This window comes from Camelina sativa, chromosome 17, assembly GCF_030686135.1.
Source record: "Camelina sativa cultivar CO46 ecotype springtype chromosome 17, ASM3068613v1".
Taxonomy (NCBI): domain Eukaryota; kingdom Viridiplantae; phylum Streptophyta; class Magnoliopsida; order Brassicales; family Brassicaceae; genus Camelina; species Camelina sativa.
The window spans coordinates 31,850,210-31,962,808 of NC_141896.1; the positions used below are offsets into that span (position 1 = coordinate 31,850,210).

General features: G+C 36.0%; 14 protein-coding genes, 1 long non-coding RNA gene and 2 pseudogenes across 24 annotated transcripts; 10 read left to right on the top strand and 7 right to left on the bottom strand.

The window, feature by feature from the left end:
- Nucleotides 1-5,689: 5,689 nt before the first annotated feature.
- On the top strand, nucleotides 5,690-6,340 carry LOC147924583 (uncharacterized). The gene has a single exon (XM_087496346.1). It carries the CDS (start codon nucleotides 5,814-5,816, stop codon nucleotides 6,066-6,068), a length of 255 nt encoding a protein of 84 aa, XP_087352472.1. The 5' UTR covers nucleotides 5,690-5,813; the 3' UTR covers nucleotides 6,069-6,340.
- Nucleotides 6,341-12,817: 6,477 nt separating this feature from the next.
- Nucleotides 12,818-14,426, top strand: LOC104758015 (uncharacterized). 2 transcript variants are annotated; one of them, XR_762607.3, is made up of 4 exons: nucleotides 12,818-13,220; nucleotides 13,685-13,994; nucleotides 14,079-14,138; nucleotides 14,229-14,426. It is a non-coding gene; the product is annotated as an uncharacterized LOC104758015 (long non-coding RNA). The 2 variants fall into 2 exon arrangements; XR_015586328.1 differs by lacking the exon at nucleotides 12,818-13,220 and having other exon boundaries at nucleotides 13,609-13,994.
- A 3,439-nt stretch (nucleotides 14,427-17,865) lies between these two features.
- WPP2 (WPP domain protein 2) lies at nucleotides 17,866-18,699 on the bottom strand. Its single transcript, XM_010480815.3, has one exon. The coding sequence runs from the start codon at nucleotides 18,554-18,556 to the stop codon at nucleotides 18,011-18,013; it is 546 nt and encodes a 181-aa protein (XP_010479117.1). The 5' UTR covers nucleotides 18,557-18,699; the 3' UTR covers nucleotides 17,866-18,010.
- A 2,274-nt stretch (nucleotides 18,700-20,973) lies between these two features.
- LOC104758017 (cyclin-A3-2-like) lies at nucleotides 20,974-23,067 on the top strand (annotated as a pseudogene). The gene is made up of 6 exons (XR_015585762.1): nucleotides 20,974-21,567; nucleotides 21,695-21,928; nucleotides 22,020-22,172; nucleotides 22,248-22,431; nucleotides 22,532-22,666; nucleotides 22,746-23,067. The product of XR_015585762.1 is annotated as a cyclin-A3-2-like (transcript).
- Nucleotides 23,068-23,144: 77 nt separating this feature from the next.
- On the bottom strand, nucleotides 23,145-29,440 carry LOC109129948 (F-box protein At5g10340-like; annotated as a pseudogene).
- A 339-nt stretch (nucleotides 29,441-29,779) lies between these two features.
- Nucleotides 29,780-32,696, top strand: LOC104759802 (cyclin-A3-3-like). Its single transcript, XM_010482685.1, has 7 exons — nucleotides 29,780-29,998; nucleotides 30,249-30,481; nucleotides 30,586-30,738; nucleotides 30,846-31,029; nucleotides 31,124-31,190; nucleotides 32,461-32,528; nucleotides 32,616-32,696. The coding sequence occupies exons 1-7, from the start codon at nucleotides 29,780-29,782 to the stop codon at nucleotides 32,694-32,696; spliced, it is 1,005 nt and encodes a 334-aa protein (XP_010480987.1).
- A 420-nt stretch (nucleotides 32,697-33,116) lies between these two features.
- Nucleotides 33,117-35,258, bottom strand: LOC104758018 (F-box/LRR-repeat protein At1g48400). 2 transcript variants are annotated; one of them, XM_010480817.3, is made up of 4 exons: nucleotides 35,166-35,258; nucleotides 33,991-35,049; nucleotides 33,737-33,877; nucleotides 33,117-33,657 (listed from the first exon to the last, which is right to left on the bottom strand). In XM_010480817.3, exons 2-4 carry the CDS (start codon nucleotides 34,984-34,986, stop codon nucleotides 33,325-33,327), a joined length of 1,470 nt encoding a protein of 489 aa, XP_010479119.2. In that variant the 5' UTR covers nucleotides 34,987-35,049; nucleotides 35,166-35,258; the 3' UTR covers nucleotides 33,117-33,324. The 2 variants fall into 2 exon arrangements, with proteins under 2 accessions (XP_010479119.2, XP_087349980.1); XM_087493854.1 differs by having other exon boundaries at nucleotides 33,991-35,231.
- A 31,734-nt stretch (nucleotides 35,259-66,992) lies between these two features.
- On the top strand, nucleotides 66,993-69,603 carry CYCA3;4 (CYCLIN A3;4). Of its 2 annotated transcripts, none has more exons than XM_010480820.3 (7): nucleotides 66,993-67,617; nucleotides 67,919-68,151; nucleotides 68,239-68,391; nucleotides 68,503-68,536; nucleotides 68,635-68,784; nucleotides 68,863-68,997; nucleotides 69,097-69,603. In XM_010480820.3, the coding sequence occupies exons 1-7, from the start codon at nucleotides 67,273-67,275 to the stop codon at nucleotides 69,178-69,180; spliced, it is 1,134 nt and encodes a 377-aa protein (XP_010479122.2). In that variant the 5' UTR covers nucleotides 66,993-67,272; the 3' UTR covers nucleotides 69,181-69,603. The 2 variants fall into 2 exon arrangements, with proteins under 2 accessions (XP_010479122.2, XP_010479121.2); XM_010480819.3 differs by having other exon boundaries at nucleotides 67,002-67,617; nucleotides 68,236-68,391.
- Nucleotides 69,390-72,214, bottom strand: LOC104758019 (metal transporter Nramp2). Of its 2 annotated transcripts, none has more exons than XM_010480818.3 (4): nucleotides 71,254-72,214; nucleotides 70,784-70,920; nucleotides 70,046-70,698; nucleotides 69,390-69,845 (listed from the first exon to the last, which is right to left on the bottom strand). In XM_010480818.3, exons 1-4 carry the CDS (start codon nucleotides 71,841-71,843, stop codon nucleotides 69,615-69,617), a joined length of 1,611 nt encoding a protein of 536 aa, XP_010479120.2. In that variant the 5' UTR covers nucleotides 71,844-72,214; the 3' UTR covers nucleotides 69,390-69,614. The 2 variants fall into 2 exon arrangements, with proteins under 2 accessions (XP_010479120.2, XP_087351571.1); XM_087495445.1 differs by having other exon boundaries at nucleotides 70,784-70,900; nucleotides 71,254-72,133.
- Nucleotides 72,215-72,480: 266 nt separating this feature from the next.
- On the top strand, nucleotides 72,481-75,685 carry LOC104758021 (proteasome subunit alpha type-1-B). Its single transcript, XM_010480821.3, has 3 exons — nucleotides 72,481-72,594; nucleotides 73,574-74,075; nucleotides 74,971-75,685. Exons 2-3 carry the CDS (start codon nucleotides 73,725-73,727, stop codon nucleotides 75,451-75,453), a joined length of 834 nt encoding a protein of 277 aa, XP_010479123.2. The 5' UTR covers nucleotides 72,481-72,594; nucleotides 73,574-73,724; the 3' UTR covers nucleotides 75,454-75,685.
- A 152-nt stretch (nucleotides 75,686-75,837) lies between these two features.
- LOC109124690 (gamma carbonic anhydrase 2, mitochondrial) lies at nucleotides 75,838-78,396 on the bottom strand. The gene is made up of 5 exons (XM_010480822.3): nucleotides 78,050-78,396; nucleotides 77,736-77,879; nucleotides 77,163-77,288; nucleotides 76,903-77,054; nucleotides 75,838-76,345 (listed from the first exon to the last, which is right to left on the bottom strand). The coding sequence occupies exons 1-5, from the start codon at nucleotides 78,162-78,164 to the stop codon at nucleotides 76,046-76,048; spliced, it is 837 nt and encodes a 278-aa protein (XP_010479124.1). The 5' UTR covers nucleotides 78,165-78,396; the 3' UTR covers nucleotides 75,838-76,045.
- A 7,949-nt stretch (nucleotides 78,397-86,345) lies between these two features.
- On the top strand, nucleotides 86,346-88,705 carry LOC104758023 (tubby-like F-box protein 6). 3 transcript variants are annotated; one of them, XM_010480823.2, is made up of 6 exons: nucleotides 86,346-86,762; nucleotides 86,999-87,046; nucleotides 87,128-87,484; nucleotides 87,566-87,653; nucleotides 87,747-87,879; nucleotides 87,963-88,705. In XM_010480823.2, the coding sequence occupies exons 3-6, from the start codon at nucleotides 87,143-87,145 to the stop codon at nucleotides 88,585-88,587; spliced, it is 1,188 nt and encodes a 395-aa protein (XP_010479125.1). In that variant the 5' UTR covers nucleotides 86,346-86,762; nucleotides 86,999-87,046; nucleotides 87,128-87,142; the 3' UTR covers nucleotides 88,588-88,705. The 3 variants fall into 3 exon arrangements, with proteins under 3 accessions (XP_010479125.1, XP_010479126.1, XP_010479127.1); XM_010480824.3 differs by having other exon boundaries at nucleotides 86,395-86,762; nucleotides 87,131-87,484; XM_010480825.2 differs by having other exon boundaries at nucleotides 86,424-86,762; nucleotides 87,134-87,484.
- Nucleotides 88,706-88,824: 119 nt separating this feature from the next.
- On the top strand, nucleotides 88,825-90,509 carry LOC104758024 (CBS domain-containing protein CBSX3, mitochondrial-like). Of its 2 annotated transcripts, none has more exons than XM_010480826.2 (5): nucleotides 88,825-89,100; nucleotides 89,674-89,755; nucleotides 89,882-89,955; nucleotides 90,063-90,123; nucleotides 90,236-90,509. In XM_010480826.2, the coding sequence occupies exons 1-5, from the start codon at nucleotides 88,882-88,884 to the stop codon at nucleotides 90,376-90,378; spliced, it is 579 nt and encodes a 192-aa protein (XP_010479128.1). In that variant the 5' UTR covers nucleotides 88,825-88,881; the 3' UTR covers nucleotides 90,379-90,509. The 2 variants fall into 2 exon arrangements, with proteins under 2 accessions (XP_010479128.1, XP_010479129.1); XM_010480827.3 differs by having other exon boundaries at nucleotides 88,843-89,091.
- Nucleotides 90,510-91,638: 1,129 nt separating this feature from the next.
- LOC147924584 (uncharacterized) lies at nucleotides 91,639-93,723 on the top strand. Its single transcript, XM_087496840.1, has one exon. The coding sequence runs from the start codon at nucleotides 91,639-91,641 to the stop codon at nucleotides 93,721-93,723; it is 2,085 nt and encodes a 694-aa protein (XP_087352966.1).
- A 4,078-nt stretch (nucleotides 93,724-97,801) lies between these two features.
- Nucleotides 97,802-99,035, bottom strand: LOC147924585 (uncharacterized). Its single transcript, XM_087496841.1, has 3 exons — nucleotides 98,695-99,035; nucleotides 98,001-98,634; nucleotides 97,802-97,906 (listed from the first exon to the last, which is right to left on the bottom strand). Exons 1-3 carry the CDS (start codon nucleotides 99,033-99,035, stop codon nucleotides 97,802-97,804), a joined length of 1,080 nt encoding a protein of 359 aa, XP_087352967.1.
- A 5,668-nt stretch (nucleotides 99,036-104,703) lies between these two features.
- LOC104758025 (uncharacterized) lies at nucleotides 104,704-106,165 on the top strand. Of its 2 annotated transcripts, XM_010480829.3 has the most exons (4): nucleotides 104,723-104,838; nucleotides 104,928-104,985; nucleotides 105,457-105,643; nucleotides 105,747-106,165. In XM_010480829.3, exons 3-4 carry the CDS (start codon nucleotides 105,473-105,475, stop codon nucleotides 105,816-105,818), a joined length of 243 nt encoding a protein of 80 aa, XP_010479131.1. In that variant the 5' UTR covers nucleotides 104,723-104,838; nucleotides 104,928-104,985; nucleotides 105,457-105,472; the 3' UTR covers nucleotides 105,819-106,165. The 2 variants fall into 2 exon arrangements, with proteins under 2 accessions (XP_010479130.1, XP_010479131.1); XM_010480828.3 differs by lacking the exon at nucleotides 104,928-104,985 and having other exon boundaries at nucleotides 104,704-104,838.
- A 67-nt stretch (nucleotides 106,166-106,232) lies between these two features.
- On the bottom strand, nucleotides 106,233-110,979 carry LOC104758026 (uncharacterized). Its single transcript, XM_010480830.2, has 2 exons — nucleotides 110,687-110,979; nucleotides 106,233-106,424 (listed from the first exon to the last, which is right to left on the bottom strand). The coding sequence occupies exons 1-2, from the start codon at nucleotides 110,887-110,889 to the stop codon at nucleotides 106,385-106,387; spliced, it is 243 nt and encodes an 80-aa protein (XP_010479132.1). The 5' UTR covers nucleotides 110,890-110,979; the 3' UTR covers nucleotides 106,233-106,384.
- Between the last annotated feature and the right edge of the window lie 1,620 nt (nucleotides 110,980-112,599).

Genomic DNA, 112,599 nt, shown 5'->3' on the forward strand with positions numbered 1-112,599 from the left:
TGGCTTTCCAGATTACCCATAAATTCATGGTAATTGAAGAAGTTGATCAGGATCACCCTTTTGAGAGGCACCCTTCCAGAAAAAAAAATCCAAATTCGATTACACCGACTTATATGTAAAACCCTCTGACGAGACCAGAGTCGGAGATAAATCCCAAACTTCACACGAGCAAGGACATTCAAAGAAAACATGATTAATAGTCTCAACCACAGAGTCGCACCTTTTACACCAAATGTCACATTGGATACCTCGGTGTATCTATTTACTTTTATAGATAGATTACTAAAATAATTACTTTATATTCTTTTAAATTTTATTTTATTTTTAAAAATCTAAACCCGCACATCGGACGGGTCCTAATCTAGTTAAATTATATGAGGAAATGACAACTTAATTCTTGTAAATAAGAGAAATTGTTAGAAATGCCTGTCTTTTTTTTGTCAACCACACACTACTTAGAAAAGAACTTCACGGTTGGAAGTCCAAATTAGAGGGTAATAGTTTATAAAGGAATTTGCAGAAATTAAAGATCTAGACGACCGAGCAAGACAATCTGCTTTCAGATTTAAGGAACGTGAAATCTTCGACAAGGAGAATAGTGGAAAAGTCACCCTTAGCATGTGGAAATCGTCTAGGAGATTAGAGAAAGCCGGCCAATCTTGTGGCAGTTTCTAATAAGTTAATGTTTTTCTAGATTTATTAGTTAAATACATAATAATTTCAAAAACAAAATAATTAAAATATATTATTTTGAGAAACTATTACTCATAGACTCGATTTAACTATTTATAAGTTTTATTAATTATGGTTGGTTTTTAAAAGATATTTATATGGTAACTATAATATATATAAAAACTTTACATATATATATACTTAACTTGTGTATATTTTTATAAAATTACACATATATTTATCCAGATAAATATATATTAAATTTTTAGTAAAATCTTATTATATAAAGTTGGGTTCTAAAAGTTAGTTATTAACAAGATTTTGACATGTGTCAAGTTATTAATCTGAGATTTTGACATGTGTAAATGTTAATATTTAATAGGAGAGATTTGAGATAATGACAAAAAAAACAAAAAAAATTGTTTAAACATTATTAATAATGTAAAAAGATAATTATAAAAAACTACAAAAATTAAGCAGTTTTAAAAAAAAAATATAAGAAGATTATATATTTCATAAAATTCGAAATTATGACATTATTAACTTATTTTTAATTTTAAGTTATTGATTCAACAAAAAAATAGAAAAGGGATTAAGAAAAATATACAGTTAATTAGTAATTCTAAAAATTATAAATACCCACTTCTATATAAACATAGATCGTCTCACATTTTTCATCTAATAAAATAATTTATTAAAAAACACGGATTTAAATTTTGTTCAATTGGTCAAAAAGTTTTAATGGGAAGGTAAAGTTTCCTTATTTTTTTAAACCAAAACTTTCTCCTACTTCTCCTTTTTCAGTTTGGAACAGGTAAGATTAATATATTAACCCAAACAAAAATGTAAGATTAATATATGCGTCTTCTTTTTCTAATACTGTATTTTAAATTTTATTGTAGAATTTTTAGATTATTTTATTTATTTATATTTTCATCTTTGATTTGAAATTCATCTATTACCGTTTTTTATGCAAACATAATTGTTACCATTCATTAATTCCAAAAAGAGATAAAAAGTAGAACCCTATCAGCCTAATGGTTGGATAAAATAGGCTAATCAAACACAAGCTTACAACAGACATACATAGATAGATTGGAAAAACATAAACCGTTTTTGATCGATCCATAGGAGCTCGGAGACAGAAGCTACATTATAATGTGTCAAAGACACTTCTATAAATACATTGAGAAATTTAACATTACTTACTATCAAAAGATTTTGTGACGTTAGAAAATGGCTTTTAGTTTCATTGGTTGCAAGAGCATGACACTTTGAGATAGCTAAAAGACGTGAACATGTTCTCTTCACACATGAGTAGGGCAGAACCAAGGTTCTCTCTATGGTGGAGGAGGTTGGACGCATGCAACATTATCTTTCCAAGGGAGGAAAGCAGAGCCAATGTTCTCTTCATGGTGGAGGAGGTTGGACACAAGGTTCTCTCTATAAGGGAGGAGGGTGGAGCCGAGGTTCTCTCTACGGTTGGTTATACACTATTGTGATGATACATCATTGATTAGTATACTATGTAATATATTTTTTATTCGAGAAGTTTCTTGAACCAACAATTTTAGTGATTAAATAAACTATGCAAAAATGAAAATAAATAGAAGTATAATAGTTGGCTTAATGTGTTTATATAGATATTTTTCTAGGTGGTGGTAAAGAATATATTTGCATTTTGCAACATACAATATACTTGGGTGTGAAAAAATACACCTAATAGTTGGATAAAATAGGCTAATCAAACACAAGCTTACAACAAACATAGATAGATAGATTGGAAAACTATAAACCGTTTTTGGTAGATCCATAGCTTGGAGATAAATGCTACATCATGATGTGTCAAAGACACTTCCATAAATACATTGAGAAATTTAACATTAGTTACTATCAAAAGATTTTGTGAAGTTGGAAAAGGGCTTTTAGTTTCATTGGTTACCTGATCATGTTACTTTGAGATAGCTAAAAGACATAAACATGTTCTCTCCACATATTAGGCAAGGGCAGAACCAAGGTTCTCTCGATGGTGGAAGAGGTTAGATGCATCCAAGGTTATCTCCCCAAAGGAGGAAGGCGGAGTGAAGGTTCTCTTCATGGTGGAGGAGGTTGGACACAAGGTTTTCTCAATAAAAAAGGAGGGCAAAGCCGAGGTTCTCTCTATGGTTGGTCATACTATGTAATATTTTTTTTTTCGAAAAATTTCTTGAACCAACAATTTTAGTGATTAAAGAAACTATGCGAAAATGAAAATAAATAGACGTATAATAGTTGGCTTAATGTATTTATATAGATATTTTTCTAGGTGGTGGTAAAGAATATATTTGAAACATACAATATATTTAGGTGTAAAGAAATACACTTTTAATGGTAACATACATCAAAATTTTGTAAATGAATATAATTTAGTGTATTATAGCAAAAAAAGTATATAAATAACATACAACAAATTTTAATATATTTTGTTAAATTTAATTTTATTTCCAAAATTTATAACCTACACATCGGGCAAATCCTTATCTAGTTTTTAATAAAGTCTTGAAGAAGTTGTATTTTTAGAAAATATTTCTGACAAAGAATATTTTTAAAATTTCTATATAGTTTTTTACTTTTTTCTGGAAACTGTAATTTAAAATATATATATATATATATATATATATATATATATATATATTAGACGGTCGGAACTCTGAACAGATATTGCAAAAAAAAAAAAAAAAAAAAAAAAAAAACACGTTAAGGAGTGACAGTGAATTCGACGGTGCCACGTCATCACTAGACAGCAAAGATTACGGATTCGCTATTAAATTACAAATTTGCCACCCCCGACGAACGCGACTTCTTAACACCATAATAACGAAAACCCAACGTCGGACAAAAGTCAAAAGTCGACAACTCATAACACAAACACACACTCTTATGACTTTTTCCTTTGAACGACGCTGTTTTTTGGTTAGCTCATTCGTTCAACAACAATCTCAAACCCCCAATTTTGTCTCTTCACATTGGACACAACCACAACTACATTTAAAATACCACTTTTTACAACGTTTTGTAATTTTCTGCTATGACATTTCATCTTTTCAAAGTCCGAGTCCAACAATACCTGTCGACCAAGCCAAGTTAGGTTTGAGAGAAACTGATCCAATCTTTTCCACTAATATGACTACTGAAAAATAGTAATCATAGTTTATTAGCATATATTTTTTTTAAAAAATACGACTATTTGTTTAATTTTCTTTTCAAAGTCAGCGTCAAACAATAACCTCTCTCGGCCAAAACAAGTAGGTTTGGAAAAATCTGTTCATAACTTCGTTACTAATATGATGAATACACACACATGGTCTTCTTTTACCATGTTTAATTGAAGAGTTTTCTAACAATTATACCACATTCGAAACTCAATCTTTTCCAATCTACCACATTAGAAATTCATTTTTCAATCTACCACATATGCACATACAAATGACTATTCTAGCCTCTATTTTGTATTCCAACACACATCAATTAGAAAAGTGTTTATTTGTTTTTTATTAATAAAAAAATACTTCTCTCACGTGTTTGCACAACAATTCACTTTTAATAATTTTTTTTAATAGTTTATCATCTTCATACTCGTGTATGTGCTGTGTATGTGTATTCATTTTTCTTCTTCTACCTAAACTTCGTTCAAAAGCAATTCTCCGCCACACCGGAACGACCGAGCACCAAACATCCCAACTAAAAATCTAGATCAAAAAGAGATATGTTACAACCAAAGAGAGAGATTGTGAGATGGAAGAACACCTAAGAAAGAAAGTCAACTAAAGAGGTTGTTTCTAGCGCAAAAGTCAAGCAGGACAAAATAAGGGGATTCAGATCTAAGGTTAGCGGAAGAAAAATTAGCCGGAAAAAAAGACTCAGGTTTACCTAGTAGACAAGTTCCAAACTCTCCTAACTTGTCTATTTGAGATTATACTGTCATTTTTAAGAAAATTTTACCTAGTAGACAAGTTCCAAACTCTCCTAACTTGTCTATTTGGAACACTTATTTATTTATTAATTTTATGGACAAATTTATAACTGCATAATTTTTCTAAGAACAATACCGGTTAATAGATAATTTTTATTTACAACTTGTCTACTAGCTAATATATTTGACAAATGAACTAGTTCAAGCTAATAGACAAGTTTATATTCCTCAACTTGTCCATACAATTTATATCTTGTCCATCAGACCAATTTTGTCTACTGTGTTATGCTGCTCTCATATCTCTAAACGAAAAAACAGCTTACAAAGTCTACGTGTTCCCAGTTTTTTAATTTAAATTATAAACTTTATTTTATGCTGACCCACAACCATTAATGCACCAACTTTTGTGTCATAAAAGAACAGTATAATCTCAAATCTCATGACTTTTATATGAAGGATATATTAGTCATTTTATTCCAACTTGAAAGCTCAAATGTGGTAGTTCTCGAAAGAAAAAAAAATGTGGTATTTGGGAAAAGATTTTAACTGAATGTGGTAGAATCAATAAAAATCCCTTAATTGAACATGGTATGATTTAAAAAAAACAAACTTAAGAATTAGAAATAGAGGTAATATTAAATTGAACAAGGAAATAATTAGTTAGCTCTTTTAACCTAATGGATTGAATCACAACAACAAAATATAATTCTAATTCTTTTTTTGTTTCTGTGATTAGAAGAAATAAAGAGACAAATTTCTATAATATATAACTAAAAAGTTTGAAAAAATCTATAAATATAGTTAATAAAAAACAGTTCGAATATTTAAGTAGTCAATAACAACATTTGCACAACATGTACAAATTAAAAGTTTGAGAGCAGTTTTTAATCGTTCTGAATACACACATTTAAAAAATATGCTACATGAAATTTTCAAAGGACATAAAATATATTTACTATTTGTATAAAAAGAACGCGAAGTCCAAATCAATTAGTCCAACATTATCATTTGGTCAATAAATGCACTTTCCTTACACACGCACCTACACACAACTATATAACACCCTACGTACCAGCCTTCCAACTCAATATCTCAACAACTCCTTTATTCACAAAGCCAACATTCTAAAAAGAGAGAACTCAGAGAGAAGTAATCAATTGAAGTTAAAGTTAAAGTCAAAGATCGATCGATGGAGAAGAAGATTATGATCTTGTTGTGCATCGTCTTATTGGTGGAGGTGTTTTCGATTCTTGGAGGAGTTGATTGCAGAGCCTTGAGAACAGAGCAGATGGCGACAGGCTGTGATCAAGCGACTGGCACCGTAGAGAGTGGTGGTTTTGGCTTTTTCTCGGGGGCGGTGAATGGTTCGAGAGACCATCTTTTGATGAGGAGCTTGGCTTTCCGGTTAGCGTCTGGACCGAGCAGGAGAGGCCGTGGACACTAATGATCAGTATTAATGACCCATTGATATTGACTTTATTTTAAAATTTATTTTTGCCTTTGCATAAACTATATATAGCGATTGTGTACGTATCTAAGTTTTTTTCATCACAAAGGGAAAAAAATAGTTTTTTTTTTGTTAAGCATTGATTATATAATTCAATGCTATGTAATTCACTAATCAGAGGCTTAGTTACTGGCTTTTTGTTTGCACAAGTCGTTATACATGTAAAGGTTTGATTTTTATTATTATATATAGACTTTTTTCACATGAAATATAAAGGGTTACAAACAAAATCAACGACAGAAAAGCAAAAGAAAAATGTCCACTACAAAAAGGTCACAAGCAAAAGATTTTTTCAGTTACTAATATAAAAGTTAGTAACTAGCTACATAGAATTAACATAACCTAGATAAATAACTTTTTAGCTACAAAAACCAGTGTTTGGTGTAATGTGTTTAATATGGAAGGTGAACCAGGTGGATATGGTTCTGATGAGGTTAAATAAATCTAATATATTTTTTATAAATTTAAATATAGTTTCTATTCAATTTTAAAAGAGAATTCAAGTCAACAACCATGAACTAATAAAATAAATCTAAGATATTTTAAGTTTAAGACATGGATCGTACCACTTAAGAATAACCCACACTAACTGATAAAGATAAAATATATTGATTATATATATATATATATTTTTTCTAAGCATCAAACTACATTGAAAATATCGTATCAAAACCAATTTCAAACGAGATGTCCATCAGTAAATAGTTTTCATTTGTGTGTTCATGATTTGATATCCTTAACATTTTTTTTTTTGGTAACCGTAATTTGTGTTTCAATCACTAATAAATTAAGGGATTAGTCATCTTTAATCCTTTGCGTTTAGAGCTTTCCGGTGGTTTTTAAGTTTTAGAGAGACCTTTCTATTTCTGTTTCAAAATATGAGTGTTTAAGAAAGCGGTCTAGGCGGCCGCGTAGGCGCCGTCTAGGCGCTAGACGCTCAGCAGACGCCTAGACAACCGCTTAAACCGCATAAAAATTATATAATATTATTTTAATATATATTTTTTATTTTTAACTAAATATATTTAAATTTTTAAGTTTTATATTCATACTAGATTAGAATCCGCCCGATGTGCGGGTTAGATTTTGAAAAATAAAAATAAATTTAAAAGAATATAAAGTAGATATTTTAGTAATCTATCTATAAAAGTAAATAGATACACCGAGGTATCCAACGTGACATTTGGTGTAAAAGGTGCGACTCTGCGGTTGAGACTATTAATCATGTTTTCTTTGAATGTCCTCGCTCGTGTGAAGTTTGGGATTTATCTCCAACTCTGGTCTCGTCAGAGGGTTTTACGTATGAGTCGGTGTAATCGAATTTGAATTTTTTTTTCTAGAAGGGTGCCTCTCAAATGGGTGATCCTGATCAACTTCTTCAATTACCATGAATTTTATGGACAATCTGGAAAGCCATAAACAAAAAAGTTTTTCAAAGTTTAGAGATTGAGGCAAATGATATAATGGATAATGTTTTGGGTGATAAGTTAGCCTGGGAAGAGGCACTCTCTTTTACGGTGGTCATGTCAGCTCCATCTCCATCTTCGCATGTCCATGTTTTTCACCTCGTGTCTAAGACGGTGCCTCTCCCCCTGTATTTGGAGTTAGAAGAGTTGTTGTGGGTCATGGAGCGGATACGTGCTGTAGGAATCACTTGTCAACATTTTGAGACTGATTGTGCTGAGTTACTTATTATGGTGCAGTCTAAGATTGTCCGTCTTTCTCCAACCTGCTCGATGAGTTTAACTCGTTGGAGTCCTTCCTACTATTCTTCATCTCCTGGATCCCGCGTGCAGCAAATACGAAGGCGGAGTATCTTGCATGTGTTTTGCGTTCTCTTATTTCTGAAGTTTCTTTAATAAACCCCTTCCCTCCGGCTTGGGCAACTAACTGAGGAATTTCCTTTTAATTTATTGTTTGGTTGAGAAAAAAAAAGTAAATAGATTCACTTTTAGTTAAAGAAAATAGTTGTAGATGAGTTCAAAGTTATTAAAATAAAATGAAATTTAACAAAGTTGCCAAAAGGAAATGAAATTTAACAAAGAATATATATTTAATTCTTTTCGTAAGTAAAAACAATGTATAAAAGTAAAGAGATAAACTTTTAGTTATAGAAAATAGTTGTTTTTTTTTTTTGCTATAATACACTAATGTATATCCATTTACAAATATACTATCTACATTACCACTAAAATGTATTTGTACACACAAAAATGTTTTACTTGTAATATTTACTCTTTAGTCTTTACTACAACTAACAAATTTTACTGATGAACACATTAAATAACCTATTATATATCTTTTTACTTTAATATTTTTATAGTTACAAAAACACATACGTTAATCTTACATACTCATACAATAACGGTCTTTTGAATAAATTATTTGATTAGTGAAAAAAATATGAGACGATTATAATTTCAAATTTCGAATTTCTATTTATTAGGTTTTCTTTTCTCTATTTTAATTTTATATAAGTTCTTTTTATGGTAAGTTTTGAATTTTTACATTTTTATTTTTTAATTTCTAATAAATTTAGAATTGACACGTGTCAACATCTGAATGATACAATTGACACATGTCATGATCTTGTTAATTAGTAATTTTGACATCAAACTTTATATAATAAGATACATATTTATAAATGTTCATATGTTATTAATCTAAATTATATAAATGTATTTTTACTAATTTTAGTCTATAATTTATTTATTCTAAAATATATTTTACATAATTTTATATATAATATTATATATATAATATTTTTTTAATGTAAACACCTAAACCGCCTAAAAAGGCCTAAACCCCGACTAATCGTTAATGGGTCACCGCCTACATACCGCCTAGCGCTTTCTTGAACACTGCAAAATATTATCTTTATATTATTGTTTTATATTTTATATTTAGTTTAATTTCCATTTATGTTCTAACATACCGACGCGTGAAGCATGAAAATCAAAGTAAGTTGTAAAGACAACTTCCTGCGTCGGTGAGAAAATTATATACAATCCAAAGAATCGGTTAGTGGCTTTATGGCTTTATGCTTTTACGATTATATAGTACACGAAAGTAAGAAATGCAAAACACTTACTTCCTTACAACAATATAAGAAAATTAATTTCTTCAAAACAGAGTAAAGAAAATGAAAGTACAAATTGTGTAAACATTTGTCCCAAGGTACAAAAAAAAAAATACAGAGGAAAACACATTTTAATTCAAAGTAAATAAAAAAAAAAAAAAAACAAACAAACAAACTGGATTCCTGATTATATCATCACTGGAGTATATTTGGCTCTAGACAGCTCTTATTATTATTATTATTTTTCTAAACATATTTGCAAACATAACACGCATTTCCTGCATAACCTCCCACTGCTTGAAACTTCCCCCAAATACATTGCCAGCAATTTAGCAGATTTATAATGGAGCTGAAAGAAACAATCAATTTTTCGATTGTGTTCATCGAATAATTTTATTTTTAAAAACAAAATTTTAAAAGCTATATAATTACTAATTATTGATGTAACACTGATCAGCAACTTTAAAAAAATTATTCAACACATATTTCTATTTTCTATAAACAATCCAAAACTAACAATGATATTATGTCACAAATTCTTAAACTTGTATTTTCGAAATTTCCCATGCATGTGCGGTGGGCCAATCACCTAATTTTTATTTATGATAGTAGCAACTAACCAAAATTTAATTTTTTGTGGTATATTTTTCTTTATATTCTGTAAAAGTATACTTCCCTTGTATCATATACTTAGCTTTTGACAACAAAGTTTTCTTATTGCTTCAAATTATTTGTTATTTTCAATTTTTTTTTTTTTTGTCAACCATTGGACCACAACTGGCCGGTCCATTAGCCAAATTCCTACATTCGTAGGAAGCGGGACTCGATCCCTGGTATGATGGTGCCTTCTACAAATGGACTTACCTCCTGCCACTGCACTAAGATCACTTCACTGTTATTTTCAAATTTTATTGCAAATTAATAATACTTTTCTATATTGTGACTATTCGAAATTTGCAGAGTGTTCTATTGGTTGAATTAATAGATAAAATGTTTTAGTTTTGAGAAACTTTAAGACAAATAATTTCTTAATATGTGTGACAACCCTACACATCAATTAAAATGATATATAGGGAGTATATGACTACATTATTTTTATGTTCTTTTCCACATTGAAATAATATATTTCCAGGACTGAAAATCACTTTAACTGGATTTTTTTTTGCTTTAACGAAGAGTTGTTGCTTTAAATTATAGTCCATTAAGTACAAGATTTGATAAAAATATTCTTTAACTCGAAATATTAGAGTATTAGACCTTTATCGCATGGATTTGTAAACTTTCTTTTCCATGATTTTTTTTATTGTTTATATATATAAATAATAGATAATTAATTTAATAATCAATGAACCGAAAGAACAAAAAGCACGTCATAAATATAACAGAAAAAAAAAGATCGTGTATATATTTTTTTTAATTACTAAAAAATTCAGGGCCTAGGCGGGTAAATCCCCTCAGGACAAAGATTAGAGCATTTTATATGATTTTCTTCCAAACACCAATTGTGTATACTTTTAAACATAATATATCAAAAGGTTGCCGCTATATTCCAACCTGTACTTATTATATTCTCACTTTTTCGACCCAAACTTTTTGACCCTTTATAAAACAGCCTAAACTTCATTTCCTCTTTTAAAAACGACATGTACTTCTTAAAAAACTATAATACGACACCTCTAATCGAGATAGCAAATTATGATCATTAAACTCGATTAAACCGTTAAATCATGATTATTGTTTCACGTTTGACTTAAACATTTTCAAATCCGGGACTCGTCCCAACCTAATCAAATATATGACTCTAAACAACTAAATCTAGGAAAACAAAATCGAATTGGAGATTTAGGACTCTTCAAACCATCTCAATTTCTGAAAATAACGAGCAATTCATCAAATACAAGCGTGTTGATGTGGAGAGGGCATCAGTGTATCGTGAAGCTCCTCGTGGAGTTTTCCTACGACTTGTTGGTGTGGAGAAAGCATCATCACGTACACATCAAAGACGAAGGATAACCTTTACCGAAGATTCTACCGATGCGCAATAGCATTGAAGGTAAATTTGTTTCTGTTTTTTGCTTTTTAATTTGAATTCTCTTGATTGATATGGTAATTTGACCAGATTGTATGTGTACTAGAGAGAGAATGAGGAACAATTGTTTAAGAGGGAGGATGAAGGCCTGTTAGACGGAATAAGGATGGTGGATGAGCTGTAGATGATGTCAATGATGTCAATGAGCTGAGGACAAATTTGGAGCTCTACAAAGAAATCCTTGAGAAGACTGTTAAGAGGATTTATGAGAAGATTGACAAACAAGTCATGATCGTAAAAGAGCAATTGGGTCATGAGATGGCTACGCTAGCTTTGAAGAAGGTAGTTGTTGCAACTGTTATTGTGAGCTCACTTGTATGGCTATGTGGAAAAGTGTAGGTGTTACTATTCTGGTTGTGGAAGGTGTTGTTATGACTTTTGTTAATTGGCTTTTGTTGTTGTTTGTTTGGATTATGTAATGTTGTAGCAGCTATATTACTCTTACGTGTAAATTTTTTTCTCTTGAAATTGGTCTGTTAATTTGGCCTGCTTGAGTGAGGCTTGTGCTAACCAACCTAGATCATCCATTCAACTAACATTAACAAAATAATATCTGAAAACCAAATTTGAGTTTACAATTTGAATCTTAAACAAAAACCTGCAACACAACTACTAAATCCAAACAAAAACCTGCAACTACTTGTCATTTAACCCTAGATCTGACTTCATTACTCCTAGATATTGCTTCCTTGTGTGAGTGTATCTGGTCCTTGTGAGTCTGTGAGTGTCTTTTGCTTGAATTGTAGATGGACCAGCCTCTTCTTTACTCTTCTTACTCGGCTCATCTTTCTTACTTGAAGTGTTTGAATTTGATGAGTTGCTCATAATTTTCAGAAATTGAGATGGTTTGAAGAATCCTAAATCCCTAAATTGACTTTGTTTTCTTAGATTTAGTCGTTTAGATTTACTCCCTATGTTTTATAAAGAATGTCATTTTGACACAATGCACACAAATTAAGAAAATATAGAATTATACATGTTTGTCTCTATTTAATAAGTAACTAATAGTTTAAATTCAATGAAAATGAGTTTTAGGTTAAAGGGTAAATTAGAAAATTTAATGTAAAAAACACATTGGAATTGTAAAGTGACAGTCTTTGTGAAACAATGAAAAATCTCCCGAATGACACTTTTTGTGAAAAAGAGAAAGTATTTGATTAGGTTGGATCGGGTCCCGGGTTTAAAAACGTTTAAGTCAAACGTGAAACAGTAATCATGATTTAACGGTTTAATCGGTTTAACGATCGTAATTTGCTATCTCGATTAGAGGTGTCTTATTATAGTTTAAAAAAAAGTATATGTCGTTTACTAAAGAGGAAATGAGAATATAATAAGTACAAGCTAGAATATAGCGGCAACCCTATATCAAATGATGGTGAGTTTTGTGCTCGTCACTCGAATTATCGCATCGACTGTCACCGGAAACGTGTTTAATGATACTTATGAAGAAACTTAATAAACCTGCTCTTAGATCCATCAAGGTAAATTATAAGTGTGTGGGTTTAGACCATGGGCAACGCCGTAGTTTCGGTCCGTCCCCTGATTTATTTGGATTTAAATTTAAATCATAAAAGCCCAATTACGAAAAAACGGTTCTTATTTGGGGACGTTTTTTGTCCGTGTACTTGGACACGTGGAAGCTGGTCGTCGAGAGAAAGTTCTCCAATTCTCTCTTCTATCTCGACTCCGTCTCCGTCTTCGTCTTGGGTCCGGTGGCCACACACGATCTGAACCCAGTCGCCGGCAGTCATCGCCCACCGTTTGGTGTTGCAATCTTTCTCTCTCCTTCAAACTCGTAAGCTTTAGAGTATATCAACCAGATGTTCTCAAAGCTTCGGTTCCTTCCAAATCATCTCATCACCACCAGGAACAGCCAGCTACGTCTCACTGAAGAGCAATCGCTTCTTCTTAATTAGATGAGGTAAAATCGTTGATGATTGATTGATTGATTGGTTCTATCTTGATTAGTTTGATTGGAACGCATAGAGAGAGAGAGAGAGAGAGCTAGTTTTATCTTGATTAGTTCTTCTTGTTGTTGTTGGATCATTATGTGATTAACCATTATGTGCGGTCACAAATCTGCCATATATTTAGTGTTCTAGAGATTACAAAGGTGCTCTGTTGCTAATTATTAGACTGCTCAGAGTTAGAGGAGTAATGTAGAAATCCTTCTTTGTGTTGTGGTGTTGTTAACTTATGTATTGGCTTATGTTTGTCTAAGGTTCTGTACGAATCACAGTTTATGAGTTGTTACTTTTCCTTAATTATCAGACTAATCAGAGTTAGAAGAGTTGAGAAATGTAGAATATCTAAGATTGTATAACGAGTCTCAGTTTATTTGTTGAGTCACAGACTGAAGAACTTGAGTTGTATTGATATTTATAGGTCCAGTTGCTGAAGACATGTTTCATTGGCAAGCTACAATAATGGGTCCTGCAGAGAGTCCGTATTCAGGGGGTGTGTTTCTCGTTACCATTCACTTCCCTCCCGATTATCCTTTCAAACCACCAAACTGTAGTAAAGTTAGCTTTTGAAATGCCTCAAGGAATCAATGGCCTTAGATCAAAGTTCATAGTAAAGTCCTGCAGTAGATGATGACGGAGATTGTTTTTCTCCCTTGGCGCTGAATGCGACCTCCGTAAACGTTGAAGTCTATTATAACAAAGCTGTGAACTATACATTGATGGTCACTTTTGTATCCTATGTTCTAACCTTTTTCCATTCCATCATAACATGGATACACTTTTTAGCGAATTCCTTAACTTGTTATTGTACTTAGGTCTCGTTCCTACAGGTTCTTTTGTTGATCCGACAAATGGAGCACAGTAACACACAATCCGTAAGATTCTTGCTTTTTTGTTAATCTGATTTGTTTTTTAGAAGAGACTGGATGCTAACTTTGGAATTACTCTTCTTGTATTTATGCAAGGGTGCTGCAAAGGTCTCTATAGTAATGATCGGGTAACAAGCCATCATGGATTCTTATTTATGCCTTTTACATCTCACAGCTGGGATTTTAGTTGGTATGTATTTTATAAAATAATCTCACACTTGTGTTTCCTCTTTGTTTAGATGGTAATCTTATGTTATAACAATGTTAATGTTAATTTTTGTAACTTTTAAAATATTATTATTTTATTTGGGGGACCAAATACAAATAGACACCAATGTTCATACTAAAAATAAGAACCTTTTAAAATAATACTTTTAAATTTGGGGGACCAAAAATTGTCCCTAACCAATGCCCATGCTCTTACATGAGAACATGTAGATGTAAACCTAGATACTCTTTTTCCTTTCTCATTTTTCTTTTGTTTGGCTATCTTTTAATTTTACAGTTGCCTACCTTTTCCTAAATCTGGTTATGATATTGTTTGGGGGAGTTACATTTATTATGGTAGTCCTGGTCGATATCAAAATTGTATGTGATTTACATATCTATACTAGTATTTTTGCAGCAGTTTTTGCTCAAAAATACTTTTTGGAAAGTTTTTACATTTAATGCATTGATTTTAATATTAGTTACCAAAACTTCAAAATTAATTATAGGTAAGATTTTTAAAAATAAGGAAATCTTTCTACTTCATTCAAATAAATATATGATTCCCTTTCATTTTTATTTGAATTTATATTTAAATTATCTTGAATTATTCTATAATACATTTAGTTAATAAAAATTGTGATTTTTTCTGCATATGATGTAATACAAAATTTTAAAAACGGACATATATTACTCAATAGATGAATAAAAAGTACGGGTACAATAATATCCCACATCGTCTAAAAAATTGGGCAATGGTTTAGAGTTATACTATAAAAGAGACCAAAATGATTCTGAATACAAACGAGTAGAAACCTTGATTTATCAGCCATTCAAACTTTAAAAACTTTTATTTGGTTTATTCCGGTTCTTTATTTTAAAGATTTTTAAAAGGTTAAATATGAAAAATATTTAAAACTTTTGAAAGTTAAATATGATAAATATTATACGGTAGATACAATAAAATAAAAAATTAAAATGATATAGTGTGAGTTAAAATATATCGGGACAGGTTATACAACAGGACGGGTTTTATCGATATTTATATAAATTAAAAATATCATTAATTCGGTGTTACACGGGTAAAATATCATTTCATTATTTTGTTAACACTATCAATATCAGAGAATAGACATATCTAATTAAATTGATTAAATAAATATTATGTAAAAAATAAATTATATTGCGGTATTATATGATTTATTTAACAATTATTATATAATTATAACATATTTAACCAACAAATACAACTTATAATTTAAACATTTTAGTTATAAATAATTTTGTCCCGCGGTGTACCGCGGGTCCTAATCTAGTCTATACTAGTATTTTTTTTTTTTTTTCAACCAAACATTAATTAAATTAAAATAAAACTCCTAGATTGGTTGCCCAAACCGGAGGAAAAAGTCTATACTAATATTTTTGCAGCAGTTTTTGCTCAAAAATCATTTTGGAAATAATTAGCATTTAATGCATTGTTTTTAATATTAGTTACCAAAATTTTCAAATTAACTATAAGTAAGATTTAAAAATAAGGAAATCTTTCTATCTTATACAAATATAAAAATATGCTTCTCTTTCATTTTTATTTAAATTTGTATTTAATTAATCTTGAATTATTCTATAATACATTTAGTTAATAAAAATTATAATTTTTCCTGCATATGATGTAATACAAATATTTAAAAACGGACATATATTACTCAATATCTCACATCACCTAAAAAAGTTGAGCAATGGTTTAGAGTCATACTATAAAAGAGACCAAAATAATTCAGAATACAAATGAGTAGAAAGTTTGATTTATTAGACATTCAAAATTTTAAAAAAATATTATTTGTTTTATTCCGGTTCTTAAAATGTTAAAAATATTAATAATATTTAAACGTTTATGAAATTTCAAATATTATAAATATTTAAACTTTATAAGAAGTTTAACTATTATAAATATTTCAACTTTTTAAAAAGTTAGAAGACCTTTAAAATATTAATAATATATTTAAACTTTTACAAAACTTCAAATATGAGAAATACACAACCATTTTAAGAATTATAAGTATTATAATATTTAAAATTTATAAGAAGCATCAATCTTATAAAATATAAATGGTTATAATCTTAATAAATAACATAACAACTCAATCTAATATTTATAATACAAAACAATAAATATTAAAACTTACCTATAGTTATAGTGCGAGTTAAATATCTCGGGACAGGATTATATAGCTGGACAGGTTTTATCGATATTTATCAAAATTTAAAATATTATTAATTTGGTGTTACACTGATAAAACATCATTTCATTATTTTGTTAACACTATCGGTATCAGAGAATAGACATATCTAATTATATTGATTAAATAAATATTATGTAAAAAATAAATTATATTACGGTATTATATGGTTTAAACCATAAAATTAACAATTATTATATAATTATAACAAATATAACCAAACAAATAAACTTATAATTGAAATGTTTTAGTTATAAATAATTTGTCCCGCGGTACACCGCGGGACCTAATCTAGTAAACATAGTATATCCTAATCTAGTAAACATAGTATAGATGCAACTATGTTGTATAGTCATTTATGTCTTTTATCATTTTCTTAAAGTATCTATATGATGGTGTAAAAACAATTAAGAGATAATTTCAATATACAAGAATATCTAATGCGATGGTTTTTCTTTGACGTCAATTTGTTTTGCTCAAAAGGGTTTGTGAACTCGATACATAGCCACCTGAGTATGCAAAGGAAGAAGCAAGAAGGAGAAAATAAACTGTGGAACAATCCTCTAATTCTATACGTATAAACAACACAAGAACTAGATTGTCAAAAAAAAAAACAACACAAGAACTAAGAATTGAATTCACATACTTCATAACTTAACTTGGAATTCAATTAGCCATAATCTAGTCCAATAGTAAAGGAAGGAATATCAAAACAGACAGGAGCAGCTATGCCATGACCACCATTAAAGAAACTTGTAGGTGTAATCAGGTTAACCAAAGTAGTAACTTCATGATTTAAAAACTAAAGACACTGATACATGCGCCAACTTACCACAAGTTCCTGTCACCACTGAAAAAAGTCGAGAGAACTTCAGACTAATCGACTAAACATGGTCCCAACTCACCACAAATTCATGTCACCATGGAAATACAGAACTTCAACTTAATCATAATGATAAGCTTCAAAAAGATTACAAAACGCTACATAACCTAATGGTAATCTGCATAAGAGAGACTAGTGGTAACTAAACAAGGATGCAAACATGTAGGAAGAAACTAAACAAATCACTCTTAACATTCACAAAGACATAACTCGATTATATTTAACCAAATCTACACAATAAATGCAGCAGAGCAAGTGATATGGTTGAGAAAACCATCAAACAAAAACCAATCTAAACACTCAAAAGATTGACAAATAAACATATCAGAAAAGGAAATCAATTTTACCAACAAAAGATGCATAATATGCCAAGTATCATCAAATCTGATAAACCAAAGCAACAAAATGAAGACACATCTCACTCATATTAAGGGAAGAAGAAGACATCTTCAAATAGGCATAGTAATAACCAAATCCACAAGTTAATATCATCATTACAAGAACATAGATCTAGTAAAAAAAAAGAGAGCAAAAACTTAGAACCAAATTTCTCAAGCCTCACTCTTCTCCTCCTCAGACACAGAAGGAGCATCATCTTTAGAAACCTCAGAAGCATCTTCAACAGATTCAGTTCCATTCCCAACACTACTAGCATTATCAGATCGAGCTTTCACAGATTCAAGCATACGTTTACTAATCTCTTTAGAATAAAGCTCAAGAATCTTTATCCCATCATCATCACCCGACACAGCGTTCGAAGCAACACCATAAGCCTCTTCTTCAATCGATTTCGCGACGGTCGTGGCCTCATCAGATTTAACCGTGCCGTATCTCTTGGAGAGGATAGACTCGGTTGATAGAGTCTCGATCAAGCGATTCAAGACCGCGTCGCGAGTTCTCTGAGTCGGTGGCCAGATTCGGAGAGAGATGCCTCCAGGTTTCTTCTCTGATTCGGATCCTTTCGTAGTCAGATCTGTGTCTTTAGATGCGGCTTCTTGAGATGTTGGATCTGCCATTGCGGACAATGTTGAGGAGCTTTCGGATTCAGGTTGTGGTGGTGAGGTCGTGGTGTTGATTGTATCGGCGGTCTCTGCCATTTTTTTGTTTTTTTGTGTGTGTGTGGCGATAGAGGAAGGAGAGAATCAATTTTGGCGTCGGTTTACGGAAGTGACGAACTGTATATAGAAGACGTGAAGTACATTTGGTTTGCTTTACAGACACATTTATTAGTTGGTTCGGTCGTAATAATAGTATTTGATTAAAAAAAAAATATATATATATATATATAATAATAGTATTTGATTAAATAATCAGATACTGAAAAAAATATAGGAAATATTTGAAATTTGAAACATTCGTTGGAAAAAAAAATACAGTAAATATAAATATTTATTCAGTTTATAAATCAAATTCATATACTAATAAATAAATATTTCGTGAAGATGTGAAAATAAGGATTTAATGTAAGATCGACATTAGTAAGGTATAAAACTTTTAAAAGGAATTAACTTATACGTTGTTTTCCTTCATTGTCCCATATAATAATGATGAGTAGAATTGTGTTGTCTCGACAATAAGTTATACGTAGGGGTAAATATACAAATTAATCTCCAATTTTTCTACATTAAAGTGAAAACATCACTTAATAACGAAGTGTTTTTCTGCACATGGTGAGTAATGTTAACTTCCAAACAAAAAAAATGTTTTTCAATCGTAATGATGTTACCCCGTTTTTGTATCTTTTATTAGTTTACAGGGGGAAAAAAAATAACTTTGGCCTAGCAAAAGAGATGAAACAATAGACACCTTGCTACTATTCAATTTTTTCTTTTAAAATCCACCGAATGTTTTAATTTCATAGAGATGATTGTTTGTTAGGACATCATAGATGATAATTTTTTATTTAGAAAACTATCTAGTATCAAATTAATTAGAGATGATATGAATAGCTAAAGTATAGAAAACCGAATAGATATGAGGAGTAAAGATTTAGTTACGAGTCTGGTGAAAAGGTGATCCAATTCCAAGGTACACTATGATCTTTTAGTGGGCTTAGAAGATAGTAGTAGATTTTTTTTTTTTGACAAACATATATCTCATTCTATTAGATAGAAATCAACATACAGGTAGAGTTGGTTAGGTTACACAAGTGCAAAGGAGTACATACTCCAAAGATAAAGACAATAAAAATACATAGGTAGATAGATGCAAGCGATACTAAAGGCTTGAGAGCTATGCGCCAAATGCAATAAAGCATAATGGAACCTGTGAGATCAAAGCATATCGAAGCAGTTTCCATGAGTAAATCAATGGAAAAAACGATGACCACTGTCTTGAATCGAAGACTGAGTGGCGAAGTGTGAAAGGCTACAGCTGGATTAGAAGATAGTAGTAGATTACGTAACCGTTTCCCAATCTAATGGTTTGATAAACAAGTGAAGAGAAGAAGCGTGCTGTACTACTTCTACCTTTAATATAAGGTTGTAGCACTTTCTTCAACATAAAGCATTTTCAATTGGATTCATTCATGAGATATTTTCTATATGTTTGCTTCTCTATATACGATATGTATTCCTTCATCCGTCTGTCCTTTATTACATTCGAATTATTGTTTTTGGACACAATATAGAGAGATTTATTAGAAATTACATTATACATAATTACATATCTCGAAACCGAGTTATAACATGGTAGATAGGATCAATATAATTGTGATATTATAAGAAACTAACTGTCTTGTTTTAGGCGGATGCAACTATAAAGTAAATTAGCCAACTCAAAAATTTAAACAATCACTACTTAGAAAAAAATGTCTAAATCTAAGAGCATATACACTAGAGAAAATTTTCAGCGTTACTCAAAAAAAAATAATTAATATTTTAATATTTAACTAATGAAAAGTAGACAAATGTAGAAATTCTCATAGCAATGATTCTAGCCCAAGCACTTTAAGCATCAGTTCTTTCTATTTCTCTCTCTTTCTGTATTATTTTATTAATTTTTAATAAAAAAAATTTGGGGAAATAAAGCCCAGTGGAGATGACCTAATGAGTTCAAGAAAAAAGAAAACATGATCTAGTTCAAAAAACAAATTGTACATTTAACAAATCTAAATATTTTTTCAAAAAATTAATTAAGTAAAGTTGGCCAATTTTTGACAACCAAAAAAAAAGGTTAACGTAAACAGTTTTTATCATTTCTCAATAAATGAATAGAATTTTAAATCTACATATTTAAGTAATTTTATTAAATACATGATTAACTTTACTGAAGTAATTCTATAATTTTTCAGTAAACTTTATAGAATTATTAAATATAAATATTTAATTAAAGTTTTAAAAATTATAATTTAATGAGATGTCACCGAACTCCGAAGGGACACCAATTTTAAAATATTTTAAAAAATCTGAGATTTGTTTCCAATCGAACCCACCCTCCGAAAAAAATCCAATCTTTCTTTACCGGTCAAAAACATTTCGGACAAATCTAAAAACCAAAAAAACAGAAGCCCGCCCAAACAAAAAATTTCAGATAATTTTGTTGGTTCCTCCAAAATATTTCAGTTTTGACTCCCAAAAAAACTCAAAACACAGAAAACAGAGGCGCCACCTCCGAAAAAACTTCACCAAAATGGCGCTTTTGTTCTCCCCTTTTTCTTCTCCCCTTCTCACCTTCACTTCTTCCACTCATCTCATCTCAATCTCTCAATCTCAATCTCAATCCTCTCTCTCTCTTCCTCTCTCGATCTCTCTCTCTCTTCAATCCCATCTCAACCATGACAAAGCAAGAGATCTGTGTGAGGATCACCAGAGCCGCAGCGAAGAGAAAAGCTTCGATGGGTATGGATGAAGATCGGGTCAGCAAGAAGAGAGTGGTGCTTGGTGAGCTTCTTAATGGCTCTAATGTCAATGTCTTGGCTAATCTCAATCAGATTAGAGAAACCCAGAAGCCAAAAAAGAGTCTTAGACCTCCATCGAACCAGATTAAGAAGACAGCTCCGGTTGTTGTTGACCTAGAATCACAACCTGACATTGATTCAAGATCTGATGATCCTCAAATGTGTGGTCCTTATGTCGGAGACATCTACCAGTATCTTCGTGAATTGGAGGTAATAGCTCTTGTTTTAATTGATCTGTGTTTGTACTTAGGGATTGATGATTGTTTAATCTGTTTGGTTATTTAAGTTTGTGGGATTGGATCTGAATAGTTGTCAATTGGGTTTGTGAAATTTTCAGGTGAAGCCAAAGCAAAGACCTTTACCTGATTATATCGAAAAGGTTCAGAAAGATGTGACAGCAAGCATGAGAGGTGTTTTGGTTGATTGGTTAGTTGAAAGTTGCTGAAGAGTACAAACTTGGATCTGAGACACTTTACCTCACTGTCTCACACATCGATAGGTTCTTGTCATTCAAGACTGTTAACAAGCAAAGGCTTCAGCTTGTGGGAGTTTCTGCCATGCTTATTGCTTCGTAAGCATCTTTTGATCTCTTCCTTCTTTTGTTATTTCTCATTGTCTTTGTTTTGGAAGCTTATGGAAGTTTTTGGTATTGGAACTAATAGGAAGTATGAAGAGATTAGTCCTCCTAAAGTGGAAGATTTCTGTTACATTACTGATAATACTTTTACGAAACAAGATGTGGTGAAGATGGAAGCTGATATACTTCTTGCACTTCAGTTTGAGTTAGGAAGGCCTACCATCAATACTTTTATGAGGTTAGGATTGTGATGAAAACATTACTTATTGGGTTTGTATGGTTCATTGTCCTGATTTTGTATGTGTTTGTGCAGACGGTTCACAAGGGTTGCACAAGAAGATTTCAAAGTGCCACATTTGCAGCTAGAGCCTCTCTGTTGCTATCTATCAGAATTGAGTATCTTAGATTACAAAGCTGTGAAGTTTGTGCCATCTATGTTGGCTGCTTCTGCTGTGTTTCTCGCTCGGTTCATCATCCGTCCCAAACAACACCCTTGGGTAAGCATTTCTGTCTCACTCCTTTACAAGTAAAAAAATGTTGATTCAGTCTTCTTAGAATGAGATACTAATTATCCTATGGTTGTGATAATGTAAACAGAATCAGATGCTAGAAGAATACACAAAGTACAAAGCGGCTGATCTACAAGTGTGTGTTGGAATCATACATGACTTGTACCTGAGCAGAAGAGGAGGTGCTTTACAAGCTGTTAGGGAGAAATACAAGCACCATAAGGTACTTAACATTACAATGATGAAATCATTTTAACTAGCATCCTTCTTGATACTTACATATGTTGCTTCTCTCGTTACAGTTCCAATCCGTTGCAACCATGCCTGTATCACCAGAGCTGCCGGTTACCTTTTGGGAGGATGTTACCATTTGATCTGAACCAATCTTTCTTTTTGGCTGATGTTATGCAAATGTTACTGGGCTTGATTACCGAAACTTGTGTCAAATAGTATAAGGGGCACAGATCAACAAGTGAAGCTAGATGAGTAAGAACTATAGAAGTGAAGGCAGGAGCAAACAAGTTTGTGTTATGTGAAGATGTTTTGATGTGTTGTTCAAATCTCATTTTGTTTAGTGTGTAACTTGGAATAATATAATTTTGCAATATATACGTGTTTATCTTACACGAGTTTGTTTATTTTGCTTAAGCATTTAGCATTGTTCCTTGAAAATTGTGTGTTTTGACATTAATAAATCAAGGTTACAAAATAGAGATTAAACTCGGGAAATAACAAACAACACCTCCATAGTGTAAAAATGTGTTACCAAAAACATAAGATTTTGGTATTGGGATCATGTTGAAGAAAGAAACAGAGAAACAGAGAGAGAAGAAAGATTGATTCTTTGTTATTCAATCCTTGAGTTTCATTACAATGTCTTGTTCCTTTATATATTAGGATACAAGGGATACACAAGTCTTGACCTAGCTTCTAGGTTCTTCTAACCACTGTTTACATGGCATCACCATCATCGCACGATTCAAGGACGGCAAATCGGTTCTTCGTTTGCATAGCCGTACTGTCTGTAAGCGATGGTGACCTTGTCTCTTTGTCGTGTAATGAAGATAACCGTTGAGTGGCTATGGGCTTTGGGAGAGTATTGGGCCTTGGTCCTAACAAGCCTTTTTGCAAAGATACATCGACTTGGACTCTGTTCTTCAGACTCCCCCGCAAACTTGGAGTCGGTGGCACGCTGACGCCAAGTTTGAATCGAAGAATCTCAAATGGTCGTTGAGGAAGAGACTTAGTAAAGATATCTGCAAGCTGATAGTCTGCAGGTATATGATTCACAATTATATTCCCAAAGGCAACTTGTTCACGGACATAATGATAGTATGTTGCGAAATGTTTGGTGCGGGCATGGAAGCTGGAATTAGCTGTGAGATAGACCGCAAAAAGATTATCGCAGAACAGTTTTGGAGTAGCAAATAGCTTAACCCCCAAGTCTTGAAGAAGGTTTACGAACCAAGTGACTTCTGAAGTGGCTTCTGACATTGCCCGATACTCTGCTTCAGTAGGGCTCTTGGAGACTGTATCTTGTTTCTTTGATGACAAAGAAATCAGATTTCGGCCAAGGAATGTGCAGAAGCCGCCTGTTGAGCGACTGGACTTCTGACAGCCAGCATAATCACTATCACTGAATGAAGTAAGCTTGGAATCCGAGGACTTATCAAAGGAGATCCCCATAGTAGTAGTTCCTTTGATGTATCGCAGAATGCGTTTGAGAAGATTGAAGTCAGAGATTGAGGGCTCATGCATCTTCTCACAAACGTAATTGACTGAGAACTGGAGATTTGGTCTCGTTAGAGTCAAGTACTGCAGACGTCCAGCTAGACTGTGAAAGTATTTTGGATTAGCAAACAGCGGAGATTGAGCAGGTTGGCCGGATTGTTGTATCTTGCGAGTAAGTTTCTGAGGAAGAGGAGTGGCAACAGAAGCACAAAATGACATTCCAGCAACTGCTAACAAATCTTCAACATATTTTTGCTGAGATAAGAACATCCCACCTGCATGATACTGAATTTGAATTCCCATAAAGTAGTGGAGCTTACCTAGATCCTTCATGCGAAATTGAGTATTGAGCTGTTCGAGAAGGTCAGTAAGAAGTTCTGAAGAATTTCCTGTGATGGCCATATCATCAACATAGAGCAATAGCATGATAACATTTTTACCTTTGAAGCAGACAAAAAGAGAAGGATCTCTTAAGCTGCAAGTGAAGCCAAATTCTAGCAAGAAATTGCTAAACTTATCAAACCAAGCCCTTGGTGATTGTTTGAGACCATAGAGAGATTTGTGGAGAAGACAAACATGATCTGGATAGTCTTTATCAACAAATCCTGCTGGTTGTTTCATGTAAACAGTTTCAGTAAGGTCTCCATGAAGGAATGCATTTTTTACATCCATTTGCTTGACTTCCCAGTTCATTGTCGTAGCAAAGTGTAAGACTGCTCTGACTGTTGCAGTTCAAATAACAGGACTGTAGGTCTCAAGGTAGTCTATGCCTTCTTCTTGGTTGAACCCTTGAGCAACCAGTCGAGCTTTAAACTTGTCCAAGGAGCCATCTGCATTAAGTTTGACTCTGAACACCCATTTGGAGCCTAGAACATGCATGTGAGGCATATGAGGAACTAAGGAAAATGTGTTTTCTTCTTTGCAATTCCCCATTTCCTCATTCATTGCAGCTGGCCAGTATGGATCTTTTAAAGCTGCGGTTACTGTCTTAGGTTTTGGGTAGGAAACCTTTTGTGAGAGTAAAGCGTACCGTGGGTTTGGTTTAGAAATTCCTGCTTTGGAACGTGTTCGCTTTGGATGATTGGACGTCGAGGGAAGAGTTGCAGAATGCTCTGCATTTTCTGGTTGAACCGCATTTGTGACTGAGTGTTCCACACTTGGTGCCAATGGCTGAGAGCTGTTGCCTATAGGAACAAGATCTAAGCTTGCCGTACACCCAGAACTCTCATCATTGGACATGTGTGAAGACTCAGCTGAGTCTGCAGCGTCTACTGTTGTCGCTGCAATAGTTTCTTCTTGAGCAGATGATGAAGCAGAGACAAGAGGGAAGATTTCATGTTGAATGGTGATGACAGAAGCAGGAATTACAGGTGCAGGATTAGAATAAGTTTCTTGATCAACAGAAGCTGAGTTGAGAGGAAGCTGTTTGAGCCAAGCAGTATACAAAGGAGTAGGAGCTGATCTCTGCAAATGTTGATAAGAGTTCTTAAAAGGGAAGCTCGTTTCGTCGAAAATGACATGACGACTGATATATATGCATCCAGTCGGAGGATAATAGCAACGATAGCCTTTGAATTTCTCAGCCATAACCGAGAAAAACACATTTAAAGACCGAGGATCGAACTTAGTTTCAGCATATGATCGCAGAGTAGGGAAACATGCGCAGCCAAAAGTTCTCAAGGCAGAATACTCTGGCGGATTACCAAAGAGTGCCTCATGAGGACTGATATTGTTGTTAAGAGTGCTTGTAGGTAGAAGATTCGAGAGAAAATTTGAAGTGAAGAAAGCCTCTACCCAGTGGTTTTGTGGAGTTGCACTCTGAAACATCAATGTAAGAGCCATTTCGGTCAACTGTCTGTGCTTTCTCTCGGCTATGCCGTTTTGTTGAGGCGTGTAAGGACAGGAGACGAAATGTTGTATACCAGCTTCTTGAAGGTGAGATAGAAGTCTATGATTTATGAACTCTCCACCACCATCAGATTGGAATGTACCAATTTTTGGTTGCAGTAAATTCTCAACCAAATGTTGGTACTTGATGAAGATAGAGCAAAAATCAGACTTTTTCTTTAGAGGGTAAAACCAACAATATCTAGAATAATTGTCAATAAACACAGCATAAAATCTGAATCCTTGAACAGAGGAGACAGGAGAAGGACCCCAGAGATCACAATGCACTCTCTCTAGAGGTCTTGAAGCAACAAAAGAAGAAGAACTAAATGACAATCTTGAACTCTTCCCAATCTGACATGATTCACACACCTTATTGGTACTTTTATTGACTTGAATTGCCTTATTTGCAGATAGAAGCTGAAGAACTTGGGGATTAGGATGTCCTAATCTCTGATGCCAAACCTCATCACTTGTTTTGATTTGCCTTGTGGAATAAAGCACCTGAAACTTCGGATCATCCAGTTTGTAAAGTCCATCATTTTCCTTTCCCTTTGTCATAACCTTGAGAGTTTGCTTGTCCTTAATTACAACATCAAGATCATCAAATGTGATAGCACAAGGGTAATCTTTGGTCAATTTAGAGACTGACAGTAACGACTTTGTTATTTCAGGGCATACTAAGACGTCTTTAAGCGGGAGATTACCTGATGTTGAAGAGAGATTAGCCGATCCAACGTGAGTGATAGGGAGGAAGTTTCCATCGCTCGCCATTACCATGTCACTACCGTGATATGGTTGAGACTGTTGCAACCGTTGAGTGGAGCTTGTGATGTGTGCGGTTACAGCTGAATCAGGGTACCAATTGTTGTCTTCAGTGACATCCGTGATATGAAGGGCTGAGAAAGCTGCAGCACTTATTGCAGGTAGAGCTGGTTGTTGATATTCTTCATCGAACCTGTACCAACACTCGAAAGCATTGTGACCTCTTTGTTGCAGATTTGACACACAGGTTTCTCATTCCCATTAACAGATGTTCTGGTTGAGCCTGAAGACGAGAACTGCTGATGGAAGCCACGACCACGGGTAGAGAAAGATCCCCTGCCTCTGCCTATGCTACCACGACCACGGAAGCTAGAGGTTCTTGAGGTGTGAAAGGCAAGGTGTGGCGAGACTTCAGATGAGACAGAGTAGCCTTGAATTCTATCATCGTAACCAGTGAGACGGGATATCACATTATCATAGGTGGGTGCGGGTAAGCGATCCATAGAGTCCTCGATGACAGTGATAATAGGCTCATATTCACGACTTCGACCTCTTAAAGCAGCAAAGATTTTCATTTTCTCACTAACCGGATCTTCTATAGAAGCTAGTTGGTCACAAATATCCTTGATTCCTCTAAGATAGTCTGACATACTCTTATCTAACTTTTCAGCATTTTGAAGGTGTCTTTGAAGCTCAAAAAGTCTAGAGGAGGAAGTACGGTTGAAGTGAGAGATTAGTGTTTCCCATACCTCTCGAGCAGTTGTAGAACCGATGACTAGTCGAAGAACATTCTCTGTCATGGAGCCCAGAAGCCATGCCTTGACGACTTGGTCAGATCTAGACCAGCTTTCAAAGTCTGGGTTGAGTATATTTTCGACTTTTTCATCATTGTTGTTGCGTACGGGAATCTTCTTATCTAGAGGTTTAACAGCACCATTTACGAAGCCTAGAAGAGACTGAGTACGGAGGAAGGACTCGAACTGAGACTTCCAAATGATATAGTTTTATTCAGTGAGTTTGATAGTGACGCAATTTGAGATATGAAGAGAGGGAGAAGAATAGGGTTCCATGGTTCCATCCATGGCTCTTATACCATGAAGAAAGAAACAGAGAAACAGAGAGAGAAGAAAGATTGATTCTTTGTTATTCAATCCTTGAGTTTCATTACAATGTCTTGTTCCTTTATATATTAGGATACAAGGGATACACAAGTCTTGACCTAGCTTCTAGGTTTGTCTAACCACTGTTTACGTGGCATCACCATCATCGCACGATTAAGGGACGGCAAATCGGTTCTTCGTTTGCATAGCCGTACTGTCTGTAAGCGATGGTGACCTTGTCTCTTTGTCGTGTAATGAAGATAACCGTTGAGTGGCTATGGGCTTTGGGAGAGTATTGGGCCTTGGTCCTAACAAGCTTTTTTGCAAAGATACATCAACTTGGACTCTGTTCTTCACACATGTAATATCAATGCTTTTCTATGACGATCATATAACAATAACTTATCCTTGTCCAAAACTGCTACTAGTGTGGATGCGTATCCAGTAGCCTCAAACCAAGGAGCAGTGATGTTGAGATAATGAGATCTATCGAATATATGTTCTTCCACGTCTTGAGATTTGAATCTAGCGACCATATGACTTGGTTGGGCCACTTTTTTTCGGATACGCACAAACGATCATCCAAGTTGCACAAGACCCTCTTATATGCATCCAAAATTTTGAGAAAGGGTGCTTTAGCGATGACTTGGAAAGTTTCAGTGTGAAAATCCATAGACGAAACCATGGTTTCACCCTCTTCCGAGGAGGCAGTAAACCAGTGAAGTGAGCCATCAAAATACACATGATCTTGTTCTTGAAGAATCAGATGAGGAGACGCAGGGACAACATACCTCCAAGCATTGGTTGCAAAATCAAAAACTTCACAACTAGTAGCATTGTCGTTTAGGCCTAACTCAGCGGAATTATATAACCAAACTAGCTTGTATGTGCCACTTATTTTGTCTTTACCAAATCCAAGAGTAGGGTATGTGAGGTCAAATAATCGGCAGGGACTAATAGTTGATAGTTACATTTAGGGAAAGTTCGATGCAATTGAGTGACCGGATTGACCACAATACTCTGCGATTCATACTCGTAGAGGCATATCAAACCGTCACAACTAGTATTGCAAACGTAAACGTGAGGGCCGGCCCTGACCTAAAGGCAATGAAGCAAGGGCTTTAGGCGTCAAAATATATACAACATTTTGGGACATCAAAAACAAAAAAACCCTTGTAGTACAGTGGTTGTCTCACGTTTCTCTAGGTGTTTAGGTTGCTGGTTCGAAACTTGGTAGCAGTAATATATGCAAATTTTTTTGACCCCTCCACCATTGTTCTCAGAGCATTAAGGTCTGGTTGAGGAACAGAAGGATATTTGTTGGACACGAAAAGAACATCTGGATCTCTTTTTGATTGGCTCTGATGGTAGATCAGCTGTCTTTTTGAGAAAGAAGAGGATTGGATTGTAGATTTCCATTGCTTCGATACAGACTTGAACTCGATGAGAGTTTTGGCAGAAAGTCTCACCAGAATATGATACTCTATCACATCGTGTGGTAACAATTCTTCCATACTTGTTGTCTCTCTCTCCCTCTCTCTTCAGACAAAGTAAAACCCTAATTATATTTTAAGTACTGTTAAGGTTTTGTAATCAAGTACTGATATGTTTAATAAGTCGATAAAAAAAAGGGCAATTTCTATATGCTAGTTGGAAGGTTTATTAGGGTTTATTTAGTCAGACAACTATTGGACTTTCGGTTGGACAAGTTAACGTTTTGGGCTTTGGTTTTGATTTTTTTTTTTTTGCCCTATTTTTGCTTTAAAAGGATAGAGCTCTATAAATAAATAGAGAGTTCGTTTATGATTTGGTTTTTTCGTTGTAAAATTTCTTGTTGTTCTTCTTCGACAAATATGTTGCCTGCAGAGAAGAACAAACAGATCCATGCCTACGATAACGCTCAAGGACAGCGTCGAGATGCTTCCACGGCAGAGTGGACGGAGCTTCGACATAGGCTACTTGCATCACAAGAGAACATCCAGTCAGGCTCTGACATTGACACTAGATCTGATGATCCACAGATGTGTGGACTTTATGTCTCTGATATTTATGAGTATCTCCGTGAATTGGAGGTAATAATCTTTGACGATGTTATTACTTTCTCTGTGTTTGGACTTAGAAAATCGACTAGTTTCATTAGGTCAATTTAGTGATTGTGGTCTAAATAGTTTCTAAGATTGTTCTCTGTTGGATTATTTAGTGATTTTGGTCGGAATAGTTTCTAAGATTGTTCTCTGTTTGGACATGGAACATTGACTAGTTTAATCTTATTTGTGGATTTGTTCTGAAGATTTTTTTTTTTTTTTTGGTTTGGTGATTCAGGTAAAGCCAAAGCTAAGACCTTTACATGACTATATTGAAAAGGTTCAACAAGATGTAACACCAAGCGCGAGAGGTGTTTTGGTAGACTGGTTAGTGGAAGTTGCTGCGAAGTACAACCTCGGATCTGAAACACTCTATCTCACTGTCTCACACATCGATAGATTCTTGTCCTTAAAGACTCTCAACATGCAAAGGCTTCAGCTTGTGGGTGTTTCTGCGATGCTTATTGCTTCGTAAGCATCTTTTCATCCTCTTTATGCTATTCTCTTTGCTACGTACTCATTGTCTTATTGAAGCTAATGAAGTTTCTTCTTCTTTTGGCATTTGATATAAATAGGAAGTATGAAGAGAGAAGTCGCCCTAAAGTGGAAGATTTTTGTTACATTACGGCTAATACTTATACGAAACAAGATGTGTTGAAGATGGAAGAAGATATACTTCTTGCGCTTCAGTTTGAATTAGGAAGGCCTACGATCTATACTTTTCTAAGGTTAGTGTTGTGATGAAAATTGAAAACAATGTCTTTACTGATTATTACTGATCTGGTCGTATCATGTTGTGTGTGTTTTTGACCTTCTTATTGTTGGGCTTGTGCAGACGGTTCATAAGGGTTGCGCAAGAAGATTTCAAAGTGCCACACTGGCAGCTCGAGCCTCTTTGTTGCTATCTATCAGAACTGAGTATGTTAGATTATAGTTGCGTGAAGTTTTTGCCATCTATGTTGGCTGCTTCTGCTGTCTTTCTCGCTCGATTCATCATCCGTCCCAAACAACATCCTTGGGTAAGCATTTTTTGTCTCAATCTCTTTCAGGTTCTTATTTATATAAGTCACTCCTTTGAATGAGAACACTAATGACCTATGTTTGTAAAAACAGAATCAAATGTTTGAAGAATACACTAAGTACAAAGCAGCTGATCTACAAGAGTGCGTTGGAATCATATATGACTTTATAGCTGTCAAATGGGCGCGCCCGCCCATTTGACATGCCCATGTCCATATACATATGGGCGGACCATGGGCGGACCAAAAAATAAATGGTCTATTTGGGCATTAGACTATTTTTGTCCATGGACCATATGGTCTTAACCAGATGGACAATGAGCTTGCCCACATACCAAAATTAACATGTTTTTATTTTAAAAATATTTTTATGAGAAAATCTATTTATAACTAAATAATTTTTAATTACTATATTTAACATTTATAAATTTTAATTTTCATAAAACAGATAAATTATTGTATTGGTGGAAAAATGATTTTACGTTTTTGACGGAAAAACACAATTTTACGGGTTTTGGCAGGAAAACGCAATTTTACGGTTTCGGTGGAAAAACGTAATTTTATGGATTTGGCGGAAAAACATAATTTTACGGATTTTGGAGAGAAAACACAATTTTACGGTTTTGGCGGGAAAACGTAATTTTACGGTTTTGGCGGGAAAACATAATTTTACGGATTTGGCGGAAAAACGTAATTTTATGGATTTGGCGGGAAAACGTACGGTTTTGGCGGAAAAACGTAATTTTACGGATTTGGCGGGAAAACACAATTTTACGGTTTTGGCGAGAAAATGCAATTTTACGGATTTTGGCGAGAAAACATAATTTTACGGTTTTGGCGGAAAAACGTAATTTTACGGTTTTGGCGAGAAAACGCAATTTTACGGATTTTGCGGGAAAACGCAGTTTTACGGTTTAGACAAAAAATGTGGATTCTCTAATTTTGGTTTTGAGGAGAAGATGTAATTACGTAAATTTTCCACCAAACTCATAATTTTATAACAGAAATAACAAAAAGAAATCAGAATTTTATAAAAGAAACAACAAATAAAATTTAGATTTTATAAAAGAAAATAACAAAAATAAAACTCAGAATTTATAAGTGAATAACAACAAAATCAATTCAGATTTTATAAAATAAAATAACAAAAATAAAACTCAGATTTTATAAGTGAATATTGAATAACAAAAAAAATATAATTTAGATTTCATAGAAGAAACTAACAAAAATAAAACTCAGATTTTATAAGTGAATAACAATAGAAAGAAAAATGGGTTGTCCATGGTCATAACCATTTGGAAATGGTCATAATGGGCATGGACACTTTTTGAACCATTGTCCATTTGGAACTGTCCAACTTTGGTCCATGCAAAATAATGTCCAGATAGACTCGCCCAAATGGTCCATGGACGGACCATTTGACAGCTCTACATGACTTGTATCTGAGCAGAAGAGGAGGTGGTCTACAAGCTATTAGAAATAAATACAAGCACCAAAAGGTAATTAACATTACAGCTTATGAAATTTCATTCGAATAATTAGTAGCATTCTTTATAATTAACGTACTGTTGCTTCTTTTGGTACAGTTCCAATGCGTTGCAACCATGCCGGTATCACCAGAGCTGCCAGTGACCTTTTGGGAGGATGTTACCATTAGTTTCATCTGAACCTGTCTTTCTTCTGGCAAGGTTTTGTTATCTATCGCAAATGCGACTGAATCGTGTCAAATACTGTTATAAAAAGGTGAAGCTAGAGGAGTAAAAACTATAGAGGTTAAGGCAAATAATTTTTGTGTTATGTGCAGATATTCAAATCTCATTTCGTTTACAAAATTAGTGTGGAACTTGGAGTAATATAATTTACGACATGATGCAATATGATAAATATTACGTACTTATGTGACATGATGTTTTTTTTGGTGAACGAAGTGTGACATGATTTTTTTTTTCTTAATAGCATAAAGCCTGTCACATAACATCGTCTATGTATCAAATTGTTATCACAAAACTTATAAATGAGTGTCCTCATGTATTATGTATGGAGAAAATTATGTCACAAAATTTAACATCGACGAGACACCAGTGTAATGAGCAAGAAGATGATACCGGTGTAATAAGCAAGACCGGATATTATGTATTCATATTATGTATTCATATTATGTATTTTTAGATCATCAGAGTGTAATTTATATATAACTCAAATGATATATATATATATATATATAACCATATATTCATGTAAAGTTACTTTCACTATGCTACATCAAAGCGATAAAAAGATGAGGGGAGAAAAAGGTCAGCTGAACTGCATGTTGTTGCATGTTGATGAAAGTCTGGGGAGAGTGAGCAGATTAGCTTGCAAGAACTCACTTTTGTCGGCAACAAGAGCAACTTTCACAGTTTGAAGACATTCCAACTTGCCCAAGAAATGTCTCATCTGATTCAGCTCTTGAAAAGAACCTCCATACTCTGAAACCTCTAGTACCTTCACATGACATGTCCATAAACAGGACAATTTCTCAACCTCCTTCTCCACAACCCTCCCCTTCCTGCTGTTCTTCCTCTTACGCTTCTTAGGGATGCAAGAGCATGCATCTCCACATTTGTTTGTTACTCTATGTACAAGACCCTGAAACCAGACCAGTTTGACATGTATAATGAATGGGCAACACAAACAAAAGAATCTTAATTAGGAAAACTGATAATACCTTGATGACAAAAGTGTGTAGAATTGGACAACTCTTGAGGAGAACTGGCATCGCTTGCCAACCTTTATCTTTGTTACTCTCGATAGATAAGTTAAGGAGATACTTGAAAACCGGCATGGATTTACAGCAGAAATGAAACGCCTGATGATCATCACAACCAAAAAGCATATATAATAAGTGTGAGAGAGACCCTGCTAGCTTGCAGTAGACAAACCAAAACAAAAAACAATCAACAAAAGAAAGTAGAACTTGACCTCAAGGGAATCGGGAGACAAGTGAAGAGTTGTGATGTTGCTTATACCCGCAACTAGTTTTGTAACATCACCGAATATAGCCTCCTTTGGTTCATCATCAACATAAGAATAGTAAGAACCGCCGTCCTCATCAGAAGAATAATAGTCACCAGTATCGTCATCGTACTGGTAATCATAATTGTAATCATAATCCCATAACTTGAGATTCAGCCTGGCTTCGACAAGCGAATCCAAATGAACAAACTCATAATCATCGTAGACATAACTGGAATAGTCAAGGTAAACTAGACTCGGTGCTTCAAAATAAGACATATCGTGATGCTCTTTAGAGTCCGGAAGATTAACAAAAACCACAAGTCGCTTGATGGATGCATTTTTCACGAATGAACTGCAACATGGCGGATAGCTATGATCAGCATCACGTATGAATAACTCTTCCAAAGCAGGGCAGCCATCAAGAATCCGACAATGGTTGTCACCATCAATCCCGAAATCAGTTAAGAGAGAAAGTGATCTGAGGGCAGGAAGAAACACACGCTCAGCTTCAAGACAATAGTCACCTGACAGTGTGAGCTTAACCAGTGTCTTGCTCGTGAACAACTCTGTCTCTATAGTGAGATATGAATCAGCGTGCAAGTGTAGTTCCAATAGACCACGTTCCATAGCAGTCAAAATCCAACGGCGGTATGTATCGTCGCAGCCATCTCTAGGTACATGACACAAAGAGAAACTCTTCATGGGAGGAGAATTGCTAAACAGAGTCAGTGCCTTTTCTACGAAATCAGAGAAGCGATGTGAACCACTTAAAGCTTCTTCTTCATTTGGATACACAACCATCGATTCATCAAAAGAAAGGCTGTCTACTAGACCCAGAAGATTCTTCCACCTCTTGGACAGAACCGATGTGGAAGCAGCCTCTTTTGTCGGAAGCAAAGACAGGATTTTGCCAAGTATCTCATCTGGCAAATTACTTATCGAATCTCTAGCAGAACCCATAAAATTAATTGTACTGAATCTCTCTACCAACAACTCAATTTAGGGTCACTAGTATGGAATGTTCTGCAATTATACCAATAAAAGAGAGAGAGAAAAACCCAGAATCAAAGATTGATCCTTTAAGTTCCAAGGACAGGAAGATCATTTTTTTGGAAGTAGAGAAAAAGATAAAAACTTACGATTTGCAGAGGAGAGGAGGAAAAAATCGAAAAGCTTGCTTCGGTTGACCATGGATTTTGAGAGTCGGAGAAAGAGAGAGAATGTTTTATTATTATTTATAAAAAAATAAAATAAAAAGACGTAAAAGAGGAAATTAGGTGGTAAAAAGAAAAAGTAAAAAGTTAATTGTAACCTCGGATGGTTAAATAATTATTTTAAGAGGCTACTTAAATTAGTTAACTCTATTGGCAATGGTCAGAATACAAAAGTTCAATGGTCAGAATACAAAAGTTTGGTCTGAAACTGGACCATTAGTGTTCTCGTTCGCGATTGATCCCATAGGTTATGAATCATGCTAGTCCAACGACTCTCTTATTGCATATACTTTGATTTAATTGTTGATGGATCCAATTATTTTGTGTGTCCCGTTAATACTCATGTTCATGTTGATGTTTTGTGATCTGTAGGGAAAGATTTTTGTGAGACTTTCAAGAAGGAAAACCCCAAAAACAAGTCTGTAGCTACTGTGAGTTTTATATGTGATCAGTTTTTAAATTTCTTGTATATGTATTGTTGTTGTACCTTAATCTTGTGGGTTTATAAATTTGTTGTACTGATGGTGAATTTCACTGGATTACATGTTGAAAAATCTGCTGGAGATAAGTGATACGTTTGTGGTTGTTTTATGAGGAAGGTCCAAAGGAAGATGAGGAATCTGACAAGGTAATTTGTTGTCTCGTTCAAGAATCTATATTGAAAACCAAAGCTTTTCAATTACATATTCACTCTGTTATTAGGATTCTGTATGGATTTGAGTTTGAGTGTGAGATTGAATTTGAGGCTTGTCTTGTTCATGAGCTTTGAATACACTCACACGCTCTATTTTTAAATTCTATATAGGTTATGAGTTCATCATTGAACATGTAATTCAAACATGCCTTGTCCGAGCATTAGGACTCCATTTTTTTTTGTTTTGGCTGACTTGTGTTCAGCTTGTAATCTGTTGATCTCACACCCAACAATGCCTCTAGAGCTGCAACCAGACCAGCATTGCCTGCAAGAGTCGGTTCACTGTAGTTGCCTGCAGGAGCTGCAACCACACCAACATTTGTATAGGCTAAGTAGAAGTCAAGACACCAACTCTCTGCCTTGAATGTGTTTATCAACACTTAAACACCAACTATTTTCAAAATAAATTTTCTCAACAACTTAGAGAAGGTTCTACCATTGGAGAAGGTTTTTTTTTTAACAACTCTACATGGGGTTTTAAACATTGACAAAACCAAAATTTAATAATAAAAATTTGATAAAAACCCCTGATGAGTTTTTTTTACCATTGGAGATGGTCTAATTCTCTGCATATATCTACTAATTACGCTTGTTGCCTACGCTTCTGTAATATATAATAGGACATTAGAAATATCTTTCAGCTTCGTTCTCTGTTCCTTCACAAGACACTTAGGGGGTGTTATTCAACCTTGGATTTTAATGGAGTTAGATGTATTTCAAAATCCAGTGTTATTTAATTAGGTATTTAAAAAAATACAATAAAATCTGTTGTTATTGGATTTAACATTTGTTGGATGATTTTAAATCACTTGTAAAATCATTGTTATTCTATTTCCAATGGATTTTGTTTCACTTTGGATTTTAAAGTATTTTACACCCAAAACATGAACAAACACAATCCTAACAATTTTTAAGTATTTCATCTCTCTCACACTTCTCATAGGTATCTCTCCTGATCGATAACATCTGGTGATTCGTCATCATGGTCATCATCGTCGTCATCATGGTCATCATCGTCGTCATCATGGTCATCATCATCGTCATCACCATCATCGTCGTCGTTATTATTTTGACTCTGAAATTTTCGTTATTTTCTTCAGGAATAATGATTGATGCAGTTTAAGTTCGAGATGGGTTCAACTCCGTTTTGCTATTCAATCAACCCATCTCCATCAAAGCTTGATTTCACGAGGACACATGTGTTTAGTCCTGTTTCTAAACAGTTTTACTTAGATTTATCATCCTTTACTGGGAAATCAGCAGGAGGAGGAGGAGGGTTTAGGAGCCGTCGAGGTTTGGTCGGAGTAAAGGCGGCGACGGCGTTAGTTGAGGAGAAGCGAGAGTCAGGGACAGAGAAGAAGAAGAAATCGAGGGTTTTAGTTGCCGGAGGTGGAATCGGAGGGTTGGTGTTTGCTTTAGCTGCGAAGAAGAAAGGGTTCGTTGTGTTGGTGTTTGAGAAAGATTTGAGTGTTATTAGAGGAGAAGGACAATACAGAGGTCCGATTCAAATACAGAGCAACACTTTGGCTGCTTTGGAAGCTATTGATACTGATGTTGCTGAACAAGTTATGAAAACTAGAAGTGAGAATAATGATTTATGCAGTTTAAATATTTATTTTGTTATGAATTTACTTTTTAATGTAAGATTTTAATAATTTTATTAGTTTAATTTTATATTTTAACAGTTGCAATACCAACTAAGGTAATGTAATGTTTTATTTTGGTTTTAATTCACAACACAATAATTTATCGATAAGTTATTTTTTTTTACCTTCAAAAATTAAAAAAAAAAATCTACAAGTAAATGACTTTCAAAACCATGAGTAATGCTTTTCAAATCCGCTAATGACATCCAAATCCACGTTTAATGCATTTCTAAAACCATTGGACTCTGAAATCTACTAATATTTTAATTCCATTAAAAACCTTTGTTGAATAACACCCCCTTAATCTAAACAACAGCGTCGTGTGCCCTTTAATGATTTCAGCCATCCTCGCACTGCCAAAAGCCTCATCGATTCTAGAAAAGAGAATAATAAATTCAGCAAACAATTCGCACTGCGTGTGATTAAAAACATCTTTCATTAGCTTGAAAAAGTCGTCAGGCTCATCTTCCTTCACGCATAGTTGTTTGTTCTCTTTCGTTTTAGTAAGACTGAATCTTGTTGATCTTTGATTCATAAAGAAGAAGAACAGAGAATGACAAGCGATATTCTCTCTTTTATTCAAAACACAACTTTATTATTCTGAAAAACTGAATGCGTTAGAAAACAAAGACATCATCGTCTATAAACTGACACAACACAAACTAAGAGTTGTAATTCTTCATACATCCAAAAGACACAATACTTAATGTATGAGTTTAAAAACCTTAAATAAAACATTACTAAGAAACTCAATTATCTTCCAACAAATCTCATCATGAGATGTTACAGGGTTTCTTATGATACAAGTTCTCATTTGAATATCTGTTGAATAAAGATGGACACGTGTTAGAAGCTGGTGGGAAGACTGTTTGTGGCTAACGGAACATCGACGTGGTTGTTGGTGAGCTGTCGCACATGAGCTGTCGCACGTGAGCTTTAGCACAAGAGTCCAAGTTTTCTTTATAAAGGAGAAGCCGTTGCAGTCGTCTTCTTTATTGCGAAATTTCTAAGAATAAAGATTTTGTAATCTCTCTCTCTCTCTTTCTGATATCTCTCTGTAACGGTGTTTGCTCTGCTTATAGGAGTTGTTTCTAAAATCTAAACTCTTGTAAGTCGGGATCAGGATCTTTGTTTATTACGAACATTGGTTCTCTCTTTTATCATTTCTAATAAAGTGTATTTACGTTATCAAAGGTATCAGAGCTAATCATCCTCGGAAACTATGGCGGAAACTCGTTCTCAGACGGCGTTGAAGGAAACCATAGCTCGAGAAGCCAGTGTGGTGGTACGTGAGGCGGAGGAAGCGATCGGAACTCAGATCAGTAAGATGATCTCACGCACCGACACTCTGGAAGAGAAGCTGGCGGAACAGAACGAGAAGATTGATGGTAGTATCAAGGAGATGTTTGCAGCGATTCGGCTTTTATCCAGTTCCAAAGAGCCGATCCACGCTACCAAGGAACGAGATCTGAGCCCACCGACTGCTTCAACCTCTCAGGTGGTGTACTCAGAATCAAGACTACAGGAGGAAAGGGGAAAAATAGAGTCATCTGAGAACTATGACACCTTGACCAGGATCGGTAAGATAGATTTTCCTTGTTTTGATGGTGATGGGGTGAAAGAGTGATTGTTCAAGGTGGAGGAATTTTTTGAGTTAGATCGAACACCACACTTGAGGAAAATCAAAATGGCAGCTGTGCATTTTGACAGTCACGCGGCTCATTGGCATCATGCACTGGTACAGTCTAATCTCTATGGTCATTTGTTGCGTGATTGGGATGCTTATAAGATGAAACTGAAGGAGAGGTTTGATGATGTGCTAGAAGATCCTATTGCTGAGCTTAAGAAGTTACATGAGACTGATGGTATTGTTGATTATCACCAGAAATTCGAGTTGCTTAGAACAAGGGTTAACATGTCCGAGGACTATTTGGTGAGTGCCTACCTTGCAAGTCTAAGAGTGGATACTCAAATGCACGTTTGAATGTTTCAACCTCAAACGGTGCACCACTGCTTAATGCTCGGACGACTCTACGAGAAGGCTCACCCGATGAAACCTACAACACAGAGTTGGACACCGTCTAAAACATCTGTTGGTCATACTAGTGGGAAGGGAATCCTGGGAGTGAAGAAGGAACCTTATTCGGGTGGTTATCCTGAGAAGAAGATAGAAGATAAGGGAGATGGTTTGGGATCTAAGAAGTTTTTGTCCAATGCGGAGATGAGTGAAAGGAGAGCGAAGGGACTATGTTACTTCTGCGATGAGAAGTATACACCCGACCATTACCTGAAACATAAAAGGAAGCAGTTGTATCTTATTGAAGTAGGGGGTGAGGAAGAGGAGAGTGAAGAAGAGGAGGACGTTGATGACAACACGGAAATCACAGCTCGAGTCTCAGTCAGTGCAGTGTCTGGCGTAGAGGAGTATGGCACAATGCGAGTGAAAGGGTTGTATGGGAAGAGGATTATTTTCATGCTGATAGACTCAGGCTCAACGCACAACTTCATGGATCCTCGTTCGGCTGAAAGACTAGGTTGTGTGGTTGATTCGTCACAAATGACTCGAGTGTCAGTAGCAGATGGCAGAAAGTTGATGGTTCATGGTGCGGTTTACAACTTCAAGTGGACATTTCAGAACACAACCTTTACCGCTGACTTTATATTGATTCCTTTGGGTGGATGTGACATGGTTTTGGGAGTGCACTGGCTGAGGACTTTGGGGGTCATATCTTGGGATTTCAAGGAGTTAGAAATGAGTTTCAAATATGGGAAGGAGAGAGTAATGTTGCATGGTATTAAACCCGGGTCTGTGCGAGAAGTTAAAGCTAACAAACTGAAAAAATAAGGGACTAGGAGGCTCAGATTTCTATGATATACACAACAGAAGGAGGAAACATGAATGATATGCAGTTGTGGAGTGTGAAGGGTGAACATCAGTCTCTGACAGAGGATGAGGAAATTGGTAATGTTTTACAGGAGTATGAGGAGGTCTTCAAGGAGCCTACTTCACTGCCTCCTTTCAGACACACCCACGATCATAAGATTCCATTAAAGGAAGGAGCAAACCCAGTTAACATAAGACCTTACCGTTATGCTGTCCATCAAAAGAACGAGATTGATAAGATGGTTGGTGAAATGTTGGAAGCAGGCACGATTCAAGGTAGCTCTAGCCCATACGCATCTCCAGTGGTCTTGGTTAAGAAGAAAGATGGAACTTGGCGACTTTGTGTCGACTACAGGGGCCTGAATGAGTTGACTGTGAAGGACAGATTCCCTATTCCACTTATTGAAGATTTATTGGATGAACTAGGAGGATCCAGTGTATATTCAAAGATCGATCTAAGGGCATGGTATCATCAAGTGCGAATGGACCCTCTGGATGTGCATAAAACAGCTTTTAAGACTCACAATGGGCATTATGAATATTTGGTGATGCCTTTCGGCTTAACCAACGCCCCGCGACGTTTCAGAACTTGATGAACACAGTGTTTTGAAGGTACCTGCGAAGATTTGTACTCATCTTCTTTGATGACATATTAATCTACAGTGCCTCCAAAGAAGAACACACAGAGGATCTGAGAGCTGTCTTTCAATTAATGGAAGAAAACCAGTTGTATGCAAAGAAGAGTAAGTGTAGTTTTGAAACCGATAAGGTAGAATATCTCGGGCACTATATCGAAGGCCGTGGAGTCTCTACTGATCCAAGTAAGGTGGTAGCAGTCGCTGAATGGCCAGTACCAACGGGTCTGAAGCAGTTAAGGGGATTCCTGGGTTTGGCTGGCTACTACAAACGATTTGTGCGTAACTTCGGGACTATTGCTTGTCCCTTAACGGCCTTAACCAAGACAGACGCTTTTCTGTGGTCAGATGAAGCTCAACAAGCTTTCGGGGAGTTGAAGAAAGCCTTGTGTGAAGCTCCGGTCCTTGCTCTTCCACGTTTTGACAAACCTTTCATGGTGGAAACAGATGCTAGCTCACAAGGGATCGGTGCCGTGTTGGTGCAAGAAGGGCACCCGTTGGCCTACATTAGCCGTCATTTAAAGGGAAAGCAGCTAGAAGGAACTGTTAGCCGTGGTGTTCGCAGTACAGAAATGGCACCATTACCTTCTCCCTAACCATTTCATAATCAAGACGGATCAGAGGAGTTTAAAGTACATGCTAGAACAATGCCTGAATACGTCAATACAACAACAGTGATTGCCAAAGCTCCTGGAGTTTGACTACGAGATACAATATAAAGCAGGAAAGGACAATTTAGTTGCGGACGCACTGTCAAGAGTAGAGGGAGCTGAGGTTCTTCATATGGCCATGACAGTGTTGGAGTGTGATCTGATGAAGGAGATTCATGATCAATATGAGCATGATAGAGAGGTTAAAGAAATCATTGAGGTTTTAAAAAATGATCAGACGGCCAAGAAACATTACTCTTGGGTTCAAGGGATTCTGCGACGTAAAACCAAGATAGTGGTTCCAGCTAAACAAGAATTGCGATCTTCTATACTTCAGTGGTTGCATTGTGCTGGGAGTAGTGGTCATTATGGTCGCGATGCCACTCTACAGCGAGTTAAAGGACTGTTTTAATCGAAAGGAATGTTGAAAGACATTCACGCCTTCATACGAGCTTGTGATGTTTGTCAGCGCTGTAAGTATGAGACGGTAGCAAGCCCTGGACTGCTACAACCCTTGCCGATTCCTGAGTCTTTGTGGTCTGACCTATCCATGGATTTTATTGACGGTTTACCAGAGTCTGCGGGGAAGGATGTGATCATGGTAGTTGTCGACAGATTGAGCAAGGCGGCTCATTTCATTCCTTTGGACAGGTTTACCCATACACGGCAATGACGGTGGCTCAAGCATTCATGGATAACATTTACAAACTCCACGGCTGTCCCAAGTCCATCGTCAGTGGCAGAGATAAGATTTTTCTGAGTACATTTTGGCAGGAGCTGTTCACTCTGCAGGGAGTGGAACTGAAATTTTCTAGTGCCTATCACCCATAAAGTGATGGTCAAACTGAAGTGGTGAATCGTTGTGTGGAGACATATCTTCGGTGTATGTGCAGTGACAGACTGTTTGAGTGGAGTAAGTGGCTTCCTCTAGCTGAATATTGGTACAACACCACTTTCCACTCTTCGACTCAATCAACCCCATTCGAAGCTGTTTATGGTCAGTCTCCTCCTACTCACTTGCCTTATCTTCCCGGCGAGTCCAAAGTCGCTGTGGTCGCCAAGAGTTTGCAGGAACGAGAAAGTATGATTTTGATTCTTAAGTTCCATCTACTAAGGGCACAGCACAGAATGAGGGTGTTCGCTGATCAGCATCGCACTGAGAGAAGCTTTGACATTGGCGATTATGTGTTTCTCAAACTATAACCTTATCGCCAACAGTTAGTGGTAGTTCGTCGAAATGAGAAGTTGGCTCCTAAGTACTATGGTCCTTATAAGGTGATTGATCGCTGTGGTCCTGTCGCATACAAGCTGGCTCTTCCTGAGGGTTCTCTGATTCACCCCGTGTTCCATGTTTCTCAGCTTAAGGTTCTGGTGGGTCTGAAGGAGAAGAAGAAGCCACTTGGGAGTTCCTGTTTGATCTGCAGCACCGTTTTCCCTCCTTTGAACCTTGAGGACAAGGTTCTCGAAACAGGGGAGCTCTGTTACAGGGTTTCTTATGATACAAGTTCTCATTTGAATTTATGTTGAATAAAGATGGACACGTGTTAGAAGCTGGTGGGAAGACTGTTTGTGGCTAACGGAACGTTGACGTGGTTGTTGGTGAGCTGTCGCACATGAGCTGTCGCATGTGAGCTTTAGCACAAGAGTCCAAGTTTTCTTTATAAAGGAGTAGTCGTTGCAGTCGTCTTCTTCATTGCAAAATTTCTAAGAATAAAGATTTTGTAATCTCTCTCTCTCTCTTTCTGATATCTCTCTGTAACGGTGTTTGCTCTGCTTATAGGAGTTGTTTCTAAAATCTAAAGTCTTGTAAGTCGAGATCAGGATCTTTGTTTATTACAAACATTGGTTCTCTCTTTTATCATTTCTAATAAAGTGTATTTACGTTATCATGAGATTCTTCCTTCGCAGATCTAAAACATCTCTTCACTTCCGATAAGCGATATCCTTTCAAAACATCTCTCACTTCCCACATCAAGACATGGCAACCAACGAACCAAGTAAGGATCTCGGAAGTGACGAGAAGAAGGGAACCGACGAGGGAGAGCTTTTTTCTCTAAACCGACCTTCTTCTCCTCTGTTCCCTTCTTGTAGTCACTTCTGAGATCCTTAATTGGCTCATTGGTAGCTATGTCTTGATGTGAGAAATGAGAGATGTTTTGAATGTGGGAATTGAAAGATGTTTTGATATTGGAAGTGAAGACATGGTTGGGATGTATATATATATATATATATAAGCAACAAAATTGAGTGTGAGTTTGTAAGTGACATTGGCTAACAAAATCATGATGATGTCATATACAAATTTATGACAACATCTTGGTTATGTCAACACAAAGATGTATGACACCATCTTGACTATGTCATCTTCCCACCATAATTACATCATCTGATAGGATAAGGAAGGATTTCCTTTTAGTTAGGATGCACAAAGATTTAGTTAGAAATCTTTGGTACAAGATTAAATAGACGTGGGCTAGCCACAGAAAAGGGTTAGCACTCGGGAGCACAGTTTGTGAGATTTGTGTCCTTCAAGCAATCATAACAAGCTTAGAAGGTAAGTGTTGTTTATCTCTTTTAGATCTACAGAGGGTGTTGTGTTAGATAGATAGAAGAGTGTGCTGAGTTTCAAGTCTTGTAAAAAATGGGAGTTTTTGTATAAGATTGAATAAAAAAAGTGTTTGCTTGGCGTGTTCCAAGCGGTTCTGGTTGTTGTGTGCATCTCTATACCTTAACAATTGGTATCAGAGCAGACACCTGATAAAAGTTCGGGTATCTTTTCAACAGGTGAGATCTTGTGGCAAGGGTATGGAGAAATCACTAGGGTACGTTGCGTTACCAAAACCTTTTAAACTTGATCCTGAGTGTTTTGGTTACTAGAAAGTTACGGTCAACCAGGCCATCTCAAGCATTGATATGGAAGCTTGGTTTGCTGTGGAGGATGGCTGGTCACCTCCTATGGAAAAGGATGAGAAGGGTGATTTGGTTCCTAAGCACAGGAAGAAATGGTCAGCCGAGGAAAAAGCAGAATCTAAGCATAACTCAGAAGCACTGTCTGTTATCTTCAATGCTCTGCCGAGGGATATCTTCAATCAAGTACAGGGATGTGTGGCTGCCAAGGAAGCGTGGGACATTCTAATGGTCATGTTTGAAGGCACAAGCAGTGTTAAGCGCACCAGACTGGACAATCTTGCATCTGACTTTGAAAACCTACACATGACTGAGAATGAAACAGTTGCTGACTACATCAGTAGATTGAGTGGGATTGCACAAGAAACTGTGGTTTTGGGGAAACGATACAAAGATAAGAAGCTGGTGAAAAAGTTTCTTAGAAGTCTATTTGATAAATTCCAACCACACAGGTCTGCTATAGATGTGTCTCTCAACTTTGATGAACTCAAATTTAATCAAGTAGTGGGGATGATGCAGGCATTTGACTATAGCTGAAAAAGAAGGAAAAACTGAATGAGAAGTCCTTTGCACTCAAGGCTATGGAGGAAGAGAAAGCTGCAGAATCTCAGGAGGCCGCAGATGAAGAAAAAGTGGGTTTACTGGTTAAGAAGTTTTTTCGAAAGATGGAGAGAAGTCAGCAGAAGGAATCAACATCTTTTGGAAAGACTGATGCAAATAAAGATTTCAGAAAAGGTGACAAACAAGATCGACAATGTGCTGAATGTGAAGGTTACGGACATTACAAGTCTGAATGTCCAAACAACAAGCACAAGAACTCTCTGCAATGCTATGGCTGTAAGGGTTATGGACATACTAAAATAGATTGTCCTTTGCAATGCTATGGCTGTAAGTGATTCAGAAGAGGATAGCAAGGGCGAGATACTTAACAACTTTGTTGCACTGCTGGGTGTTATTGAAGAAAACGAAGAAGATGAGGTTCTAATGGTGGAAGATGGTGGAAAAAGAGAGGCTGACTCAGACACAGATGGAGAGGAAGCAGACTTTTCAGCTGAGGATCAGATAAAACTGCTCATCAAAACTGTGTTGTAGAAAACTAAAGACAACACCAATTTGATTTCTGAAAGGGATACACTGCAGATGAATATTTCAATGTTGGCAAAAGAACTGAATGAAGAAAAGGCCAAGTCTCAAAGACTTGAGAAACAGCTGGAGGAACAACTGAAGAATATTTAGATGCTGAATCAAGGCACTAAAAATTTAGATACCTTACTCAGTACTGGGAGATCGAGCAATGTGAAGTGGGGTCTAGGATATCAAAGAGCTGATTCTAACAAGCCCACTCAATTTGTCAAAGGATTGGAGTCTGAAGCGAAGTTGAACAAGGCAATGCATACATCAAACAGTCAGTCTGGTAAGCTTCCAAGGAGGCAGATTACGGAACATAGAGGTATGTACACTCAGAATGGGTATCCGTCTACTTTCGGTAATAGGTTTACGGAGAAATCACAGAGATAGTCATATGCATCAAACAATTATCAGCAGCCTGCCAAGAGATCTGATCGGCTTAGTAGAAGAACATGATGCTGGTATTTCGGTCATCTGAATCAGTACAAGGCTCAGTGCTACAGGTTCCAGAATCGAGTCTCAAATCTAGTCCAACATGACATGTTTTATTCAAATCCGGGAAGAAGTCATCAAGTGTATGTCAGGGAGGATGATCTCTATTGTCATGTGGCATACACAGTTGAAAAAACTAAAGTTGATCGGGCTAAGTGGTACTTTGACAGGAGGATGCTCCAAACATATGACTGGTGCCTTTGATAATTTGTCACATGTGGAGATGTTGCTGGAGGAAGATTTACTTTCGGAGATGGAGGAAAAGGTACGAATAGAGGCAAAGGTACAACTGGTGGTGAATCTCAACCACATCTGAGGGATGTGTTTCTAGTTAATGGTATGAAGGCAAATCTAATCAGTGTCAGTCAGCAGTGTGATGAAGGTTTGGATGCCACTTTCACTAAGAAGGACTGTAGAGCAGTTGATCAAAAAGGGTCTGTAAAACTTAGAGGAAGATGGTCTGGAAATAACTGCTACATGTGGAAGTGAGAAAATCAATGCTTCAACGCATCTGCTGAGTTGGACCCAGATCTGTGGCATCAGAAACTCGGACATCTGAATGTTCGAACTATCTTAAATTGGCAAATCATGAGATTGTGTGTGGAATTCCAAAGCTAAGGGGTGATCCACATCTCATATGTGGTCCCTGCAACAAGGGAAAACATATCAAAGTGTCTCATGGGTCACTATCATATATCCAAACAAATCATGCATTACAGCTAGTTCATATGGATCTGATGGGACCCATCCAAGTTCAGAGTGTGTTTGGACACAGATTCATCTTTGTCATGGTTGACGATTTTACTCACTACACCTGGGTGAGATTTCTTCGTGACAAATCGGACACACTGGAGTGCTTTCGAATACTTTCCTTGCAGATCAAAACTGAGAAGTAGGCCATCGAGACTATTCGTAGTGATCATGGAGGTGAATTCCAAAATGACTGGTTTGATCTGTGCTCATCAGGGGATTACACATCGGTATTCAGCACGAGAACTCTTGAACAGAATGGAGTGGTTGAGCGAAAGAACAAGACTCTGTAGGAGATGGCACGTGCCATGCTACATGGAAATCAAGTTCCTCATCGGTTCTGGGATGAAGCTGTCAACACAGCTTGCTATATCATCAATCGTGTGTATGTCCGACCAGGAACTGATAAGACTCCCTATGAGCTGTGGAAAGGGAAGTCTCCAACAGTCAGCTATTTACAAGTCTTTGGATGTATCTGTTATATTCTGAATGAGAAGGACCATTTGGGCAAGTTTGACTCCAAGACTGATGAGGGAATCTTTTTGGGTTATTCTGGACATAGCACTGCATTCGGGTCTAAAACAAACGCACACGTTCGGTTCAGGAAACTGTTAATGTGGTTTTGATGATATTTCGTTCCAACGTGTGACAATGGTTCCTGTTATATCCAACAACAATCTGGTAACTGATGATGAGAAGTCTTCACATGAACCTATCAGTCCTACAGACACAATCGAGCAGTTGCCGGTTACTGCGGTTCTACCTCCATCCTCTCAGCTACATTGGAATCACTCTTCTAATGATGTTATAGGTGCGATTCAGGGGGCAGACTTACCAGAGGAAAGCAGATAGATTTTGCTCGGTTAGCAGGAAAGAAGCAGAAGGCTGTTCCTAAAACTGTATCTTAGGACTTTGATATTGTTCAGTTTGCCTATTTTGTCTCAACTATTGAGCCCAAGAATCTTAAGGAGGCTCTTTTGGATGAATTTTGGATTGCGGCAATGCAAGATGAGTTGGAACAATTTGCACGAAGTGACGCGTGGGAACTTACTCAGCGCCCTGCTGATGTCAACGTGGTAGGAACGAAGTGGATTTTCAAAAATAAGAGTGATGCCAGTGGTTGCATTGTGAGAAACAAGGCAAGGTTAGTTGCTCAAGGCTACTCGCAAATCGAAGGTGTGGACTTTGATGAGACGTTTGCTCCGGTGGCAAGGCTGGAGTCTATCAGGTTTCTGTTCAGAATGGCTTGTGCTCTCAACTTTACTTTGCATCAGATGGATGTAAAAAGTGCATTTCTGAATGGAATTCTACAAGAAGAAGTCTATGTTGAGCAACCCAAAAGGATTTGAGAATTCACAGCATCCTGAGCATGTGTATCGACTTAAGAAAGCCCTTTATGGTCTTAAGCAGGCACTAATAGCATGGTATGAGAGGTTGACGACGTTTCTCATAGATCAAGGATACATCCGAGGGAATGTTGACAAAACATTGTTTGTTCTCAATAACAACAATGAACTGATGTTTGTTCAGATCTACGTTGATGACATTTTCTTTGGGTCTACTTGTCAGCCATTGGTGAATCAGTTTGTGGAGAGCATGACTCATGAATTTGAGATGAGTATGGTGGGAGAACTGAAATTTTTTCTAGGTGTGCAAGTGGAACAATCAGCTGAAGCAATTTTTGTGTCCCAGAGCACCTATGCTAAAGAATTGGTACAACGCTTTGGATTGAGCAAAAGTAAAGAATCCAAGATTCCCATGGGTACAAATGGCAAACTCTCTAAAGATGAGTCAGGGGAGAATGTAGATGAACGTTTTTACAGGGGAATGATTAGAAGCCTGCTGTATATGTCAGCAAGCCGTCCGGACATATGTCTGTCAGTGGGGATCTGTGCTTGGTATCAAGCTAAACCCAAGAAGTCACACTTACGAGGAGTGAAGAAAATCATCAAGTACATCAAGGGAAAAGTGAACTTCGGTATCTACTACACCAAGGATACTAACACGAGTCTGAGTGGGTACTGTGGTGCGATTGGGTTGGTTCAGTTGATGATCGCCGTAGCACAAGTGGTGGTTGTTTCTTCATGGGTAACAACCTGATATCTTGGCATAGCAAGAAACAGAATAGTGTCTCACTGTCAACTGCTGAAGCTGAATACATTGCTTTAGGGAGCTGCTGCACTCAACTCTTGTGGATGAAGCATATGTCAGCTGACTATAGTATGGGTTCTGATACTCTTCTAATTTATTGTGATAATCTGAGTGCAACTAACATATTTAAGAATCCTGTTCAGCATTCACGAACTAAGCACATTGACATTAGACACCATTTTATTCGTGATCTTGTAGAGGCGAAACTGATTGAGATTGATCATGTGAGCACATAATTTCAGTTAGCTGATTTGTTTACCAAGCCTTTGGATCTCAACAGATTTGTGAAATTGAGAAAATCCATTGTGTCTGTGAGTACTAATCTTTTGTTTGAGTTGTGTTGATCTGAGACAGGAGCATATGCTAGGACAGACCATGTAAATCCTGGAATATATAGAAGATCAGCACTCTGAAAGCAACTATGGTAAATAGGTGCCTGTCATGCCGGTCTGTCCACCCCGTGAAATATTGTCATGATTTTAAGGAGGTCAAAGAGCTGTGAAGAGACGTGCATGTACATAATCAGGAATAAGTTCCTGATAGATGGTTGGTTTGGGATTAGTGATTGAAAAGTCAAGTGATGTCACTGATCCACAGGGTTGAGAGGCAACTAACAGAAGTCTGAGTTGCATCGGAAGTATATATAAAAAAAGGAACCAAAAAAAAAAACAAAATGTACTCTTCAAAGAGATAATCTCCAGCTGCCTTAACATGTTGGGGTGGAACTACGGATTAAAGGTATGCCAGTGTGAAAGACTACCCACAAGCATCAAACGCCTGATCTTCAACAATTCAAAAGGTTGTGATAGCTCCTGGTAAGCCTTCTGAACCTTGGTTGGCATAGCTCATGTATGGAGTGTATTCTGTTATTTGAGTGTTATATGTTATCAAAAAAAAAAAAGGAGGATTGCTCACATGGTGTTGTCTTTGATCTGGGTCCTTGTATACATGTTCGCAATAAATGGTTGCTTTAATTTTGTGCATGATCGGTTTAAACAAAAAATGCATGTGATTGCTAGGTGATGTATCATTGATGAGATAAAAGAACCGTGTGCACTAATGGGTTAATTAAGTGGTTTCAGGGCCTCAATTTTTTGTTTTGGGCCGATTTTGTGCAGCCCATTGAGACAATCAAAGCTGTATAAAAGGAGAAACTAGGGTTTTGGCGTTTTCCTCTCCATCCTTGCGATTTCAACTCCTTGTCGCTTAGACTTCTACTTCCTCTTCTCTCTTGTTTTCATGTTGTAGTCTCTAATCACCATGAAATCGATCTTCAGTGGCTTTTCCTATGACTCGAGCTCAGATGAGGAGCTTCACACTCCGCCATCATCACTGCTTCCACCGTCACCTCATGTGCCAATTGATCCAACCACGGCGATGGTCATCTATGAGCCTCGAGACGAGTTGACTTCAGCGACCCCTATTCCGGAGAATCCAATGCCCACACCCTCAGTCACTGAGGTGGACAACAAGACGTGTGACTCTTCGTCTTCCCCACCAAGGGAGGTGCCGTCTCAGTTCCCGGTTGTTGATCTCACTGGTGACGTTCCAATGCCTGCTCTGTCAAGTAGGGAGTCTCATCGCGTCTGCACAAGAAACAACCGACTATTGATGCAGACAGCCATGATCCCAAGCGTCTGTCTCTCGCCAAGGATAAGGGCGTTTCCACTTCTCGAGGAGAAAATTCTAAGGATTTTGATCCCAAATGGTTCGAGACCTTCGAAGCTGCTCGTAGGTATGGCTTTTTTGCTTCGCGAACTCTTGCTTCAGAGGTTTGCTTCTCTCTAAGGTGAATGATCAGGCTAGGGAGATAATAGATAGGGCTGGACTGCTGAAAACCGTCACTCAGGTAGGGTCCTATGATTCGGATGTGATCTATGAATTCTGGGCAAATCTCCCCGTAGTTAAGGTTGAAGGGGAGTCGGTTGATGTGCTTGTCAGAGACTGGGTATATGAATTTTCTCCAAGACACATCAATGCCCTGTTCGGTCTACAATCCGTTGATATGCGCGAGCAACAGTTGCAGACAGCTGCAATTTTGGAGGAGGATCTGGCACTGTTTCTCTCTGATGGCAAGGTGAAGTCCTGCAAGAAGCTGGTGTCAACGGCGATCAAGAACCCGGTCATCAAGAATCTGCATAAGATATGCTGCAGCAACTGGTCTCCAACGGTGAACACCGGTTATATCTCGACGAACAGAGCAACGGTGATCTACATGATCATGCATCGCATTCCGTTCGATTTTGGGAGGATGATCTACGATCAGATCATCCAGTTGGGACTGCAAGCTCAATCTGGCTTCTGGTTGCCGTTTCCCAGCCTCATTTACCAGCTGTTGGAAGCTCAGCATCCTGTTCCGAGTCTCCAATCTCAGGACGCTAAGAAGTCCAAGGGCAAGAAGAGTACAACACGATCTACAGAGCCGGTATCTACGAGTGGGTCGTCTGAAGAGCGCAAAGCCATCCAGTTAGCCATCAAGATCCTGCAAGCGGCACTGGTGAATGGTAAGTGACTTGGTTCTACCTTAGTCTTTTGTTTAACTTACTTGAAATTTTTGACTAATCCGTGCCAAACAAGCAGGGAGAGATGAGTCGGACTCTGATGCTCTAGGGGGAAGTTTGAGCTGTGGGGGAGCTGTTATGTTCTTTTTGTGTTCTTGTTTTATTTGTTTCAGACTTGATTTTCAGACTTTTGAGTTTTAAGTACTTAAGTACTTTGTCTTTTGGTTGGTTTCCCCTCGTTTGATTTATTTGTTGCTGGTGCTGTGATATGCAATGCTCTGTTGGTATGGTTGTGTGTTCTTGGCTGGTGTTGGTTGTGTTTTTCAGGTTTAGACGAAAGAGTTGCTTGTTTGTCAAGTTCAGTCAAAAAGGGGGAGATTGAAAGTGCATATGTGAGATGTGGCACGGGATGCTGATGTGGCATAAGCTTGTTGGACACGGTGATGGTCTGTGTGATATGGAAGGAAGAGCAAGCTGGATATACTCGAAGATATGAGAAAGATTGAGAGAATATTTATTTAGGAAAGGATAAGGAAGGATTTCCTTTTAGTTAGGATGCACAAAGATTTAGTTAGAGGTCTTTGGTGCAAGGTTAAATAGATGTGGTCTAGCCACAGCAAAGAGTTAGCACTCGGGAGCATAGTTTGTGAGATTTGTGACTTTGAAGCAATCATAAAAAGGTGAGTGTTGTTTATCTCTTTTAGATCTACACAGGGTGTTGCGTTAGATAGATAGAAGAGTGTGCTGAGTTTCAAGTCTTGTAAGAAACATGAGCTTTTGTATAAGATTGAATAAAATCATTTATTTGGCGTATTCCAAGCGGTTCTGGTTGTTGTGTGCATTTCTATACCTTAACATACAGTTCCAGTGTGTTGCGACCATGCCGGTTTCACCAGAGCTGCCAGTGACCCTTTGGGAGGATGTTGCCATTAATTTGATCTGATCCTGTCTTTCTTTTGGCAAGGTTTTGTTATCTATCGCAAATGCTACTGAATCGTCTCAAATACTGTCGTAAGGGAAGGGACACAGATAAATAAAGAGGTGAAGCTAGAGGAGTAAAAACTATAGAGGTTAAGGCAAATAATTTTGTGTTATGTGCAGTTGTGTTGTTATTCAAATCTCATTTCGTTTACAAAATTAGTGTGGAACTTGGAGTAATATAATTTACAACATTATGCAATATGATAAATGTTACGTACTTATCTGACATGATGTTTTTTTTTGGTGAACGAAGTGTGACTTGATTTTTTTTTTTTTTAAATAGCATAAAGCCTGTCACATAACATCGTCTATGTATCAAATTGTTATCACAAAACTTATGAGTGTCCTCATGTATCATGTATGGAGAAAATTATGTCACAAAATTTAACATCGACGAGACACCAGTGTAATGAGCAAGAAGACGATACCGGTGTAATAAGCAAGACCGGATGTTATGTATTCATATTATGTATTTTCAGATCATCAGAGTGTAATTTATTCCACACTATCAAGAAGTACAACGCATAGATATTATCACTCCAATGATATATATATACAGTATTTATATATATATATATAACCATATATTCATGTAAAGTTACTTTCACTATGCTACATCAAAGCGATAAAAAGATGAGGGGAGAAAAAAAAGGTCAGCTGAACTGGATGTTGTTGCATGTTGATGAAAGTCTGGGGAGAGTCAGCAGATTAGCTTGCAAGAACTCACTTTTGTCCGCAACAAGAGCAACTTTCACAGTTTGAAGACATTCCAACTTGCCCAAGAAATGTCTCATCTGATTCAGCTCTGAAACTTCATACTCTGAAACTTCTAGTACCTTCACATGACATGTCCATAAACAGGAAAATTTCTCAACCTCCTTCTCCACAACCCTCCCCTTCCTGCTGTTCTTCCTCTGACGCTTCTTAGGGATGCAAGCACATGCATCTCCACATTTTTTTGTTACTCGATGTACAAGACCCTGAAACCAGACAAGTTTGACATGTATAATGAATGGGCAACACAAACAACAGAATCTCAATAAGGAAAATCGATAATACCTTGAAGACTAAAGTGTGTAGAAGTGGGATCGCTTGCCAACCTTTTTTTTTGTTACCCTCAATATATAAAGTAAGGAGTTTGTTGAAAACCGCCCCACAAATGCTAGCAATATGAAGTATGTCTAATATGTGCTCTATGCCAATATTATCTACAATCTCCAATAACTGACTCTGAAAAGCATGTAAAAGACATACTTACTGAGTAACTAACTCTGGAATTATCTTATAATAATGGAAGTTTAGATTAAAAGTGTTTGGCAGTGTTTTATCTGATATCGAGTAACTAACTCTGGAATTTGGAAAGTAGAGGCCAAGTAGAGAACCTCCATGACAAATTGCACAGCCGGGTGACAATTCATGTGAGAACAATTCATGTCTAGGCAATTAGATATCTCTTTTGGGGGCGGCTTGACTTTGTTGCTGTAAACATATGAGAAAACAGTCACTAGAGAATGAAAACCAACTTCATAGTCTTTGGCTATATCTTTAATCCTAAGTTTCATGGTTTTGTTTTGTTGTATCTTCTCAGCTCTTGATAACGCTGTCTTGAAGAAGGGGAGTCTTACCGAGAGAATGGAACGGTGGAAGGATACCTCTTGGCCATTGGAAAGAACTACCTTGGCACAGGTTCGTGCCTCATCTATATTGAAAAGGGCAATTGCACAAGGCCACAAAATAGAAAAAAATTGTAGGGCACATATCTTTTTAGTTAGGTTATGTAATATGTATTTAGTTTGAAAATGTGTTTACGCTTTTTATTTTAAAAATCTATGATATTTTGTTTTTCATTAATTCTTCTGATTTCATATTTCTTAATCTTTTATTTGCATTAATAGAGTACTATATAATTTATTAAATGTTTGAAAGTAAAATGAAAAACCACACGAAAATTGAGAATTTGTATTAAAATTTTTTACGAAAGGTATTTTTAATTAATTAACAACATGCTAATGTGTAATAACACATAAAATAGACTCTCAAATATCATTCCATCTATTTTTTATTGTCACATTAGCTTTTTGTTACAAATTTTCAACTTTCATGTGGTTTTTCTATTTTACTTTCAAACATCTAATCTTATTATATAAAGTATGGTTTCAAAACTTACTAATTCATAAGATTGCGACATGTTTCAATTAGATTATTAAAATAATAAGATTGTTGAAATAATAAGATTATTGAAATAATAATAAAATCTTATGATTATGTTGTAAAAGTTACTAATTCATAAGATCGCGACATTTGTGAAAATCTTATTATATTGTAGATTATTAAAATAATAATAAAATTTTATTATTATGTTGTAAATTATACAATTTTGTGATTCTAAAGAAAGAAAAATCCTAAACAAAAAAAAAAAATCATACAGATAATTTAACAATAAAGATACACGTAGTTATCCTAAAGAAAATCCTAAAAATTCTACAATAAAGATCTTTGGTATGATATTCTGAAAAGTTAATATGATTAACAAATTAAATATCCCAGAAGAAACACTATATATATTATATTAAATCAGATCTTTAATTACTCCATGTGTTCCTGTAAGGACATGTACAGTGGTGAGTTCTCTAAAGAGTTCTCACCAATAAAAAAAATAAAAAATAATAAAAAGTATGAGTGAGAAGTGAGAATCGATTCTCAAATGAAAACTTTTGAGAACTTTATGAGAGACTACCTATACACATAGCAACATATGATTGGTTTAAATTTTTTTTTTTTTTTTAGCTATTAAATGAATAACTAAACTAAACAATCTTATTATATAAAGCTTGATGTCAAAGTTACTCATTAACAAGATCATGACACGTGTCAAATATATTGATTAGATGTTGACACGTGTCAATTTTTTTTTTAATAAACGTAGTAGGGACAGTTAATTATATTTACAGGATTTTACATGTTTATATTTAAAAAAAAAAATTATTTCTCTAAATCAAAAAAGAAAACTAACAAAATCAATATAATTTCTATTGTATGCTAATTTTATTATACATGTGTTCTCAATAAAATTTGACATGTGTAAGCAAAAACTTAATTTATTAAGCATGTATATTAATCAATAAATAATGAATAACAAAGTTAAAAAGAATAACATAAGTTATTTAACATAATTTTAGTCGCATATAAACTGTATTTATCGTTTTAATATAATTTTTATTGTAAGTAAGTACACAAAACCTTGAAAGAAAATGAACTTGAAAAGAAAAAAAAAATCAATACATGATGTGTATTAGTATAGTTTTACATGTTTTATTTTAAAGATCTTAATGCACGTAGTAATATGAGAAACCTGGAAAAAATATAGAAAAGATGAGTTTGTAGGAATGAATTTTTGGTTAATTGATGAAAATTGACAAAAGTATTACATATGAAATTATGACATATAGAAGCATAATATTTAGGACATTTTTGGATTTCCAAAAATTTTGTAGATGTTAACTGATTTTTTTACTGATTATTTTTATTGTTAATTTTAAAATACTAACCAATATACATATTATCTCATATGATGCTCATATTATTTTTAAAAATTTTTTTTTAACTCTAATCCATGAAGAAGTGAATTATGGTTTTACGATGAAATAGATAGTTAAATGTGATTACTAAACTAAATGTCTAACGATGAAATTTATTTTAGATTTAAATTTTTTCAAATATTAATATGTATAATTTTAAACAAATTTATTTAAGAATATTAGTCATTTTTATGTTTGATTTTTAGAATTTCAACACAGTATTTTTGTAACGCATATATTAAAACATAAGATAATTCGAAATAAATTACAATTTATAGGAATGAATCTTCATTTATTGATGAAAATGTCTCTTTATCTTTATATATGTTTTTATTTTATAAATTTCACTCATTTAAAATTGATTATGACATGAGGTAAAATTAGTACTTATGAGATAGCAACATAACAAATATATCTTAAATAATGTTGATTCAGTTTTTTTGCGAATTATATTTTGTTAATTTTTAATTCTTACTAAGATATAGATTTGATATGATGTATTAATTGTGTTTGATAAAAAATATTTAGTTCTATGCATTAAAATGAAATGTGTAATTAAACTTAAAATATGGTTTATTATCATGGTATAGATATTTAAATGGTACTCCTTGTGCTATAAGAGTTTTTAGGTAAAAGCACAAAGATTAATAAACAATAAATATTATGTCATTTATAAAACTTCAACCAATAGAAAAAATATAGTCCATAGTTCAAATAGTCATAAATGTTATATTAATAAAAACTGTACATAGAAATTTGAAAAAATATTATAAAATAGAGCAAAAAAGCCTTAAAACTCTTATATAATGAACTGAAAGGGTATTAAAATGAAATATGAGAGGTTCATATTCAATATTAAAATATTATAAGATAAAATCTAAAAACAAATATATTACTACTTAATTATTCTCAATAGTTTTTTTCTAATTTTTACCCGCGTAATAACACGGACTTTATCTAGTATATTATAAAACACATATATATATATAAATATTTTACTTATGTTTTGTTTATATTTTGCAAATGTTTTGCTTATTTTTTGTTAATATCTATTCAACATTTCAAAGAACCAAAAAATGACTAATTTGCTGCCATATATAAACAATCACACCTAAAATTTATATTTATATAGAATTTAATTTAAACTATACTCAATGTATCAAACAATCAAATAATTTATATACATATAGATGATTTTATCATAGTCATAAAATAATATAAATATATAAATAATTAAAAATACATATCATCTATACATACTCAATGTAACCATCTAGTCAGAGCCGTGCCTACATGGTGGAAAAAGAAACACTCGCCTCCGACCTCTAATTTTGTAGAAAGTTTAAGAAGCCATATTTTTAGTGTTTTTCATGCATGTATCAAAGTAAGATTATGGAAATTTATATCAGTAATAAGGAAATATAGTGATATAGAGCAATACTGCAATATATAGGATCTCTACATATTAATATTTTCCTATAGTATTAATTAGATATCACATTTTTACACCACAGTTTATTTAAAATTCATCTAATCACCAAAATGATTTTTTGTTGTTGATAGTGACACAATACTATGTCCACCTATCTTTTTGAACTTTTTATGTAAAATGATTTTATATTTTTGGTTATAAAATTATTATAAAGTACAATTAGAAGTGTTATATTTTTATAAATTATTTCAAATATCAAACTTTTTTTTTTGCCTATGGCCTCTAAACTTCTAGGCATGGCTCTGCATCTAGTATAGATCATTTTTATTTTTATTTTAAAAACAAAACCATCTTTGTTTTCGCCCTAAAGTTTATATGAACTTAAACACGACACTGCCTTGACATCACTGTAGAATTCTTCTGGTGACTCAAAAATGGAATCGAGGCTGTTGGAGAGTGGTTGCAACGCTGATAACTCTGGCACAATGGCTGCATTTAGCTCATCAACCGGGTCAACAATATCCTGAAACAGAGAAAATATTAAATTTCGAGAGAGAAACAAATTTTGGGGAAAATCATAATTTCTTCATAAGTGTAATGAGAGATACAAAGAAAGCGCTGAAGCACTTAACCCACATTGAATGAATCCACAATAACGAAGAAGCCACTAATTAAAGTCAAGGGGTGGGCAAATAAACCGAACAAACCAAACCAAACCATAATTAATGATTGTTATTTTTGTTACGATTTCGACTTAGATTTGGTTTGGTTAAAATCGTATAACCGAATGGTTTTTTGACTTTTAATGAAAATTTGGGATAATTATATGATAAGAGATCATTCATGCTCTTAATAAATTTTCAATAAATAAATTACCATGTCGATTAGCTCTTCCCAAGCACGCTCCATGTAGATGTTGAGAGGATGCTTGCGATTCGATTCAGTGTCATCACCTAACTGGTTATATGACCAAGAACGGCGACCCTCTATAAGCATAAACAAAGATCCACCTTCCTTAAAATCATCTTTCCGGCTGTTCAAGAACTCTATTAAGTCGTTCTCCGCTTGCGTTGCGTATGCCTTCGTCACTTGTGGATTAGACCCTTCTATCCAAACCTTATCGTTGTTCCACCCGTTCTCCAGAACTTCCTCTGGAACCTGCATCATAGACAACAATATAATTATAACTCAGCTATATAATATACTAGATTACGTGGATATAAGAAAAATATATGACTTTTAACTTGTATTCAAAATATTAATTTTCTTTCATTTGTTTTTTTTAAACCGGATTTAGAGTTCACACACTCCATCTTGCAATACAGTTTTTTGTATATTATTACATGATAATAAAATTAGATTTTAATTCTATACACTCAATCCCAATGAGTAACATTTATAAATTTCATATTAAAAATGTGCATTGTATCAAATTATACATTACTTAATATTTTATAAAAATTAAAAATTAATAAACATAATTCTCAAAAAAAAAACTGAAAACTAATTTTATCTCATATTTGAAAAGTAACAATATCTTGAATATATTTGTTTCATATTTTGTAATCTCATAAGTAATAGTTTTACTACTTGTCCAGCATTATCAAAAATTAATCAAAAATTCAAAGACGTTATTATGAGAAAATTATTTATTTATGTAACGGTGAGTATATAACAGTTGAGTGCCAAGTGGAAATGTGGAAATACTTACATTATGTTAATCACTAATTTTAACACACTAAACCTTTTCATACTTTAATCATTTTTCAGTATAAATTTATTTTTACTATATGATTATAATAAATAATAATTACAATTAAATTGCTAATATTTTCCTTATTAATTGCACATATTTTCTTATTGAAATTAGTAATTTAATAAGTAACTTTCCTATTAGAATTAGTGATATAATAGATTACTTTTAGTTTTATGTACTTTCAAAAATATTAATTGTAATCATTTTATTTATTAGAATTTTTTAATTTTCCTATAATTATTAAATAAATTTTAATAATATGAATTGTAATCCTTTTATTTATTAGTCAAGATTCCATTTTTGACTCTGTTGCTGTAAACATATGAGAAAACAGTCACTAGAGAATGAAAACCAACTTCATAGTCTTTGGCTATATCTTTAATCTCAAGTTTCATGGTTTTGTTTTGTTGTATCTTCTCAGCTCTAGATAACGCTGTTTTGAAGAAGGGGAGTCTGGCCGAAAGAATGCAACGGTGCATGGAAGGATACCTCTTGGCCATTGGAAAGAACTACCTTGGCATCACTGTAAAATTCTTCTGGTGACTCAAAAATGGATATTAATGTTATTTGAATTTATAATTTTTTGAATTTTATTCTGTGGATATTAATGTTATTTGGGTTTACGAAACTATATTGAGCTTTTATTTTTTGAATTATGGTTAACTTATTAAACTAGGAAACCAATAAACAAAAAGTATCACCCCTGTTGTCAAAAAAAAAAAAGTATCACCCCTAAATTAAACTAAGAAACCACTAATCCAAAATTAACACCCCTAAATTAAACTAAGAAACCACTACACCAAAATTAACACCATCTACGAAGGAACTCAGGAATCACGTCCCTTTATTTGAAAACAAGATAAGGAGTGTTCTAAGGCCAACAAACTGAAAGTGAGTGCCCCGAAATTAAACTAAGAAACCACTAAACCAAAATTAACACCCCATAACTAAACTGAGAAACCACTAAACCAAAATTAACACCCCCTAAATTAAACTAAGAAACCACTAAACCAAAATTAAACAAAGAATCCGCAATAATGAAAAAATCAGACGGCTAACACGAATCGTCGTGCATTGTCTGTACAAATTCCGTTTATCAAAGAATCTTGGTTTCATCGATGTCAGAAGATGAAGATTCAAGATAGGCCTTGGGATGTTCCTTACTACTCAGGTAAACCTTTTTCAAAAAAATCCGACGGAAAACGCAAGATGAAGAAGATTACTGTTTATGTAGTTCAAGATATTATATCAGCGGATTAATCGTCCATTGTAAACTTAATAATTCAACATACTATTTTTGATCATGGCATAGATAAATTTTAGGGACGAACATGGTTTCTATTTGGGGGAAATTTATTTCAAAATAAAAGAAGTGTGCAAGTGGGTTTACCAAGTGGGGTTTTATAGCAAAACCGGTGTGTTTCGATATTAGGTTCTGTCTTTGTATGAACTAGGATCCAGACTCCCGTGATGTCGCAGATGAAGTACTTCAAAACAAGTTAGATTAAATTTCAAATTTCAAATTATATATTATAATATCATTTGAAATATATGTTAAATATTAAAAATTATATCAAAAGAAGAAAATAATAAGTAGGGCTAAAACTTCATAAATACTAAACATATATAACTGTGAGTTTATAAAACACAACCATCAAAATAAAACTTATAATAAAAAACAAATATGATAAAAAGACTCAATTCTAGTTAAAATTTATTAAATGAAAAGTAGTAATGAATTGAGGCAACTCTACTTGTATCGAGGCAAATTATTAAATAATTTGTATGTATTATAAGTATAAGATATTGTATGAAAAATTATTGTAAAGAGTACCAAGCATCATAACAGTTATTGATATTTATATTACTCATAAACAAATATTATGACGAAGTGATTTTAAGTGAGAATATCAAACGAACGATTATAAATAAATATAATTTTCTGATAAAATAATTTTGAAAATAAAAGAAATTTCATCTTGAGAGAAAATTTATCAACCAATAATTATAATAAAAATACATAACTTCTAAAAATAAAAGATAAAATAGTTAAATCTTAAAAAACATATATGTTACGAAAAGTTACGATAAATAAATGCAAGTATGCAACTATAAGTTACATAAATAAAGTTGATTAAATTTCTATTTTACTATAATCATTTCTAAAATCTTTAGTTAGATTATAAAATAATGTTGGATATTGAATATTAAAATTCATGTTATTTAGATTCAGCATGAAACAAAAAAATTTGTCATCAAACAATGATTCATTGATTTGTTAGTTATATATATAGTTCAAAAGACATAAACATTTAGATAAACATAACTATTGGAACGAAAAATTGTAAATAGTATATGGTGAAAAGACATAACCCTACAATGAACAGAACTAAGAATATTATTTTTTTTATGGTAAAAGACACAACTCTACAGTGAACATACGCAACCATATGATTTTTTTTTAAAGAAAAAAAAAATATTTAACGAAAAGTTAGATGAAAAATCGCAACTATTAATGACATTTATTCAGATTGTTATTATTATATAGATTAGTCTTCAAAATTTCTTCAAACCGAACGGTTCGGTTCGAAAAGATAATGTTGAGTGAAGTCCTCCTCTCCTCCTTAGCCACTTTGTATTTTTTTTTTTTTTTTGGTAAGGTAGCCACTTTGTAGTTTGTACCTGTATAGCCCCTTCCGAAGAGAAAACTATTTCTTCTCTCTCTCTCAATCGATCTCCAAACGTTTCTCAAGTGCCAAAGACAACATTCGGAAGCCAAATCCTCGCTATGGTCTCACCGCTGTTCTCAAAGAAGTCGAACCGGTAAGTCATGTACAAGCTCTCAAAGATGACAAGTGGACAAAGGCAATCCATGCTGAGGCTGATGCTTTCAAGCGAAATGATACATATGACTTGGTTGATCGCTCTCTTGCAAAGAACATCGTCGGGTCTAAATGGATTTTCCGTTTCAAGCACAAACCAGATGGCTCTGTTGACAAGTATAAAGCCCGCCTCATCGCTAAAGGCTTTCACCAACGACCTAGACTTGACTATCATGACACATTTACTCCGGTCGTTAAGCATGCTACCATTCGTGCAGTTCTTGGCACCGTTATTGGTCGTAATTGGCCACTACTTCAGTTAGACGTCCATAATGTCTAAAAATGAAGAAGTGTACATGCTCCAGCCTCTAGGTCTCGTTGATAAAGACAAATCTCACCATGTTTGTCGCCTAAAAAAGGCAGTCTATGACTTGAAACAAGCGCCATGTGCATGGTATAACGCTCTCAAAGATTTTCTAGTTAGCCTCAGGTTCAAGAACTCACATGCCGATGCTTCTCTCTTTGTTCTTCGCACCAGCTCCTCCTATATCTATATACTTGTCTATGTCAATGATATCATCATCAATGGTTCCTCCATGACAGCCTTGAAACGGGTCACTGGTTTTCTTGGCGTCAAATTCTCTCCCAAGGACCTTGGTGAGCTATCCTACTTCCTTGGTATGAAGCTTCTAACACCGCTTCTGGTCTCCATCTAACACAGACCAAGTACATCACTGACTTGCTCCGCAAGACTAACATGGCGGAAGCTAAGCCTGTTCCCACACCAGTGGTGTCCTCCCATGTTCTTACTCTCTTGTCTGGCGTTCCCTTGTCTGATGGAACTCAATATCGTGCATCGGTTGGTAGCCTACAATATCTTTTTTTGACTCGGCCCGACATTGCCTTTGTCGTCAGTCGACTCTCTCAATTTATGAATAAGCCAACAACCGTGCATTGGGAGGCTGTTAAGAGAGTGTTGCGTTACTTGGTTGGGACTGCAGATAAGGGCATTTTCTTCTCTGCTTCTACACCTACTGCTCTTCACGCATAGTCTGATGCTGACTAGGCTGGCAGTCGTGATGATTACTTGTCTACTGGAGGATAGTTTGTGTACATTGGTCGCCAGCCTTTGTCTTGGTCATAAAAAATAGAGTGGTGTTGCTCGGTCTTCTATTGAGATGGAGTATAGGGCTCTTACTGCTGCTACTTCTGAGGTTAAGTGGGTCAATTCTCTTATGTCTGAACTTGGTATTCAGTCACCTGTCACACCGGTTTTGTGTTGTGACAACATCGGCGCTACTTACCTCTCTGCCAATCCGGTATTTCACTCCCGCATGAAGCATTTGGCTCTTGATTATCATTTTGTTCGTGAGCAAGTTCAAGCCAAGCAACTGTGTGTCACTCAAACCTTTGCCTCGTCAGCTTTTTGACACACTTTGTCACAAGATTGGCCTCTGCAAGTGACGTCCATCTTGCGGAAATGTATTAGTATAGATATGATATGCTTCAATCTATGTAGTCATTATCGTATAAAGATCTAGTCTTGTGTTATGTTTGTGATAACGACAAACTCTTGTATAAATATGTTGGTCATCTGAATAATACGAATCATCTTTTCCCATTTCACTACACAGAGAATAACAATTCGAACTTGTGAATCATTCAAACTTGAATTCACTATTTTAAAATTAAAACTGTCTTGAAATGTGTGTAATCTTGACTTGAAGATACCATTGGGCTTGGAATGGTGTTAAAAATTATAGTGGTGTTGGTGTAACAGGAAGAAGCGAAGTTAACATCTTTTTCATTGGTGTGTGTTGTGTTTGTGAAATATGATGATTGAAAGCAATGTGAACTTGAATTTATAGACTTTAGAGGTGAGTAAGGTGATTAGGTAAAATTAAATATTTTCTTGGAGACGAAGTTGACTTTTTTTTTGGTAAAAACAATAAGTATAAACAAATCAATGGTGCGAAAAAACAATGGAAAATGGTATATTCATTTGTTGAGGTATATCGATGATCTTAAATATTACATTGATATCTTAGTCCAGATGGTATATTAATAAAGATTATTTGGTGGACCGGAAATGGAATCAGCCAGAGTGTGTACCTGAATGTTTGTTGTTCAATCTTGAGACATTCGTGTGGACAAGATACGAATGGCAACGAGAAGATGAGCTTGAAGTTGCCACATACATCCTTAAGAACGCAAGACGATTGAGGAAAGCAACTCTCTCCACAAAACCCATCAAATCTAAAGAGCGAGAAAATGGAAAAGAGACGTGAGATGCTCAACGAGTTGGTCAATCAGGTTAATGCTTCAAATTCATGTCACCTTGTGTGTGAAGCTGATACGTACTCTTGTAATTGGTAGGATAAATGCTATGAAAAAGTGCAAAACTGCAAATCAATCTACTTCACATATCCTAGGGTCATTGGCTTAAGTGTCATGAGTTGGAGTTCTTAATTAGAACCTAGCACTCATATATCCCTTATATATTAATAGGGAATCACTCTAAAAAAGCTGATGTGTTGGCGTTGGAGAGCTCGAGACACTAAAGAATTTATTGCCCTTATTTTTATAGATATTTACATATAATTTTCATTGAATGATTAAGGAATATTCCTTTTCAATTAATTTTAAAAAAAAACAAATATTTAACCAAATATTTCAATTTTAAAATATATTTTAATCATTTTATAACATATTTAATTATTAAAATATATTATTATTAGATTTAAAATATTTTTCAAAACCCGAAGTTATTTACTTATTAAAAAATCTGATTACTATTCACAATTTCACATATTTAAAAAATCAAAATTAAATTATCACAAAAATTATTATTATAGGGGATTGACTTTTAAATACCATTAATATAATAGTTCACGGATAAAACATAATCTTACATAAAATGAGAGTGAAGTAATAAAATAAACAAATTTTAGTTATATATTTTATTTTTACACAATTGAATTTTAGATTTCAGAAAATAATTGTACTCATAATCCTAATTTTATTTGCATAGATTTATTTCGCACTATGTGCAGATTATTACCTAGTAGTTAGTTAATGAGGTAGCAATGGTCAAACCAAAAGATGCATTAGAATTTTCAAAATACCTTTTGCATTTTCAAAGCAACAAATGAATATGGCCCATTTCTCTGTTTGTGTGTTAGCGACAAAATAATTAACGGACTTACAAATCACTCTTCCTACGGCTCCGGTTATCTACTGTGACAAAACAATGGTGCGACTTACTTGTGTGTCAATCCGGTCTTCCACTTTTAAATGAAGCATATTGCGATAGATTACCACTTCATTAGACATCAAATACAAGAAGGAATGCTTCGCGTCTCCCATGTGTCAACACATGATCAGCTAGCTGATATGTTCACCAAACCCTACCACGTACAAAGTTTCGCATTGTCTGTTAGATTGGTGCTACTAGAGTACCTCTATCTTGAGAGGACGTATAAAGATATAAATGCAGTTAGTATAGTTAGCATTACTTGTAACCTAACTCCTCTCATGTATGATGTAGCTATGTATATGTGTACAGATCTAATAATATTCATTACGTTCAACATCTATATTTTTCACTCACATAGTAATCTATATTTTTGATAGCTACGTCAAAGTCGATGGGGAGGATCATGAAAGAACACGCATGAACAATTTAAGGGCATTTTCTTTCTTTTCCATAGTTGATCAAAATTATTTTCTTAAGTGACTCCATGAGGCACTTCATCGACAAGGATTTATGAGGCCAGTTCATCAACAAGACACAAACATCATAACACTTTTGACGTACTATAATCATTAACAAAAAAAAAAAATTATATTACTCATGAAACTGAACATTTTTTAGAAAGAGTATTTAGAAGACCAAGTCTTCTCTCTTATATTATATGTTTTTGTTATTAAATCATCCTCCGAAATATATTTAATATTTTTTTTTTAATTAAGTAATTGTACACTACAGTTAAACTTCTATAAATTCATAAATTTTGCTGATCCCAAGTCGGACCAGTATAAAAATAGCAAAATTCGATAAGATAAGAATTTTTTTGAAATTTTCTTATAAAATATGGTCCCAATAATATCATAAATTAATAATCATGTAATTTTACGCACACACATATATATATACTGATATAATAATGTATGCTTTAAAATTTTAATTTTTTTCCAAAAACTCATATCTATAAAACAATTGTTATGTTGTATTTTCAAACTATAATGATATAAAATACTGTATAATATGTCATAAAAATAGTTTTTTTTTCTTTTAAGTTTTCAATCATCTAGATATGCATCATTTTCATTTTGATAGTTTTATAAGCTATTAAAATACGACATTTTGATATTATTATTCATAAATTTGAATATATATATATATATATATATATATCATATGTATAAGTGATATTGCTTATAGTATTTGTAATATATGGTCAATAATATTTTCTAAATATTACAAATTCAATTCTAAAACCATGAAATTCATAACATCCCAAAGTCTAATCTTCTTTTGCTAAATTGTCTCCACTAATAATTTTTAAAAATTTAAACAATTAACATATATATCTATAAATTATAAATTATTAATAAAATAATAAATATTAATATTACTATAAATTAATAAAGTAATATTAATCTCAATATTCTTAATTTATAGAGGTTTTACTATATATATATATATATATATAAGACAAAAGAAAGTAAATAAGTTATGGATTCTGAAATTATTGGGCAAAACAGCCGCCAAATAAATGTGGAAAATGAAATCTGCAAAACCAAAAAAAAAAAGCCCCAAAATTTGGATACTCGGTCAAATCCCTAAATTTTTCGAAATCGAAATTTTACACACATAGCAGCGCCATGACCTAAAAATCTCGAAACTTCCCCACAAAAATGGCGCTTTTACTCTACACATTTCGTTTTACCTTCCTCCTACATTAACCCTTCTCTCAAATCTCTCTTCCCATTGAAAAATCACAACAACAAAAAAAAAAAACCATGGCGGAGAATCAGAACTGTACGAGGATGACGAGGGCGGCGGCGAAACGTAAAGCTTCCTCCATGGCGGTGGACGAAAACCCAGTTAGCAAGAAGAGAGTTGTCCTCGGTGAGCTTCCGAATATGTCCAATGTAGTCGCTGTTCCGGTGGAACCCAATCTAGAAAGAGAGACCCTTAAGGCTAAATCAAGTGTTAACGCCGCGAAGAAGCAGATGAAGAAGAAGGCTTTGATGGTTCCTGCGGTGGTTCCTGAACCGAGCGAAGTGATTGAACCGAGATCTGTTGATCCTCAGATGTGTGAGCCTTTTGCGAATGATATTTGTTCGTATCTTCGTGAAATGGAGGTAATACAAACTTCTCTAGTAGATTTCTCGATTAGCCCATTTTAGTGCTTATCAATTCGATTTGCTATTGGAAGAGTTCAAAACTGTGGTTTCACTTTATCTCATTTGGGAAATTGGGACTGTGTTTGGGACTTGTTGACTAGTTGGTATTGACTAGTTGATGTTGACTAGTTGCAACTTGCATTCATGGGTTGGAATACAGTTATGGTTTGTCCAATCTCAGTTTACGTTTAAAGAGTTTAGGGATTGAGGATACTTTGGGACTAACTAACTAATGTTTTCTTGGATTGGTGAAATTCAGGGGAAGCCTAAATATAGACCTCTTCCTGATTATATTGAAAAGGTTCAGAATGATCTAACGCCTCATATGAGAGCGGTTTTGGTGGACTGGTTAGTTGAGGTTGCTGAGGAATACAAACTCGTCTCGGATACGCTTTATCTCACTGTATCCTATATCGATAGATTCTTGTCTGTGAAGCCTATTCACAGGCAGAAACTTCAGCTTGTGGGAGTTTCTGCAATGCTTATTGCGTCGTAAGCATCTTAACCCTCTTTTGCGTTATTGTTTTTTTGGTCTGTAGCTGCTTATGGAATCTTTGTTTTGCTTTTAAAAAAAAGTAGGAAATATGAAGAGATTGGTCCTCCTAAAGTGGAAGATTTTTGTTACATCACGGATAATACATTTACTAAACAAGAGGTGGTGTCGATGGAAGCAGATATACTTCTTGCTTTGCAGTTTGAATTAGGAAGTCCAACCATCAAAACATTCCTAAGGTTTGACTCTGATAAATCAGTCTGGTGTTTTTTACTTGCTTTTGATTGTATGGTTTTACTTGTCCTCATTTTGAGTGTTTTGCTTATTTTATTTTTGTTGCGTTTGTGCAGACGGTTTACACGGGTTGCACAAGAAGATTTCAATGTAAGCTCAAAACCAATCTACCTCTGAACTGTTGCATATGTATCTTATAAAGTGTCAGATTGTTAAATCTTTTCTTATTTCCTTGCCTTCTTTTTCAGGACTCACAATTGGAGATAGAGTTCCTTTGTTGCTATCTATCAGAATTGAGTATGTTAGATTACACCTGTGTGAAGTATTTGCCATCTCTTTTGGCTGCTTCGGCTGTCTTTCTTGCCCGATTCATCATCCGTCCAAAACAGCATCCTTGGGTAAGCAAATTAAAAACCACTACTAATTCTTTCACAAAGAGTTCTTGTATTCTAAATCTCTTCTGGTTATGTAAACAGAACCAAATGTTAGAAGAATACACAAAGTACAAAGCAGCTGATCTGCAACTATGTGTGGGTATCATACATGACTTGTATCTAAGCAGAAGAGGAAACACTCTGGAAGCTGTTAGAAATAAATACAAGCAACATAAGGTAAATTCAACAAAATACAATAATATAGCATCAACTTGTAATATATGTTGCAACTAAGTTTCTAGATGGTTACTGTCTGATTTCTATTATTGGTTACAGTACAAGTGCGTTGCGACCATGCCTGTTTCACCTGAGCTTCCTCTTGCATTCTTTGAAGATATTTCCATTAGAGGAAAGGCGTAAAAGAAGCATGAAGTTTATGTATTGGAAATTGCTAGTACCTAAGTTTTTTTGAGTTGTATATATCTGTTATTAGAGTGGCAGATTAGTATTATTGAGTATTGTGTTTAATGATTTTTTTGCTAACGTTAGTTAAGAAACTCCCTTTCTTGGCTTGGCCAATTTTTCAGTGGTTATATTATTAGCTTTTGTATTGGATTCGCTTTCTGCTATTTTGTTTATGATGTAATCGTGTAAAAGCCTCTTTCAATCATATTGGAATGTGCACATCCTCTTAAAAAGAAAAAAAGTACAACAAAGACTTTGCCACTACATATTTAATATCTGTGATGTCACATTCACAAAAGCTATGCTAAATAACTCTTATCACCACTTTGGGGTATGTATAAAAGGTGAAGTTGTTTACCGTATCTTGAGGGTAGTTATTTTTTGTGCAGCTAGCTATCTGAGATGGACACTCTTTTGGGTAGTTCTATTGACGAGGAAGACCAAGGAGAAGGAAAAAAGTTGCTGTGTGAGATGAGGTAGACTATAAAGGCAACATAAGCAGTTGTCCAGACGCAGACGGTAACTCTAAACATGAACCCGTCAACTTCTGAGACAAAGAAATCCAACAGAAGGTAGCCATTGATGATCATTACAAGGGCAGCCACAGTCCAAGCTATTCTCTGCAATATAATCATAAATCCAATCAACACTCATCATGCTTCTTTGTTCCATTCAAGGACTTCGAATCTAAATAAAAGAGTACTATAATAGCACAAGTCAAACGGAGGCACCTATAAAATGATAGACTATACTGATTCTAATGGATGCGCATAAACAAATGGGAAACTCAGAGCATTTAGTAAAAGAAGTTGAAATTAACCTGGAGTATAGGCCCAATCTTGAAGTCTCCCATAATTTCTTCTTTGGATACCAAGGTTAGAAGAGGGAGAAGAGCAAAAGGAATTTGTACAGACTGAAGCACATTGAGCCATTCATTCAAAACATCCAAGGAAGCTTCAGAAGTGTTGAACACAATTGCCACAATCATAGTTGGCACTATAGCACAGCTTCTTGTTATTACTGCCCTCATCCATTTCTTAAGCCGGAGGTTCAAAAACCCTCCCATTATAAACTGTCCAGCATATGTGCCAGTTATTGTACTGCTTTGTCCGGCTGCTAACAACCCGATACCCCAGATATAAAGAATCGGAAGAAGCCCACCTCCAAACTTCTCTTGAAGATACTGACCCGCATTAACTAGACCAATGTTATTAGCTTTCTCGGTTCCATAAAATCCTTTTGCAAAGACAGTCGTCACAAACAAGTTAATCATGAAGGAGATGAAAAGGGCGACCGATGACTCGATCAAATAGTAATTAAGTGCCTCTTGAACTCGTGACTTCCTCTTTGGATCGATTTTCCTCGATTGTACAAGAGCCGAATGCAAAAACACATTGTGAGGCATTATGACACAGCCAACCACACCTACAGCTTGCCTAATTGTCTTTGAGCTAAGTCTCGGGAGTAAAATACCTATCCATGAACATAAAGATCTGATTTTTAAACAGTCAAATCAAAGCAGAAGAGAGTGAGGAGAAAAAGAATCTGAAACCTTTACCTATCATAAGTTCTTTTCCATTTGGCTTGGTTTCACCAAACATCCAAGCAAAGGACAAACCCATAGTTGCGATCAAAACTGCAAAAACAGCTTCTAACTTCCTCACACCGTAATTCTCTAGAAACAAAAATAAAAAACTGTTTGCAACAGAGATTCATCAGCCAAAATTTCCAAGAACAAAGAAAACAAAAATTATCTTAACTTGAGATTTAAATCACAGATCTTTAAACCAATCTTCTACTGATCATCTTAGCCAAGTTTTAACAAGAAAAGAACCAAAGCAAAAAAGCAAATTTCTCAACTTCAAATTGAATCATATAGATCCCTAAACCAAGTTTCTACTGATTTCCAGGTTCCAATCTCAAATTCACTAAGATGATTGATTCATAATTTCAGATTGAATCATAGAAATCTCTAAGTCAAGTATCATCTAAAGAATGATCTGAATTAAATTAAAAAGAAGAACTCACCAATCGGAAGCCGTAATGACAACACCAGCCCAAAGAGGCAAGACACCACGGCTAAGAATCTGAATAGCAATAGCACTACCAATAACCTCTTGAATATCAGCACCAATCAAAGCAAGCTCCGCCATAGACCAAAGCACATACCTAGCCCAAGTGGGATACTCATCACGGCAAAGCTCAGCTAAATGACGACCAGTAGCAACACCAACTCTAGCTGACAACATCTGAATCAACAAACCCATAGCCGTAGCCCACATTAGAAGCCACAGCAGAGAGTACCCAGCGATTGCACCAGCTTGTAGATCTCCTTCTAAATTCCCCGGATCCAAGAAGGCTATACTCATCAAAAACCCAGGTCCCGTGAACAGCCACAGTTTCCGCCACGAGAACGGCGGTGCTGCGTCTCCGGTGCTCGGATCGTCGGGAGAATCGAAATCGACGATCAGGATCTTTTCGTTTGTTTCGTAAGCGGCTTCGGATTCGGAATCGTCGGAGGAGGTAAGGTGATGATGAGATTGAGGATGACGTGGATGAGGAAGAAGACGGTCAGCTTCTTCTACCTTCTCGTCGACGACCTTCACGTCGTTTTCCATGGTGGAGGAGGAGGAGATCGGAATATTCTGTCGGTGGTGGTGGTGGTGTGGTCGTCGTCGCCGTACCTGAATGTTGTATTGTGGTGGAGGGAGGATAAAACAGGTTGCAGCAGCAGCAAGCACTGAGGCATGAATTCTTATGACAAAATACTTTTTTTTAATACATTAATGCGTTTCTTTTTCATATCTTTTTGTACCAAATTCAACTTTTTTATATATTAATGCACCCAAAAATAAAATTAAAAAGGATAAAACTTTATGTTATTAATTTTGCTTTTGAAATTTTGTATAAACAGATTACGATTAGGGTTAGGACTTAGGAATATGACACAACAACCAGTTTTTAGTGGGTTTTGTGTTAGTGTTGTCATAGTAGTATTGTCACGATTTGAATGTACTATAAAGCTTGCTTTTTCTGATGTGAACTTAAAAATAAGGTATGAGTAACGCATGTTTTAATACATTGTTTTTGGACTATTGCTAGACGTCACATACCTTTTAGATTTCATTGCTTGTTTTGATCGACCTCTTCCTCTCTTTCATAGATCACAAACGTGTGAGATTGAATCAAACATCCCAATTCCCAAATCAAAAGTTTCCTATATATAAGATATGATTGCTTTCTTTTTTTCTCCTTAAGATTACTTTGTCTAATTTGATCTCCTACCAATACCATCATATTACAACAATACAACGTATTGAATGTGATTTTATAACTCGTGTTCCAAATATCTTTTAGTTGAAGACTAAGGTATTATAAGTTTGTCTTAATTTGATCTCCTCTCATTTCTAGTTAAACGCTAAAATTCTTGTCACACATATTTCCAATTAAAATTCTTTGGATGCAGGTTATGCATGCAAATTTTAACCTCCTCATCTTTTACCAAAACATTGTTTTTTGTTTAATTGTTGTGTGCAAATACCGGAACTCGCTTTACTAACATTTACTGAAAACTTTGTTGAGTTTGTCGTGGTGATTAAATTGTAAAGATACTTTGTGACTATTTTCGTAATCTTTTATGCGTTTTTTCTTCTTTCATCATTCATTAAAAACATATTATTTGAATTTGTGAGTCTTACTTAATAGTAGCCAATGTTCAAAAAAGCGTTCAGCACTGACTAGGCGATGATCCAAGATCTAACATATGAAACGTCTACTCAAAAATTTAATCGATTTTAGATGGTTTAGGCAATTATACCATAACCCATTATATATGATGTTACATATAAAAGTATACAAAAATATTTACACAAATATAAAAAACAATAAATCATAATCGAAAATTAAACAAAAACATTTTATTTTATTCATATCAGATAACATATATTAATATTTCTAACTACGTATATGATTTTAAGCAGTCAAAACAAGGACCTAGGCATCGCTATAGCATTTAGTTGAAGCGTAAACTGAAGCTTAGAACACCTCTTTTATTAATAATTCAAGAGTGATCCTAAAAGTTTCTTAGGCCTCAAAACTAATCTCCAGAAGCTTAAAACACCTTTTAGAACATCGTAAAAATTATTAGTAGTATTTTTATCACCATTTGTTTGTTATTCATATTTTTCCCCCAATCAATCACATGATTTTAACAAAAATATCTATATTATAAAAAAATTTGGGATTTCCTTTAAAAAAATTCTTTACCTCTAAATTAATTTGGAATAATACGATACAATAAGTAAATAACATATTGATAAATTTACAATTGTTTATGTGTATTATATAGGAATGGATGTAAAACTAAAACCCAAAAGTCCATTGAGTTTCTCATAAGCCCATCTTGCTTTACTTCTTCTAAAGAGAGAGAGACCATCCTCCCTAGCTTGAAGCAAACGAAAAGCTCCTAACGAAGAAGACGAAGAAGAAAGCTAAGAAAAATGTTCAGGAACCAGTATGACACAGATGTGACGACATGGAGTCCAACAGGTCGGCTATTCCAGGTAGAGTACGCAATGGAAGCCGTGAAGCAAGGCTCGGCCGCAATTGGACTCAGATCTCGCTCGCATGTCGTCCTCGCTTGTGTCAACAAAGCTCAGTCTGAGCTCTCTTCTCATCAGAGGAAGATCTTCAAAGTAGATGATCATATCGGTGTTGCTATCGCTGGTCTCACTGCTGATGGTCGTGTTCTCTCTCGTTATATGAGATCTGAGTCTATCAATCACTCTTTTACTTACGAGTCTCCTCTTCCCGTTGGTCGTCTTGTTGTTCGTCTCGCTGATAAGGCTCAGGTAAATTGAGATTTTTGGGTGAGCTCGTAATCGTATATACTTGATTTTGACCTAGAATAAGATTTGTAGTTATCTAAAAGTTCGAAGCTTTATGAAATTAGAGTGAAGTTTAAGTTTTTTCTTAGCAATGTGGTCAAGATGATCAGTGAATTGTTGTGTATGGGTTATGTAACTAGAGCTTCTTGATGGTTGAATTAGAGCTTTTTGATGGTTGAATTAGAGCTTCTTGAGTGTTTGGTTATTCTAGTCATTTCCAATTATGTTGCTAGTTTTAGCTTCTTATCTTACCAAAAGCTTTGTCTAAGCTGTTTTAATCCGAATGCAAAGGGTTAATATATACCAAGAGGATGCCTGCATTAGACTGTCCTGTTTTGCTCCTTAACTTGTATTAGTTGTTTCTGGTTGGCATCATTGAATTATCTTCTTTGTCGATAGAACTGTGAATGTGCTGGTTTTCTCCTTCGGTTGTATTAGTTGTTTCTGTTGGCATTCTCTGCCTGGTGAAGAAAGTTGTTTTCTTTAGCAGTTGAAAATGGGTATATGTTCTTGTTGATCTCTTTTACTTGTCGTGTCTCTTCACTTGCATGATGAACCATTCCTCAGCAAGATGTTGTTGTTTTATGATTTCCATATACTGTAACTTTTTTGCTACATTTTCGCTACTTTTGGCATCTAATGTAGTGTTTTTAACTTCAAAAGAGTTTTGCTTGCTACGTCCTAGTCATTTTCATGTCTGTCAAACATATAGTTAGCGGCTGTATTGCCAATTTTTATTGTTTTCTGAGAAGAACCCTCATATATCCGTCTTGTACTTTGAACAGAACTCTCAATTTGTTCATCGGTGAACCCATTTATTGGTCTTGCATTTACCTTCTTCATACTTCTCCTTGAGCAGGTATGCACGCAACGGTCATGGAAACGGCCTTATGGTGTTGGTTTACTGGTAGGTGGATTGGACGAGTCAGGAGCCCACCTCTACTACAACTGCCCTAGCGGAAACTACTTTGAATATCAAGCATTTGCTATCGGGTCACGTTCACAAGCTGCAAAAACCTATTTGGAACGCAGATACGAGAGCTTCCAAGAATCATCAAGGGAAGATCTGATAAAAGATGCTATTATGGCCATAAGGGAAACTCTGCAAGGGGAAACACTGAAGAGCTCGCTCTGCACTGTTTCTGTTCTAGGAGTCGAGGAGCCGTTTCATTTCTTGGACCAGGAAAGCATACAAAAGGTGATCGATACGTTCGAGAAGGTTCCTGAGGAAGAGGAGGATGCTGGTGAGGGTGAGGCCGAACCCGAGGCTGCTCCTGCTGCTGCTGGAACTGGGGAACAAGGTGGTTCAGGTGATCAAGATGTTGCACCAATGGAGATGTGAGCAAGTGAGAATATGTTAAAGTTGGATTTACTAATCAACTTGAGGGGTTACAATGTTCTCTTGTTTAGTTCTTTGGTGTCAAAAAGTTCCAAGTCACTGGATGTCCCAAGTATTTTGGTTTTTACTCATTTTATAACTGGCTTTGTGACATAATGGATTTAACTCGAGTAACAATGAGACGTTTAGGGTTGAACATTAGACATGGTGGGGATAAAAGAATTGTTGAGTTTCACTTCTCCCTGTTTTTACCCTTTTAAGTTCGAATGATTTACCTTAAAGAATAGAGAATACCAAACAGAGTCCCTTATGAAGACTTATATGATTCTCTTTTGTTTAATTGGTAATAGAAAGGGGAAGAACAGTGAGAGAAAGAGAGAGCAAAAAGGTAGTGAATGCAACTTTGTTTCTCTTTCTGCAATTGTTCCTCGAAGAAATGACTTCATAATGCAACGGTACATTATTGAGCAAGGATGATAAATCCGCTGCTTGCTCGGAAGAAAAGTGAAAACCAAAATAATATCTCTCTCGACCTTCCAGAGAATCAATCCTGTCTTGAAATGATTTAACACACAAAAACAACCTGAGACTGGAATTAGTAGTACTGAGTAGTCGGGACCTGGGCTGGGGGTTTACCACCAGGTAACACATTGTCGGGAAGTATCAACTCAGGTGGAATTTCACGGGTAATCCCAAGCATTGAATCGTAATCCTCGTCCTTGCGTGCATACTTCCTCCTAAGCGCTTTCTCAACCTCGATCTGATCAAATGATTTTGAGTTCTCTGAGGCATGAATCTGTGCGAGATTGATGTAGTTTTTTGCTGACTGTGAGATATACTCTATCTCTTCATCTGTTAACTTTCTCATGAACTTTGCTGGATTTCCTCCCCACACCTGCCACATAAACCCATTAGATTTGTCCTTGTAAATATATTTTCAAGTCGATGGTTGAAGAAAGTAGTTCAAACGAATAGCAAAACAAGACTTTTAATCCTCATCAAACAAATGGAAACACAAGCACCCTCCAATTACTCCAGTCACCCTTGTTTCAGATACAAGCAGATTTGCAACGAGGGCGAAAGTGGTTTTCAGATTTCGACAAATGCAATATGATTTGTCGGCATAGCATTGCAGTAAGTAAGTAACAATGTATCAACCAAATTGTAAAGCAAAGACACACAGTGGGTCTACTTGAGAAGTTCAGCAGTGCAAGCCTTTGTTATAGTCTACTATAACTAGCCAATGATAGAATGCATTTCTAGCTGGGGTTACTTGGTAGAGCTTATATGTTGTACATAACAAAACATAAGGGTCTATCTTTGGTTCTTGTAACCATTAATTCTCTGGTTCTGCTTCAATTTAGAGAGAAATAAAGCAGTTTCCGGTTTCAGTCTTATCACAAACCTAGTAGGCAGTAGTAAACCACAGAAAAAGGGTGAATAGAAAGATACCTCTCCAGAAGGGATTCGCGTGTTCTGTTTCACAAGAGAACCAGCAGCAACCATGGCATGTTTCTCAACCACCACACCATCGAGTAGTGTAGCTCCCATGCCCACAAATGCATCATCTTCAACAGTACACCCATGTATGACAGCACTATGACCTGCATAAGTTAAAGAGAGAACACTATAAGTAACAATCATGCAACTATGACCTGCTCAATTCCATAAAACAGATATTCTAAAACTGATAAGTCACTTTTTAGGTTTACCTACTGTTACATTGTCCCCAATTAGAGTAGGTAGAACCTTGCCACTTATGTTGGTTTTTGCAACATGTACAAGAGTATTGTCTTGAATGTTTGTCCCTGATCCAACGCTAATGTTATTCACATCACCTGCACAAGATGAAAACCCCAGATCAATATACAAAAAAGGTCTCCACCTACTTCATGTCATTTCCATCAACGCTACACTAAATCTAGAACTAAGGATCAAGACAGTAACCAATAACAGCAACACAAGATTAGAACGTCACTGAACTTACATTTCCTGAAACTAGTCAAATGAAAAGGCCAACCCACAACTCATACAAGTCTTACCAAACAAAACTAGACTAGTGTTTGTATTATGCTGTATGATTAACACTAACAGCTGAAGCAAACAGAACACTAAACTATGACTAATTCGCACGAGGTTGCACAGTATATAGAGCTGCAAATTTGGTACTTCGTTTGAACCAAACACCATTAAGACTATATACTCCCATTTTCTAGGGCTCTCAGGAGTAATAACATGGAACCAAAATCTCTTTAAGACTAGTGAAAAAAAAATCAAAGCCTCACCTCGAAGAACACACCCATACCAAATGGACGAGCTTTTCCCGATCTGAACATCACCAATAACAGAAGCACTCGGAGCCACAAACACATCCTTATCCACCAATGGAGATTTACCAAACACATTCATCAACGTCCGATGCCTCGACACTGAAAAAAACAAAAACAAACCACAAAATTTCTCTAATCAAATTTCTCAATCCAACCACAAATTTCTCGAATCAAAGGAAAATTTCTGAAGAAGATACAAATTAGAGATATGAATTGGATCTAGGGTACAATATAGAGCGTAAGCAAGTGAAGGATCTGAAGAAGCTTACGATGTTCCTCGATGCGGTGGCTCCCTTGGAGAAGAGAACCAACGCGATCAAGAGCTTGACCAGTCCCACGAATCCAGTTGCCCACAGTGTAAATCGCTCTTCCTAGGGTTCCCATTTTCTTTTGTTTGTTGTGATTCTCCGATTACACAAAGACGGACGAATCTGTGAAATGCGAAGGTTTATGGAGGCGTTCTGTGGCTAAATGTGTACGGATTTTTTTTTTACTCGAGTGAGTTGTTTCGTTGTTTTGTTGACCTCTGAAATTTTTTAGAGTGGGAGGATAAACCAAACCGAATTGAAGTGAACCAAACCGACATTTATTAATCTAAGATCGAACCAAATGATATAACAAAGAATAATAGATAGTCCGCGAAAATAGGCGGGGTTAAAACTAGGATAGTAATAGTAATTGTACATTCATAAAGAACTAAGAAAATATTATTGTGTTAGAAAATTTAGGTAAGTACCATACAAAAAATATCAAAACTGCCCACAAACAAACAACAAAAAACAAAAGTATAGCTACATATTGTTATTTGTGAAAAAATGTGTCAGTTAATAAAAATATCATGATATACGGAAAAGAAGCGTATTATTTAGAAAAACAATGTGTTTTAATATTACAAATCATGTTTTCAAAAAAATCACATCTATACTATTAAAAGACATCTATACTATTAAAAGAGAAGCATTTTTAATAAGTAGACATAGATTAAGAGATTATTACATGTAATGCCACTCAAATAAGAATAAGGATATATATACTTATAGCCAAACAGTTTGATAGAACAAATATTAAATGATTTTAACACATTAACACATAAAAATCGGAAGGAATTTAAACCTATCATAAAATCTAAATAAATCAACCCCCATAATTAGAGTAGAATTAAAACAACCAATTAAAACCTAACCACATAATTAGCAACATAATCTTTAAGTCATCGATTAGTAAAATTCAATCTTACAATATCTTCTAAAATAATAAAGATGTGTTTAATTTATGAGGGAAGTTAACATAATCTCGGAAATTAAAACCAAAATCTCGGAAAGTATCTTAGAATATGATCTTAATTTAATTACTTGCTTAATTATGAAATATTTAAATTATACTAACTAATATACCTTTCAACCAACCCTAATTGTAGTATCATTTCAAAATGCTATAAATGATAACGAAAGAAAAAATATTTGCAAAAAACAATTAAATAATTTACTACTCCCGAAATTAACAGCATACCTTGATCAAATATTTGATTGGATTTTTGGATAGTTTCAAAAACTCCCAAAATTTTAAGAAAATTTGAATTATTGATTCACTAAAATACTGATTAAAAGATATTTAATCAAGATATGCTGTTAATTCAGCTTTTATTTTGCCTGAGAAATTAAAGTAATATGCAATTAAGTATTTATTTGTTGAGATTTTGATCCTACTAACCCTAACTATCTTCGAGCTGTATATATCTTCTTAAAGTTGCACACACTATATAAATTGTTTCATAAAAAGAATATTTTCATCAGCCACTGAGAAAATTAACCCTGCATAGCTTGGAATACGAGTGTGCAATGGTTTTAGAAAAGAAAACGGCAGATGATGTTGAATATGTAACCAAAGTCCATCATTAATCTCCTATATTTTATATGGGGTGAGTCTTATTTTTATTTTATTGTAGGTTCACAATTTTGTCAATTTATATTTAAATATGGAATTTTGTATTTGCAGATAGTGGATGACATACATAAAAAGTGACATACATAATACCTAAACCTAAAGAGTGTAAGGATGCATCTAGGTTTTGTACATGAGTTAATTTGATCATTTATACACACATAATATAGTCATCGTATATCCTATATATTTACAAGCATTACCATTGTCTATAAACATTTAAACAATTTTCCATTTACTAAACTTTTTACAAATAGATTTACCGTCGATTAAATCTGGCTTTTCATATGATGTACTCATGTCATTTTTTTATTGTTTATGGTGTTTAGTCTTAAGATATAGAAGAGAATAGTATGTAATTGTATTGTAGATTTGTGTATCCATCAACACAACATATATCACAAGGTGTAGACATTTATGTCCCATAATGAAAATGTTTAATAATACATTTTATAAAACTAATTAGAAATTGTAAATTCACATTATCTGTTTTATTTTCATTTAATTTATTCGTTATTTAAATTATGTCAATCAAACAAAACAAAACAAAACAATGTTTACACATTTAAGACTTAAATAGTAATATTTTATTTTAATTTTATCTATCAGAAAAATATTTCCATATACATTTCTATTTTTGAATATATAAAAATAAAAAATGTTGACAAACTATTCATGATAAATGGGACGGGTGTAATATATTCAAAATCTCCATACTATTTATTTCAAATATCATGACTAATTATAGCGGGTATAAGATACACACGTGTAATTCAAAAAATAAAAAATATTATAGTGTAAAAAAAATGGGTAACAAGTTAAAGTATAAACATTTTTGCTAGCTAGATTCAGTTCTCAAAATCTTTAATTTGAGTAAGCGTCAACTTCAGAATGGGTATGTGCCTACTTTAAGATGATTATTTTGAAGAAAAAAAATTAGTATTTGAATATTTTATAGAGTTTGGGAATATCAAAAATGAAAATACGAGTAATCCGTCATAATCTTTCACCCATTTCTTTAATATATATCTTACATATTACATATCAGAAAAAATCAATACTATTAAAAGGAAAGCATTTTTAATAAGTAGACATAGGGTTAAAGATTATTTATTACATGAAATGCCATTAAAAACAGAATAAGGATATGTATAACTTAGAGCCAAACATACACAATTAATATATGAACTGTATACGATACAAGTGTATCCAAACAGACCTGTAAGCAAATTAAATACTAAGGAAGAAAGAATATTCTAACTAATTGTAATAAATTTTGAAACAAGAATTACGAATATCAAATCCAATCTCAACATATTCAACTAAGCCGAGATTTCCGAGCTTAATTTCGAATTATCTGCAGAAAAAGGACCACGACATACAAAAAATATGGAAGAAGGGAACGAAAAAATACTATCCAAATATTCTTTATAAAATATCTGACAAAAATCTGGATAAACTAATTTCTTTTTGGGTACCTATATTCAATTCTCAAATCTCTTTTGAGTATCTGACTAACTGTACATGTCAACTTCGGATTGGTAGAAAAAAACTGGGTTTTTTTTTTTTGTAAACTTTAGATAGTTTGAGAATATAAAAACGAAAAATTTATCTCAATCCCTTTAACATATAATTATCTATATTGGAACTTTTTTTTAATTGAAACACATGTTATCCATGGGCTTTGCAAAATTTTAAAGTGATGAATGCAGACATTTCTCCTATGGGGTTTTACGGAAAAAATAGCAAAATTGTTATGGGCAAGCCTATCGAGTTGGATTTATTCAGGTAGACAATTTAGGTCATTTGATTTGAGAAGTTTTAATATTTTAGCCCGGTTTGATATTTCTTGGGGCGGGACAAGACGGGTTTTCGGTCCCAAATAGATACATCACTTTTTTCTTACCATTTTTTCAATGTAATCTCATCATTTGTTGTCTAACCAAATAAAAAATAAATTGAATACTAAACTTATAGTATGAGATAGGGTTATGAATGTTAATAACATTCTTAAAAAAATATGTTTACATTAATAATTTCATATATATATACGTAATATATTGCAAATATGATAACAAATTTTGGTTCTGAAATCATTCCCGCACGTACGTGCGGGTCCGAATCTAGTGTAATTTTAATAAAGAACGTGTAACTTAAAAAATAACGTATTAAAAAAGAGATATTATATTGTCACATGTAATTTGATAAGGTAGCGAATTATATAAGAAAATGTCATAAATTAAATAAGAAAAAACATAACGACGGAGATTCTAAGAGAATTTGAAATCTAGAGAGAGAAAATTGATATTTTCTGTAATTTGAAAGAGAGAAACCGAAAGGAAGAATTGATGTTGTGTGTTGTGTTTGTGAAGTCAATTGTAACATATTATGACAGAAGAAATGATGGTGTTTCATGGTGAAAAGAAGAATATGGTGGAACAACATTGGAGATAGTGAAAAAAAAAAAAGAGACCGAGGAAAAAAAAAAGAGAATAAGATAAATCTTGGTAATTTTATTACCTTTTTGACAAAAGTACTGTGGACAAATGGTATTTCTTTAATTTCTTTTTCATTTCAATGTTATTCTTCTGTAAAACATAAATGTAAAATTTTTATAGATGATACTCTCTCCGTTTCATAATATAGGATGTTTTAGAAAAAAAAATTTTGTTTCATAATATAAGATGTTTTCAAGTTTTTATACAACTTTTAGATTAATTTAATATTTTCTATTATGCATTATTGTTTCTAATTAGTTAAAAATTTTAAAAGTAAACACTTCTTAATCTGTGTGGAGGGAGTGGGAAAAACAGCTTTTTCAAACCCCGACAATAGCCCTGTGTTGAATTCATATATTTGACTATTAATCTGGCCTAAACATACATTATGTTTATGAATATTTGAATTTCATACCTCAACTTCGAAATCAATACCCCAAGTATAATTGTTGTGCCATAACATACAAAAACGTGTTTATCGACTAACTCTGTTAAGCTTCCATTTAACCGTTCTGACGTGGATTCCACGTGTGCACAGCGATCCAAACGACGTCGTTTTGGCTAAACATAGAAACTAAAATTTTGACCAACAAGACGTCGTTTTTTATTTCTCTCACAAAATCTCTCTTTCTCTCTCCCGAAACTCTCTCTCGCAGGTAGGAACCCTAGAATTTGGGCATTTTTAATTTTCGAGTCGATCTGAAGTAGTTTAGGTAGCCCAAAATAGGTGTTTAGGCAGCTCTTTCAGGTCGACTCGAAATTGAAAACGCCCAAATTCTATGGTTCCTCTGCCGTGAGAGAGTTTCGCGATAGATGAAGAGAGATTTTGTGAGAGAAATTGACCAAAACGACGTTTTGGTCAAAATTTTAGTTTTTATGTTTAGCCAAAACGACGTCGTTTGGATCGCTGCGCACACGTGGAATCCACATCAGAACGGTTAAACGGAAGCTTAACAGAGTTAGTCGATAAACACATTTTTGTATGTTATGGCACAACAATTATACTTGGGGTATTGATTTTGAAGTTGGGGTACGAAATTCAAATATTCATAAACATAATGTATGTTTAGGCCAGATCAATAGTCAAATGTATGAATTCAACACAGGCCTATTGTCGGGGTATGAAAAAGCCGTTTTTCCTGGAGGGAGTAGTATTTTAAAGCTAACATTTTTTTTTTGTCAAACCTTGTGCCTTCATTCATTCAAATATATAAGAGTCCATTACAAGTACATAGAAGAGGCAAGGAGCAGAGTTTGAAACAACAAAGAAAAAGCATTCCCCAATGCCAACAGGTGATAAACAGAGTGATAAAAGAAAAACATCGATTGTATAGTCCAAGAGAGCTATGAGCCACAGGCTTGAGGGCCTAATGGTACATGTGAGATCATGGTACATCGATAGACCATCTTCGAGGGCTTCAAAGGATGGTTGAATAGTCACTGTCATCCGACATTGTGACGTTAACAAAGGTATCAGTGCCTCAATGTCCACCGGGGCGATAGGAACCCACAGTAACAGGACGGCAAAGAAACCGGTGACTATGGTGCTATAGTTGGTTAGGGATTGCTTTGAAACCCAAAGCATAAGGTTCGGATCACTTTGTGAATTCACAATAAGGACTGGTTGGGACAAGATCCATGTGGTGGAGGTGGTTGAAAGACGATGCTTGTAATCATCAAATAGCCAGCTTAGTTTGTATCCGTCAATGAACAAGATGTGTTCAAAATCGAGATTACCACTTTTACTAGAGCAGTTCAAGGAGCAAATACCATATATCCATATGCTTTTATAACCAAATCTCATTACTCTAGAAGCATCTAAGGCCAGGTTCCGTGAAAAATAGATGAATAACCAAATCAGTACTGTCATTACCTTTCTCCAATGGAGTCTTCGACCAAAGAGTAAAGGGAAACGAAGCAGTACATTGCACTGGAAATCCATAAACGATGAAGTAAAGGGCCTAGGCTTCCTCTTTTGACCAACCTGAGGATAATAAATGGGTTTGACATGTTTTTGTGCTAATGGGCTTTTCTTGAGGCCTAGGTCCACTAAGGGAAACCCTAGGTTTCCAAGAGGTCGCCGCAAGGAATGGTCGGGTTGTCGGCCGCCCGAGATGGACGGAGAGATCTGCGTTGCAGACGGGTTCTCCGTTGAGTGGGGAGCCGGCGGGTTCATGTAGTGGCCGTGGTAGCAGGGATCGTCTTTGGTAACTAGGTCCACTGGAGAAAATCCTAGTGTCATAACCGATTGCCAAAGTGAGAACTGGTTGAGGCGACTATCCAAAAGTAGCAGAGATTTTCCCGAGAGCGGAAGCATCCCTGGTGAAGGTGAGTTTGGCGGAGTCAGTCGGTGGCCTTGGTTAGAAACGACGATTGAAGATAAGTCCACTGGGGAAAATCCTATCTTCATAGTAATTTGCCATGGTGAGGGGTGAGAGAAATGGTTTCCCGATATTTGCGAAGAGAGTCTCTCCAGAGGAGTGTAGATCGGTGGGAGCATACGGCAATTGTGGTTTGAATCGGTGGAAGATTTTATTAGGGTTGTAATAGGGTTAAAACAAGAGGAAAACAGAGAGAAAAACTTGAAAAAGGAACTACTAGCAAGATCGACTAACAGATAAGCAGGTAAAGTTAAAGATGGATCCCGACGCCGGCGAGAAGGAGTCTCACCGGCGCCGGAGAAAATGGTTGAAAGGGTCTCCTCGATATTCGTGTCTGGGAGAAGAAATATTCCAAAACTAGTTTTTTTTTTTAAGCTAACATTATTTTTTTCTTTTTTCTTAGTGTTTGAACTTTACCACATACTCCATTTTTCAATAAAATTTAAATTTTTATTTTATCACAAAACCATATTGTAATTTGATGTACTTGTTCTAATGGATAAAATTAATAAAATATATTAAAAATAGAATTGTTCATCATATCAAATATATATCTTAGTTAGTGTTAGAAATATTAAAAACTTAACAAAACAGAAATAGTATAAAAATTCATAAAATTGTTTTGAAATCCAACATTTTCCTAAATTTAATTTTTCTATATCTCAGTATCTCATAAGTAATAATTTTAGCTCATGTCAAAAATAATTTTAAATGACTTAGAATTTATGAAATAAAATATATTAACATTTTCATCAAGTAATCAAAAATTCATTCCTATAAACTAATTTATATATTATTTAATGTAACTCATGAATCTACTGAATAAATAAAAATAATTTGTGACCTGAAAGAATATGAAAATACATTTACGTTTGTGAATATAAGGAGTACGGTACTATCATTCGTTTTCGTGCCTAATTAAAAAGTTTACTTAATCGACCTAAAGCTAGTGAAAAAAGAATGTTGGTCTTGACTTATAAAGAAGTATTAAGGTTTTGATTTTACAAGTAAACAAATTTATGTCGTTTTAGATTTATGAAATTCAGTGGTTGAGGTTTTGAATTTACAATTCAACAAAATTATATGTTGGTTTGGATTTACAAATATGAATTGGTGTTTAGATTTACAATTTAAAAAAAAAACCTAAATGTTGGTTTGAGTTTATAAAAGAGTGGTTAGTGTTTAAATTCTACAGTTAAACAAAATTACATGTCGTCTTGGTTTATAAAAAAGGTTAGAGTTTATATTTTATAATTAAAAACAATAAATACTATTAGAGTCATTAACTTTGCAATTTAGGATTTTTTTTGTCTTATTGAGTTATGTTGATTTATTTTAATTGCTTTATTTATATAATATTAACTATTTTGTTTATTTAATTAAAAACATGGTAAATTTTGATTGGCTAACTAAGAGAAGGTGAATAAGAGAGGTTGAACTTGACCCCTAGAATCCAAGTATTATAATTCAAATCATTAAACTTATTAATCCATCCATTTGATCCATAAATCTATGAAGATCCAAATTTCAATTTATTAAATCCATGGATTGGATTAGTGTGAGTTGATCCATCAATTTTAATATTATAATATATATAATCCATTAATTTCTTAAACCATTTACTAGATTCATAAAATAAACCCTAGTCAAAACCTCAGATATGTTATCCCAATTAGTAAACATTTTGAAAATCCAGTTGTAATAAATAACCCTCTAAAAAGCAAAATGTAAATTGGTTCTTCCATAATCCTATTTTAAGTAATTTACTAATTTCAATTGAAAAAAAAAAAAAAAAACACGAGCCGCGCTGACTAGTCTTTTTTATCCGTTTTAATAAATTAATTAAGAAAAATAAAAAAAAAATAAAAAAAACTCTCCGTCTTCTCTTTTTCTTCTTCTTCCTCGAAATTATTGCGGTTACTGTCGTCTTCCTTCCTTCCTTCCTTCCTCCCTCCTTTCCGTAATCGAAACTCACGTCGGCTACGGTTACGTCATCGGAGAGGTGGTGGTTTGGTGGTAGTGGTGGTGGTGGTTCCGTTCGTTTTTTTCACCTCCATTTCCTGGGAAGATAAGCTTTAATTTCATCGGAAGAAGAAGAAGAAAAAACTTTGTCTCAATCTGATTTTTTTTTGAGCTTCCCCATGGATTTGTCGCTTTTGTTGGTACATTAATCCTCTCTCTCTCTTTCTCTTTTCTCGATGTTTTCATTTGTAAAAAAAAAAAAAAAAACTTTTCTCGAAGTCTTCACGATAATGCCGGAGAAGCTGGATCCATGCTCTTTTCATGAATTGGGGGATTTTTTTTTTTTAATTGCTTTATTCGATGAATATTCATGGAATTGAGTCGTTTAATACTTTGATTAATCTCTGATACATTTCTGTTTCTTTGAAAAAAAAAGCTTTAACGAAGCTGAGAAATTTCTTGGGGGAGCAGACAACAAATTCAGGTATATATAACATAAATAAATTTGGGTTTTTGTTTTTTTTGTTTGTTTGTTTTGTTTTGATTTGGTTTGGTTTCAATACAGAAGCAGTGTAGAGCAATGTCGTTTAAGAACATAGTAAGAGAGTTTAGGGTGAAGAACAAGTACAAAGGTATTGGTAGACGAGGGAGGTCACATATTGCACCAGAAGGATCATCTTTGTCTTCTTCTTCTTTATTATCAGCTAATGAAGGTTTGAATCAGAGTATTTGGGTTGATTTGCCTCCGGAGTTGCTTCTTGATATTATCCATCGGATTGAGTCTGGACAAACTCTTTGGCCTGCGAGGAGAGATGTCGTTGCTTGTGCTTCCGTTTGTAGGTCTTGGAGAGAGATGACTAAAGAAGTTGTTAAGGTTCCTGAGCTCTCTGGTTTGTTGACATTTCCTGTTTCCTTAAAGCAGGTTAGTTTGCGTTCTTCAAACACTCTGCTTTTGGATTTGTGTATGATCAGTGTCTAAAAATTTGGATTCTTTTGGTCTCAGCCTGGTCCTAGAGATGCTCCAATTCAATGCTTTATCAAACGGGAACGAGCTACTGGAATATTCCGTCTCTATCTTGGTTTAAGCCCTGGTTAGTTTTACTATTATCACCTTCAGAACCTCTTATGATATGAGTTTGGAGTTTGGACTATATTATATCCCATCTTCCTCTATATGATTGCAGCTCTTTCTGGTGACAAGAGTAAGCTGTTGTTATCCGCAAAGAGAGTGAGGAGGGCGACAGGTGCAGAGTTTGTTGTATCCTTGTCAGGAAATGACTTCTCAAGAAGTAGCAGTAATTACATAGGAAAACTGAGGTTAAAGTCTAGCACCTTCATTGTTCTATATATTATCGTTATGTCAATATAATATAACTTTTGTTGTGTGTGTGTGTGGACAGATCCAATTTCCTGGGAACCAAGTTCACAGTCTACGAAAACCAACCTCCTCCGTTTGACCGAAAACTCCCACCATCAATGCAAGTGTCTCCATGGGTATCATCAACATCTAGTAGTTACAATATAGCTTCCATCTTATATGAGCTGAATGTTCTGAGAACAAGAGGGCCAAGAAGAATGCAATGTATCATGCATAGTATCCCGGTTTCGGCAATTCAAGAAGGCGGCCAAGTCCAGTCACCTACTGAGTTCATAAACCAAGGAAAGAAGAAGAAGAAGCCTTTGATGGATTTCTGCTCAGGGAACCTGGGAGAAGAATTCGTTGTAAAAGAGCCATTAGTTCTGAAAAACAAGTCGCCGAGATGGCACGAACAGCTCCAATGCTGGTGTCTCAACTTCAAAGGTCGAGTCACAGTTGCCTCGGTGAAAAACTTCCAGCTAGTGGCAGCTGCTGCAGAAGCAGGGAAGAACATGAACATTCCAGAAGAAGAACAAGATAGAGTGATATTACAGTTTGGGAAGATAGGCAAAGACATTTTCACTATGGATTATCGTTACCCGATCTCTGCTTTTCAAGCTTTTGCCATTTGTTTAAGCAGCTTCGACACGAAGCCAGTATGCGAATGAACCAAACATATCGAATATCCAATTATAATTCTTCTATTTGCAAGTTTGTGTGGTTTAATGTACATACTTTTCCCTCTTGGAGCAATCAAATCAAACAATCAAGATCTTTTTCATCCAACTTTAACTTCTTCTTAATTTATAATTAAAAGCAATTAACTTTTGGTTTAGGCAAGGTATGTCTTAGTCTTTCTTTGGAAGCAAAGAGTCTTTCACCTTCCTTTATTACAAAACCCAATTCATGTTTTTGTTTCTGTTTCATTTGTTTCCAAAAAAGAGCCTATTAAGACAAAAAAAATGAAAGCTTTTGTGAGAGGTTTGTTAGCAAGAGCTCATGAGGTCCCAAAGATTCAGAGGAAAGTATCAGCCGGTTTTGGTTGCGTTACTTCACCTCCGCCTCCGGAGAAAGGATTGGAGAATCTGACGGTGGCGGATGTGCTCTCCACAAAGGAGACTGATGTTGCTACGTGGATCTCATGCCGTACAAACGACACTGTTTTTGACGCAGTTAAGAATGTTCGTTCAACTCCTTTTTATAATCTCGTTAAATGTATGATTTGCTCATCACGTTACTTACATACACGTATTTCTAAGCATTTTTAAGTTGGGTACAAGTCTAAAAATATTTAGGACTTATTACTTGACATCTATGATCGATGTGGTCTAACAGTGAGCTACATATTAGTATTCTATTTGCCGATTAGTTTTAGTACTTTAGGTTCGTTGTCTACTCCACGTTGTATGTGTCCCAGCTAATAAGACATATGATTACATGTATTTGTATTTTATGTAATAACATTATAGTGCCCATATGTTTGTATATTATGTCATGCATACACGTATAGAAATACTTAATTACAATGTCTTTGGATTAATGGTTTTAGCAATCGCGACTATGTAGTTCTTTCTATTTGTTGCATATACAGTGTGTAGATTTGTTTAGCTTGCTAGCCACTTTCAATTTTGTATAATGAATGCTAATCCGTAGAGTATTTTGGTGTTTTTTCGTATATATATATATATATATATTTTTTAATGTTTGGGATGTCTTAGTTATAGCTTTTTTTCTTCTAATCAAACAAAAAGCAGATGGCAAAGCATAATATTGGATCGTTGGTTGTCTTAAAACCTGGAGACCAGCACTATATTGCAGGAATAGTGACAGAGAGAGGTATAAAACAAATACAGTTAGGCTCAATTTCATGAAATTAAGTTACTTTTATAAGTGTTATTTTTTAAATAATTTTTATAACTACACCTATATTGGATTGGTTGATTCTTCATTGTAATAAAACAGACTATATGAAAAAGATTATTTGGGCCGGAAGATCATCAAAACTTACAAAAGTTGGAGAAGTTATGACTGATGAGGTCAGAATAAACATAAACATTCTCAAGTTAATAATATTTGGAAACATTTAGTCTATTACTGATCCAGTTAAATTTATTAAAAAAATTGTGGGAATTAATTTGACCAGAGCAAATTGGTCACTGTTTCGTCTGGAACAAACATAATCAAAGCAATGCAGCTTATGTCAGGTAGTTTATTATACACATACATATACAAGAATCCAATATGTAATTCTTCAATAGCTACAATGATCCCTCTTAAATATAGTTTTTTCAATGTTTGCTTTTTAAAATGATGTAGACCATCATATAAGGCATGTACCGGTGATTGATGGAAAGATAGTAGGACTGATCTCTATGGTTGATGTGGTTAGAGCCATTGTGGACCATCAAAATGGAGAGCTCAAACGATTGAATCAATTCATCAAAGGAGACTACTACTAGTTTAGATCAAATCCACAGACGAAACAAGAAGATTACATTATACTATCAACAACTATGTAATATACTATTAATTATGGACCTAAATGATTTCATATATTTAGATCCCCACTCAAAGAGATTATGAGCATAAAGTCCAAAATATCTAAAAGAAGTTGTTTATAGGTTTCTATGGGTTTGGGCATATATAAAAATTAAAATACATACAAATGAATAGACAAGAATTCGAGACCTCTCTAATATACGAGTGTAAGAACTTAGCATTCAAATTTTTCGTTTTATAAGTCTCATTCTCTATCACTTCCTCGATCAAATTCTCTCTCCTTTTTAGGAAAAAAAAAACTTAGCATTCAAGAAAAAAAAAAAAAAAAAAAACAGTTACCTCTTATAACGTTTTTAGAGTTAAACCCAAGAAACTATTGCTGTGAAGGACTCTGTTGGGGTAGCTTCTATTGCTTCAGTGGATCCTCCTGGTGGGCCTGCGGAGGTGTCCGCTGGGAACAATCATGTCGAGGATTTAATGGGGGTCGATGGTGACGACAATGGCGACCCTACTGTTGGGAGCTTGGTGGATGAGGCAGGGGAGGACCTTACGGATGATCCGATGGGTATTGATGATATTGTGGAAACCAATGCAGCTGTCAAGACAACCGAGGCTCAGCAGGAGGGTAGTGAGGTTTCTTCTGTGCTGGCGGACAAGGTGAAGAAGGGCAAGGGCCTGATGGGCTCCAAGAAGCTAAATGTCTATGCTCGCACTGTTGTACCCACGATCTGCCATCTCGGACAATAGGCAAGAGGGCCTAGGCCGGGCTTATCTACTGGGCCAAGAGGGAATTACTGATCGGCCCATCAGGCCCGGAGAAAGGAAGAGAGCGCGGAGATGCTTCGTGCTGGTCAGCTCGCAGCTCGGGCCCGGTCAAAGATTCCCGCATTCAAGAGGATTAATTAGACCGCGCAAATCGCGTCCTATTAATGGTGCATTAATTTAGTAATAAATTGGTCGGTATAAATATGTAAGGGGGGTGTCAGTTGTAAGGGGTCGAACATTTTTTCCAAAAAAGCAATACAAATTCAAATACTCAAAAACTCTCTCAATTCAGTTCGGAACTGCTCCAACGGCGATAAGCTCCTCCGTATTCAAATCACTTCGGAAGGAGAAGTTCAATCTCAGTTCTCACATTTGGCGCTAGAAGGAGGGGAGTTATCGCCTGACTCTCGTTAGTTCCAATTTCTTACACAAATACACTCCACGCAACCACCACTATGGCAACCAGCTCTCCCAATCAGGCATCTTTGGAGGTGATCCAGAAGCTCCTGCAGGACTTGTCCGAAAAGTCCGACCGTCAGCAAGCCGCCTCCGCCGCTCTTACTGAACGATTCGACACCTTGGAGGGTCAGATCTCTGCTCGTCTGGAGGAAGTTATGACGTCCGTAGCAGACCTCTCAGCCTCCCACCGCGCGTACGCCGATCGGGTGGCAGCAACAGATGTCACTCCAGGAGATTCGTTCCCACCTCAAACCAATACGCAAACAGCGCCACCGCTGGTTGGCGGTAGCCACACTCCGGTTCAGCCCGGCGTCGTCCGATCTTCCGAGGTCCCAGTCCGTCTTCCTCTCCCTATGGATGGAAATATTTCTACTTCGGGGTATGCTACCAATCCCGAGATCTTCCGCATGCAGAGCGAAATCAGAGACATGCGGTCTGTGATGCACAATGCAACCACTTCAGCTCCAGACATCTTTCGAGTGATCGAGGAGTCAAGGCGAACTCCTTTTTCCGATCAAATAGCCCGAGTCCGCATCAAAGATACGGGCAAAATTAAGTTCTCAAGCTACGAAGGAAAAGGAGATCCGACCAATCATCTCAAGACGTTCTTGCTGACAGCTAGCCGGGTGGACCTCGAGCCCCACGAAGCAGACGCTGGGTACTGCAAGCTGTTCGCAGAAACGTTTAGTGGACCGGTACTGCTTTGGTTCGCATCTTTAGCAGCCGGCTCCATTTCAAACTTTACCGAGCTGTCGACCTCGTTCGTCAAGCAGTATTCTAGCCTAATCGAAACTGTGGTGACGGACGCTCAGCTTTGGAACTTAAGCCAAAAGGCTGGAGAGTCTCTCCGGTCTTACATAACAAAGTTCAAGGAGATCCAGGTCAAGATTCCCGGACTCTCGGACTCCACAGCCCTGGCCGCGCTCAAGAACGGCCTCTGGCATGAATCTCGCTTCCGCGAAGAGCTGTCCGTAAATCGGTTCCCAACCATTCAGGACGCACTCCACCGGGCTTCGAACTGGATAGTCGCGGAGGAAGACAAACTCGCCGCTGCACAAAAACAAAACGCTCCGCCTGCAGGAAAACCTCGGTTCGAACCGCCCGCCAAAAAGACTCCGCCTACGACTTCGAAGTCCGGGCCGAGCACGTTTGCAGTCACCCATTCTCCTAAAAAGAATTCTCCAAAGAATTCGCCATCCAAACCGCCATTCTCGCCGCGCTCCAAGAGTGGCGTGCTCCCAAGTACCAAGTGGGTCCGAGATGAGGACACCTACTGCGAACTCCACAAAACCAGCAGTCATTCTACTCATGACTGTAAAAAGCTGATGCACCTCCTCGCAGAAAAGTACGTGGCGGGGGAAATGCCAAACGTAACAATAGAGGAGTTAGAGCAGAAATCGACTCCCGAGGTGGACGAAGATGCTCCACCTTCGAAAAAACCGAAGCAGTCCGATGGCAGTGAAACCCCCAAGAAAAGAATCGACGTGATAATGGGGGGATCGCGTCTATTTCGGAACTCCATCACTGCGATCAAAGACCACCAGCGGAAGCTCACTAGCCCCCAGCCGAAGCGAGCTAGGGTAGTAGCAAACGATCTTCCTGAAATTACTTTCTCCGAGAAGGAAACTGAGGGGCTGGACACTCCGCATGACGACGCACTCGTCATTTCACTTGACGTAGCGAACCACGAGGTCTGCCGAATCCTAATTGACACTGGGAGTTCGGTAGACTTGATTTTCCTCAAAACGCTCACTAGAATGGGTATCGGGAAAGAACACATCGTAGGACTACCCTCACCTTTGGTCTCGTTTACTAGCGAGACGTCAATGTCTTTGGGCACGATCACATTACCGGAATCCACTCAAGGAGTGGTTAAAATGGTGGAGTTCACGGTTTTCGACCGACCTGCGGCCTACAATGTTATTTTGGGAACTCCATGGCTCTACCAGATGAAGGCAGTGGCCTCAACGTACCATCAGTGCGTTAAATTTCCGAGCCCGCAAGGAGTCCGGGAGGTTCTAGGAAGCCAAAGGACGGCAAGGAGCTGTTACCTCGCAAGTCACAAGCTCCTGATCCAATAGCAACCACAGCTCGAGGTCCCGAAGAATCCAGTCCGGAAACAGTTAAAAGGCGACCTCACCGAGTCCATTTTCATCAATGATAAGTTTCCGGATCAGGAAATCAAGATCGGAGTGGGATTGGATAGCGAGCTCCGCGCCAGTCTGATAACCTTCCTAAAAGAAAGAATGGCCACCTTCGCGTGGTCTGTAGACGAGATGCCCGGCATCAGTCCAGAAGTTATCTCCCACGAGCTGAATGTGGACCTTACGTTCCAACCTGTAAAGCAGAAGCGAAGGAAGCTGGGTCCTGAGCGAGCTGAAATCGTTAACAAAGAGGTTGAACGTTTGCTGAAGGCAGGACAGATACGCGAAGTAAAATACCCTGAGTGGCTCGCAAACACAGTGGTAGTCAAAAAGAAGAATGGAAAGTCACGAGTTTGCGTTGATTTCACCGACCTAAATAAGGTGTGCCCCAAAGACAGCTTTCCACTTCCGCATATCGACCGGTTAGTTGAGTCCACTTCGGGTCACGAGCTGATGTCTTTCATGGACGCATTCTCTGGCTACAACCAAATCCTTATGAACCCGGACGATAAGGAGAAGACTGCATTCATTACGGACCGCGGGATCTATTGCTACAAGGTGATGCCTTTTGGGTTGAAGAATGCGGGTGCAACTTACCAGAGACTGGTGAATCGAATGTTCAAGCATCAACTCGGAAAGACCATGGAAGTCTACATCGATGACATGCTGGTCAAATCAATGGAAGCCCGCTCGCATCTCGCTGATCTGAAGGTCTGCTTCGACATCCTGAATCAGTTCGGGATGAAACTTAACCCCACGAAATGTACCTTTGCAGTCCCATCAGGGGAATTTCTGGGGTATATCGTCACAGAAAGAGGAATTGAAGCGAACCCAAGGCAGATTAATGCTTTCCTGTCTATGAGTTCTCCTAGGACCTTGCGCGAAGTGCAACGCCTTAACGGACGGATCGCAGCTCTCAACCGCTTCATTTCTCGATCTACGGACAAATGCCTCCCCTTCTACCAGCTGCTGCGGAAAGGGGGAAAAAACTTCTTATGGGATGCAAAGTGTGAGGAGGCGTTCGCCCAACTCAAAGCCTATCTATCTGAACCGCCGGTCTTGGCGAAGCCTGAGTTCGGAGAACCGCTCTTTCTTTACGTAGCCGTATCGGATAGTGCGGTCAGCGGAGTTTTGGTTCGTGAAGAAAGGGGGGAGCAGCGACCAATTTTCTATATCAGCAAGTCATTTACTGGGGCGGAGTCTCGGTACCCTATGATGGAGAAATTGGCCCTAGCAGTGGTCACTTTGGCAAGAAAGCTGCGGCCTTACTTCCAGTCCCATACAATCATAATCCTGACGACGCAGCCACTTCGGACGGTATTACATAGTCCGAGCCAATCCGGGCGGCTAGCTAAATGGTCTGTCGAGTTGAGGGAATACGACATCGAGTTCCGGACTCGAACCTGTGCTAAGGCGCAGGTGCTGGCAGATTTCTTGATCGAACTCCCACTAGCCTCTTCGGTTAGCGACAATGTGGAAGCCCCGTGGGCGTTGTATGTGGATGGTGCTTCTTCCAAATCGGGAGCAGGAATTGGGGTCCGCCTCACTTCTCCTACAGGCGAAGTGATCGAGCAGTCATTTCGCTTGGCTTTCAGTGCGTCCAACAATGAAGCCGAGTACGAATCCTTCCTTGCTGGCTTACGCCTCGCAGTGGGGATTGGTGTCCGAAAACTTCGAGCTTTTTGCGATTCGCAGCTGGTCACCAACCAGTTTTTGGGGGAGTACGAGACAAAGGATGGTCGTATGGCGGCTTATTTGTCCACAGCTCGGGAGTTAGTCGCTAAGTTCGAGGAGTTCGAAATCACTAAGATCCCACGAAGTGAGAACTCCGCTGCGGACGCTTTAGCATCTTTGGCATCGACTTCGGATCCCGCAATGACAAGAATCATCCCCGTCAAAGTTATTCAGTTTCCAAGTATTCGACTAGAGAGCTCAAACGTTGTCACCTGGACGATGAAAAAACAGTTGGCTGCTGAGGAAGCAGCTCGTAAAGCGGCTGCGGACTCTTTACCCTCGGAAGATCCGGCTCCCGTTATGCCCACTCCGATGGAAGTTCATCCACCTCAAGCTGAGCTAGACGCGAGTTCAACTCCGGACCAATCGAGCTCACCAGTTGACAATCGAGCTATTATCCCACATGCTGCTCCTAGCGGCACGAATTCTAACAGCTGGGGGGCAGATGACTGGTGGAGCCCGATCTGGGCTTACCTGGAAAAAGGGGAACTCCTAGCCGACAAATGGGCAGCCAGGAAGCTCAAGGTCGTCAGTGCGCGGTACTGCGTTCACAACGGAATACTTCTACGCCGAAGTGTAGCTGGTCCTTATTTAACTTGTGTGGCTGGTAGAGAACCCGCGATGCTGATGCGAGCTGTCCACGATGGTTCTAATGAAAATCACTCCGGAGGGCGAACTCTGGCTTTCAAAATCAAAAGGCAAGGTTACTTCTGGCCTACCATGGTCACGGACTGCGATAAATATTCTCGGACTTGTGAGAAGTGTCAGAAGCACGCCCCGTCAATTCATCAACCCACCGAGCTCCTGTCTTCAGTGTTCGCACCTTACCCATTCATGAGGTGGTCGATGGATATCATCGGTCCATTACATCGGGGACCAGGAGGAGTTCAGTACGTGCTCGCTCTTACTGACTATTTCTCCAAGTGGGTGGAAGCGGCAGCCTATGCGAAAGTAACAAGCGACAAAGTGGAACAGTTCGTGCTAAAAAGTATAATCTATCGCTACGGGGTCCCCCACGAAATCGTCACGAACAATGGTCCGCAGTTCATCTCCTCGAAGTTCGAAGAGTTCTGCGCGAAGTGGAAGATTCGACTCAATAAGTCAACTCCGCGTTATCCGCAAGGTAATGGGCAGGCCGAGGCGATGAATAAGGTTATTCTTGCTAACTTGAAGAAACGGCTCGACTCTCGCAAAGGGCGCTGGCCAGACGAGCTGCAAGGCGTTCTTTGGGCAATCCGAACAACACCTCGCCGGGCCACTAGTGAAACACCTTTCTCCCTGGTCTACGGAGTCGATGCTGTAGTCCCAGCTGACATAGAGGTCTCTGGAGTCCGTACCTCGCTGAACCCACTCCGAGCTGAGGAAAATGAGGAGTTCCTACAGGATACTCTCGATACAATCAACGAGCGTCGGGACCAGGCGTTAGTTCGGATCCAAAATTACCAGAACGCGGTAGCTCGATACTATAACTCCAAAATCCGAGGCAGACCCTTGGCAGTGGGCGACCTCGTCCTCCGGAAAGTTTATGAAAATACCGAGGAGCTCAATGCAGGAAAACTGGGAATTAATTGGGAAGGACCATACATAATTACTCGCAAAGTCCGAAATATAGTTTATCAGCTTGAGGATTCAGAGGGAAAACCAGTCCCGAGGTCTTGGAATTCTCTACACCTTAATTTTTTTACAGCTAATTTATTTGTATCGAACTACGATTCAGCTTGATCCCGATAAGGGTACGTAGGCAGCCCACTTCGGGTCCAGCTATCCATATTAATAAAACTTAAAGTTTTCTTAAACTTTTTTGTTAATAATGGTATGCCAAAAAAAAAAAAAACAAAAAACCGAAGTCTGACTTCGTATCTATCATTTAAAGCCGAGGTTTAACCTCGCAAACCTAAACCGAAGTACTCACTTCGTACTCAGCTTTACTTTAAAAGCTTATTGTTGCGAAAACTCTAAACCGAAGTTCTCGCTTCGTATTCCGCTTTAAAATCAAAGCTTAGTTTCGCAAATTTCTTTTTAAACCGAAGTATTCACTTCGTACTCAGCTTTACTTATTAGAGTTGGGGTGCCATTTTCGAACTACTTAACCGAAATTCTCACTTCGAGTTCATTTCTGCTCATCATCTTTTCAAAACCAAAGGTTATGGAAATTTAGTTTGCATGGCACAACAAAATTTTTTTATAGAGTGGTCACCATGACCAAAACACTCCAAAGAAGTCTGAAAATAAATATTACAAACGGGGGGCCACACGTGCCAAAACAACCCCAAAGTAAAAACTAAGGATTAGGGAGAGCAGGATCTGACGCCACTTCGGATAAGGCCAGGCCCATTTCTGCGAGCTCCCCTTCCGACCTGGTGTTCGCTAGATAGTCGTCCACCCCCTGATTCGAGATTTGCCCGAGGTTAGTACCAGACTCATCGATCGTGGGCCAAGAGGTCTGAGAATGCAGCGAGGTCGAGATCACGGGGAGTTACCTTTGAAACCTTTTCGTCGGCTTCCTCCTCGTCAGTTTTCAGGAGCCCGAGCTCGGCCTCCATATCTTGGATCTCGCCCCTGGAGATCTCCTCGACCAGCATTCGGTTAGCCCTGATCTCGGCTGCTCGGATCTGGAGCGGGGCTAGCTTCTCCCTCTCTTCGAAAGTGACCTTTACCTCCTCAACCAAGGGGCGGAGAGTTCGCCTCATCGCCTGCCTTTCTTCCCTCCGTACCCTTTCAATCTCGCAGCTGTTGCCAGCTTCGAGTAACTGATTGCGGAGTTCGATCTCGTGCAGTCTGTTTTTTGCTGCCTTGGCATCTTCCGCCGCCTCAAAGTAAAGGTCCCCCGCCTTCTTCAGCTTGTCGCGGAGGTCTTCATTAGCAACCCCGAGGTCGAGCACCTCTACCTCAGCCTTCTTCATCCGAGCTCGGATCCGCTCGGCTTTCGCTACGGTGTCAGAATTTTCGGCTTCCAGTCGGGCATATTCCTTTACCTGAGCTTCTAGGTCGGCAATCCTTTCTTGAAGGAGATGTACTTCGGAAGATGACGGGGAAGCGAACAGTTGCTCCTCATAGGAAGCCACCGAGGAGTTAAACTCGATCATTAGCTGAAAAAGGTAGCTTAGTAAGCGACTGTTTGGCAAAAAAAAAAAACAACAAAAAGGTGAGATGGAAAGTCAAGCAACACCTAACCTGGACCTAGCAAGGAACTCCATTCTACCGATTTTCGAAGTCCACTTTGATACGTGCGAACTCACGCGGTGGCCGAAAGTGAGCTCATTAACCGGGAAAAAGAAGTAGGACTTCCGCCACTTTTCATCCTTCTCGGGCAGGTCATCAAAGACCTTTAGCCCGGCAAGCGGGCTTACGTAAAGTGTGCCCTTGGTACGACCAGTTTTCACCGTGTACACCTGGAGGAAGTCGGCCAATGACAGCTGGTAGTTGAACTCCTCCCCCAGAGTTTGAAGGCACAAGACAGTCCGAACAAAGTTGGGGCACATCTGAGGAAGAGCGAAGCCCAGTTCGAACATCATCTTCACGATGAGTTCGGGAAGGGGGAATGACAGACCGCACGCAGAGAAGAAAATCTCAAACGCGCAGCAGTACCCTGGAGGGGGGTTCTCCGGAGACTCATGCGCCTCCGGGAATTTGATCTCTACCTCCGACGGAATCCCGGTGGATCCTCTAATCTCGGCTATGTTCTCTGCAGAAAGATTCGACGGTTGGTGGGGGCCGAAAACGCCTGGAATCAAGGGTTTTGCGGTTTTCCCGATGAGGATTTCGGCGGAGACATGCTTTTCCGGTAAAAGTAGCAAGAAAATAAAGGAAGAGTGAAGGGTTTTCCGGCAAAAGTAAAGAAGTTTACAGAGGAAAATAAAGAAAATTGGAGAACGGAAAACACAAGCACAATTGGGGATTAAGAGTGAAAGAGAGAGAAGCCGAGTTTACCTTTATACACGGAACCAGGGAGCAATAATTATCTGGGGAAGTGAAAGGTCTCGCACCGTTTTCTCTCTCTTATAGTTAACACGCCACCTAGTGGGCCCCGAGTCTTGTTCGGGAAGGCAAATCCCATCATTACCACGATCAAATCGTGGAGATATGGGGAATATTCGGTTTCCCGAAATTGATCGCTTGAAGGTTTAAAGTCCCCCGAACTGTTCAGCTCGGGTGACTTGGGGGGCAACTGTTGTACCCACGATCTGCCATCTCGGACAATAGGCAAGAGGGCCTAGGCCGGGCTTGTCTACTGGGCCAAGAGGGAATTACTGATCGGCCCATCAGGCCCGGAGAAAGGAAGAGAGCGCGGAGATGCTTCGTGCTGGTCAGCTCGCAGCTCGGGCCCGGTCAAAGATTCCCGCATTCAAGAGGATTAATTAGACCGCGCAAATCGCGTCCTATTAATGGTGCATTAATTTAGTAATAAATTGGTCGGTATAAATATGTAAGGGGGGTGTCAGTTGTAAGGGGTCGAACATTTTTTCCAAAAAAGCAATACAAATTCAAATACTCAAAAACTCTCTCAATTCAGTTCGGAACTGCTCCAACGGCGATAAGCTCCTCCGTATTCAAATCACTTCGGAAGGAGAAGTTCAATCTCAGTTCTCACACGCACTCCCAGGAAGCGTCCAGCACCGAAGGTTTCTACAGAGGTTGGTCAGTCAATTCCTCCTAAGCCACAGGAGATGGATAAGGGGGTCAATGGTGGGTCTAAACCACCAGTTCCAAGAGTTATTAAATGAAGATATTAAGTTAGAATTGTCAAGGGCTGGGCAATAAGGCGACTATAGGGTATCTCAGGGATCTTTGGGGGAAGCATCGTCCGGATTTTTTATTTCTTTCTGAAACTAGACAATCTTTTTCTTGTTTGCAATCTTTTGTTGGGCATTTTGGTTTTTCACACTTAAAAACAGTTGAACCTGTTGGCTGTAGTGGTGGTCTTGCACTTTTTTACAATGATAATAATAATGATGTTTCCATTTTATATGAGTCCAACAGGCTAATTGATGTGGAATTGGTTTACAAAGGCAATGTAATTTATCTTACTTTTGTGTATGGTGATCCGGTTCCAAAGAACCGGGACTTGGTCTGGGAACGGTTAACAAGGATCGGCTTAAACAGAGATTCCCCTTGGTTTTTAATTGGAGATTTTAATGAACTTAAAGGAAATCACGAAAAGAGGGGTGGCAAATTGTGCCCTGCTTCTTCTTTTGTGCCTTTTAATACAATGATCCGCCATTGTGGTCTATTAGAGTTTCCGGCTCTTGGGGATAGTCTGTCGTGGCGAGGATGGAGGGATAAGAAGCCGATACGGTGTCGGTTAGACCGGGCCTTAGCAAATGAGGCGTGGCATGATTTTTTCAAGGACTCTTTCACAGAATACTTACCTATGATTGCATCAGATCATAAGCCGCTGGTTGCTGTAATTGAAGATAGGGTTCGGAGGGTTAGGAGTGGTTTTCGTTTTGATAGACGGTGGCTGGATAAGGAGGGTTTCCTTGATGCAGTTGCTGCAGGGTGGGATCCTTTGATGGATTCTAATTCCCATTCCAGTCTGGTGGATAAGATTTCTACTTGTCGCCGTTCTATCTCACGTTGGAGGAAGGCACAAGTACCCTATTGGCGGGAGACGATTGAGGACATCAAATCTAAACTTGCGGCTGCTTAGGAGGATGATAGTACGCCAGTGGATGTCCTTGCAGATCTTACTTGGCGATTAAGGGAGGCGTATAGGGATGAGGAGATATATTGGTATCAGAAAAGCAGAAGTAAATGGATGAGATTTGGTGATCATAATACCGGTTATTTTCATGCACAAACAAAGCAGCGACGGGTTCGGAATCGGATTGTTGGGCTTTATGATCAGCATGATACATGGGTGACGGAGGAGACTGAGGTTCAAGCTATTGCGGTGTCCTATTTTCAAGACTTATTTGCCTCCTCGGACCCTTCTGGGTTTGATGAAATGTTGAGTGATGTTCCCTCATCTATTTCGCCGGAGACAAATGAATTCTTGACTCGTGCGGTTACCGAGCAGGAAATCAGGAACGCTTTGTTTATGATGCATCCGGATAAGGCACCAGGGCTGGATGGTATGACCGCACTCTTTTACAGAAGGCGTGGAACACGGTTAAAGCCGATTTGGTTCTAATGGTTAACTCCTTCTTCTTAGAGGGGTCTTTTGATAAGAGATTAAACATGACTAATATTTGTCTTATCCCGAAGGTGGATAAACCAACCAGGATGGCTGAGTTGCGACCTATCAGTCTATGTAATGTGGGATATAAAATTATTTCTAAGGTATTGTGTCAACGATTACGCACAGTTCTGCCACTGCTAGTCTCGGAGACACAGTCGGCGTTTGTTGAGGGACGTTTAATCTCGGATAATATCTTAATTGCCCAGGAGATGTTCCATGGACTACGTACCAATCCTTCGTGTAAGGGGAAGTATATGACTATCAAGACGGATATGAGTAAGGCCTACGACCGTGTGGAGTGGTCTTTTATTCAAGTTTTATTGCGTAAGATTGGTTTTTGCGAACGGTGGATACATTGGATTATGTATTGTGTTCAGTCGGTCCAGTATAAAGTACTGATTAATGGTCAGGCATATGGATCCATTATCCCTAATCGGGGGTTGCGGCAAGAGGATCCTCTATCGCTTTATCTCTTTATTTTATGCACGGAGGTGCTTATTGCACAATTTCGGAAAGCGGAACAGATGAACCTTATTACAGGCATCAAGGTCTCGACAGCTAGTCCTGCCATTTCACATCTATTATTCGCGGATGATAGTCTTTTTTTCTGTCGGGCCACTCGGGAGCAGTGTGAAGTGGTTTTAGGGATTCTTAGGAAGTATGAGCGGGCTTCTGGCCAACAAATCAACTTCCAAAAATCTTCTGTCCAATTTGGTCATACGGTGGATCTGGCTCCCCGTGAAGACTTGAAAATAGTTCTAGGGATTACAAATTTGGGTGGAATGGGTTCCTATTTATGTATTCCGGAAAGTTTGGGTGGGGCAAAAACAAAGATTTTCTCCTTTGTCCAAGACAGGTTACAAACACGGGTGGGTGGGTGGCCAGCCAGACTTTTATCAAAGGGTGGTAAGGAGGTTATGATAAAGTCTGTTGCTACAGCTGTCCCAACTTTTGTAATGTCTTGTTTCCGGATCCCAAAGACGGTCACGAGGAAATTGACTAGTGCAATTTCTAACTTTTGGTGGAGTTCCTCTGGCACATCCAGTGGATTACATTGGTTGGCATGGGATAAGTTATGCCGTGGGAAGGCTGCAGGCGGTTTGGGTTTTCGGTGTTTGGATGATTATAATACAGCCTTGTTGGCAAAACAGCTATGGCGTTTGATAACTGTACTGGACTCTTTATTTGCACGGATGTTTAAAGGCCGTTATTATAGGCACTCTGATCCTTTGGATCCAATTAAATCTTACTCCCCATCTTATGGATGGCGGAGTATAATCTCTGCTCGCTCTCTGGTTAATAAAGGACTCATTAAACGGGTAGGATCTGGCGCCTCTATCTCAGTATGGAAGGACCCCTGGATTCCTGCTCAACTCCCGAGACCAGCACTAGGCATAGGGTCGCCTGCTGACCCTTTGCTTCTCGTTCAAAATCTTATTGACAGGAATTCTAACTCCTGGGATTTAGCTCAGCTGACGGCTACGTTTGTACCGGACGATGCAGCTATTATTTATGCCTTACCGCTGCGACAACCGGATAAACCGGATTTGTTGGGTTGGCATTTTACCAAGTCTGGTAAATATTCAGTGAAATCCGGGTATCATGTACTTCAATCCATGAAATCAGAGGCAACAATGCCATTATTGGTCCGGATATAACCTTTTTGCAGAAGCATGTTTGGCAGGTTTGTTGCCCGCCGAAGATTCGTCACTTTATGTGGCAGGTATTATCGGGTTGTGTGGCGGTCACAGCTAGTTTACGGAAACGAGGACTGAGTTGTGATGCTGTGTGTGGTGTTTGTGGGGATCACGATGAGACGATTAATCATACTCTTTTTGAGTGTCCACCAGCTGTGCAGGTTTGGGCCTTATCCCAGTTTCCAACGGTCATGGGTACCTTTCCGGCGGAGTCGGTTTTTACAAACATGGATTTCCTTTTGTCACGATGCCCTACGGTTCCTGACCAAGAGGTGTTTCCCTGGATTCTATGGTATATTTGGAAGGCTCGTAATGATAAACTCTTTGGTAATTTGGACTCCAATCCTCTTGCGCTCTTGCGTATAGCAGAGGCCGAAGCAAAAGCCTGGCTGTTGGCTCAAGGAGAGGACAGGTTACCCGACTTGGGTTCTAACCCCGCGTCAATTTCTAGGGGAGGACGGATCGAGGCTCATACATCTATGTCGTCTCATCTGTGTTATATAGATGGTTCTTGGAAAGAAACGGATCGGTATGCTGGTCGAGGATGGTTTTGCATTTCACCTTTCGGAGAAGGCCCTACTATGGGTGCAGCGAATCATCGGCGTAGTCTATCACCTCTTCATGCGGAGCTGGAAGCCCTCATTTGGGCAATGCGTTGTATGATTGGGGCAGATAACCAATCTGTCATTTTCCTTATTGACTGCTTAGATTTGGTGAAGATGGTGTCTTCGCCCACTGAATGGCCTGCGTTTACGCTTTATCTGGAGGATATTCAGACGGACAAAGAGGAGTTTGCTTCATTCTCAATAAAATACGTTCCTTGCTCTCAGAATGGTAAAGCGGACAATTTGGCGAGACGAGCTCGCTCAGCACCGCACTTAGTTACCTATGTTCACAATTTCCCTTCGCATTGGCTTGTTTGAGTCAATCTTGTATTTTGTTGTCAAAAAAAAAAAAAAGAGTTAAACCCAAGAAAAATAAACGTAAAATCAAGATTTTTTTATTAAATTTAACAAATCTATATTGAATTTTATGAACCCTAGTGATCTTACTGATCACATGAAGGCCTGAAAAATAAAAGATCAAATCATCTTGAAAATTTCATCCGGACAACTTATATATATAACTCAAGTAGTCAAGTGTATATGAAGGTGAAATAACAAACCACACCGTTCCAAAACCAAAGAATACTAATTTCAATTTCGGTTCGGTTCAAGCATTCGCATCTTCGATTTCGATTTGTTCGGATTCATTACGGGGCTGATAGCCCAATGGGCTTAACTAAAATAATTATAGGGTTTTATTTTTATTTTTTCGGGGTCTAAGGGTTTTGTGTTTTCGAATCTTCTTCTCTGTCTTTCTCAATCTGCGCGATTTGATTCACCATTTCTCTCGTCTCGTCTCTCTCAGAACTCGTTGATTCATCTTTACACCTACATTGTAAGTACCTCTTTCCCCAATTCTCTCTGAGCAGATTAGTGTTTTTGATTCGTTATTCGACGATTCTGAGTTTTGATTTGATTACTTAGGTTCATTTCATTCTACGCTCGGATCTGAGATTCTGCTTTTAATTCTGGCTTTGATTTTGTAAACCATCTTGTCTATACATGATTCCGAGCTTTGGTTCCTCTGATTTGTTTCTTCTTCTTCTCTTACGATTTCATTTCATATGTTTCTACAATTTAGAAACTATGTGTTCTTCATTTGTTAGATTTTGGAATCTTTTACTTACAAGCATTCAATTTGTAATTATAGTAGTAGTTTTAATATCAAGGAATAGTTTACAAATTCCTCCTTAGGAACATTGTGTCTGGAGTTGTAACTGTTACAAGAGCACATGTGCTCTCTTATTAGACTAGTCTTGATGTTCTTTGTTTGAATTAGTCGTCACTTAACCTGTGATTGTTTTGATACATTGTACAAACCTCTCAGTGTCATACAAATGTGTAATTGTTAGGTGTTTCGTGGGTCAGTCTCAATGTTCTTCCTTTCTCTTGTTGTAAAATGTAATTGATTGATTTGATTGTTTCCTGTTTTTTTGGTTTCTGGTTTCTTCAGTTTGTTTCCGGGAGCCATGGGGAGAAAGGCTGGGAATTTGTACATAAACCCGAAAAAGCTCGGGAATATGGCAAAACCGTGTATGAAGGAAATGGTATCATTCCTCAACTGTATGGCGCTTAACCACATCAAAGATGATAAGTGCGAGAAACAGAAGCAACTCCTAAGTGTTTGTATGCACGGCCAGGTCAATCACTTGCACCGCCTTTTTTTTTTACTTTTTATTTGTCACACTACTGTCCTTGCGAAACATTCAACTTTTTTTTTGCTTGAAACCCTTTGCTTTGCAGACGGATAATAAGAACAAGTCTTGGGGAAACATTAACTACCATTTGCAGAGGCTTACCAGAGGAAGGAAGTGATATATATAAGCATGGATCTTGTATCCATAGACCGATAGATTCCGTTGTTGATCTCTTCATTTGTTTCTTTGAGGTATTATTCTATATGTACAAGTTGTTGGCATCTAGAAGACGAAACTTTCGACACATTGCTCACCAAAAGAAATGATTTTTGGTCTCTTTCTTTTGCAATAATCATCTCTTCTGAGTGAACTGAGTCAAGGCAGAAAGAATCCGTTAATGTTAATGATGTTTTGTCATACGATTATCACTTTTATGTAAGAAAATAGAAACATAGCCTAGCTTTGTTTAGGCTGGAACTAAATCATTCACAGGTTTTGGTGGTAATCTCACTTAATTGATTGCAAGTTATCGTTGCTAATTTTTTACGTTTAAGCTGCATTTTGTGTTTCCTCAACTTGAGTTGTGTGTTAGTGTCTTGAAATTACGTGTTAGCATTACTGGAAAAAAGTCTTATACAATAAGAGTTTCCGTGAGGTACAAGTGAATGAAACAGAATTGTTTACAATATTTTTCTTGATAAACATTTATGCATATTGTTAAGATAAATGTTTTACTAATTACTTTCACTCTGATCCGGGTGCTTTCTCCAAACCGCCAGGATGTCTTAAAAACATAAAATAAGAAAAATGGTTAGTGATGACGATAGTACACAATATCTTACTCATGTTAAGTGTCATTTTAGACTGATTATTTTGTTACAAAATAAGTGTCACTTTATATTTCTAATGTAGATGTTTGGTAAATTTTTCAGTTTTATCCCTACTAATTTAATGTATACACCAATAGAAAAAATTGATTAATATATTAATTCCCTATATAGTATTAGAGGAACATTTTGGCAAAAAAGCTGAGGTGTCAGCATTACAAAGCTCAGGACACTCTTTCCTTTATTTGTCATCAGCTTTTAAAAATATTTACATTTATTTACCATTGTATTTTTCCAAAATTATATTTTCATAAAATCTTTAAAATAAATTTTAAGAACCCTTTGTTCATATGATATAATAATATAAAATTGATAGTATAATAACTCTCACGTGTTAAATTTAATTATTATACAAATTTTTTTATAAATATATACTACACAATCGAATTTTAAATATTTCAATTACCCATAAATATAATAGATTTTGTAAATAAAAATTACAGTAAGAACATTAAATAAATATTTTATACCGCACTATGTGCGGGTTGTTACCTAGTAAGGGGTAAAATAGAAAATTTAATAATTTTTTTAATATGTGTGAGAAACTCTAAAATGACACTTAATATGAAACAGAGGGAGTATATAATAAGAGAAGATTTTTTTCTAACTTTGCTTAACAATGTGACAAGTGACACATGTCATTCTCATTAATTTTAAATTTAACATTCTATTTTTCTATTTCACTTTATTTTATTTGTATCTGGTGTATAATTTGTTAAAAAAAACTTTGTTATATAGTTTGCTTTTTAAAAAATTGTTAAAAAATGTTATATTTTTCTATTTTACATTGTAACAAAAATTTCTTTCTTCCATTTTTTAGTTTCAACATCTAATATATTTCATAATGAAATCATTCACAATAGAACCTTAAAAAAATACTGATCAACCCAACTAAAAAATATAAACAAATTGAAACTAAATAAAAATAGAAAATGGTTTCATACTTATAAAGTAAAAACTGGAACCAAATTAATTTATGATAGACTAATTTCAAAAAAATATATATAAGATTTTCTAATATATATATATATATATATATATATATATCACATTGTATTCAATAATCATATATAATGTATTAAAGACACAACTCAAATTTATATTTAATAGGATTCTTTTTAATAGGATTCTATAAGTTACAGTTTGACTGTTTTTAAAACATGTGCTAAAAATTTTTTGGTATCATAACATAATTGTTTGATTTCCCCCATGAAATAACAGAAAAAAATAGTTTCAAAATTTAATTTATTGTTAATTATACTATTTAATTTAAAATGATTAGAAATAGAGACAATTTATAGAAGGAAAAAAATATTTACATTAAATTTGACACACTTTTATTTTCATGAATTTTAATAAAAAATAAGTTAGACTTAGAGTATAAGATATTTGTTTTGTGATATAGTTTTAATAAATTATTTTAAAAATTGACTAATTATCATATTATAAAATTATTTGTTGTTAACTATTACTCTTAGATATGAAAATAATATTAATATATAGGACAACATAATATCTATCAAAGTAATTAAGTAAGGTCTTACACTTTTATTCTTCGAATGCTTATATATTTTTTTTCCAAAACAGCCAAACTATAAATAAATTAATTTATCATAATTATTTAACGAATAAACCAAATTTAATTAACTTTGCTGTAACTAATTGTCCTATTACTATATGATAGACTAATTTAAAAATACAAAAGATTTTCTAACCGTATTACCTTTCTAGACTACTTATTAGAGCCGTGCAGACGTTATAGTAAAAGAAGCCTTCGCTTGTGGCATCCAATTTTGGGAAAAAATTAAGGGCATATATTTATAATATTTATTACTCTTATATAGTTTATTCCTAATTAAAGTTATGCTTTAAGTTTTTTTTACGACATCAACGCTATTAAACAACTAGACATTAGGGTTACAAAATCAGTTTTGATAGCTTTCTCTTTGGTCCTTAAGCTTCATCTTTTGATAATTAAGGTAAGACAGTAACAAATTTATCCTTCAACATTTTCTCACCAAATTGATTCTATCAAACTTAAACTGTAGTTATATATTTTTTTATTTTCTATTTATTCTGTTTGGTTAAATGTTTTTTTCCTAAGATTGCAATGTAATTATTGTAAAAAAAGGAAGGTTTAAGAACTAATATTTTGTTTAAATTTATATTTATTTATTTTTGTTATAAGAAGATGTGATTAATTTCTGTGGATATTTTTATTTTATTTAAACTAAGGCATTTTATTTTTGTCCGCTTCTTATACTAATTAGTCTTCGCACGGCTCTGAGTACTTATAAGTTTCTTATTTTCCAAAAAACAAAATATATATATAATTTATCTCAACTATTTAAAGAAAATACCATATTTAATTGACTTTGCTATAAGTAATTGTCTTATTGCTATAGTAAGTTAGTAACATACTGTTTAAATAATTTCAACAATACATTGTAATCAAAAATATTTAGGCCCTGATTGGTAGGTGACTTTAAAGACTTTAAAAAATATTAAAGCCTTTACAGTCATTTATTTACCAATCACACTTTTTTGACTTTTATTTTTTTTAAAGTTTTCAAAGCCACTTTTTGTTTTTACTTCGTGAATTTCTAAAAATTTTTAAATCCTCAAAACCAGGCTTTAAAATAAAAGAAGTATAAAATATTTATTTTGTTCTTTCCCAATTCTATTTAAAAGTTCTCCACAAGTTTACATATATATTTTAACTATTTTATTTTTATAAATTAACTATTTTCATTTTTTGCTCTTTTTTTTTAAGATCCATTTCAATAATTTTTATTTTTATTTTCATTATCATCATTAGTGATAATGATAAAGAGTAAATGAAAAAATTGTTCATAATCACTATAATAATTGTTTTAAATTTCAAAGCAAACTAAAACCTATTCTATGGGATTTTCTCTAAAGACTTGAATACTTTTCATATTTTTTTTTTATCATAAATAATATTTATTTTGTGATTAAGTTTCTACATGATTTCATTTCTAACATAAATTATATTTATTATTAATAGATATATTTCAATGATAAAAATAACAGCTTGAGCTTTAAATTTTCTGTATTAAAATTTATTTTTGTCATTAAATTGACATATGAATTAGTTTTTGACATAATTATACTTATTATTAATATAATAATAATACTAAAAAAATAACAGTTACAGCTTTAAAAGTTATTGGTAAACAATCAGATTTTAACAGTGAAAGTTTTTACAGTCAAAGCATCTACAGCCAAATTCTCTGCAGCTAAAATTTTAAAGTCAAATTCTCTACAGCCAAAAGTAACAGCCGTTACCAATCAGGGCCTTAGTAATATGTACTTTAACTTTCCTCTTTTTCATGATCCTTCTATGAAACACTATATAACATATATAAATTATAAAATTGTAGTTGAACGTATTATTATAAATATTAATTTATAAGACATATATTATGTGTATGTTTCATATATAATTGAATAACTACTTCATTTTATATTTCAAGTTAATAATGCATACATAAACCACATATCGCGGGCTACTTTCTAGTGTATAATATTCTCTAAGCTTTTGATAAGTTAGGAATCATAAAATTTTCAGTTCGACATTAATTGGTAATGAGCTTTTTATGCAGTCCAAATGTTTTTGCAATATGGTCCATTTCTTCTATTCCACTATCCAACAAAGAAATCAGTCAATTGGACACAACAGGTTTTAATTTGGTGTTGATTTTGAATTTAGGATTTTTGGTTATGCTATATTAAAAACAAAAAAACATGACCGATCTCGTTGAAAAGGCTTTTGACAAGTATTTATAAAATCATGGTTTTCTAGTTTGTTTTTGTTTTTGTTTTTCTATAATACGTAGGCGAACCATTTAAGAACTAGTTTCTTGAATGGTGAACAAACGAAAACCAAAAACTAGTTAATTTTGGAACCCTAATATACAAAAAACATATTCCTACAATAAAAAACCATACCAAATTAATTTCTGTTCAAATAAAATATGCATTCACGTCAACAAGAGTCAAAATATAAAAATGAAACTAAGTCAGTTGGATGGTAATTTAACAATAGCTAGGAAATAAAAAGAATCCAAATTAATCCATAATCGTTTTTGCACAAAATATTTGACGTTTAAGGCACAAAGATATACGAAAAAGTCACCTGATTTTGCTAGTAGCCCAATCAGCCCATGTCTTGGCTCCTTGAGCAGCCTCTCCGGCGCTGCTTTTAAAACTTGAGGCGGCAGCCTCCGCCGCAAGAGTCACCTCATTGGTCGTCACTTGCACCGGTAGCTCTTCCGCCGAAACACTTGTCATAACCATTGTCACAATGAAGATTATCGCAAAGAATTTGACTTTTTCCATTTTTGCTTGCACGATTTGCACCTATTAAAATTTTAGACAATTATTACTATTGGTTACGATTTTTGTTTTAAGATAAAATTTTGTTAGATTGATTTTTCTCTTTTATGACAAAGGAAGTGTACTATTTATAGGGATATAAAAGCGATTTACAAGGCCAAAAGAGCGGAACACCATTTTATTGTTAATTATATTTTTGATTTACCTAAAACTTGAATGCATGAATTTTACAGCGATTTTCCATTTTCAAACACTTGCATAATTGATTAAATGAGAATTTTTGATTCACAAACTCTTTTTTCTAGTATCAGAAGATAGCTAACAAAAAGGTACATGAAATTTTGACATGAAATGAGAGATATCATTTACATATATGATATAATGCGGTTCAGTACGAACTAGCCGTGTCAATTTATTTGTGCTTCTAAATACTAAGGTTAAAGAAAAAGAATTGAATTCTTCCTTCTTATACTAAAAAAGATGTGGTCACTCGGTTGGAAAAGATACAGAATCTGAGCAGTGCTTATCTATACTTTATATCTCGCTTATCTACACCAAGCATACACTTTATATCCTAGACGAGTGCTTCCACTTATGAATGAAGAGAAGTAAGACTTCGGTGGAGGCTCCCATGGTCGATGTATCGTGACTAAGCTGTGAACAAAACCACATCTAACCTTGAAAATCTATTAGCTTCTTTTAGTAATCATCTACAAAACGTCTAAACCCCGAGAAGTTTGTGTTTTGTAAAATTTTGTGTCCAAATCCCGAGACCCTTGACTGATACCTCCTATCACCCCTGATTATCAACCATAGTATCTAATTGTGCCTCCCTCCAACTTCCTCACTTTCCGCCAATGGAAGAACCTTAATTGGATTCCTGTCAACATTCTCAAAAATCTTTTTTTTTATGGCTGTCCATATATACCATTTTATCAAAGAAACTATGAACTGATTGTTTCTAAAGGTTTTCACCAGAATAAATAATCCATATTCGCATGCAATGATTCCAACTGAAACATTTATGATAACGCCCATGTCTTTAGAGCCGACAGACACAAAATTTACGTGATTAATTGTTTCTTTTAACCCACACCTTTCACATATTGTTTCACAATTTATATACCTTTTCTGTAAATTTATTATGATCGACAAACATCCGATGATGACCTGCCACATAAAATGTGCAGCGTCGGCAGAAAATTATTTCTAGAGAACAATATTTATATGTGAAAGTATTAGTAATAGGCCTAACTCATTCCCAAAAACTAGCTCAAGAGAGGAGGGTTGCCCCACACTATAGATATTGCCCAAGAAACTATTCATCTATGGATGTGGGATATTCTAATAGAAAGGTTATAAATAAATAAGAAAATCTCACTGAGTTTCCGGATTTCAGTTTGAGCACCAAGAGCGTCATCCCTACGAAGAGTAAACACGAGGAGAACAAGAAATATCATGCAAGAGCTTGTGGAAGATGTCATCCTAATAATATCTATGTATGTGTTACTTTACAAACTCTATGTAATCACTGTAATTCACGTTTATATATGCATTTACACAGAATAGAGAGGTAGAGAGATAAGAGAACTTAGAGAAGATTGGAAACATATACTGTGACTTAGTTTCTCACATGTGGGGTTTTGGGTTTTAGTGGTCTCCGCACACCATTATTGACATGTACAATCCTTTTTCCATGGAAAGGTTTTTTTT

What these genes read in the sequence shown, in the direction of transcription:
- LOC147924583 (XM_087496346.1), top strand. Translation starts at nt 5,814, where the DNA reads ATGGAGAAGAAGATTATGATCTTGTTGTGCATCGTCTTATTGGTGGAG.
- WPP2 (XM_010480815.3), bottom strand. Translation starts at nt 18,556, where the DNA reads ATGGCAGAGACCGCCGATACAATCAACACCACGACCTCACCACCACAA.
- LOC104759802 (XM_010482685.1), top strand. Translation starts at nt 29,780, where the DNA reads ATGTTGCCTGCAGAGAAGAACAAACAGATCCATGCCTACGATAACGCT. An exon ending in TCTGCGATGCTTATTGCTTC is followed by an intron (nt 30,482 to 30,585) that starts GTAAGCATCTTT and finishes TGATATAAATAG; the next exon opens with GAAGTATGAAGAGAGAAGTC. An exon ending in GTCCCAAACAACATCCTTGG is followed by an intron (nt 31,030 to 31,123) that starts GTAAGCATTTTT and finishes TTGTAAAAACAG; the next exon opens with AATCAAATGTTTGAAGAATA.
- LOC104758018 (XM_010480817.3), bottom strand. Translation starts at nt 34,986, where the DNA reads ATGGGTTCTGCTAGAGATTCGATAAGTAATTTGCCAGATGAGATACTT. An exon ending in TGTCTCCCGATTCCCTTGAG is followed by an intron (nt 33,878 to 33,990) that starts GTCAAGTTCTAC and finishes GATGATCATCAG; the next exon opens with GCGTTTCATTTCTGCTGTAA. An exon ending in TACACACTTTTGTCATCAAG is followed by an intron (nt 33,658 to 33,736) that starts GTATTATCAGTT and finishes GTCTGGTTTCAG; the next exon opens with GGTCTTGTACATAGAGTAAC.
- LOC104758019 (XM_010480818.3), bottom strand. Translation starts at nt 71,843, where the DNA reads ATGGAAAACGACGTGAAGGTCGTCGACGAGAAGGTAGAAGAAGCTGAC. An exon ending in GTCATTACGGCTTCCGATTG is followed by an intron (nt 70,921 to 71,253) that starts GTGAGTTCTTCT and finishes TGTTGCAAACAG; the next exon opens with TTTTTTATTTTTGTTTCTAG. An exon ending in AGATTGGGCCTATACTCCAG is followed by an intron (nt 69,846 to 70,045) that starts GTTAATTTCAAC and finishes ATTATATTGCAG; the next exon opens with AGAATAGCTTGGACTGTGGC.
- LOC104758021 (XM_010480821.3), top strand. Translation starts at nt 73,725, where the DNA reads ATGTTCAGGAACCAGTATGACACAGATGTGACGACATGGAGTCCAACA. An exon ending in GTCTCGCTGATAAGGCTCAG is followed by an intron (nt 74,076 to 74,970) that starts GTAAATTGAGAT and finishes CTCCTTGAGCAG; the next exon opens with GTATGCACGCAACGGTCATG.
- LOC109124690 (XM_010480822.3), bottom strand. Translation starts at nt 78,164, where the DNA reads ATGGGAACCCTAGGAAGAGCGATTTACACTGTGGGCAACTGGATTCGT. An exon ending in GTATGGGTGTGTTCTTCGAG is followed by an intron (nt 77,289 to 77,735) that starts GTGAGGCTTTGA and finishes CATCTTGTGCAG; the next exon opens with GTGATGTGAATAACATTAGC. An exon ending in CGCGAATCCCTTCTGGAGAG is followed by an intron (nt 76,346 to 76,902) that starts GTATCTTTCTAT and finishes TTTATGTGGCAG; the next exon opens with GTGTGGGGAGGAAATCCAGC.
- LOC104758023 (XM_010480823.2), top strand. Translation starts at nt 87,143, where the DNA reads ATGTCGTTTAAGAACATAGTAAGAGAGTTTAGGGTGAAGAACAAGTAC. An exon ending in TTCCTGTTTCCTTAAAGCAG is followed by an intron (nt 87,485 to 87,565) that starts GTTAGTTTGCGT and finishes TTTTGGTCTCAG; the next exon opens with CCTGGTCCTAGAGATGCTCC. An exon ending in CTATCTTGGTTTAAGCCCTG is followed by an intron (nt 87,654 to 87,746) that starts GTTAGTTTTACT and finishes ATATGATTGCAG; the next exon opens with CTCTTTCTGGTGACAAGAGT.
- LOC104758024 (XM_010480826.2), top strand. Translation starts at nt 88,882, where the DNA reads ATGAAAGCTTTTGTGAGAGGTTTGTTAGCAAGAGCTCATGAGGTCCCA. An exon ending in TTTTTGACGCAGTTAAGAAT is followed by an intron (nt 89,101 to 89,673) that starts GTTCGTTCAACT and finishes AACAAAAAGCAG; the next exon opens with ATGGCAAAGCATAATATTGG. An exon ending in AGCAATGCAGCTTATGTCAG is followed by an intron (nt 90,124 to 90,235) that starts GTAGTTTATTAT and finishes AAAATGATGTAG; the next exon opens with ACCATCATATAAGGCATGTA.
- LOC147924584 (XM_087496840.1), top strand. Translation starts at nt 91,639, where the DNA reads ATGGCAACCAGCTCTCCCAATCAGGCATCTTTGGAGGTGATCCAGAAG.
- LOC147924585 (XM_087496841.1), bottom strand. Translation starts at nt 99,035, where the DNA reads ATGATGTTCGAACTGGGCTTCGCTCTTCCTCAGATGTGCCCCAACTTT. An exon ending in GAGTTCCTTGCTAGGTCCAG is followed by an intron (nt 98,635 to 98,694) that starts GTTAGGTGTTGC and finishes TTTGCCAAACAG; the next exon opens with TCGCTTACTAAGCTACCTTT. An exon ending in CCGACGAAAAGGTTTCAAAG is followed by an intron (nt 97,907 to 98,000) that starts GTAACTCCCCGT and finishes ATCTCGAATCAG; the next exon opens with GGGGTGGACGACTATCTAGC.
- LOC104758025 (XM_010480828.3), top strand. Translation starts at nt 105,473, where the DNA reads ATGGGGAGAAAGGCTGGGAATTTGTACATAAACCCGAAAAAGCTCGGG. An exon ending in GTGTTTGTATGCACGGCCAG is followed by an intron (nt 105,644 to 105,746) that starts GTCAATCACTTG and finishes TTTGCTTTGCAG; the next exon opens with ACGGATAATAAGAACAAGTC.
- LOC104758026 (XM_010480830.2), bottom strand. Translation starts at nt 110,889, where the DNA reads ATGGAAAAAGTCAAATTCTTTGCGATAATCTTCATTGTGACAATGGTT. An exon ending in TGGGCTACTAGCAAAATCAG is followed by an intron (nt 106,425 to 110,686) that starts GTGACTTTTTCG and finishes TATGTTTTTAAG; the next exon opens with ACATCCTGGCGGTTTGGAGA.